Source organism: Tripterygium wilfordii, chromosome 5, assembly GCF_013401445.1.
Source record: "Tripterygium wilfordii isolate XIE 37 chromosome 5, ASM1340144v1, whole genome shotgun sequence".
Lineage (NCBI taxonomy): Eukaryota > Viridiplantae > Streptophyta > Magnoliopsida > Celastrales > Celastraceae > Tripterygium > Tripterygium wilfordii.
The window spans coordinates 1,806,621-1,918,072 of NC_052236.1; the positions used below are offsets into that span (position 1 = coordinate 1,806,621).

Consider the following 111,452-nt stretch of genomic DNA (forward strand, 5'->3'; position numbering starts at 1 on the left):
TGAATCTTGCATTTGGAGCTTTATCATGCTGAAAATTACTACTAGGCTCTCAGGATAGTCTCACTCTTGAACGTGTGAAACATCCCACATCGCTTGGGTTGACAAACTTAGACTTGTATATATGATGTAGGTTTCTCTCCCCTTGTAAGCCTGTTTGCAAAGAGAACATGGGATCCACATATTATGATATAGTATCGGAGAGAGCCCAGGGTCTAGATGGGGTGTACTATCCTCGACGTGTTGAGCTGCTGAATGTCCACCTCACACGTGCGGGGGAGTGTCAAATATCCCACATCGTTTGGGTTGAGAAATTTCCTTTCCCCTTGTAAACTGGCCGATTTACGAGGGAGAACACACGGGAGCCACATATTATGACAGAACGAGTTTCTCGTTACAAAAACAAAAAGCACCTCCACTTATGGTTGTGCAATCATGTGATTCACTTTGCCCATGCAAACCACATATTCTATATGCAGGACGCCTCTTATAGTCTCTGCTTGGAATTCCCATCCTACCCTTAATGCATTTAAACAAACGATTACTGACCGGTAGGTATTTAAATATATATGAGTTTCTAGATAAACTACCACTTTTATTGTCCTCTGAATGTATTAACTGCCTAACTGCCATGGAGAGGCATGGGTACAAGTGTACAACTACTCCTACTCGTGTCCTTTTCAAGGCATGCTTTTCCTTGTCTTGCCTCTCTGGTTTACGCGCTTTTAATTTTCAATACTAAAGACATCATCAACTAACATCTTCTTTTTTTAAAACATTTTGACATTTAGTCACCAAACTATATATTAAACTTCTATCACCTTCTATCACATTTCAACCATTTTTTTTTTATAAAAACGTTATATATTTGATTGTATTAAGTTACTTAATAAATTAGGTAATTGAGATTCGTGGACACTTATGCTATCATAAAGATAGAGTACAACTAAAAAAATAAAAAAAATAAAAAGAAAAGACGATCATCGCTGAACACTCTCAGACGATACTTTATTTCCAACCAATTTATATGGGTAGTCCCATTTTTTTTTTATTATAACAACGAATCGTCATATTTTTCCCAAATATGTGCCATGGTGTGCTACATGGCAATACAATTAAATATATATAATCCTCAAAAGCTATAACGTTTATACGTCGAGCCACGTGGTTATATCTAATAAGAAAAAAAATAAAAAAAATTAGTAATTTTATTTGGACTAAAAAATAATATGATAATAGTAATACTAACATTATAATTCTAATACTATAAAATATATATAATTAAATATATACAATTCTCAAAAGCTAAAACGTTTATACGTTGAGCCAGTGGTGACATCTAATAAGAAAAAAGTTTTACTAAAAAAATTTAAAAAATTAGTAATTTTATTTGGACTATCAACAAATATATGTGTTCGTTATCTTCTGCGCTAGACAGGATATATCTAAATTCTGGTTGCTGAGGGATAGGAGTGTTTGGGTTGTTGATGTGTGTTTAGGTGTGTCAAGACTTGATGTCAGTCCAAAGATCAAAATATGGAGATTTTTGCACTAAATCTGCACTCTCACCAAACGAGCTGTTTTTGTAGTCTTCATGGTGATCATGGTGGTCTTCAGCTTCTGTTCCTCTGGCACTTCCTTGACATGTTTAGTCATGGGAGATCATGGGAAATGGTCTTCTTACTGGCTGATTGAATTGTTGTGTCAAAATTCTTCATAACCACAACTCCTTCATGGTAATGCGTATCATGATGAGAATCTCAAGTCATGCTTCTTCTTTAAGGTAGATGTGGGAGTGATGGAAACCTGCATCTTGCTCCACTCTTTGTGCTTGTGATTGAGGGAAAATAACTAACAATCGCCATATTGTCAATGCTCCTCTATGCTTGAACTTGGGAAGACTTCTTCTTCAAAGTGCAAGACGATCGTGGCTTTGGTCCTCTGGTGGTCGTGCAGCTCTTGGAAATGTGTTTTAATCCATTGTAGGAACGTAAAGGCAACAAACTACGAATCCCTTGAACTTCCTCTGCACTTATCCAGCTAAAATCTCGGTTCCCATCTAACAAACTGTTTTAGAATTGAATAAAATAGTTATGACAATAAGACCCTTGACTGTGTAGCTTTTTGGACATCACTCTTCAAACAATTTTAATTTCCAACAACTGCCTCCTGAATTTTAGCTCACTTAACATCGTATTTACCTACAAAATGAACAAATATTAATCTAAAATCTCCTTCCCTTGTCACGTGTCTATTGGTGATTGGTTGATCATTGACAATTGTAAGTCCCACACTATCACATATCAATAGATGATTAGAGGTCATTTTTGGTATATACAATATGATAATACAAACTTGATTATAATTCTAATGCTATAAAATATATATTTAGAAAATTATTTTTCATAATCAAAAGTTTTAAAATCAGAATTCATTGCCATTTAAGAATTAAAAAATATTACTAAATAAACACAAGCAAAAAAAAAGAAACCCTGTCATGCAGCTAATAAGTTGCATGCGGATGCAGATAATTCTCCGTGCGTCCACACCTGGCACCTCTAAATTACTATCGATCTATGGCCAAAAAGATCATGACCATTATAATGACTCTGTACCCTAGGACTTATGATCCCTACCACGCCACAGAGAAGTAAACAAAAAATCTGAAAATGTTCGACTCCAAAACGCGTAATGGTAAAAACGCGTGAACAGTAGTCAAGATATATATATATATATATATACACGCCATATATATCATATATATCACACCAGGAAGAAAAATAAAACACTCAAAGATTCTCACTTCTTTTCTTCTCCTCTTTGATGGCTTCGATCGAGAAGATCTTCGACAAGTTCGACAAGAACGGCGACGGAAAGATCTCATCCGGCGAACTCGTAGACGTTCTGCGGGCATTGGGGTCGGAGACGTCGGTGGAGGAGGTTGAAGTGGTAATGCGGGAGATAGACAAGGACGGCGACGGTTTCATCGATATTCGGGAGTTCACGGAGTTTTACTACAGTGGCGGAGGAGGAGATGAGGAGTCTCGTGACAAGGAGTTGAAGGAAGCGTTCGACTTGTACGATCTTGACAAGAACGGGTTGATATCGACGAAGGAGTTGCACGCCGTGATGAATCGGCTGGGGATGACGTGTACGGTGAGTGATTGTGGTAGAATGATTAGCCAAGTTGATAAAGATGGTGATGGTAGTGTTAATTTTGAGGAATTCAAGAAGATGATGTCCAAGTAACTCTTTTTAGGCCTATCATGGTTATATATATATATATATATATTAGTTTCATGCAATGTGTAAATTAATATGTATTAGCCCTTTTAATTTTCTTCTTGGGAGTTTTTCTTGATTAGAGCGGAAGAGGATGGGGATTCTCGAACTCGATTTTTATGAGATACTATACATATGAGTATCATCTTAATTACTCGCGTGGACGTGTTCTCTTCTTAGGAAATCAAGTGTTAATAATATTGATTTTTCTCCTTTATGTAATTAATTGTGTTGTGAATTGGTCTTAAATTTGGGGGTGTGAGGGTTTAGATTTTTTCTTGCGTTTCATCGATATCTTATTAGATGGCTGGTGCAACTTCCACAAGTGTGTGTTTTGACCAAAACCAATCTTAAAAAAAGAAACGCGGTTATGCCATCATGCTGAGCTCAACACGGCATTTGGTTTTTTTTTTTTTTTTTTTTTTTTTTTCCCTTTCTTATATGTTAGGTTTTTTTTTTTCATGGATTTTTTAAGGGTGGAAAAAAATCGGTTACGGATCAGACAATATTATGTGTTTATGAAATATTTACATAATCAGGTTCTAACTCGAATTGGATTTCGGAGGTACTTAAATGAGCAAACCTAGATTGGTTTAAATCCTTTCTTATATGTAAGGTTTTTTTTGTGGATTTTTTAGTGGTGGCAAAAAAAATCAGTTTCGAATAGGAAAATATCATGTATTTATGAAATATTTATATATTTGGATCCTAACTTGAATTGGATTTCAGACGTATTTAAATGATCAATCTAGATTGTTTAAATCCTGACAAGTAAATTGAAAAAATAACTTAATCTGAGTAAGGGCACTGAAAAAATAACTTAATCTGAGTAAGGGCACTTGCAATGGTTTAGGGGGAAATGTCCCCAACAAAATTAATCTTGAGTCCCATCTTTATTACACAACAAGTCAAGTCAAACACGTATTCTAATACACAGTCACAAATTTCTATACATTTTATCTTTCCACCCAACCCAACAACATTCTATTCCTCCATATTATCCACAATAAAACTACACCAAAACATCAAATATCGATACATCCACATCAGCAAAACACTTCTCCCAATACAATCACATAAATAAAATACGTTTTATAATATAGCCACATCAATAAAAGACAATATTTTTATTGGCCTAATAATTATCTACCATTGCAAGTGCCTAAGTGTCTGAACATATAAATTATTTTAAAATTTGATTTAATGTTGGTTGAGCAAATTCAGTCATCCCGACGAGAGTTTTACCAACTTAATTTTTTTTTGACATGTAAACTAGCACACTCTGAATCGTACGTCGTTCTTCCCGAGATGTTTTCTTGAATGTAGGTTTGTAGGGGAATGGGATAGAGGAGGACAAACCCACAAACACGTAAAGTGTGGTACGTTATTCTAATCCGTTTAACACGGTATGTGTTTTCTTTTTCTTATAGGTAAGGGTCGGCCTTAGGAGGGGACAGAGGATGAAAAACTCGCACACTCTTCAACTGTAGTACTTATTTACCATTGGGAGTGGAAAATGTTAAAATGTTCCGACTTTTTTAACCCAAATTCTATTTAAGTCTAGGTGACATTGCCACATAGTCATATGACATGGAATAGATATTGACATGACTCAGTTTTTGAAAATCAAAGTTCTCTCTTCTTTTTCTCTATTATCTTTTGTTTAAAATTTGAAAATTAAATACTGCTTATTTCATTTCTCACTTCTCATCATCTCTCAGTAACCATAAATAGACAAATAAATCATTTATATTATAATGCGATTGCGTTGTTTTTTTACCAAACAAACCTGAGATTACATTGTTTTGAATGAATGATGTTACATTTTTTTTCCAAAAAAGAATGTAATTACATTTTTTTACATATAGACATGCAATTGCATTGGTTTTTTATATACAAACATGCGATTGCATTGTTTTTTTTGTCAAACAGACATGCGATTACATTATTTTGAAAATAATGTAATTTTCAAAATAGACAAACATAAGTTGCAAAAAAAATAGTCAAAAAACTAGTTAAGAATAATAAAGAAGATACATTGTTTCATAACCATATCCATTCAAATGGTTGTAAACAAAATGCTACACTGTTTTCAGTACAATGTAACTTCTAAATATGTAAAAAAGAGAAAAAAAATTACGTTGTTGCTGGATGACCGGATCAACAAATTACGTTGTTTTTAAAACAATATAATTTGTTCGGGTCGTCGAAATCCGATAGCTATAGTGCGCCTCGATGCCTGGAGTCCAAATATGAGGTTGGTTGCAAGAGACGTCGTTGGAGGTGATCGGATCGATGCATTTTGTGTCGTCCTATGTGGAATGCCACCTAGGATTTGGATGGGTTGGACAAAAAACCTTGGGCAATCTAACACTACCGATTGGGAGTCCCTTTGGCCCATATTAACTTGTTATCAGGGGGCGGAAACAGGGGGCCACACTAGGCTGTAGCCCCCATAATTTAAATATATATAATATATACACACACTCGTACATGTATAATATATTCATGCAAGGATGGGCTTGTGTATAATATGTTCATGCAATAATGGACTTGACTGCAAAAGATTTGTAAAAGATTTTTAGTATCCAAATAGGTGTTGCCATCACAACATCAAATATTGTTCCTAAGGTAACAATAATATCTCTATTATGTCGTTGTTAACATTTTGGGTTATTTTGTGAGACTAAATAAAAATATGAATGTGCATTAATAATTTCACTTTAAATATAGTTGTAATGTTGTAAGTAGTCCTAAAAAAAATTTCGACGACACTACCCTTGGGCCCCGCCAATTTTTAACAATCCCCTAACATCAATTCCTAAGTCGGCCCCTGCTGCTGCTTGCTATGTCTTTTTCTATGATTAATTTAATTTTTGTTTAGGGAAAAATATATAGTTGGACAGTTACAACACTATTATGATTTTTTTTTTTAGAAAAAATAATTATTGTGGCCCAAAATTATTATGCGGTAGAACCGAATCTGCTTTGAATAGATACCCCTTACCTGACGTTTAAGATCTGACTTTCTATTCGTTCACTCTGACTTTTAAGATTGGCTTTCTATTTGAGAGATAAAATAGGAAAAGCAACTTAATGTGAAATAAGATCTTCATTTTGTTCGTGATTACGATCCTATGCAGGTCTTTATTACATATGGACTTGATAAATTACTTGTTGCGGTATTTGAGCATTTTATTGTTATCTTCTTTTTTTTCCTTCATTTTATTCTTATGTTTCACGAGTAAATTTTCTTGTAGACTATAACCGATACCAAAAAGTGTAAGAGAAAATATTCGGCAAGTAATATGCTCAGTGAGACAGGGATTGAATTCATAGGGAAACGAATGCAATTTTGAGTGGATGAAATGCAAACACCGACTAAAACACTAAATGCAACGAAAAACAAATAGAGTGCATGTAAAATAAAAAGGCCGAATGATTCGGTAGCATGAAAGTGGATTTGTAACCAAACTAAACAAGATTTTACGAAAATAATTGATTAAAAACTCTAGCCTCTAATCCGTTCTAGTGGATGATCAATTCTCTTACTCAATGCATTATTGCAAACATACACAACCATACACATTGAAATTGTCATTAATCATGCATATGCAATGAAAATTGGCTATAAAGACTTCCATTCAAACATAGAGGCCATCGGGCCTCTTGGTCTATGATGAACACAAAGACGTAGTTACCTAATCTTATGAATTAACATTCTCTCTTGGGGCTTGGCTTTGCTAACACCTTAGTTTCACACTCAACGACAAATTAACCATAACTCTACCATGTTCATTCTATGAATTCTACAAAGTCCAATCATCAATACACATAATCAATGGCTATGTAATTGGCTCAAGTAATTGAGAAAATCATGGATTGGGCAGTAAGGACTTCTAGTCAAGTATGTTAAATTTAGTTCCTAGATTCACGATGAATGCATAGCACATAACATACCCAGTATTACGAATTAATGTTCCACCTTGGGACCTAGCCTAGTCATCAAACCCAGTTCACACTCCGAAACAAGAAAACATATCAATAACATACCCATTCATATGTACACAACACATAACGATCACAGAATTACAAGAGAGAAATCGAAGCTATGATTCTATACACATACTTTGAGCAATCGAAAATCACTTGCATCCTATGGGTTAGAAACTAGAGAAGACAACTAGTCACTCATGAAATTAGTGATAAACATCTAATTTATTGTCATCTAAATCAATGTTTACACAAAATCAAAGAGAGGAACAAAGAACAACAAATAAACCAAGAGAGCGAAACTAAATCTACACTACTTCTAGAATTATGGGAATAAGAAAGTGTGCAATAGAATGAGGTGACCCCTTTGATTAGGGTTCACGCCCCTTTCCTAAAGTCAAACACATCTATCTACTCTTACAAGAATGATTCATATTGGTTACAAATGTTTAATTAATGCCTAAAACCCCTTAAAAAAATATATTTTCGGAGCTGTAGATCGCGACATCTATCCAAATACCTCAGGAGGCTGTCCGGACAGATTTAACCCTGTCTGAATTTTTTCATTGAAGTATGGTGTCCGGACTACATGTGAGGAGTTACTGTGGCCGAAAATGGGGCACAAACGAATCTGCTTGGAATAGATACCCCTTCCCTGACGTTGTAAGATTGACTTTCTAGCCTGACTCTGACTTTAACATGGAAATAAAATATTCCTCTTGGTTGTGATTACGTGTTTATTTCATACTGACTTGACCATTTACTTTTGTTATAGCCTGTAGGGTATTTGAGCATTGTTTTCTTCTTCTTTTTTTATTTTAAATTATTCTTTTTAATGTTTCACGAGTAAACTTGATAGTATACAGTTTTATAAACTAGTCTATAAAATGGTGAAATGGGTCGTTTTATAAGCTCAATTAAGTTAATTTATTAATTACTCTATTTAATTAGCTTATAAGTTGGCAAATAAACTCCCCCACCGCCAAACGCACCCTTAATATTTAGCCATGATGACGAGTAAATTTGTTTTAATAGATGAAACCAAGCGAAACACGGTTGGCTGATTGAGTGGCTGAGAAGATGAACAAACGTAAGCTATCAAATCAAACCCAAGGTATTTTCCATGGGAAAGACCCTCCAATGCTTAAGTTAGAAAGCAAGAAAGCGAAAACTAAGAATTTAAGGCAGGAAAACTATTAGCATGAAAGTATGTAAAGTTGTGAATGAATCTTTACCCTACGAAAAGTACCCTGCTTGTTCTACTTCTGATTCTAGGAGTCTTATTGCAGAACACTTAAGGGAATAAGATATATCGGCAAAGAGGTAACACTCATCTCAGTGATGTGATGATGTCGTCTTCCTCGGTACTAAGGTATTCAAGACCATGTCATGAATCGTACGAAGGTGGTAACTAAGTCGTCATCTCGGCCCGAGAACATCTTCTCGGAGACGAGATAGCATTGAGCTCTGGACTGGACCTATTTGACATTCTTTAGTTAATCTTCAAGTATGGATGCGTTTTCAGATTTGCCAACTGTCACGTTCGAATTGGCTACGGTGTCATCAAACCCAAAGCAGATGGTTGAAGGGAATATTTTTGGCGGCTGAATGAAGTTTGTGATTTCTCTCCTATCTGATAATTGATTCAAGTAGAAACCAATTCAAAATCCAATTCGTTAGACATTAGTAGGTCTAGATAGTAATATATATAAATACCTGTTTGGATTTGTTCCGTATATTGTGGATATTAAAAAGGGGATTCATTCCTTAGTAGTTAATAATAAATTATATTTAATATTTTAACTCACAATTATTGGAGATGTTTATTAGCTTAGCGAAATTTCCGATCTTTTAATATGAGAAGGAATATTCAAAAATTCTAATTTATTATAATCGTATGCCTAATGTAGTGAACTATTCCTGATATTCTCTTTCTTATCGAAACCAAGTCAAATAGGTATGAGATGGAAAGAGTTAAGATACGTTTGGGTTTCTCTAATATGTTTACAGTAGATTGTGATGGTCGTAGTGTAGGTTTGGCGATGCTTTGGAGGGAAACGATTGATCTCTCGATTCAATCTTTTTCTAAATCTCATATCGATGCTAATGTGTCTACGGATAGCATTGATAATATGTGGAGAACTACAGGTTTCTATGGACATTTCGAAACTCAACCGCGGGTGGAATCTTGGCAATTGAGCTCACAGTGTTCGCTACCATGGGTATGTATTGGGGATTTTAACGAGATTTTGTGGCAATCGGAGAAGCGGGGAGGAGCACCACGGGCTCAATGGCAAATGGATAATTTTCGTCACTGCCTAGAATATAGTAATCTTCAGGAAGTTGTTTCTCAGGGGGATAGATTTTCTTGGAGGCGGCAAGTAAGGGGCGCTAGTGCTATTAGTGAGGTACTAGACAGGGCGTTTGCGAATGCAGGTTGGATGGAGTGTTTTCCTGACGCTATTGTCTGCCAAGAAATTTCTGTAGCCTCAGACCATTCGATGATCCTTCTTTTTCTAGAGGGAAAAGGCCTAACAAAACCCAAGAGGAGAATGTTCCGTTACGAAAAATGCTGGGAAACCCATGAAGTGGTACATCGTTCTTGGACTGAGATATATGGGATGAATGATTTGGTGGACTGGCTAAACGGATCAGACACTGTAGGAAGGCTTTATCCCTTTGGAATACAACTGTCTTCGGTAACATCAGTAAAGGGATTAAAGAAAAAAAGGATCAACTACTTGTACTACGTGGTCTGGGTAATATAGAGGCAGAAGAGGAGATACGTGGCATAGAAAATGAATTGCGTGATCTATATAAAAATGAAGAAATTCTTTGGCGTCAACGATCTCGCCAGCTATGGTTAATGGAGGGAGATCGAAACACAAAGTACTTTCATAAGATGGCTTCGCAGCGTAGAAAGAGGAATCACATAAACTCTCTTCTTGATGCAAATAATGTTAGTATTTCTAATAGTCGGGAGCTTGCTGATTTTATTCTACAGTTTTATAAAAATTTGTACATGTCCGAATCGAATCACGGGCTTTTGCCAGTGCTGGAGTTAATCCCACAAAAAATATCAAATGGTATGAACGAAATGTTAACTGCCCCATATGATAAGACTGAGATTGAGCGAGCTTTATTCGAGATGCATCCAGATAAAGCTCCGGGTCCTGATGGAATGACTGCTGGTTTCTTTCAACGATATTGGTCAGCTATAAGTACGGAGATATGTGATGCGATTCTTCGTTTTCTTAATTTTGGGGATGCTATAGATTTGATTAATCAAACAACTTCTGGTTTTGATTCCCAAAACTAGAGCCCCGAAGCGAATTACAGGCCTATTAGTCTTTGCAATGTCAGTTACAAAATTATCTCTAAGGTGTTAGCTAACTATTTGAAGAAAGTCTTACCAGATATTATCTCAGAGACTCAGAGCGCTTTTGTTCCTGGCCGACAGATTTTTGATAAGGAAGACATTATGTCCAGAACAAGAGACAAGGAAGACAGGATCCAATTCTATAGTCCGAATACGGAAGATGATACGAAGGAAGCAATCTCGCGGGAATTAGGGGTTAGGAATATCCTTCACACTGACAAGTATCTGGGAATTCCAATTCTAGTAGGGAGGTCAAAAAAATTGTTATTTGATTCGATCAGACAAATAATGTGGCAGAAGGTTCAGGGGTGGTGGCATAAGAATCTGTCTCGAGCTGGTAAAGAGATTCTAGTGAAATCTGTGATTCAAGCGATCCCAACACATGTGATGAGTTGTATGCGAGTCCCCAAGGTTGTCAGTGAGGAATTTAATAGAGTTATAAGGAAATTCTGGTGGGGAAATGCAGAAAAAAAAAATTCTATTCACTGGATTGATTGGGAGGGGATGTGCTCTGCAAAGAGGGAGGGGGGGCTTGGCTTCAAAGATCTTGATCTTTTTAATTTGGCTCTACTTGCCAAACAAGGATGGAGATTGGTGCAGAATACGACGTCTCTAGCTGCAAAAGTCCTTAAAGGGAAATATTTTCCAAATACTAATTTTCTGAATGCCCAAGTAGGGCCTACTAGCAGTTATGTTTGGAAAAGTATTATGATGCAGGGTAGAGAGATTTTGAAATTGGGCTTGAGGTGGAGAGTTGGTGATGGCTTATTGATAAGTGCCAAAAATATACACTTTTAATAATGAATTATTAAGGCATTTGTCACATAATTAGGGCTTAAAGTGATTATTACACCACTAAAATGTAAATATCATTTTCACTCACTTTGTATTTATTTTTATATTTTCAGACCCAATTCATACCAACCAATGTTCAACATTTGCTAGCTCATTTCATGAAGAGCCCATATGCTTTTGTCCACTACCATCTTGATCAAATTATTGATTATCATTTGAAAGTCCACCACATGATTTGTCAAAATCATTTGACATCATTCCATGTATCACCATCATTATACTACAAATTGGACATTCAATGATGGAGACTCCACTTAAATGCAATGATGGAGACTCCACTTAAATGCAATGATGGAGATTCCACTTCAATGCAATGATGTGACTCCACTTAAATGCAATGATGGTGACTCCACTTATTTTGTCATGGTTGGTCATTCAATGGATGGATAGCTCCTAATTTCCTATAAATAGAGAGCTAGGGGAAGAAAAGAGAACAACATTGAAGGAGGAGAGAAAGAGGCAAGAGAAGAAGAAGAATTAGAGAGTGAGTTCTTGAGTTTTATTTTCTCTTTTACAACAATTCTCTCACATATTCTTTCTAGAATTTTGTGAGATTAATTGTTGGTTGTGTAAACCTAGTATGAGGAACTAATCCTCTTACTAGGGTGATGATGGATCCACTCTATTGTATCTAAATAAATTTGGTTTGATTAATTATTAGTTTATTTATGCTATGTCAAGTGTTAATTAGCTATTCTTTATTGATAATTAAATCTTGATGCTTAGCTACCATCTAGGTTTGATTATCATGATGCAAATTGAGGCAAATGCCCATGTCCAATTTGAGACTAGCTTCTCGCAATTAACACCGGAGTTACCTAGACATAAATGCCACATGCTAGGATCTTTGTGATCGCTACATAAGTTACCATAAATCCTAATGCATTCCTGATTGTCCTAGCCAATCCAAATGCCCATGGGTGGTTGCAATTGAGAATAGACGTGGTAAGTCAAATGCCCATGACTATTACATAAATTAGGGGACTTGATCTTTGACATGCATGAATGAAATGATAATTGTCGGCTAAATAATTTAAATACAATAGAGTTGGTGAAATCGGATCCCTAGTTTTGTTTATTTGTGTTAATCCTTATTTATTTTGTTTCCATTGATAATTACAAAGAGTTGGAATTGCAGATATTTTATATTCAGTCCCTGTGGGTACGACACTCGTATTTGCCACTTCTATACTACAATTGATTCGTGCACTTGCGAGTATAATTTGGGTTTGGAATCGCTATACTTTTAGCAGGTCATAAACCCCACATCAAGTTTTTGGCGCCGTTGCCGGGGACTGATTTAATATATTGTTATCTAACTCTTGTATATATGTATATATTAATATTAGTATATTACACCTCCTTAATGGAAGGTTTTTCAGTTTTATATTTGTGGATGGCTTAACCGCCCCATCTAACTATATATTATTGGCTGGTTCTACTGCTACCGCCCATATCTGTTTATAATAACTGTCACTAACACTTACTAACTTATTAACATTTAAATTTCTGCCACTAACAGTAACATTTATTTATTTATTTATTTATACAGTATTATTTATATTTGTGGTTGGCTTTACACTGCCCCACCTGTATATATATATAGATATGCTTATATGGTCGGTTGAGCCGCCTAAGATAACCTTTTAGTTCTGTTAGTATTTATGGTTGGCCTCTATGCCCCATTTTATTTATTTATTTATTTTTATTTTTTATATATTAATTTTTTTATTTTGTGTATATCCACTCTTTTAATTTTGTTAAAAAAAAATAAAAAAATAAAAAAAATAAAATAAAAAAAGGGGTTATTATCACTGACATTTTCTTTTATGCAAGGACGTCGATCTCAAAATCCAAATCTTCTTAAATTCAATCCAGAGATTGAACGAACTCTTGCACAACTGAGAAGAGAAGTAAGAGGAAATATGGCAGAAGGGAATCCTGAGAATGCTCTTGCTAGAATTGCAAATCCACCAGTCGATGCACCTGCTCGGAGGCCAATGAAGAATTCATTCATACCTCAGAATATGGAGCAGCCATCCAGCATAGCATTTCAACCCAATGTCCAAGGCAATGCCACATTCTCTCCAGTTCTACTCAATGCAGTCCCACATTTCCGAGGCACAACATTTGATGACCCTTACCTACATATCAGAGAATTCTTTGAACTCTGTAAGACACAATCTGTTCAGGGCTTGACGTCAGAAGAAGTACGACTCATGTTGTTTCCATTTTCTCTCAAAGACAATGCGAAACTGTGGTTCAACTCTTTGACCCCAGGATCGATCACTACATGGGAACAAATGGCAACAAAATTCTTGAAGAAATTTTTTCCAGCCCAGAAGACGAAGCAATTAAGAAGGGAAATTCAAACATGGCAGCAAAAAGATGGGGACTTATTTTATGAAGCTTGGGATAACTTTAAACAGCTACTGCTAAAATGTCCACATCACAACTTGTCACAAGATTGACGGATCGAGTTTAACACAAGAGGGGGGGTGAATTGTGTCCCCAAATTCCAATTGGAATCCCTTTTTCAATTTAAACAAATTAATGATAAAACATGAATTCCTAGACTTAGGGCATGCTCCCCCTTCAATCATGCATACCAATGAATATTTGAGAACATATGCATACCACATATAATCAATGCATTCCAATCCAATTAAAAACAACAAGAGATACCAATTAAGCAAATATGCACCCATGATGCTTCATTCAAACTTAATGCACGTATCATCATCATTTAATCATGTCTAAAGCATATATCATCTAAAATCAAACATTCCAAATGCAATTGAGTTAAAGTTAAGCATCTAACAAAAATAATGCAAAGGAGTTTAAAGGTTTAAGAAATGACCGTCGAAACCCTCCTAGCTTTTTGTTTGAGCATGTTGATGATATTCCTTTAATATTTGTTCCTTCCTTAGAGTGTTTGTGCTTGTCCATGTTTTGAATATATTTTCCTTGATTGAAAGTTGCTCCCACAAGGGTTGCACACTTTCCTCACCAATTGGTGTTGCTTCATCATTTGAGATCTTTATCTTCTTTTGAGCTCTTCACCAATGGTGCATCCTCATCCAAGATAAGTACCCCACGGGTACCATTTGAGATTAACTCCTTGGGATGTCCAAGGTCTTTCAAATCTGAAAATTATTTCTCTACAAGCACATTGACCTCAAGTGTGGTTATATCATAAAAATTAACACAAACACTTTCCTTAACCATTCTAGGCTTAGCATCAAAAGCATTGTGTGCACTAGAAACATATAAGTAATCAAGAAGCATACCAATATCACTTTTATCATCAAACTTCTCCAGATTTTCTTTTGTATTCAAGAAAAAGCATCTTTAAATTAAAACTCCTAAAGTGAATAACTTTAGGTTTTCTCGTCATACAAAAATTACAAAAATAATTTGTTAAATGATTTTCTCATATTCAACCTTTGTCATACATATCATGCATTTCATGCTTAATTTGGGCAGCCCCTTCATTTAGGTTCTAGCATTCAATTTTTTTTTTTTTTAAAAGAAACAAATCAATAAAGCCTAGTATCCCAAACTAATGCATAGCACATCTAAATAAAGTGTCATCAAGACGCTTTAGGTATCCAAACCTTGGATCCTTTAGGGTTAGTGGCCACGTTAATATTAAAAGAATTCTTCACATATGCTTTCACATCAATATCACACAAACCCTTTGGCACCCACAACCTCCTTAGGTGAACTCTCCTTAGTCTAGGATGAGTTTCCCTAGAGGTACTAGTCTCACTCATGGGATAAGCTAGCTTGTCTTTGCCTTTTGAAAGCTTGGCAATGGTACCAACACTACTCAAGGTTTCTTTGAGTTTCGTAGGATCAAATCCAAGTCCACTCTTATCAAGGTAGTGTCTTTGAGAGACAAGCAACTCATCAAGCTTTGATGAACTCATAGAGAATTTAGAAAATTGAATTTCTAACATCCTATACTTTTCTTTCACATCATCAAGCTCAAGTTGCAAAGAAGTAGAGTTGTTCAAAATTATACATTCATGCTCATCCCATGTTCTCAACTCTTGTTCTAACTCATTCACTCTAGCATGCAAAGCATCCAAATCATGAATCTTTGAAGTATTACAATTTGTCATGTTACTAATAGAAGTGTGCATAGATAATTGCTTTCTAAGATTTTCATTTTCTTTCATCAAAGCATCAAGAGATAAATATATATTATCATGCTTTGCATTTAGATCAACATACTTATCATTCAAGTCATTAATCTCATCCACATGTGATTTCTCAATTTTCACAAGCCTAAATATTTCTTTTGTAGCATGCTTGTATTTAGAAATTAAGTCACCATGAGCATCACATAATTCATCATACACATCACTCAATTCATCATAAGTGGGTAGTGTAGAATCATTTACCATATCATCCGGAATGGATGATAACTCTTCTTCCTTTGCCACCAAGCAAAGGTTGGCCTTGATTTCATCCTCTTTATCACTAGAGGTCTCCTCCACTTTGGTCACTAGACACACATCGCCATTTGACCTTTCATACTTTCTTTCCATCATTTCCCAAATTTGCTTTGCATTTGTACATCCGGAAATGAGGTCAAGTCCACACCTACTAAGAGAGATATGAAAGAGATTAATAGCATAAACATTTAAGCACGTTAATTCAATGTCCTTATTTGTCCATTCATCTCCTCTACTCCTACTAGGACAATGAGGACCATCCTTTACTACCCTCCATACGTCTATGCCTCTAGATTTAATAAATATTCTCATTCTATTCTTCCAAAATGGATAGTCACCATCAAAGATAGGTGGAATATCCATAGAAAGGCTTTCGGCCTCAACATGTAAATTTGTGTAAGTCATAAAAATGCTAATAAGGGTGTTAATCCTATGTTTTAGCAAACCTGCTCCGATACCAATTGATGGATCGTACTTAACACAAGAGGGGGGGTGAATTGTGTCCCCAAATTCCGATAGGAATCTCTTTTTAAAATTTAAAAGGAAATCAATGTCAATTAACAATTAGCACACAAATTTGGACTCTAATGATTATCTTAATCAATATTCATTTCAATGCAAGATGTGATACAATATGGTGAATGATCAATTATCAAATAATCAAGGAATTGCAAAAACAGATTTTTTTTAAACAACACACTGCGCACAGATTTTACAACTCAAATTTCACCTAGCAAATCAAGTCAGAATTCAATGAAATTTGGTATGCAGTATCACAACACCCTAATGAATACTATATCAAAAATTCAGATTAAAATTCAAAGTTTAGCTATGTGAACAGTGCACGGACAGACTAGTGGTTCAGAAAATTCTGCAATCAAAACACTTAATCAATCAACAAGCAAGCAATGCAATCAAGAAAGTCCACACAGCAATTTATAGTAGTTCGGAGACTCTTCTCCTACATCTACTACCTAGATTCACCAACCTAGGATTTTCCCAACTCCACTAAGGTGTGGTTTTAAGAGACCCACAAAACTCCTTACACCAAGGGTTTCTAAGAACTCCCTCAAACTTCAATGTTTACAATTTCCCCTAACAAAGGGAATTTCTCAATGGGATTTTCAGCCAAGGTTCTCACAGGTTACCTCAAAGGTATTTGGTATGGAACTCTCAAGATTACAACAACACTCTCAAAGATAGGATTTTAAGAACAAGAGAGGTTTAGATTGTAAGTAAACAAAGCCTAAAGGATATAGGAACTTCCCTTTTGCAAAAGCAAGAGTAGTGAGAAATCCTTGATTGTAGAGGCTTGTATTGGAGAAGATTGTTGTAGCAAATAGCAAGAAGGCTTGATGATTGATGAACTTGATAGCAAGAGGTTTCTCTCAAGGATAATTTTTCAATTTGCTTCTCCAAGTTGGAATGAGGAAAAACCCCTCTTTATAATTTACCAAGCTCTTGTGATTTCCACCATTGGATCTTTTTCCATCTTCAAATCTCGACCTTCAATTACATGTGCAAATCTTGGCCATTTAATGAATAGATCATTAAATCTTGACCTTACAATATGTAGCCGTTGCACTTGCATTATTTTCCAAGTCTAGCTTTCCAAGATTTGAGTTGTCATGTGCACTTGCAGCCATCTTTGACAATTTGATCAAACTTGCACCAAATCTTGACCTTGGTATCTCCAACAATTTTGTCATCTTTGACCATTTGATCAAACTTACACCAAATCTTGGCCTTGGTATCTCCAATGATTTCCTACAAAATGTGTAGCAACTTGCAACCATCTTTGACTCCAAAAATCAAGTAAGATCTTCTTTTAAGTCAAAAATTGCAAGCAAGAATATGGTCTTATGCACAACCATTGGATTCACCTTTTAAATGGTCATCTTAACCCTTCAAGTCTTGTTGTAATCTGATCCATTCATAATTCAAAACAATTCAATCTCGGCCATAGATTAGTGTACCGTTGGAGCTTGTAGTCTTCAAGAATATCTTCATAATCTAAGTCTTGTCTAGTTGCAAAATATACTTTCTCATCTCTTACAAATTTCAACCATTGCATTTGTCCTTTAGCTTCATCAATTTTCTTCTCACAAAAATCTTATCATTGACCTCAATAAAGGAAGCATGTGCAAGATCTTGTTTGATGAAGATAAGAGATCCTTCACATGACCAAACATGTCCTTCCAATCTTGACTTCAAACTCTGAATTTGGCAGCACCAATATATCCATATTATACAGCCCTAAGGCTAGTTCCAATCATCAATCAAAATGCCTTAGTGGAAGGTTGATGAACATAGGTTTTTCTTGGTTTTCTAGAGATCCAAGCTCATACTCGAAAACCGGACTTCAATTCACTTGAGCATACTGAATTCTGAGTCATATGAGACCACAATGATGATTAACCTACAAGGAAATAGGAGGTAGAACTCCCCAATTGCATGTAAGCTCAAAGAGCTTCATATAGAGCGCATAGGTTAATTACATTAGAAAAACAACCCAGAAAATTCATATTACTGCATGATAAATCATCTTATATGTATTAGAATGTCCATGTAAAATTTCATAACAATTGGAAATCGTTTGGTCACTCAACCAAGCAATTAGATCACTAATAGTAAAACCGATAAATTCTAAGTGTAAATTCAAAGTCATTTTGCAAACTCAGTGTAAATGACCTTTTATCTTGAACTTTACTAAATCAAATATGTTCATAGTGATGAAACTAAGATGCACACGAAATTTCATTTAAATCGGAGTTCATTTGGTTCACCACGTTCACAAAGAACACATATGCACAAAATTAGGTAAAACCTAGTTTTGGCGGAATTTAAGCATATGACCAAATATATATGTGATGCACTTAATTTCTCATGATTATAGTCCTAGAACATATATTATACTTTCATGTGCATGTGGTTCAAGTTTCAAGTCATTTGGACCTAAGTTGGTTAAGATATGATAATTGGAAAATTGATGCTCTAACTTAGTCCATGTATGTTTGTTTTCAAAACTTAATTTCCAGCACTATCTCAAAAATATATAAATATCAAATTCACATAGAGATATGCATAAGCCTTCATTTAAGTGTATATGCACAATTTAGATATTAAACAATTAACCAAATAACCATTTAAGCATGTTTTCTAGCATTTTAGGATATGTTCAAGTCAAGCATGCTCACACACATTTTAGTATACAATCATACACAATCATCAAAAACACAATGTTGACTAGACACTAAGTCTTGGTCCAACAAAGATGATCAAGTTCAAGCTTTTTATGAAGGACTCGACGCAACAAACACAAGCATCGTAGACTCAGCTTGTGGAGGCATATTAATGGAGAAAAGCAGCGAAGAGGCTTTTGACTTATTTGAAACTTTAAGTGAAAATTCTCAACAATTTTCATCTAGAGTAAAGCAAGGGGTAAAACTTCCAAAAGGTGTATATGAAGTCCACACCAGAGTAGAAAACCAACCTCAGTTGCAAGCCATGGAGAAGAAGATTGACATGTTAATGAAAGCAATTTCATCTTCCCAACAAGCAACCCAAGTTGAGATGTGTGCCATTTGTTCTCAATCTAACCACACCACGGAAACATGTCCTATGTCTTCGAACTCTGAACAAGAACATACCAATTATGTGGGACAAGGTGGCTTCCATCCCAACAACAATCCATTTTCAAATACATACAATCCAGGATGGAGAAATCACCCAAATTTCAGTTGGGGAGGACAAGGCCAGCATAAGCAATACAATCAGAAGATGACACAACAAGTCCCTATTGAACCAAAGAAGCTTTCTTTGGAGGAGCAAATGGCTCTTCTAGCTCTCAACACCAACAATTTTATTCAGAAAACGACGGAGCAAAACAACAGGTACGACCAACAATTCAGCAACATACATGGATCTATTCAGAAACTTGAAGTTCAAGTTGGTCAAATTGCTGAGCGACTAAGTGAAAGGGAGCTGGGCAGATTGCCGAGTCAACCAAAAGTAAATCCAAAAGGCAAGGAACAAATCAATGCTATTACCACCAGACGCGGAACAACTGTGGGATTTTTAGAGAATGATGGTGAAAAGGCCAAAAAGTCTAATGATGAAATTCAGCCCAAGCCAACTGACTTATCAAAGCATCAAATGAATGAGTCTCATGTGCCTTTCCCTAGCCGGTTGGTGAATGAGAAGAAGACTGACCAGATGCGGCGAATGATGGATATATTCAGAAAAGTTGAGATCAACATTCCGCTTCTTGACGCTATTCAACAAATTCCTCCCTATACAAAATTTCTCAAAGATGTCTGCACCAGAAAGAAGAAACTGGCACCATATGAGAAGATTATGTTGTCTGAACAATGCAGTGCCGTTCTAAACAAGAAGCTACCACCAAAGCTAAAGGATCCAGGGAGTTTCACTATCCCTTGTACTGTTGGGCAAGTCTCTTTCGAGAAAGCTTTTCTAGACTTGGGTGCTAGCATCAATCTGATGCCATATTCAGTTTTTGTGCAACTCGGTCTCGAAAAGGAATTACAACCAACTTCAATTACTTTGCAATTGGCAGATCGATCAATAAAATTTCCACGCGGTATCATAGAAGATGTTCTTGTCAAAGTTGATACATTTCTGCTTCCAGCAGATTTTATTATCCTTGATATGGAGGAAGACAGAAACATACCAATTATTCTGGGGAGGCCTTTCTTGGCCACTGCAGGAACTATTGTGGATGTACAAAAGGGTTGTTTGTCCATGACTGTACAAGGACAAACGGTGGAATTTAATCTATTTGAAGCTACTAGACACCCTTCTGATATAGGGGAGTGTTTTAGCATTGAAGCTTTTGATGGCTCAATTTATGATTCATTTTTGGAGCATCAATCTATTGACCATTTGGCAACTTGTCTTGCGTTTCCTGAATTGCAATTTGAAGACGATGGTGAAGTTGCAGAATTTTGTGCATATTTGCAGGCACAACAACCAGTGAATCATAGGTGGATTCGTACATTTGAAGCTCTCGGTCCTTTACTTCCGAAAGTGGTTCGTTCTATTGAATCTCCACCAAAGCTAGAGTTGAAGCAACTTCCAGATCATTTGAAATATGCTTATCTTGGTGCTAAAGAGGCATTACCTGTCATTGTCGCTGCTAACCTTACTGATTCAGAGGAAGAAAGTCTCTTGAGGGTGCTACGACAATACAAAAGTGTCATTGGATGGTCCATTACTGACATCAAAGGCATAAGTCCCACTATGTGTATGCACCGAATTTTACTGGAAGAAGATTCAAAATCCTCGCATGAAGCACAAAGACGCCTCAATCCATCAATGAAGGAGGTAGTTCGATCTGAAATATTGAAGTTGTTGGATGTAGGAGACATCTATCCTATTTCTGATAGCCAATGGGTCAGTCCTGTTCAAGTGGTTCCCAAGAAATCTGGAATCACGGTAATTACTAATGAGAACAATGAGCTCATCCCAACAAGAAAGCAGACAGGGTGGCGTGTTTGTATTGATTATCGAAAGCTGAATTCTGCCACAAGAAAGGATCACTTTCCTTTACCATTTCTTGATCAGGTGCTAGAAAGACTGGCGGGCCATTCCCATTATTGTTTTCTTGATGGCTACTCTGGCTATAATCAAATTGTGATCGCACCAGAGGATCAAGAGAAAACAACTTTCACATGTCCTTTTGGGACATTTGCATATAGAAGAATGCCATTTGGGCTTTGCAATGCACCAGCTACTTTTCAACGGTGCATGACAAGTATATTCTCTGACATGGTGGGCCACATCATTGAAGTCTTTATGGATGATTTCTCTGTGTTCGGATCATCTTTTGATACCTGCCTGTGCAATCTTGCCTTGGTTCTGGAGAGATGCCAGAAGACTAATCTGGTGCTTAATTGGGAGAAATGTCATTTTATGGTTCAAGAAGGCATTGTTCTTGGTCATCTTATTTCCGAGAAGGGGATTGCCGTTGACAAAGCAAAAATTGAAGTTATTTCTAGATTGCCACCTCCCATTTCTGTAAAAGGTGTGCGATCTTTTCTCGGACATGCGGGGTTCTATCGCCGGTTCATCAAAGATTTTTCGAAGATTTCCAGGCCATTGTGCAATTTGCTTTCCAAGGATGCCACTTTCCATTTTAATGATGAGTGTTTGCAAGCATTCAGCAAATTGAAGCAATTACTTACATCTGCACCTATCATGATGGCACCAGATTGGAGTTTACCATTTGAGCTCATGTGTGATGCCAGTGACTATGCAATTGGAGCCGTGTTAGGGCAAAGAGTTGACAAGCTACCACATGTCATTTACTATGCAAGTCGTACTCTCAATGACGCCCAACTTAATTACTCAACAACGGAAAAAGAACTGTTGGCTGCAGTTTTTGCATTGGAGAAATTTCGATCATACCTGATTGGATCAAAGGTGATTGTCTATAGTGATCATGCGGCTCTCAAATATTTGTTGTCTAAGAAAGATTCAAAACCGAGATTGATTCGCTGGGTGTTATTACTCCAAGAATTTGATTTAGAGATAAGAGATAAAAAAGGAGCAGAAAATGTTGTAGCAGATCATCTTTCTCGTATTGTTCAAGCAAACGATGGTGAGAAGACGGAGCTTCCATTGAATGAAACGTTTCCTGATGAACAGCTTTTCTCTGTACAAATTGAGATGCCTTGGTATGCTGATATTGCCAATTACCTTGCAAAAGGTGTTATTCCCAAAAATTGGACTCACCAACAACGGAAGAAATTTTTCTCCACAGCCAAACATTATTTCTGGGATGAGCCTTACTTATACAAACATTGTGCTGATCAAATCATTCGGAGATGTGTGCCACAGGAAGAACAACAGAGTATTTTACAATTCTGCCATACATTCGCTTGTGGTGGTCATTTTGGTACTCAGAGAACTTCTGCAAAGATTTTACAATCAGGGTTCTATTGGCCAACTCTTCACAAGGATGCCCACATTTTCTGCTCTACCTGTGAAAATTGTCAGAAACTTGGCAACATTTCTCGCAGGAATGAAATGCCACTCAACAATATTTTGGTGGTTGAAATCTTTGATGTTTGGGGAATAGATTTCATGGGACCATTTCCCAAGTCTCATGGGAATGAATATATACTGGTGGCAGTAGACTACGTGTCCAAATGGGTTGAAGCTATTGCAAGCCCAACCAATAGAAGTGAGGTGGTAATTCGGTTACTTCAGGGTGTAATATTTCCAAGATATGGCACTCCACGTGCTATAATCAGTGATGAAGGGAAGCATTTTCTGAACAAGAGTGTGTCTACACTTCTTGCCAGGTACAATATCACACATAAGATTACCACTGCTTATCATCCTCAAACTAGTGGACAAGCTGAGATTTCTAACCGAGAAATTAAACGCATTTTGGAGAAGACTGTGAATATCAAAAGAACTGACTGGAGTATAAAATTGAATGATGCTCTTTGGGCATATCGCACTGCATATAAAACTCCAATTGGCATGTCTCCATATCGTTTGATTTTTGGCAAGGCTTGCCATCTTCCTGTGGAGCTCGAGCATAAAGCATTCTGGGCAATAAAAAGGTTGAATTTTGATTATGATGCAGCTGGTGAGAAGAGGAAACTGCAGCTCAATGAACTTGATGAGCTACGTGACGAGGCATACGAAAATGCGAGGATTTACAAGGAAAAGACAAAAAGATACCATGATCAACACATTGCAATGAAAGAATTTTCTCCTGGTCAAAAGGTACTTTTGTTTAACTCTCGTTTCAAACTTTTTCCAGGGAAGTTACGTTCAAGATGGTATGGTCCATTTCAAGTTGTTCGAGTATATTCCCATGGAGCTGTTGACATTAAAAATTTGGAGACGGGAAACGAGTTCAAGGTTAATGGCCAGCGCCTCAAACCTTATTTGGAAGCTAATCTTGACAGAACTGTCTCCAGCATTACTCTCCAAGATACAGGTAATTGAGTGTTGGGAACACTCTGTCTTGCCCAGACAATAAATACAGCGCTTATGGGAGGCAACCCATACTTCTTTTTCATCTATTTATTTTTATGTAATATTATCTAAAAAAAAAAACTCTTCCTCTAGCGTGGAAATGAGCAGCAATAGCCCGGCTAGAGATGGGGCTATAAACATTAGAGGATGGACAACACAGGCTGGAGCACATGTTGGCTGCACTCATGGATATGATACGAAAGTAAAAACATGGCAATGCAACGGCCAGAAATTTTTTTTGTCAGGTTGTATTTCTCTGAACCATAGCTTTCCATATATATATTTCATATTTCATATATATATATATATATTTTTCTTCTTTTCCCATTGAGGACAATGCAAGATTTTAAGTGGGGGAGGAACTGGTTTGATAAAAAAAATGAAAAAAAAAAAATTGTAGCTAGAGGAGGCAAGTGCTGTGCTACCTTAGGTGCAAACTTGAAACACTTGTAGTTGATCTCTTGGAGGGATGCCAACTCAACCAGCTAAGTAATTAGTAGTTTGTCCAAGAAACAACCACCGATAAGGTATTTGGGAGTCCTAAGCATGGACTGGACGAAATGTCCATAATTGTAAAGCCCCAAAGTGGAGATACAAAGGACTGTTGACCTTTGCTTGGGTTCCATTGAGCCGACCAGAAACTCTTAGAGAATGACAACCTATTGTAAGGCCTTGTTAGCCTTTTGCCCTTGCTACGGGGTACATCTCTTTAGTTAGGTTGATAGTAACCTAGCATCCAGTCTCAAGGATCCTGGTGTTGAGACAAATTCCGTTTGTTTGCGGTGCTTTGGGAATATTGAGTCTTAGAACCGTTTGTTTGTTAAATATCTATTCTATTTAATGATTGCTAAAAAAAATAATAAAATAAAAATTTTTGATTTGGAAGTCATATTTGTATCATATTTCTGAATTGGTCTGATTATTTCTGAAGTGTGGATAACAATTTGAGTTGAAAACCCATAATCACTTGTGGATTTTTCTGACTTTAGTTTTGTCTCACCTATTTTATTTAATAATTGGATCAATTGCACAGAATTACATATTTGTGGGGTATGATATTTAAGATTAATTATGAACATTGTGATTTTCTTGAGTTGATTTGGAATTCTTTGAATATTAATATCTTGGGATACATGTATATATTCATATTTAAAAAAAAAAGAAAAAAAAAGAAAAAAAAGAAAAAAACAATTATAAATAAATGGGAGTGTTTATAAGTTTTTCTGCTGAGTAACCGGGCCTCTTGCCTCAGTAAGCAGTGAGTGTTCGCGTAAAAAGGTAGAAAAATCAAGACATCAACCCATGTGACAAGCGAAGTTTTGAAGCCTTTTTGACTCGAGTTATTAAACCCGTTGGGGTGTCTTTACACCTAATGCCCTGAGCCAACTGGATTGGGAGTCATTGGTTGAACGCTTGTTACAAGGGTCATTTAGAAAGCTTAATGAGACTGAGCATTGCACAAGTCACATAAAAATATTATATATAAAAATAAAAAAAATCAATAAATAAAATCCCTTGATATTAATTATTCATTGAGTCTGATGATTCTTGTGATATTGCAGTTTTTGTGTTAATATTAAATTAAAGCCACATATTTATGTTTAATTCGCTACGCACTACACATCACGCTAAGATTGAATGGGTGATATGAGATTTAGTCAGAATTATTTGTTTAAGTGATAGTGGTTGGTGGATTCTTAAATATATTCATACTAAAGAAATAATTAGATTCTTCATATATGTGATATGAATTTTCCGAACGCTTGAATTGCTAGGGGCTAGCAATAAGCTGGTTGGGGGTTGTGATAAGTGCCAAAAATATACACTTTTAATAATGAATTATTAAGGCATTTGTCACATAATTAGGGCTTAAAGTGATTATTACACCACTAAAATGCAAATATCATTTTCACTCACTTTGTATTTATTTTTATATTTTCAGGCCCAATTCATACCAACCAATGTTCAACATTTGCTAGCTCATTTCATGAAGAGCCCATATGCTTTTGTCCACTACCATCTTGATCAAATTATTGATTATCATTTGAAAGCCCACCACATGATTTGTCAAAATCATTTGACATCATTCCATGTATCACCATCATTATACTACAAATTGGACATTCAATGATGGAGACTCCACTTAAATGCAATGATGGAGACTCCACTTAAATGCAATGATGGAGATTCCACTTCAATGCAATGATGTGACTCCACTTAAATGCAATGATGGTGACTCCACTTATTTTGTCATGGTTGGTCATTCAATGGATGGATAGCTCCTAATTTCCTATAAATAGAGAGCTAGGGGAAGAAAAGAGAACAACATTGAAGGAGGAGAGAAAGAGGCAAGAGAAGAAGAAGAATTAGAGAGTGAGTTCTTGAGTTTTATTTTCTCTTTTACAACAATTCTCTCACATATTCTTTCTAGAATTTTGTGAGATTAATTGTTGGTTGTGTAAACCTAGTATGAGGAACTAATCCTCTTACTAGGGTGATGATGGATCCACTCTATTGTATCTAAATAAATTTGGTTTGATTAATTATTAGTTTATTTATGCTATGTCAAGTGTTAATTAGCTATTCTTTATTGATAATTAAATCTTGATGCTTAGCTACCATCTAGGTTTGATTATCATGATGCAAATTGAGGCAAATGCCCATGTCCAATTTGAGACTAGCTTCTCGCAATTAACACCGGAGTTACCTAGACATAAATGCCATATGCTAGGATCTTTGTGATCGCTACATAAGTTACCATAAATCCTAATGCATTCCTGATTGTCCTAGCCAATCCAAATGCCCATGGGTGGTTGCAATTGAGAATAGACGTGGTAAGTCAAATGCCCATGACTATTACATAAATTAGGGGACTTGATCTTTGACATGCATGAATGAAATGATAATTGTCGGCTAAATAATTTAAATACAATAGAGTTGGTGAAATCGGATCCCTAGTTTTGTTTATTTGTGTTAATCCTTATTTATTTTGTTTCCATTGATAATTACAAAGAGTTGGAATTGCAGATATTTTATATTCAGTCCCTGTGGGTACGACACTCGTATTTGCCACTTCTATACCACAATTGATTCGTGCACTTGCGAGTATAATTTGGGTTTGGAATCGCTATACTTTTAGCAGGTCATAAACCCCACATCACTTATCAATTGGTATTTGGGATGATAAATGGCTGCTTAATTTCAATGGGGGACATGTTCTATCCTCTCCGTTTTTTCTTCATCCTCGGGCTAAGGTGTGGGGGTTAGTTAATTGATCAAGCAAATGGCACGTGGAATGTGAATCTTCTAACCTTTCTGTTTCAGCCTCCTGAAGTAGTGGATATACTGAAAATTCCTCTTCCCTATCGCCGGCCTAGTGATGTGGTGTTGTGGGCTCCAAATGCTAGTGGAAGATTTTCAGTTCGCTCGGCCTATCATATGGCTAAGCAACTGAGATCTGGCGCTAATAATTGCCCAATTGCTCCTTTGAAAAGATATTGGGTTAGGATATGGAGATTGCATGTTAATCATAAAGTGAGAATGTTCATGTGGAGGGCTTGTAAAAATAGTCTTCCTACTCGTCCTGGTCTTCAACGTCGCGGTCTGAATGTGCCTAGTCTATGCGTTGTTTGTGGTGTTGATGAGGAATCTATTCATCATGTCTTGGTGAGTTGCTGTATGGCTCGAAGGTGTTGGGAAATTATTGGATGGGATGCTCTGTTGCATAGAGATGGTGGCCTTTCTTTTTTTGATCTTTTTCAGATGCTCTGTTATGATCTTGACTCAAAGGAACTGGAGATGTTCTCATATATCTGCTGGAGTTTATGGTGTAATAGAAATAAGGTTTTGTGGGATGAAAGTTGCCTTCTGACTTCTAACCTTTTGAACCGAGTGGGAAATATTAGGGAGGAGTTTGACCATCTAACTTCCAATCCTGGACAGCAAGTGAGACTACTTCAAAGTGTTTGGAGACCACCTATTTCGGGGATGATTAAGCTTAATTGTGATGCAGTAGTATGGTGGATTAAAGGTGGGATTTGGGGTGGTGTTGCGTGATGACTTTGGAGATGTTCTTGGGTCCGGCTTCTTCGGAAGACATGCTGGTTTAGGTGTATTTCATGCTGGAGCCATCTTATTCGGCCTTGAATTTGCTCTCTCTATTGGATTACTCTCAGTCATTGTGGAAAGTGATTCTTTACAAGTGATCTTCGAACTGAATGCACATGAACCTTCACTTCACATTTGTGGAAATGTTATTACAGATATTTTAGTTTATTCTCGTCAGTTTCATTCCTGTTCTTTTAGACATGTACGGAGGTCGGCCAATATGGTGGCCCATGAGTTAGCTAAACTCGGAAAATCTGCTTCTGAGGATGGTTTTGTTTTTAGAGGAATGTCCTCTTTCTATTATTCCATTTGTAACTGCAGACAAGGATAATTGTTAATCGAATATCGTTTTTTCTTCTCAAAAAAAAAATAAAAAATGTAGTGAACTATGGCCTCTAAGAACATTGTTGCTGATTTGACCAAAGGAGAAAAATTTAACGGAAAAATTATGAAATATGGCAAAGGAAAATTCAATATCTGCTTAATGAACTAGAGGGAGGTAATACTGCCCAGCATCGCCGCGATAAGAAGGCTTATGACAACTAGTTCAAAACGATCATTTTGCGCGCTTTACTATGTTGAGCAACATGCATAATGATCTCATTGGCGAGTTTGAGAATTGCCTCACAGCGCAGGAGATGTGGAACCAGCTTAAGATGACATTTGGGAAAATTTCTAGCTGCAAGGCTTCGTTCTTTGAACTTGAGGTTTCAGCAAGATACCAAAGACCCAAACTACTCCATGGCTGAGAATCTTCGTGTTATGAGCGCCAGGATTCGTGATCTTAGAGGTGCTGGGAATGAGCTCAATGTCGAGCAACAAGTGGTGTTGGCTATTATTTGGTCCATACCAGATCATGCATGACTGGGCCCAGATGAAACTCTTGATGACTCACAGTGAAAACATTAAAAGTTTTAGTGATTGTTGGACCAAAGGCTTTACATTTTAATTTTGATGATCCAATGTTATTGTGCTATTTGATTACATGCACTATGTGATGAATTTAATTACAAAGTGATTGAATTTGAATTTGATTTTTATTGAGAAGGTTTAAACCTATTTGTGAACTTACTGATCATTTTTATATCAAATGAATTCGGATTAAGTTAAAATTTGGTAGAGACATTATTTACATCATAATGAACATTTTTCATGAAGACATGATTAAGAAATTTTGACTTTTTCCTGATCAAAATCGTTGCCCCAATATCTGTCCGAAATTACTGCACAATGTTATTATCCGATTGATTTATGTGACTTATTATATGACTATATGATATTTAATTGAGCTGGAAACTTACATGTACATTAGTCTATATATGTTATGATATTATATGCTTAGATTTTAATTATTTGACCTCAACTAACCTATGGTTCAAGCATGAAGCTCAAATGAGCTTACAAGCAAATTTTCAGGAAAGTTGAGAGGGAATTTATCAAGAGTTCACTCAATGTTCAAAATAAACTGTTTCGTCACATATGCAAGACGTGTGATCTATATTAAAGAGAAGGATTCAGTTTCCATGAGATTTTTTTATTTTTTTTTTTACTTGGTGATATTTTGGAGATTAAAAGCAAAAGGCTTACTTTCCTTACTTGTTGTCCGAAATCATGGAGAGCTTGAGGTCAATCTTTTATAAATGAAACTTCCTGCTTGTGCTGCCAAATTACAGCAGCTAAATGGATTACAGCAGCCAAATTACGGCAGCCAAACTTCCTAGAGCTTGTTGGGATGTTGCACGCTCTGGAGAAGCATATAAGGCTAGCAATCGCTAGTAGTACATCTAATAAGACCGAATAGAATGGAAGGTTTGATGCCATGCCAACTAGATTAAATAAAAAACAGGCTTGCTTTTGCCGTTTTGGGTGGCACAAAACCAAGTAGATAGAGTTGTACACGTATGATCATACGGCAAACTTGATTCAATAACCTAAGCGTCCAAGAGTGAACTTCAAATTTTTATGGAGGACTCCGACGGTTTAGGGAAAAAACATTGCCGCCTTCATCTTTTTAGCTTGCATATTCAGGTTTTGTTCTTTGTCAATATCTCTAGTTGATATGCCAATTATATTCATATAATTGTGCATCATTTTACATGAAATCTTGCATTGTTCTAGAGTTATTTTGGACTATTTCTGCCTAAAGAGTGTTTAATTGTGTAATTCAGGTGTAAGGACGAATATGGAAGAAAAGGAGTAAGTCGGAGAGAAAAGAGCCAAGAAGTGAAGACAGAGAGAAAATCCGATCGATCGGGACTACAGTCCGATCGATCGGACGTCAAGAAAGCAGAATCAGACAGAAGAAAAGTCCGATCGATCGGACCTCTGTCCGATCGATCGGCCAGAATCGCGCAAGGATTCTGAAGATTTGCAAAACGACAATCTCACTCTAAATCCAAATGGTCCCACTCAAAACGGCACAGACTTATTAGATAGAACGACTGAAGAGTTATGAGGGTATATAAGCTTGGATTTCTAGGGTTTGAGGGGACTTTTACCTTTGGAGCAAAAACCTAGGGTTTGGGGGAGACCTCTCTACAGCAGCCATTGTTGCAAGCACAAGGGGGTTAAGGGGTTTTTCCTTCTTTTCTCTTTATTCTTGTATTTTAATGACTGTCATTTCTGATTTTGTATTGTATTCCTTAGTTATGAGGAACTAATCCTCTAACTAAGGGTCCTAATGGAACCCTTCTTTGAAGATTAAATGAAATTGGTTCTTGTTCTTGAATCTCTTTTTATGTTGTTGATTTTCTGTGGATATGCTTATTGCTTTCAAATGTTTGATCACCGTTTGAATGATGTCTAGTCTAGGTTGAAACCGGAAGGATAAACCTAGGGTTGCAAGAGTCCATAGAAGACATAGGTTGTATGAACCATAGGAATATAGGTTCAAGACTTATGCAATCATTAATTGATTTCCATTATGCTTAAGGGATTTTTGATATGAAACCGAATGTTAGGAATAACAGGGATTCTATTGAAATTACTTTCAGTGTATCTAGGAATAGAACATTGGATAATTTGGGAAATCTATTGTCAACAACTAAATTGAGAAGTGAGAATTAATGAACCAATGGAGTTTAGTTGGATAAGAAGTGGTGAAATTAGGAACCTTAGTGTTTACTTTGCTTGAAACAAAATTTCTGGTTGGTTGCTTTGTGAATCATTTAAGTGTCATTTACTTAGTTCTCTTTCAATTCACTTGTTAGCATTAGGTAAAAACCAAATCAAAAATTTCGCTAGCCATTTTAGTGTGCTAATTGCTTATTTTGTCATTGATTTGAAATTGCCAAAACATCCTTGTGGGACGATACTCTATTCACTCTTTATTACTTGTGCGATTTTGTCCGCTTGCGAATATTTCACAACAAGTTTTTGGCGCCTTTGCCGGGGATTGAGGCAATTTTATTTTTGGTGTCAATCTAGGTAATTTTTGTGCTAATTTGGTTTTAATTTTCTGCAGAAATTCTTTCTCTTGCATGAGCTTGGGAAGACGTGCTCTTAGCTCGGATGTGATTGATTTTGATCTGGAGATTGAGAGAACGTTTCGTATGCTTAGACGGGAACAACATAATAACCAAATCGAAGGCATGGGAGACAACTTGGAGGGAAGAAATGGTGTGGGTGTCATTGGTGGAAATGGTTTGAATGAAAGAAATGATAATGGCGGAGGTGCTTATAATGGAAATGGTGGAAATGGAGTCAATGAGGTGGATGGTCCCCCAAGGCAAATTGATCCTCGTTCTTTGGAGGAATGTGCTAGACCAACTTGGGATACCACTCCCTCTAGTATCCGGTATCCACCTGTCAACTCCACTCACTTTGAAATCAAGCCTGCTATTATCACTATGATCTCCAACTCCGTTGTGTTCCATGGCTTTCCTCATGAAGAACCAAATGTGCATATTGCTTCATTCTTGCACATTTGTGCTACATTTGATATTCATGGTACTTCACGTGATGCAATTCTCTTGAGATTATTTCCATTCTCATTGTGGGATAAAGCTAAGGCGTGGTTGATGTCACTTCCTCCGAACTCCATCACTACATGGGATGAGCTTTCGGAGCAATTTCTATCTAAATTTTTCCCTCCGGCGAAAGCGGTTCAAATCCGGAATGATATCATGACTTTTTCTTAATTCGATCTTGAGTCTTTCCATGAAGCTTGGGAGCGGTTCAAAGCCATCTTGAGGAGTTGTCCCAATCATGGACTTGCGGAGTGGATTGTTTATCAAGCTTTTTATTCCGGATTGAGTATGCCAACGAGGTAAATGTTAGATGCCGCCGCGGGTGGCTCGAAATTTGCTTGAGAAGGTTGCTAAGACGAATACTTCTTGGACTACGGAGAGGCTACCACAAAGGCAAGGTAATCCAAGAGATGTCGATGTGATGTCCGCCTTGGCTGCTATGGCGAAAAAAATTGATGCTTTGACGGTGAATTCTTCTCAAGGAGTGCATGCGGTTCAAGGAATGCCTTTCGTATCTTGTGATTATTGTGGTGCTAGCCATCAAACCGGAGAATGCTTGATTACTAATGCATCTTCTTCTCAAAGTGATTGGAGGTGGGCATTATAATCGGCCAAGAAATGATCCATACTCAAATTTCTACAATCCGGGATTTAGAAATCATCCAAATTTTTCTTGGAGCAACAATCAAAACGTGCAAAACCCTCCTCCTCAACAAATGTAGCCCCGAGAGAAGAAGAGGGACATTGATGAAATGTTTGCTAAGATAGCCGGGAGTATGGAGGCATTAGCCAACAACACAAACAACTTCATCAGCAAGACTGATTCTGCATTACAAACCCAAGCATCACCGATTCACAATCAAGGGGCTTCCATTAGAAATCTTGAGATACAAGTGGGGCAACTAGCTAATGCTTTATCTTCTAGAGAAAAAGGGGGACTTCCAAGCCAAACGGAAGTGAATCCGAAAGGGAAGGATCATTGTTATGCTATTACTCTACGGAATGGTAATCTTGTGAAAACTGCTGCTGATCTAGATGCTGAAAAAGCGAAAAAACTGAAAGATGAAGAATTGCAGAAAAATGCAGTTGAGGAGGGACAGAGCCCAACTCCGATCGATCGGACCACTGTAGCCCAGAAGGAAAAAGTTGAAAAAATACAGAAAAGCAAAAATTTGCAGTCTCGATATGCAATTGAAATGGATTGGCCCGATAGTTCATTGCCAGCACCTCCAGTTACAGCGTATGTGCCTCCAATTCCTTTCCCACAAAGGTTGAAAAACACCAAGAGTGATTCTCAATTCTCAAAATTCCTTGAGGTGTTCAAGAAATTGCAGATCAATATACCTTTTGCAGAAGCTTTGGAGCAAATGCCTAGTTATGCCAAGTTTATGAAGGAAATTCTTTCTAAGAAGCGGAGGTTGAAGGATTATGAGAGTGTCCAATTAACGGAGGAGTGTAGTGCCATCGTGCAGCAGAAGCTTCCAATTAAGAAGAAAGATCCAGGAAGTTTCACCATTCCTTGACCATTGGTAGTACGGTAATTGAAAGGGCGCTATGTGATTTGGGAGCTAGTATCAATTTGATGCCACTATCAATAGCCAAGCTCATTGGTTTGCATGAAATCAGCCCCACTACAATGTCTCTTGTCATGGTGGATCGGTCAGTTAACTATCCCCGTGGTATCATTGAGGATGTTCTTGTCAAGGTGGACAAATTGGTATTTCCAGTGGACTTTGTTATTCTTGATATGGAGGAAGATGCCAATACTCCAATTATTTTGGGGAGACCTTTCTTGCGTACGGGGAGAACTCTTATTGATGTTGAGAAAGGAACTTTGGTGTTGAGAATTACGGATGAGCAAGTCACATTCAAAATCCTTGAAACTACCAAGTACCCGGAGGATGGGGAATCTTGTTTTCGTATAGACACGGTGGATCATATAGTAGCACATACTTTTGCCATAACTTCTTGCAAAGATCCTCTTGAGTCTTGCTTGGTGAATAAGGATGCTATAGAATGTGATGATGACGATGTGGTGGAATTCATGAATTGTTTAGAATCTATGAAAGACTCTAAACCAAGAAGGTTCCAGAAAATTGAGCCTCTTGGTGTCTTACCTTCTAGACCACAACAAAGTATTGTGGAAGCTCCGACACTTACTTTGAAACCTCTTCCATCTCATCTTCGCTACGCTTATTTGGGAAACTCTAATACCTTGCCGGTTATTATCTCTTCGAATTTGAATATGGAGGAAGAGGACAAGCTTTTAAGAGTGTTGAGGGAGTATAAAATGGCTTTGGGGTGGACAATAGCGGACGTTCGGGGCATTAGCCCCACTATGTGCATGCATCATATTTTGATGGAGGAGGATTACAAGTCTTCGGTGGAACATCAACGCCGACTCAATCCTAATATGAAAGAGGTGGTGAAAGTTGAAATTTTGAAACTTCTTGATGCAGGAATTATTTACCCTATTTCGGATAGTTCTTGGGTAAGTCCGGTGCAAGTAGTTCCCAAAAAGGGTGGAATCACGGTGGTGAAGAATGAGAAGAATGAATTGATTCCCACCCGAACTACTACCGGTTGGCGAGTTTGCATTGATTATAGGAAGCTCAACAATGCCACTAGGAAGGATCACTTTCCTTTGCCCTTTATTGATCAAATGCTAGAGAGGCTTGCGGGGCATTCTTACTATTGTTTCTTGCATGGTTATTCGGGGTACAATCAAATCCCCATTGCTCCGGAAGATCAAGAAAAGACTACTTTCACTTGTCCTTTTGACACTTTTGCTTACAAAAGGATGCCTTTCGGTTTATGCAATGCACCGACCACCTTTCAACGGTGTATGATGAGTATTTTCAGTGATATGGTGGAGCACACAATTGAGGTATTCATGGATGACTTTTCTGTTTTTGGCTCATCATTTGATGCTTGTTTGAAAAATCTATCCATGGTACTTCAAAGATGTGAAGAGACCAATCTAGTGCTTAATTGGGAGAAATGCCATTTTATGGTGCAAGAAGGAATAGTCTTGGGGCATCGGATTTCTCAAAAGGGCATTGAAGTGGATAGAGCTAAGATTGAACTTATTGAGAAACTCCCTCCACCAACTTCGGTTAAAGAGGTGCGAAGTTTCTTGGGGCATGCGGGTTTCTATCGGCGTTTCATAAAGGATTTCTCTAAAATCATCAAACCTTTGTGTGAGCTATTGTTGAAGGATGTCAAGTTTCATTTCACCAAGGAATGCTTGGAAGCCTATACCACTCTCAAGGAACGGCTTACTACAGCCCCTATTATTACTTCTCCGGACTGGAACATTCCATTTGAGCTCATGTGTGATGCTAGTGATTATGCTATGGGAGTGGTTCTTGGTCAAAGGAAGAATAAAATTTTGTATGTTATCTACTATGCTAGCCGCACTCTCAATGATGCTCAACTTAATTACACAACAACGGAGAAAGAACTTTTGGCAGTTGTCTTTGCTCTTGACAAGTTCCGCTCATACTTGATTGGCTTTTAAGTCATTGTGTATACCGATCATGCAGCCTTGCGTTACTTACTGACGAAAAAGGACGCCAAGCCAAGGTTGATTCGATGGATTCTTCTTCTACAAGAATTTGATTTCGAAATTCGAGACAAAAGAGGATCCGAGAATGTGGTGGCGGATCATTTGTCTAGATTGTTGGAGGGCCGGGAGGAAGCCACCATTCCTATCAAAGAAACATTTCCGGATGAACAATTACTTGCTATTCACTCCTCTACAACTCCTTGGTATGCTGATTTTGCCAATTATTTGGCCAAGGAGATTCTTCCTCCAGACTTATCTCACTCACAAAGAAAAAGATTTCTTTATCTTGTTCGGTTCTATTATTGGGAGGAGCCTTTCTTGTGGAAGCAATGTGCGGATCAAATTATTCGGTGTGTTCCGGAGGAAGAGATGGTTAGTATCTTGCGACATTGCCACTCATTTCAATGTGGTGGTCATTTTGGGGGAAACAAGACAGCGGCTAAGGTCTTGCAATCCGGTTTCTATTGGCCTACTTTATTCAAGGATGCCCACTCATTTGTTCTTGCTTGTGATGAATGTCAACGTACGGGGAACATTTCCAATCGAAATCAAATGCTCTTGACCAATATTCTTGAGGTGGAACTTTTTGATGTGTGGGGGATAGATTTTATGGGGCCATTCCCTAACTCTTTGGGCAATTACTATATCCTTGTGGCGGTTGACTATGTTTCTAAATGGGTGGAGGCCATGGCATTGCCCACCAATGATTCTAAAGAGGTGTTGAAGTTTTTGAAGAAGAACATTTTTACAAGATTTGGTACCCCGAGGGCGATTATTAGTGATGGGGGTACCCACTTTTGCAACCGGCAATTCAATTCCTTGCTTGCCAAATATGGCATTACTCACAAGGTGGCCACTCCCTACCATCCTCAAACAAGTGGCCAAATGGAGATTTCTAATAGAGAGTTGAAGACAATTCTCGAAAAAACGGTCAATGCCTCAAGGAAGGATTGGTCTTTGAAGCTAGATGATGCTTTGTGGGCTTACCGTACAGCTTTCAAAACTCCTATTGGCATGTCTCCCTTCCACTTGGTATTTGGGAAAGCTTGCCATCTCCCGGTTGAATTGGAGCACAAAGCCTTTTGGGCTATTAAATTTCTGAATTTTGACATGGCTAGTGCGGGAGAGCAGCGGTTATTGGAATTGAATGAGCTTGATGAAATTCGCCTTGATACTTATGAGAATGCAAAAATCTACAAGGAGCGGACCAAGAAATGGCATGACAGTCACATTGTTTAGAAGGAGTTCAAAGTCGGGCAACAAGTGCTGTTATTCAATTCAAGACTCCGTCTATTTCCGGGCAAGCTCAAATCATGATGGTCGGGTCCTTTTCTTGTTACTGCAATGTTTCCTTATGGCGCCGTTGAGATAAAGCATGAAACAATGGGAACTACCTTCAAGGTGAATGGGCAGAGATTGAAGCCGTATTATGAAGCTGAATTTTCTGGAGGGAAGGTCACTCTTCCTCTCCAAAATCCACAACAATGAGCAAACAAGAGTCGGGCCATCGACTATAAACTAGGCGCTTGTTGGGAGGCAACCCAACCGGGGTACTTTCGTTCCCTATTTTCTTTTGCATTGTTTTATTTTTGTATATATATTTGTTTTGCTTGTTTTGAAAACTGCCTGGGTTGGTTTGGAAGTGTTGTAGTGCAGGATATGCAGGTTTATGAAATTTTAGAAGTGTATGAATGTTTTTGTTTGATCTCATTCAGTCTTTCTTTATACCATATAAGGGAAGCCATGGAGATTTTGCATTCTTTACTTGAATTGTATTCAATGTGCACACAACGCGTTCGATGAAATGTCTCAACCATGTGTGAGTGCTTGGAACTATCACGTTTAAATTCTACGATGCTCTAGTGACTTGTATGATTGTTTTCTGGCCAATTTGAACAGTTCTTTCACTATTGAAACCTGCCCGCACTCACGTTTTCATTCTCATGCCTAACGTGTTTGGAAAATGCCTCACCCAACGTTCTTTGTTTAAAATTGCAAACTCACACATGTTTCTTTGTACGCTCGCATCCATAGTCTCATTATATACATATCTATCATGTTGGGTCGTGCATTGAGTGATTTTGGTGTTTATTTGCCCCTTCTTAAATTTTGCGCAAAAATGCTATTGCGTGGGGTATTTGGTGAGGTCATGTCCTAAAAATTTACGTGTGGGGGTTTAATTGAGTTATATTACTACTTTGGAAATGGGTGCCTGTGGGGACTTAAGCATGCTCAATGTGTCGGACCTTGTTGTCTTTGTGTTTTCTCTATTTTTGCATTCTGCTCTCAATTGTTTTCATTTCTTTTGCAGAATGGGACGACGCAAGGCAGCTGAGGCATCCGGTTCCACAACACCACCACCATCACCCAAGAGAGCGCGGGGCACTAAGAAGAAAACTTTGGCACCTCCGCGTCCTAAGCTCTCTCAAGATAATTTTGCTTCGGCTCGCATTGAGAGTGATTGGAGGCTAGACAGCCGTATCATGGACGAGCCACTGAATTCTTGGGCTGCGGGGTACTTAAGTCGAGCTCGGCTAGATTTTCTGTGGAACTACCGATATTTCCGGCTTGATGTCTACTCCACCCTAGTTCGTGCTTTCTACCGTACTCTGCGGGCGATAGATCTCGTTGAGGGCGAGGACGGGCCTGCTCGCTATACTATTCGGATACCCAAGGTTGACAAAGGCGTCGTTTCTTATACTTTCACCACTGTAGACATTTGTGCTGCCCTAGACTATCCAGATGCTTACTCTGAGGATCTTCCAGTAGGCCCTCCAGTAGAGGTCGACCATACCACTATGTTCCACACCTTGGTACCAGATCCGATGGTCCGTCAGTGAAATCGGCATGCTGCCACTCAAGGATATATTCCCTCTCGTCTTTGGATTATTGATAGCATGGTGAAGAAAAACTTGTGGCCACATGGCCATAAGACTGAGCGGCGCGGGCCCGCCTTGGAGCTACTTTACTACTTCCACCAGAAGTGTTGGTTTGATATGGGAGCTTATTTTATACGAGCTATGCTACAGTGTGCCACAGAGGTACGCAAGGGGAAGAAGCTGCGGTTATTTTTTCCCCGCGTGATCACTCGTATACTCCACATTTAAGGCACCAGCTACCAGAGACCGGTGATGCTGATCCTCTTGTTTTTGAGCTCTCCCTGGCCGACTGGAATCTGCGTACAGATCATCTCCCTCCAGCTGTTGATCCGGATGCTGAGCCCGCTACTCCCAGTGCATCGTCCAGTCCTGTTTCTCCACCACAGGTTCGCTCTACTGAGGAACGCTTGGAGGCCATTGAGTTATTTCATATTGAGACCCGTGACCAGCTGGCTGCTATTCGTGCTGAGCAGTCAGAGATGATAGATCTTTTGCGTCAGCTGTCCATGCAGTCTACTTCCACCCAACCTGCTCCTGCTCCTGCACCTGATTCTACTGCGCCTTCCAGAGATCCTCTTCCATCCAGGCGCCGTTCTTTCTGAGCTCTCCCAGGTTGTGTTGTTCCTCTCTTCCCTACTGTGTAGTCATCGTTTGCAACACTGAGGACAGTGTTCACATCCAGTGTGGGGGTGGGAAGGAAACTTTTTATCAGATTATGTTTTCCTTTTATTTTCTTTTCTTTTGGAACTTTTGAATTTTATGGTAGTGTAACTTTTTCTTTAAAATTTTTAGTGTTGCTTTCCCCTTCTATGATGCTTACTATTGATGTGTTCATTGCATTGGAGATGAATTGATGAATTGTGGCTTAGTAAATTGATATTGTTGCTTTTCAAAAGCTTGTGGCCAAAGGATCAAATTGAAAACTTTTTGATAGTGCACATCCCTTACTTAGCAAAATGTGGAGACTTGAACCAATGTGAGTTTTGAGCCATTCGTTTCTCAATGAGTGATATAAATCAATTCTATTGTTTTTATTCTGCTCACTATAATGTTTGCTTGATCTCATTATTCTTCATCTTGGTTGCTTGCTAAGTACTTATTACATGACATTACATCCAAATCACTTTCATGTGGGAAATTCAATAGTGTTCTTGAAAGATGAGAGTAAGGCCATCTTTGGATCTATAAATACCTTTGTCATCATATCTTATACATGCTATCCATTGCACCCTTTTTGAAACCAAACACTAGCCTTTTATTCATAGCCCATTTCCCTGCTTCTTATTGTGGAGAAAGTATTATTTATGTTAAATGAGAAATTGGGATGATATATGTTGAATTTCTTTTGGTCATTGAGGGAGTGTGGATGTATGTTATAGTTTTCTTTTGGAAGAAATGTGGAGGGTATTGACTGATAGAAAAGTGGAAAAAGGAGCATGCAATTGACTTGTTCTTGAAAAAAAAAAAAAAAAAGACCAATTGCATTTGCATGTGACTATATTTTGAATTGATTATGAATGAGAAGGAATGATGAAAGAATGGAAAGATAGTGAAGAATGGAGAAAAGTTGAATGACATTTCTTTATATAATGGTTCTCCACTTATTCAAAATTCCATACCCTTTGCCCTTCTATTCTAGCCTTTACCCTACATTACAAGCTTAAAAAGTCCCACTTGATTTTGAGAGTACTTTGGATTTGTACACAAGTTTGTGAATAAGGATGTTGGTCAATTGCTTGGTTAAGCGACATCCATTCATGAGATCATTTCATTTGTTTCTTAAGCTTTCATCGCATTATTGCATGTGGGAATTCTGAATTCTTGTTTACAAAATTCCACCCACATGCACATGAGAGAGACACTTAGCCATTTCAGTGTGACTATGCTTGTGAGTAAATATCTGTGAGGCTTGAAGTTGAAGCTAAGAACTTTGTAATGTGATGTGTTTTCTGCAGGAGTTTGATTTATGATCCTAAGGCTGCTTGACATTTTATAAAGATTACTGAGCTACAATTTTGTTGATGATTCTCCTTTGTCTTTGAATTACCTTCATTCCTGAGATTGTGGGAAGTTTTTTTTTCAAAATTCCTGTTCTTCTTGACTCTAGAGTTACTCGAGGACGAGCAAAGATTAAGTGTGGGGGTGTTTGATATGCCAATTATATTCATATAATTGTGCATCATTTTACATGAAATCTTGCATTGTTCTAGAGTTATTTTGGACTATTTCTGCCTAAAGAGTGTTTAATTGTGTAATTCAGGTGTAAGGGCGAATATGGAAGAAAAGGAGCAAGTTGGAGAGAAAAGAGCCAAGAAGTGAAGACAGAGAGAAAATCCGATCGATCGGGACTACAGTCCGATCGATCGGACGTCAAGAAAGCAGAATCAGACAGAAGAAAAGTCCGATCGATCGGCCAGAATCGCGCAAGGATTCTGAAGATTTGCAAAACGACAATCTCACTCTAAATCCAAATGGTCCCACTCAAAACGGCACAGACTTATTAGATAGAACGACTGAAGAGTTATGAGGGTATATAAGCTTGGATTTCTAGGGTTTGAGGGGACTTTTACCTTTGGAGCAAAAACCTAGGGTTTGGGGGAGACCTCTCTACAGCAGCCATTGTTGCAAGCATAAGGGGGTTAAGGGGTTTTTCCTTCTTTTCTCTTTATTCTTGTATTTTAATGACTGCCATTTCTGATTTTGTATTGTATTCCTTAGTTATGAGGAACTAATCCTCTAACTAAGGGTCCTAATGGAACCCTTCTTTGATTAAATGAAATTGGTTCTTGTTCTTGAATCTCTTTTTATGTTGTTGATTTTCTGTGGATATGCTTATTGCTTTCAAATGTTTGATCACCATTTGAATAATGTCTAGTCTAGGTTGAAACCGGAAGGATAAACCTAGGGTTGCAAGAGTCCATAGAAGACATAGGTTGTATGAACCATAGGAATATAGGTTCAAGACTTATGCGATCATGAATTGATTTCCATTATGCTTAAGGGATTTTTGATATGAAACCGAATGTTAGGAATAACAGGGATTCTATTGAAATTACTTTCAGTGTATCTAGGAATAGAACATTGGATAATTTGGGAAATCTATTGTCAACAACTAAATTGAGAAGTGAGAATTAATGAACCAATGGAGTTTAGTTGGATAAGAAGTGGTGAAATTAGGAACCTTAGTGTTTACTTTGCTTGAAACAAAATTTCTGGTTGGTTGCTTTGTGAATCATTTAAGTGTCATTTACTTGGTTCTCTTTCAATTCACTTGTTAGCATTAGGTAAAAACCAAATCAACAATTTCACTAGCCATTTTAGTGTGCTAATTGCTTATTTTGTCATTGATTTGAAATTGCCAAAACATCCTTGTGGGACGATACTCTATTCACTCTTTATTACTTGTGCGATTTTGTCCGCTTGCGAATATTTCACAACACTAGTCTTGCACAATATATGACTTCATTCTTCCATTGTCTTTAATTCCAACTCCTTAAATGATGTATCGCTTGATCTATATTGTTATTCTCATCTTGTTTAGTTTTTCGATTCGGTTTCAAATCGAGGGGAAAGTAAATGATGATTTCAGTATTGATCTCATACATAGCGATTCATTGCTTTCTCAACGTTCTCGTAACCAAGCCAAATTCTTCAACTCATCTATGGATGACGATGATAAAAGTTTCGTGACATCGCTTGGTCCACGTGGAGGTACGTACCTAATGAAATTTTATATTGGCACTCCATCAGTTAAAGTTCTTGCCATTCCAGACACAGGAAGTAATTTGATATGGACACAATGTTTTCCTTGTCCTAATTGTCACCGCCAAGACGCACCACTGTTTGAACCAAATGGGTCCGACACCTACAAAGAAGTTCCTTATGGCACAGAATTTTGAAACTCTCTAGATGAAAAGGAGATCGGAGATTCAAACCGTTGCATCTATAATCAGACTTATGGAGACAAATCATATTCAATTGGTGTCCTAAGCAATGAGACGTTCTACTTAAAATCCAATGCCAACATAAAAGTTCCTTTCTCCGAATTGGTGTTTGGATGTGGTCACGACAATCACTTGCAGTCAACTAATCCTCTTATTCAAGGTATAGTTGGTCTTGGAGTAGGACCATTGTCGTTAGTTTCTCAAATAGGATCCGATCAGTTCTCTTATTGCCTACTTCCTGTAACGTCAAAAGCTTCTAATAAACTTAAATTTGGCGTGGGTGCAAAAATACCTCCTACGAATAAATTACTTTCAACCCAATTTACACTTGAAAATCATCATTCGCACTATTGTCTTACTCTTGAAAGTATTAGCATTGGAAATGAGAAAGTCAGAACGGAGCAAAGCCAAGGTAACATCATTATAGATTCTGGGACAACGCTTACTAGGTTGGATTCAAGCATGTACGAAAAACTAACAGCTAAGCTTATTGAAGTGACCGGTAAGATGCCAATCGAAGATCCACCAGAACCACTAACATTTTGCTATGAAGCAAACTCTATTAGTATTAATGACCTCCCAGAAATGACTTTCGGCTTTAGTGGTGGAGACCTTGCGCTAAAGCTTATAAACACATATTACGAATATCTTCGTAAAATGATTTGCTTGACGATAGTCCCAACAACTCATGAGCAGATTTTTGGTAGCATGGCGCAGATAAATTTTCAGGTGGAGTATGACGTTCAACATAAGCGAATCTCTTTTGGTTCAGCAGATTGTACCTAATTTTGAATGTTGTCTCTTGGAGGCTCCTTCAATGCTTTTATCATTGTTGTTATGTCATATTCTTTCAACATAAGTGAATCACTTTTGGTAACGCCAGCTATATCGTATGCATTGTAAACGTCTCAAACACTTCATTCTTGGATTTCAAAAAATATACCCAAGATTACCTTGAGTAATCATCGATGAATGAGACAATATATCGCAAGCCACCCTTGGAAGTGACCTTTGTAGGCTCCCACACATCCGAATGTACATAATCTAACATGCCTCTACTTTTGTGCTTGCTTATGACAAATTTGACTCTGCACTGCTTCTCATAAACACAATGCTCGCAAGACTTCATGTTCAATTTTTTCATTTCCTTCAATAATCCTTGTTTTTCAAGAAGAGAAACCCGTTTTATAACATGTGCTCAAGACGCATATGTCAAAGTCTAGTACAATCAGATGAACTTCCATAGCCACTGCTACTACACTGTCTGTCACTGTAGTATCCAAAAGAGTATACAAGTTACCCTAAATGTTGCCCTTCATAACAACCAAAGAGCCACAGACTGTATTGCTAACTCCATCCAGTCCAATAAACTTGCAACCATCCGAATCAAGAGCCCCAAGAGAAATAAGGTTCTTTCACATATCTTGAACATGCCTCACCTCCGTCAATGTCCTCACCACTCTATCATACATATTGATTTTCACGCTGTCAATCCCAACCATTTTACAGGCATGGTTGTTTTTTATCAACACGGTTCCACCATTAATGCTTATATAAGTAGTAAATCACTTCCTGCGTGGACACATATGGTAATTACAACCCGAACAAGGAATCTATTTTCAGAGATTTCATCACCATTATCAGAAACCGAGAAGCCCCCTCCTCCATATTCCTCTGTCCTAAAAGCACAACTTGCCTCATCTTTCCCTTTATTATTATTGTCATTGTTCTTCTTACACAACACCTTCTTGTATGGACAATATCTTTTACCCTAATTCCTAACATTTGTATCATTTAACCTCATCAAGTGGTCTAGACTTCGATCTAGATTTTCCTTTTGAAGAACCACCTCTCTTTTTCGACCAGCCTCTTGCAACCAATCTTTGAGCTTGTTCTTACACATCTCCACCACTAGCCAATTGACAAAACTCATCATTCAGCAACACTTCACATCAACATCCTACAAGTTTTAAATAACCCTTCCAAAGCTTCCTATATGATCCTGGATAGAAGTACCATCATCCATCCTAGTTGTGTACAACTTCAATTTCAAATAGAGTCAACTTGTGAGATTCTTGGTCATATACAAGGAATTCAACTTTAGCCAAACACACACCGCCGTTGTCTCCTACCCAAACGAATATGCAACATCTCTATCTAATCACAAGCATATTGCGCAACTCAAGCTTCCAAATCCAACTCATCTCAGTCCTCATCTTTCATCATCAAGCAACACCCTATGTAATTTTTGAGAAATCAACACATTATTCATTTGCGCCAGCCAACTGGTAAAATTATTCTTCCCATTGAACTTCTCTAATTCATACTTCCCCAGATGCACCTTACTACTTGTAGAAGTTATTTCAACCTTTGAATCAACCCAATTCACCGATAACTATCTTTGAGGAATTTTATCGAACACCTTGTGTGCAATAACTAAACATTTCAATTCATCGCACGAATCTTGAGCAAAACAACTTTGTCTTTTTTAAAAAAAAATTTGAAACAAAGTTTCATAGCTTCTCTACATCCATGTCGTGAAACTCTGGTATTGATTCATAGAGAAAGTCGGTGCCCGAAGTTTGGCCCAAGCCCAACCCGATCCCGAAGTTAGGCCCAGACCCAAAACTGATCCTGAAACCCGTCCCGGTATCAACTCGGGCCCGAAGCCCAGCCTGGGTACGAAACCAACACTTCCAGGGACAGACCCAGGCTCGAAAGCCTACCCCAGGATAGACCCAGCCTTGGACCAACCTAGGCCCGAAGCTGAGCCCGGGATAAACCTGGACCCATAGCCCAACACAGGACTGATCAGGCTCTTAGCCCTGCCCGAAATCGACCTCGAAAATTGTCCCAAGATTGACAAGACTACGAAGCCCGCCACAGGCCAGACCCAGGCCCTAAGCCAGTCCTGGGATTGACCTAACCCTAAAGATCGTCCAGGGACAGACCCAGGCCCAAAGACCATCCCTGGAGCCCAGGTCGAGGCCCGAGGCCGAGCTTGGGTTGGACCCATAGTCCTGCATGGGATCGACCCAGTACCGTAGCCCTTTCCGGGACCAACCCGGCCTTGAAGCCTGGACCAGGAATGACCCAACCCCGACGACCATCCTGAGACAGACCAAATCCCGAAGCCCGCTCCGGGACAGACTTTGGCCCGAAACCCGTCCTGGGACAGACCCGACCCCTAAAACCCGGGACCAACCTGACCCCTAAAATGAAAATGAGAGAAGGGTTGGTACGCATATCGTGTGAGAAATGAAGGAGGTCGTTGTGTGTATGATGTTTTAAAAACTTTTGAAAACCTTCTTTTGGTGTTTTAAAAAACTTTTGAAAACCTATTGTAGGTTTTTCATAAAAACAAAAAACAATAGTAATACCAAACAGTGCCTTAGTTTGTTTATGGTTTTTGCCGCCGATAATTAGAGCTGTGTAGGAAGTTGGATAGAACTCTTTTGATAACTTGCTTAGGCTTAGCCTACAATTTTTCGTCTCTTGTATAGAAATAAGAATTTGCCGTTTTGGCTGGCCTAAAAATATGGTTTTGTCGTTTTGGACGTCACAGAATCTAGTAGATAGTATTAAAAATGGTATTTTGCCGTTTTGGCTGGCCTAAGTAGTACTAAAAACGGTTTTGCCGTTTTGGATGGCATAAAACCGAACAAATAATTTTTTCTAAAATGTTTTTTGTGTTATTAGGATTTAGGAGTTATTAATTAGTGTTTAGTGTTTAAGATTTAGCGTTTAGAATTTAGAATTTAGGGTTTTGTGTATTATTTAGCGTTTAGGGTTTAGAATTTAGGGTTTTGTGTATGATTTAGGGTTTAGGGTTTATGATTATTATTATTTTTTCAAAATCATCTACATTCTAATATTATGAAGATCCAAAATATTAAATAACACCAAAAAAACTAAAAAGATATTATTACCTGGGGGGATTTGGGGGTTGTATTAAAAATATGATTTGCAATTTTTCATCTTTTTAGCATGCATATTACAATTTTGTTAGAGACAAATAAATTGTTCTTTGTAAACATCTATAGTTTTGCTATATATATGACTTCATTCCTCCATTGACTTTAATTCCAATTCCTTAAAAAAAAAAATGTATCACTTGCTCTATATTCTTATTCTCATCTTGTTTAATTTTTCAATTCAGTTTCAAATTGAGGCGAAAGTAAATGATTTCAGTGTTGATCTCATACATAGCGATTCATTGATGTCGCCACGTTCTCGCAATGAAGCGAAATTCTTCAACTCATCTATCGATGACGATGATAAAAAACTTGTCTCACGACTTGGTCCAGTTCAAGGTACGTACCTAATGAAGATTTATATTGGCACTCCGGCCGTTAAAATGCTTGCCATCGCGGACACAGGAAGTGATTTGATATGGATACAATGTGAACCTTGTCCTTATTGTCATCGCCAAGACGCACCATACTTTAAACCAGATAGGTCTGATACCTACAACGAACTTCTTTATGACACAGAATTCTGCAAGTCTCTAGCTAAACCAAAGAGAGGGGGCTTAAATCGTTGCTTGTATAATCAGACTTATAAGGACGAAACATATTCATTAGGTGTCCTAAGCAGTGAGACGTTCTACTTAAAATCCAGTGCCAGCATAAAAGTTCCTTTTCCTGGATCGGTGTTTGGATGTGGTCACAAAAATGACTTGCATTCAAGTAATACTCGTATTCAAGGTATCGTTGGTCTTGGAGCAGGACCATTGTCATTAGTTTCTCAAATAGGAACCGATAAATTCTCTTATTGCTTACTCCCCCGAACGTCAACAGCTTCCAATAAACTTAAATTTGGTGTGGGCGCAACAATATCTTCTTTGAACAAAATACTTTCAACTCCATTTACGCTTGGAAATCGTCATTCGCACTACCTTGTTACTCTTGAAAGCATAAGCATTGAAAATGAGAGAGTTACAACGGAGGAAAGCCAAGGTAATATTATGATGGATTCTGGGACAACGCTGACTATGTTGGATTCAAGCATGTACAAAAAACTAACAGATAAACTTATTGAAGTGATTGGTAAGAGCCCAGTCGCAGATCCACCAGAACCATTAACATTTTGCTACGAAGCAGACTCTATTAGTCTTGATGATCTCCCAGAAATGACTTTCGGCTTTAGTGGTGGAGACCTTGCGCTAAAACTTATAAACACATATTACGGATATCGTCGTAATATGATCTGCTTGACGATAGTCCCAACAACTCATCAGCAGATTTTTGGTAGCATGGCGTAGATAAATTTTCAGGTTGAGTATGACCTTCAACATAAACAAATCTCTTTTGGTTCAGCAAATTGTATCCAATTTTGAATGTTGTGTCTTGGGGACTCCTCCTTGTATTGGCTACCATATTGTCTCTAATAAAAAGGTGAATTGAATGCTATTAGATCAAAACTTAGAAGAAGGTGATCATTGTTGTTATGTAATCTTCCTTTGAATTTGGAAAATAAATTTTTTTTTCTTGTTAATAAATGGGTGAGCTTTTATTAGTATATCAGAATAAACCTATTTGTTGCTTTTAAAAAAGACTTTTTGCCAGCTATAAAGAGCAATTAATGGCCGAATTATCATTGACCAAAATTGATTCGATAGCATAAGCATCAATAGGGCGGAGAATTATCAATGAGGGGTGATTTGGTTGATAATCGATTGGGTTAGATATATGTGTGTCCAAGGTTGGATTTCAATGAAAAATATATTTCTAAATGATATTTTAAAAAAGACTTTTTGCTAGCTATAACGAGCAATTCATGGCCGAATTATCATTGAGCAAAATTGATTTGATAGCATAAGCATCAATAGGGCGGAGAATTATCAATGAGAGGTGGTTCGGTTGATAATCGGTTGTGTTAGATATATGTGTGCCCAAGGTTGGATTCCAATGAGAAGCATATTTCTAAATGATATTTCCAAAAAAAAAAAATAGGGAGGAGAATTCCAACAAGAAGAGCAAATGGGGTTAAGAAGTACAGGAATAGCTGGCAGCACAAGAAGACACAAAAGGAACAAAATAATAAATTTAAGAACAAAAACTTAAAGTTGTATTCCAACAAAGAAAATATTAAAAAAACTTCATAAAAAATGATAAAGCATAGTAACTTACCAAAGAATAATGCTTGAGACCCCCAAAAGACCCCCATTTAATATGGAGTGTTGGATGTGAAGTGGGCCCTATGTGTGTTTTTAATCAATGGTTATTTTAATGCCACATAGATTTGGGGAACTTTTGGGGGTCTCTATCATTGTCCCTTACCAAATACCCTTCCTCCTTCATTCTCCTCCTTCCTCCTTCATCCTTCCTCCTCTTCCTTGCACCACTATATCGGAAGTTGTTTGTTCGGCCATCGTTTTCGACAAATGAACTATTGAAATTAAGCTCTAGGTCAGCCCGATCAAAGCCCAGTCATCATCGACAGTTGATTATCACTTGAGTCGTCGAAAAAGGAGCTAAATCCGGCCAATATGGCCAACACCGACTATCATCAATACCCGCAATCAACTCCATGGGTTTTATTGCTTTTTAGAACTCTTTTTTTTCCTTCTGAAATCATATTTGAATCTGTAGATATTATATCTGTTTCGGATCTGTTCTGATATATTATCTGTTTTGGAACTTCTCAAGTTCTATTCTTGCTAAAAATATTTTAAAAAAATTCATAGGCAGATATTTTCATGCGGGACAGGGATTTGCAGGGATTAGTGGTTTGTAACGGGGTGGGGATGGGGGTTAAATATTGCCCCGATATGCGGGCCTGGGTGGGTGCGGGCCATACCTGTGGAGGTGCAAGGTGGGAGGGATCATGCCTAGTACAGAATCAAGTAGATAGTATTGAAAAAAATGGTTTTGCCGTTTTGGCTGGCATAGAAGTATTAAAAAAATGGTTTTGTCATTTTGGCTGGCACAAAACTAAGTAGATGGTATGAAGGACAATTTTTTGCCATTTTGGATGGCAAGAAACAAGTAGATGGTATTAAAAAAGGTTTTGGGTCCGTTTGGCACATCAACTATGTTGATTATTAACTCTAGCGGTTATGTTTGGAAAAAAATTTGAGTTTAAAGGGATGAAATGAGCTGTAAGGTGTTTGGTGAAACTTTGACGGTTGTTAGTGGCTAAACTATGTAAAATATATTTTTCTTTGTATTTATTATTTGCATAATTAATTATTATAAATGAATAAATATAATATATTGTAATTATAAATAGATAAATATAAATTGTTATTAATTTAATATAAAATTTATTAATTTATAAGTATAATAATTAATTTATAATTGTTATTAATTTACTTTAATATTATTAAGAATTAAATACAATAATAGTACAATTGGAGCGTTAACTTTAAATCAGATGGGCATGGGGTCCACGTGAAAAAAAAAAAGAAAAAAAAAATAGACAAACACCCTGTTTTTCAATTGGGGCGTTATTGTCCTATTTTACAGGCGGTAACACCCAACAGTATCCTTGCATTTGGCACAATGATTCCCAAAGTGGGACGGCTACAACAGGCATAAAGCCAAGCAGATATTATTAACACACATGCTTTTAACGTTTTGGCTGGCATAAAACTATGTGGATGGTATTAAAAACAAGATTTGCCGTTTTGGCTGGCATCTTAAAATTTTGTTCGAGACAAATAAACTGCTCTTTGTAAACATCTATGGTTTTGCTATATATATGGCTTCCTTCCTCCATTGTCTTTAATTCCAACTCCTCAAATGATGTATCGCTTGATCTACACTGTTATTCTCATCTTTTATCATTTTTCGATTCAGTTTCAAATTGAGGGGAGAGTAAATGATTTTAGTATTGATCTCATACATAGCTATTCATTGCTATCTCCACGTTCTCGCAACCAAGCCAAATTCTTCAACTCATCTATGGATGACGATGATAAAAATTTTGTGGCATCACTTGGTCCACGAGGAGGTACATACCTAATGAAGATTTATATTGGCACTCCATCAGTTGAAGTTCTTGTCATTGCAGACACAGGAAGTAACCTAATATGGATACAATGTTTTCCTTGTCCTAATTGTCGCCGCCAATACGCACCACCTTTTCAACCAAATGGGTCCGACACCTACAAAAAAGTTCTGTATGGCACAGAATTCTGCAACTCTCTAGATGAATCGGAGCAAGGGGATTTAAACCATTGCTTGTATAATCAAACTTACGGAGACAAATCATATTCATTAGGTGTCCTAAGCAATGAGACGTTCTACTTAAAATCAAATGCCAACATAGAAGCTCCTTTCCCCAAATTGGTGTTTGGATGTGGTCACAACAATCACTTGCATTCAACTAACCCTCTTATTCAAGGTATAGTTGGTCTTGGAGCAGGACCATTGTCGTTAGTTTCTCAAATGGGAACTGATATTGAGAACTTCTCTTATTGCTTACTTCCCCGAACGTCAAAAGCTTCTAATAAACTTAAATTTGGTGTGGGTGCAAGGATATCTGCTTCGAACAAAATACTCTCAACTCCATTTACACTTGAAAAGCGTCCTTCATACTACCTTGTCACTCTTGAAAGTATTAGCATTGGAAACAACGATATAGTTAGATCGGAGCAAACCCAAGGTAGCATCGTAATAGATTCTGGGACAACGCTGACTATGTTGGATTCAAGCATATACAAAAAACTAACAGCTAAGGTTGTTAAAGTGATTGGTAAGAGCTCAGTCGAACATCCACCAAAACCATTCACATTTTGCTATGAAGCAGACTCTATTAGTATTGATGACCTCCCAGAGATGACTTTCGGCTTTAGTGGTGGAGACCTTTTGTTAAAACGCATCAACACATATATCGAATTTGATAAATTTATGTGCTTGATGATAGTCCCAACAACTCGTCATCAGATTTTTGGGAAGTTGGCGCAGGTAAATTTTCAGGTGGAGTATGACCTTCGACATAAGCAAATCTCTTTTGGTTCAACAGATTGTACCCAATTTTGAATGTTGTGTCCTTGAATACTACTATATATATCAAACCCTAGAAAAAAGTGGTCATTGTTTTTATGTAATCTTCATGTTTTTTTTAATTTTCTCATTCAGAGAAGATAAGGGAATTGTTTTGATGTTGAAAATATTTTCTTAGCATCTAGTGGTTATATAAGGAGTAAATGTCACTTTTGGCCACTATAGATTGGTCATGTTACAAAGAAACGTTGGAAACTTGAGGGTCTAAGTTGTAACATGACTCATCTATCAAAAATAAAAAGTGACGTTAACTCGGCTATATAGGCAATACGACCTAAACAAAGCTCAAACCTATTTGTTGCTTAGAAAAGGCTTTTTCCATGTTTGGGGTGCATAGAGCTGGCCAGCTATATAGAACGATTAATGGCCAAATTTTCAAGGTCGTTAATAAAATGCCAAAACTAGAAAGTCAAGGAAAGTAATTAATTAACATACGCAACTCTTATTTCAAGGTTCTTTTCTAATATAAACTTGGTAGTATCGTACAAATTGTAATTTGGCCAAAATTAATTCGATAACATAAGCATCCAAGAGTCGACTCCAAATTCTTAAGGATGATTCCACCGGAAGAAAAAGAAAATTTAAACAATGTAGTCACCCTTCATATGTTTAGCTACCATGAGTAAAGCATTGTCCCATCAAAGTAAAGGGCCCAGAATCCCAATCTAAGATGTCTGGAAGCCCATTCCAGCAAAGCCCATGAAGAGTAAAGACCATTTCAAGCCTCCTCCAAAGTAAACGGCCAAAAAGTTAATAGCCCAAGAGATCCCTAGATGATCCCATGTCTTGAGCCCATCTCATGATGCCACTCTAAACAGTGCAAACCTCCAAAGCCCAATAGCGTAAATACAGCACACCCTTTCCTGCAGAACGAACAAATATTGGTAAACTTTGCGCTCCACCTTTTAGTGCTCTCTTCCTCAATCTCTATCAAGTTCACAGAACCTTCAAGAAACCACCCACCACACCTTCTTTAAAAAAAAAAAAAAAACCTAAATGTGGGGGATTTTTCCGGGCCTAGGGATTCATCCAACCCACACCCAGATACTATGTGCTTTGGACTCGACAAAGTCGTGATTCGGGCCTTAACAGTTGGTCCACATCTTTATGGCCCATTAACTCCCTTATGTATTTATTTTAGGATAATTTAATATCATCACATTCTTTACTATTAGAACCCATGACTTTTTGAAGTTGGGTAAATAGTATCCAAGTTACCAACACCGACTCCAAATTACATTAGATTCCTCGTCTGGTGGCAATTATAACACACGAAATAACCCAGCACTAACCTAAAATCATCAAATGCTCTGCCAATCCCAAGCCTCAAAATTCCCACACATTACATGTTAACCAACGACATAAAATCAATCTTGAACAATGAATGCATTATGGTCTGCACCCACTGCCAAACCCCACAAACCTATACTCCACCGAACATGAATAAATGAACTACCTAAAGATCCTCTCACTCCTTCAAACAGCCAATCACAGAAACCCCTACCCCATGAATTATTAGTCCTTCCATACAATAACCCCCCAGCCTTTGCAAATGGGCATTCAAAATAAAAATTGGGAATGAGATTCAGCTCTCACAGTACAGAGCACACAATCATTCGTCCAGACCAAGCCATGACGAAGTAATCTATCGATCATAACTAACAATCCATAAAATAAACGAGTGCCTCGGTATGTGATATTTGAACCAAAGCAGATGATGGATGCTACTAGTATCTCCTCTCCCTAGAGTATCCCACTACAAGAAAACTAGAAATTTGAGACAAAATTTTATTTTCATCGACAAAATTTTTTTCCTCCACTAAATAAATAAGTGATGAAATTACGTTTTCATTAGTAAATTAGTGATGGAATTAAGTATTTATCACTACATTAGTGAGAAAAATAAAATTTCGTCACTAATTTAGTGACGGAATTATTTTTCATCTCTATTCCGTCACTAATTTCCATCACTAAACCGTTGCTGATTTTGACTTTATGCAGAAGATGATTGTCGATGATGGAGTTATAGGTAGACTTTATGTCTGCCACCAGGAAATCAATCATGAACATCTTTGTTCTCGGACTGGTCCCCAACGTCACTGAGAGAGATATATGGAAGAATTGATTCCCCGTTCAACCCATAGAAGGATCTGTGTTATGTACCTCCATCAACATTTTACGAGAGAGGAGTTGAAGGGTGTGTAATTGATTTATCAAGGTCGTGAGAACTACTCGATTTTCATCTCTATCTTTCTCTTGTCATCTCTTCCCCGTCTCCTTTCACCTCCTTATCGATCTTGGTTTGATCGACCACGCTTTTCTGAATTCATTTTCCTTGCTGGGACGAGGTGGCATTTTTCCTTCACTAATGGTCTCTATCGAGTTGATGTATTTCTCGGCCTAAGAACGGAGCTCACCTATTCTTAGGGGGTTTCTTTGAGAGTGAGTTCTGAAAACTCTCATGTCGCATAGTTCAGATCAATGTTATTGTCGCAACTAGGACTTGTAGATTGGGGACATCTAGTCATTCGTGAGTGGTCTGGATCAATGTTATTATTTCCATTAGGACTTCAGGATCGGGGACATCTAGGCATTCTCGAATGAATCTTGTAATGAAGTCCTTTAGAGACTTGTCCCTACCATGTTGAAGGTTCATCAGGCTGGGGTTGGTCTTCCTTGGCTTTTGAACATCGCGAAGTGAGCCACAAACTTCTAAGATAGATCTCTAAAGCAGTTGATATTGTGACAAGGTAGGTTTAAAAATCAAGTAGTCACGACCCCCACAAGAGAGGCTGGGAAGGCCTTGCAGAGAGTGCCACACATCAATAGCCCCTAAAAAACTTCATCATAGATTTAAAAATCATGATGTGATCGAAGGGATCACTCTTTCCGTCATATTTCTCCAAAGGTTGGGCCTTGAAGTTGTGAGACATCTCTACACTCGGCAACTCGGTAGACAAAGGTATCAATGAGCTGTCCCTACACTCTTAAGAGCTTGTCCCTTTAGAGTTGTGATATTGCGGTCATCATTTCCTCAATCTCCTTACCAATGCCTTCTTCATGAGTCCTCAAAGATTGATCCTTGAGGGAGCCGATGACTAAGGTCTCATCTCAGGTATCTCTTCAACCATTGAGCCTCCAACTTCTTGATTGGGAATGGGAATGGGAATGTCCTTTTACTGAAGCTGAATAATCTCGTTGTGGCTGTTGCTATGAAAGTGCAATCAAAATCTCCATCATGATATTTGTATTATGTGTGAGCAGAGCAAACTACTTCGTTGATCAAATTAGGGATGAAGAGATTTTTGTTCTATGTCTACATAAATAGAAAGAAAAAAAGCGCTTTGGGTCTTGAAGGTGTACCTCAGTGAGGACATTTTGACGCTCAAGTTAGATCGGTAGAGAATGAGGCTAGTGAGACAACTCGGTATTTGGAGCTCTCTGTTTAGCTAGTAATGAATAATGAAAAGTAAGGGAAATTTACCCGAGTAGAAGCCTTTTTTCTATGTATTTTGAATTATGCCTGACTACAGGCGAGATTTTCAAGGATGAATTCCCTAAAGATTTTCTTGTAGATCTTCTCATATATTCTCATTCATCAGTGATGAGTGTTCCTCGATGTCCCGAGATGTTTTGATCACTTAGAATTCCCAAGGTCATGCTTATAAGCTAGTATCGAGGAGTACCAACGAGGTGACGTTTGGGTATATCGGGATGCTCCCCACCTGATTTTCACTTGTATAATGACACGTGTCAGCGTCTCATTGGAGAGGGGGACTTTGCTATTATCAATGATTAATAAGTCTCTTATTTTGGATCACAATATATGGTCACACTATTAAAGATCAATGGGTGACGGGTCTCTATGTGTCTGTTCTTTTTAATTAATACTGGTAGTTTGGGACCAATTTAGTTAAATACGAGAAAAGCCCGGAAAGTCCAGAAGGTTTGTGGCGGGGCCCACAAACTAAACGGAAAAAGATACTCGTCCATACCGGACCATACTTCGTTCCCATTCTACCCTTCATGGATTCACTGACTTCACAAAACAAAGGACTCGAAATACCATTTTTGCCCTTCAACTTTTGGTCAAGTGAAGTTGCCACTTTGACTTTCCTTTCCATTTTCTTAAATACTAATTTTTTGGCAAATGAGAGGAAAAGGAAATGGCTTAATAGAGATAAGAACAGTTATTTGGTTCATTTTTATGAGGGATTTAAAATACCGACTATGTTTTTATAATTGATTTCAAATATATGAGATTCAAAAACGTGGACCTCACTTATCATTTTACTTATCTAGACTTTCAAAAAAAATTGTACTTTTTAATTCCTTACTTTAAGTCCTAATGGAAAAATAAGTTTGCGTGGGATAATTCTATATACATTGGATTGGATTAGATTTTATTATCAAAAATGTCATTTCATTATTTCATATTATCGTATATGGAAATAAAATTATGAGGTTATATAAAAATATGTGAATGTGAAAAATACCAAATTAGGATTCTCTATTTGGGGAAGAATTTTTTTTTTCTTTTTGTAGTAAACACATTTTGAAAGATTTGGCACACATTTTATAAAATATATTTTAAAAATTCCAAAAACAAAATGTGTAACATTTTGACCGTTCTATAATGTATTAAACTATTGTAGTGTTTTTAAAAAACATGTTACACATGGTTTAGATCCACTCAGATTTTTATACATTTTTAATTAATTTAATTTTTATCCAGCAAAAAAATACAATATCATATTCAAAATCATTTTTGAAAATTATTGATATCAACAAATAAAATTTTTTATTATTTTTTTACAAGAGCAGTGTACCTCAATCCATTAAATGGATAATGGTTGAATTTTTTATTGCATTACCATTGGATTCTCCAATTTTTTGTTGAAATTGGTGTCTATATCAAAGGGAAAATTAAGATTATTTCCAAAATTAGGATTGATTTTGGTTACAAGTTTAAATTGGGTATTTTATAATCTCTTCTGTCAGTTATGGTTAGGTATATCCAGCTGTAATATCATTCACTACCAAAAGAAAATTAAAAAGGTCATTTATTATATTACTAGCATTTTAGTTATTTACAACTTTTAAAACTGATAATGGCAGTTTCGTAGCTATGATTAACAAAGAGGGTAAATGCGACTAAATAGGAAATATTTAAGTCCACGTGCTCTTTTTACACAGAGTCCTCTTCTTGTCATCTCCTACAAAAGCCCGATCCCTCCCCCACATTTTTCTCACGAACGCATTGGCGCGCTCTCTGTCGTCGACGTGAACGAGGACCCTCTTTCCCTGTCGTTTTTAACGTGAAGAGGAACTGTCGACTGTCGTTTACGCTATGGATGAGAATTCTGCTTTGATAGAACAAATTCTCAGAGAAGATGAGCTTGAGAGGAACGGTGGTGCCACCACCAAGCACCAAAACGGCGACGGCGGCTGGCAAACTGTGTCATATAACAAACGTAATAAGAAGCCTTCGAGAATGGAGAATTCCGATGCCGATCACCGACCTAACGGCTCCACCGCCACATCGGATGTCTTCCGCTCGATCGAGCTCCACTCTGAGGATCGTCGCCGGCGATCAATCGAGGCTAAACTCGCCGCCGGAGAAGATTCCGGCGCGGTTAGATCGAACCGGAATTCGGAAGAAGACGGGGATTACACCGACGAGGATGCCTCTGCCGGTGAAGATGGCGATGCAGAGGCCAGCTCGAAAAGGGCTAAGCCAAAAAAGCCGAAGAAACCTAAAGTGACGGTGGCAGAGGCGGCCGCGAAGATCGATGCGGGTTACCTGGGAGCATTTCTTGTTGATATAACGGTGAGTGTTCTGATTTCCATCAAGATCTTTGGTTTCGCTTTCCAATTTGCTTTTGCAGACTGATATGTGTTTCAATTTCCAATTTGGCCGTGAAATGCTCAACTCCTTTGTTTTTCTATGTTGCCTTTCTTTCGTTTTTTTTCGGTTGTAGGCATCTTATGAGTCGCAACAGGACATACAACTGATGCGTTTTGCTGATTTCTTTGGGCGTGCATTTGCATCTGTGACCTCGGCTCAGTTTCCTTGGTTGAAGTTGTTCAAGGAGTCCTCAGTTGCAAAAATGGTTGATGTAAGTTGCATTTTTGAAAGTTTTAGATATATCAATGTTAATGTTAGTGTCAATTTGGAGAGTTGAAAGGAAACAGCAATTAAAGGTGAAAAGTGTATCGTCTTTGTGGTTGGATGTGAGAGGGCATGTGATTTTCTAAATCCCTTTTTCTTTTGAGATTGAAATGGAAGTCTGCCGTAGCTGTGTGTTAATTGCCTTTTTCTTGTAAAGTGATGGAATTGATTTCCTGGATACACTCACTTTTCTTTTTGCCCGTGTGCAGATTCCCCTTTCTCACATCTCTGAAGATGTTTATAAGACATCGACTGACTGGCTCAACAAGGGCTCACTAGATGCAATTGGTTCCTTCATGTTGTGGTCGTTGGATGGCATTTTAGCTGACTTCACAAGTCATCAAGGAACAGCCAAAGGAACCAAAAAGGTGGCTCAGCAAGTTACTTCAAAGTCTCAGGTAATTTTTGGGGGAACCCCATTGAGTATGCTAGCAGCTAGTTACATATCTGTATGCTAACTGATGCTTACATTTTGAACTGGCAATAAGTTTGAGCGCTTGTGTACTCTGTTCTTTGGTTGTTCTGTAAAATGTAAGACCATGAATATGGTGGCAGTTAACTGCTCATATCTTTAGTTAATGGATAACATGATCTATTAGCCTTACACGTTGGCATAGACATTAGACAGCAGATGTGACATATGACAGCATCTCGGAGTATGTTTCCTTCAATCAATCATTAAAGTTCCCTCACTTAGCTGGCAGTATACCAGTACCCGGTAGAGTACTAACCATTACATACTTACATTTAATTAATGATATTGTGGATGCTATGAATAAATGCGTGATTAACTGCTTTGTTTAAATGTGATAAAGGATAATGTCAAGTAGCATTTGCAATCGGATGTTCAATTCCGCAAAGCAGTTGACATGTTATACAAAAATAATTTATGTTTTGGCTGGAACTATAGAAGGACGGTGGTTAAGATTCATTTTGCTAGCAATTACTCTTCTTTTCCCAACATGTTACAACCCTTATGAGTTTTGACATATGATTCTGTATATATGCTCCTGGTGTCTTTATCTTGTGGTCGGTTGAATTCTTGCTAAAGTCCATGACGTTTGGCCTTTTGGAGCCAACTCTCCTTTGGGGGCACATTCAGGTTCAAATTCATATATTTACATATTTGGTTAAATGTTTTTCTTTTCTTTGTTTTTCTTTGTTTCGGGGTTAAACCATGTTAAGAGAATAATTGATGGTTTGGTATAAACTCCTGAGGTAAGGCATGAGGATTCTTTTGCGAGTTATTACAATACCTTTTTACCACATGACATCCATTATGAGTTTCAACATATATTTTTGTCACTAATGGAAAGACTTGTTTATGGTTTTTATATATAGCTTCCCATTATTGAGCCCGGGTGAAATCAATTGAAGAAGTAGACTATAACTCCACTAAATGACAATTTTACAATCATTTTTTGTCGACTACAATTTGTATGGAAAGTATCTTTAATATTTTGCTGTCAGAGCTATAGTTGCAATATCCTATTGCTATGCATTGTTCTGACGGATCTCCACTCTTCATTTTATTCTGATATCAACTGGGGGAAGAGGATTCAATCCCCTGACCTCGAGGCAAAATGATGATGGTCTGACCCAGGAAATGTAATGTGTTTTAATTACCCAAGGAATTGGAGAATGCTACTTCCATTAACTACTCCTAGAGAAAATGAACAGGAAAATGCTTCTTCGGCTTGTGAAGCAAAATATTCTGATTTTTTTTGTAGTTACTTAGCGTTTAAAATGAAAAGTTAAAATATCGATGCTCGTTTTACCTTTAAACAACAACATCCTGTTGTTTGAGAAAACTTTGGAAATATCTATCTAAAACATTGTGCCAAATCAAAATCCTCTTTGAAGCTAGATATTTCACCTTCTGTAACTCTGTTTCATCTTTATATTCTCATTAGTGGAGAAAAAAGAGTAAAAGAAGCAACAGTTTACTGCTACTTTTTTGTTATGTCATGCATTAGTGATGATTGAGATTGATACAATTTAACTGTTCCTGTATTTCTGGTGATCCGATAGGGTTCTCTAATTAGTGGCCTCTTCCTCTATTATATGTACTTTGTATGGTACAATGAATAGGAAAGAGACACAGGCTCTACCTATTAGAAATTCATAATCTATGGGTCACATAACTGTGGTTGTTCAACTTATTGTAAATCAGATGAAGATTGTTTGTTGCTGTTTCCCATTCTTGTTGTGTTATTCTTTGCTTTTCTTTCTTGTAGTTCTTAAGTTGGTGGTTTACTTCCTGCCTTGTTTGGCTTTCCCCATTATTCTTGTTATTTCTTTTCTGGTTCAAGGCAAAAAAAGAAGAGAGTTTTATTTGAATCTGAACCCTTCTTTATCTACTTTAAAACTGTGACATTTTTTTTGAATATGGAAATAATAAAGCTTTTTGGGGATGGTAATAGTGTATTATTTCTCATGTTCAACCCTTATCTATAGATGCAGAGAAAACATTTGAGGTCTTTTTCTTACGGGTTGTTTGTTTCACCCTACTGCAGTCATAAATTTTCAGGGCAGCCAAAGTTAGCAATATCCCTTAGTCAGCATGGTAATTAGGGTTTTGATATTTTAAAGAGCCCTCGTTTTGGATTTTCTTCTCACTCTCTTTGCAGAGCAGGACCCATGTTTGGCTGGAATAGAGTATCGTTTCTTATGTTCAATTTTGTTTTATAGACTTGGAGCGAACATTTGAGGCCTTTTCATTTATGATTGCCGATCTCATCCAACAGCAGTCGTAAAATTTTCAGGGCATTATACGTTTATACCTTCAGCTTGGTAATTAGTTTGCTGGTATTACATTTAAAAATGCAGGTTGCAATTTTTGTGGTTTTGGCAATGGCACTTCGGCGTAAACCAGATGTGTTGATTAGTCTACTGCCTATAATAAGTGAAAATCCAAAATATCAAGGACAAGATAAACTTCCAATTACTGTCTGGATGATTGCACAGGTAAGTTTGAACAACATTGGGAGTCTAACGACTAATGGTTTCAGATGTATTGATCAATGTTTTTGGAATATTTGTTAAAATGGTTTGGACTTTTGTTTCCCTAGGCCTCTCAAGGAGACCTGGCTGTTGGTTTGTACTTGTGGGTTCATGTTCTCTTGCCTATGCTGAGCGGCAAGACAAATAATAATCCTCAGGCCAGAGACTTGATTTTGCAGTTAGTCGAGAGGTTTGACATTATTGCAAATAGAAATAAGCTTTTCATATTATCATTATTCTTCTTTATTCTGATGTAAAATATAATTCATCTGCAACATGGATCTCAATGTTTTTCTCTCTTTCTTCCTCTCATTTTGATTTCTCTCTTTTTGGGAAACATCAGGATTTTGTCCTCCCCCAAAGCTCGTCCTATTCTGTTAAATGGTGCTGCTAGAAAGGGTGAACGCCTAGTGCCTCCTTCAGCCCTTGAACTTCTACTAAGGGTCACCTTCCCAGCACCCTCGGCTCGAGTAAAGGTGTGTATTTTGGAGAGCTTTGCACCATATAAGAATGAAGCAGAACTTTTCTAAAAAATCTGAAATATGATGAATTTGTACTACACATTCTGCCAGGCGACTGAGAGGTTTGAAGCTGTTTATCCTACTTTAAAAGAGGTTGCCCTTGCGGGTTCACCTGGGAGCAAAGCAATGAAGCAAGTTTCACAACAGATGTTGGAAATTGCAGTCAAAGCTGCTGCAGAAGGTAATGGTACACTAATGGAATGCTTCTTGTTCCTTGTTCTTCTCATCAATTGTTTTCACTCTGGGACTTGAATGCCAATGCCTATGCACAGGTGTCCCTGACCTATCAAGAGAGGCAAGTGACATATTCATCTGGTGTTTGACTCAAAACACCGAATGTTACAAGCAATGGGTGTGTATGTTTCTTTAAAAAATAAATTAATCTTATATATTTTCTACAAATCCCCCCCCCCCCTCCCTTTTTTTGGCCTTTCGACTCCTCTAAATGATACTGACTCAATTGGCTTTCAAACATAGGACATGTTTTATATGGACAACCTCAAAGCAAGTGTCGTGGTTCTGCAAAAGATGTCTAACGAATGGAACGCCCACTCTGTTAGACACCTTACTCTTGATCCTGTGAAGGAAGCTCTGAAGAGTTTTAGGCAGAAGGTAATATCTCTCATGTCTTAGTTGACACGATTTATTTTACGGACTTCAAAAGAAAATCCATCAATATTTGTCATGAAGTGGGAAGATTTGTTAAATGTTTTCTTCCTGGTTTTCAACAGTCCTCAAAAATGTGACAAGATTTATCATCGATATCTGGGCATTTCCAATGCTTTTTGAAACAAGCACTGGCCTTTCCTTTTCGTCACAAGTTGACTCCTTCCACTTCAGGCCCAAAAGGCAAAAAGGATATACAAAATTGGTGCTGGAAACATGTTCCAAATTTCAACTTTTTCTTTAACTGGTACTGAATGGGATAATCAGTTGTTCTATGATTTCTCTTTTAATGAGCATCCTTGGAACCCGAGAACCCATTTTATCGTGGGTTTATCCATTTTGAGCTGACAGGAAAAACATTGTGAATTCACGGTGACTAGTAACTTGTGCATTTTGCATTCTTACAGAATGAAAAAGAATTGATGACCGCAGAAGGTACTGCCCGCCGTGCATTGTTAAAAGACGCTGACAAGTACTGCAAGGTGATTTTGGGACGATTATCGGGAGGCCATGGATGCATGAAGAGTTTGGTGCTTGTATCTGTTGCGCTGGCTGTGGGTGCCGCCTTCATGTCCCACAATGTCGGATCTGGTGACTTGCAGAAATTGTCTGCAATGTTTAGTTCACCTTGAACCCCTTTCACTGTGGCCCTTTCACCGTGGCAAGTTTGCAGGTCATTTCATTGAGATGGCTTGTCTGCAAAATGGGCCGAGGTACTTTTAATTTAATAATTGACTTGATCCAACGAGATTAATTAAGAGTACAAACAGTAGTCGTCGTTGCAGGACCGAGGCACAAAATTGCGTGAGATGAAGGTTCTGCTGCTTCTGGTTTATGGTTTGGAGTCAGTATAGTTTCTTTTCTATCTGAAGACAATTTTACAGTGTTTTTCTTTCTAAAAACGAACATGGTTGAAACTTTTTGAATATGAAAATGAAACATGGATATGCTTAGTGGGGTTTCGACTTTATCTAGGAGTTGGGCATAGCAATTCTACCTTAACCTGATTTGACCAGTTCAGAGCAGGTTAACCGATAGAGGGTCTGAGTATGGATATTGAATATCCAATTGGGTGAAGATGAGATCCTCACAACCACAATCATTATATGTATGTGTGTGTTATACTAGCACACAACATAGACGATAAAGAATACACTGTGCCAACAATTCTTGACGGGATGATTAAGGCATATATTTAAATTGAGTGGTACTTTTAAATTCAAACCCCCATGCATTTATGGTTTACCTATCAAAAAAAACGTATACAAAAAATTAAATTCATTGGGAAATATTTTGGATTCATTTGGTATAGTGGTGGTTGTGATTTTTAACGCTAACTTAAAATCTCATTTTAGCAACTCCAAAGAATGTGCTAAAACCTTATTTTTGCACCTATCCTATTGCTAAAATTCGTTGATTCTAATGGGGTGCTAAAAGTTTTTTTGGGCCAAGACATTTAAATTAGAAACCCAATTGTCCAATTCATGTTTTAAACTTAATTAACTCATAAATTTTACGCCAACTAAACTAATCCAGTCTATATTTTGTACATTTTAATTAAAATTAATTTTTTTTAAAATTATAATCGCCAAATTTTGAACCATTCAAATTCAAAATTAAAATTTTTAACAGCCAACTCTTTGACTTGCCCATATTCAAAAATTAAAAATTTTGACCATCAATCTTTGGACTCGCCCAAATGCGATCAACCTTCCTATATTCTTAACGATATTCTCAATCCAGAGGAAAACTCCATTGAAGACTTTGATATGCTCGTAGATGCTATGCAAGAAGAGAAATTAATTCGTCAAACACAATGACCACGCCAGTGGGTTTTGTTATAGGCCATAGAGTAATAAAACGTGGGAGATGATGATGCTGAAAGACATTATCATGACAATTTCTCAGAGGATCCAATGTATCATCCTCATTTATTTTGGAGGATATTTCGTATGTGTTGTCCTCTTTCCTCTTTTTTGTCGAATCGTTGATGGGGTAGTGACTCACAATGACTACTTTCGTCAAAGACCTGATACTCTTGGAGTTTTTCACTTATCATTAATTCAGAAAGTAACAATCGTAGTAAAGATGCTTGCATATCCTCATCTCGCTGATTCTGTGGAGGAGTATGTTCGAATTGGAGAAGGCATTATCCTAGAGTGTCTAAGAGTATTTTATCTCAACAATTGTAGAAGTGTTTGGGCCTTACTACTTGAGGGCACCTAATAATAATGATATTGTTTGATCGTTAGCCCTTCGAGAGCAACTCGGGTTCCTTGGGATGTTGGGGAGTATTGACTGTATACATTGAAAGTGAAAAAATTATCCTACTGCATGGCGATGGATGTATACTGAGCATTGTCGTACCCCAACAATAATACTAGGAGTCATGGTCTCCCCATATCTTTGGATATGACATGCTTTCTTTGGGATGTCCAGATTGCTTAATGACATCAAAGTATTAGATTGATCCCCTCTTTTTAATGCCATAGCTTATGGACATGCTCCTGCAATCAATTATTTGATTAATGGACATGAGTATACAATGATATATCATCTTAACAATGATATATATCCGGATGGTTAATTTTTTGTGAAAACAATCTCAAATCAGCTACTAGCTTAGGGTCCATGTTGTTAGTGGTTCTTACAACCACTTCTATTTTGAAATGTTGTAATTGAAGATCTATCATTTCTTGATGTTGTTTCAATGCTTCCTCATGACGCTCAGCCTTTTCTCTCTCGTTCCTCTCGATTCTTCCAAAAGTCGACTGTAAAAATGAACTTGAGCTTTGGGCAACTTCTTTTTTTTTCTTCTTCAACATCTCTTTTGATGTCTTTCTACTTAAAGTCTTTCTTAGTTGATGGATAGTTCAATATCATCCCCTAATTCAACAACGACGGGTATAACAACACTTACTTCATTATTGCTTTGATGCTTCTTTGTTGACAAAGTGGCTTGCCATTTAGGATCATCCTTCAAAATTTTGTAACAATGGTGATAACTAATAAGTAAATGGCTTGCCCATATCGGTAGCATATGGTTCTAAGTATCGGCAAACTGAAAAAATGCAATATTAGTGATGAAATTTTGATCACTATATTAAATATTAAATTACAATTATCTTTCTCTGCCCAGATTTCCCACTTTGGTTAATCCTCTCAATTCGATCTACCAAGGGATCTAACCAATTTCACACAATACTTACTAATTTTGATCCACAATTTTTTCACAGAAGGTACAGTATGAACTATTGAGATTCCGCCATTATCCTCAATGTTTTGCAAATCCGCTCCTAAAAAGTACTCGTTTGTTGATTATTTTCTCTAGTTGCATTCTTTGATATGTTTAGATAAACGTAACACAAAATAATATCTTGTTTGGGAGTAAAATTCTTCTTCCTTGCACCTCGTCTCTCGATTGCGGGACTATCAATTTCAAATTAAATTCGTTAGTTTCATCACTCATCACTAGATCTTGAATGGTTATCCACAAAAAAAAAATTAGCAAAAATGTTAACTTTAATAAATTATAAAAGTTTAAAACAAGGAAGCCCATTACTTTATAATAACACAATAGCAAAGTAAGTTCATTAAGATTTAACCCACTTACCTACTTAAATCAATTTGGGAGAGGAAACCCTAAACAAACCATTGCTTCTCATCGACACGATCTACTTCTCACAGAAAACTCTATAATATAATTGATAAAAATAGACAACAAAATATTTAAAAATTGAGAAAAGAATATTTTAAGTTACTTCAACTACTTTACCGAGTGGTGATTCTCAATATTATATCAATAGTGTTAGGTAGTTCATATAGTGGTAGCCCATGAGAGCCCAATTATCTTAAACGAAATTTTAAAACATTTTAACTCTCAAAATGCATGTTAGATTTTTAAAAAATTACATATTCAGAATCAACACGTAAAACTCTTTCTAAACAATATCCATTATCAATGAGTTTTATTAGATGGATCTTAATTCCATTGTTTTTTCTAATGGAATTTCAAAAACAATGGATTCAGAACTAAAACAATAAATTCTAGACTGTATTTAAAAAAATAATGGAATCTATATTAAAACAATAAATTTTGGACAATAAATTCTGGGATAAAAATATAAGAGTGGAATAAAACTATTCAATTGATTAAATCAATAGAATAAATCCGTTGGGCTCCCATGGACTGTCAAACTGATATGCTACATGTCATTTAGTTGTCTTTGACTTTCCTCTTATACCAATACAGTAAACAATTTGATGATAAAACTATGATTGTCAAATTGCGATATACATTGTACGATCTTATGATTTTAGATCAACCAAACAATCCGGATCGATTAAAAAACGTAAATTTGGTAAGATAGTTTTTATCAATCTTGAAGCCGAACAATAGAGAAGGGGAAGGAGGAGAAAGGAGAATCTAAAGGCTAAAACATAAAAGGAAAAAATAAAGAAGAAGAAAAAGATTGTTACTTGATTATGCTTAATACTTCATCAAAAAAACAATTATGCTTTGCTTATGCTATGTTTGGTTGGCCAGTTTCGACCGGAACGGAATGCTCTATTCCCGTTCCAGTCAAATTCTTGCGTTTGGTTACACAGTAGATATCGGAATGGAATGTCATATTCCGTTCCTAGAAGGAATTTGAGGTTCCCACCTCTACCTAAGGAAGCCACAATTCCGACCTGAATAGGAATTCAGTTTTTAAGTAAAATGATAATTTTGGCCCTTTGAACAATTTGTAACCCTTGGATCAAAGAAATCACAACCGTCCATTCATTTAACTTAGGAATGTATCTATCGTGATTTTCCTTTGAGAACAGAGACGGTCGCTCTTCATCCTCACTCTTCATTTGTTAAGAGTTGCATTGAGATGTTGTGATAAAATGCTTTTGTGTGGTGATGTTATGAGATCATTATGGTGATAAACTGTTTTTTGATGTGATTTTATGATATTTGTTTAAATAGTATAGCTCATCTGGTCTTTGTAAACTTGATTGCTATATTATAAATGACATAAAATCATAGACAAAAATAACTTGTTCGTTATTTTGTTAAGGCTATTGGGTGTTGTAAAACAGACTAAGTAGAGGTACAAACATAAGGGATAATATGGTCTTTTGCCCATTATTCTCATTCCTATTTCTCAATGAATTCCTACATACCAAACAATGGAATATAGTGTTCCTGCCACAATCAATGTTTTAAAAACCAGATTTCAAATCATGATAGACCACCGATAATCGGTTTGACCGGCCGACCGGTTTGATTTGATTAATTAAAATTTTTGATAATTAATAATAAATTATAGAAAATCTTTTAATTTTTAGAAAAATACTATAAATTAAAATCTATCCAAATAAAGTAATAATCATAATAATAATACTCTCAATCTCTTATTAAACATAATATTACCAAATTTAATTTTCAATTAACAAACATTCTTATAAGAAAGTACAACATAACCATATAAATTATAAAAGTCCAAGTCTAACATAACCATTTAAATCTCAATTTGGTTTAACTTTTACTCTTTTAAATTTTATTCATTTATTTATTTTATTTTTTATCAAAAAGTTTCAATTTTTAAATTTTTTCAAACTGAACAAACAACCGGTATTTATCGAAAATCGACTGATTGAACCAGTATTTGATCAAACCAATATTTTATGGATATTTTATTAAATCCTAGCAATGATCTCTCCGATTTCCGATTCAACCAATATTTTAAAAGACTGACCACAATTCATTCACCTACCAGAATTCTTGTAATTCTCATTCCCATTCCCATTCCCGTTCCCGTTCCCGTTCCCGTTCCCGTTCCCGTTCTCACGACTAACCAGACATAACTGTTAGTATCCTGCTACTCTCTGTCCCGGAAGTTCTTCCTGCTTCAGAAAGGTCAGGCACTCAATTTCGTCGCATTTGTTGCTTTTCAAACGGACTTCGTACTTGCCTTTCTTGCTTACCTTGCGTTTAATTGAACGGAAGTACATTTTTTCTGTGTTAATTTGTGTTTCAGTGCTCGTATGACCTAGCACTGAGAGTGTCTCCTTAGTGTTATTTTCAGTTTTGGAAGTTTACTACGATAACGAGAAATGGAAAGTTCTACTCCCGCTTAATCAAGTATTCTTACTATGATTTGAATTGAAGACTTGAAAACCAGCGCCTTCAAGTGCCAAAACTCACTTTCTGCGTTAGATGCATTTTTCTGCTCCTTTTTTTTTTCAATGGAGAAAAAGGCAACCTGATATGTAAATACAATGTGCACAAAATCGTTAAATTAGGTTGGATGAACAACTCTTCATTTCATTTGGAATACAATTGTTGAATTTCAATTTATTATTCATGAAATTAACATGTATGTGTGGATATTTGTATGCAAGTACATGATGCGTGTGTGTGCTCGCACTCCTGTGGTTTTGTGACTTCTTAGTTTGCAATCACCACACCAGAATGAATTACATTTTACAATTTAAGCAGTTGAGCAAAGGCATCTCAGCTATGGACATCTCTTGGCAGAGAGGTTGAGCTACTTCAATAAAAGGTTGTGGCACAAACGTAGAAAATCTCTTAGTTTCATTACCTTGTAGCAGTTCTCTGTTTCATGCCAGTCAACGGGGACACATAATAATACCAAATCAAAAGAAAGTACTAGACCCTATGGCGAGTCTTCAGATGTATCTAGGTAACAATACCTTGCTCTTCTACTAGCTCATCAATTCTAATGTGCCATACATGCAGCAGTTTTGAATATATTTTTTACCATTTTTCTATACAACAGTTTATGCTTCTGTTTCTGCTTTGACATTGCAAAGAAAAGTTGCTTGATCTTGTATACCATGTTGCATTAGGGAAGATGAACAGTGAAAAAGTGTTAAAAATATGCTATTTTCTTTCTTTATTTGCCAGACTGAAAACAAAATGAACAGGTGTTGCAGGTTTTGAAGTTATTGAACACGTCTATGCTATGTAAGCTGATATTGGAAATGTTTCATGGTAATCATGTGAAGTCCTTCTCCATTTAGATCAAGATATTCCAAACTACAAAATTCATTAGATGTTTTCAGAAGCATCATATTTTGATCCTAACATGTTATCTAAGATGTTAACTTATGAGATGAAGTTGTGCTATTCTAGTTCCCATATGGAGAATTAGGAGATCAAATAAATAAATAAATAAATAGATAAGAAAAAAGATTTTTTTTCTTTAGCGACAAATAATGCTAATTTTTAGAATGACATTAACTTTCATTCAAATTTAATCCTTGACATATATTCCATCCCTACGTTATCTACATGCCCAAATCATCTAAAATGTTTAGTGCATCCACAATATAGAGATATTGACATGGTGGTGGGAAGACTCGGGAAAATTCAAGCAGAAGATCCTCTAAAGGGAGCACTAAGACCAAAAATAATATATATGGAGAAAAATGGAATGCTTTAGGATTAGCACAGTGTAGCTTCAACCTCTGGATAGGAAGAAATTGCAATAGATAACCTACTAATTTCTCTTTTTGATTCATGTAGCTGACTCCAAATTGTTTGGGATTAAGGACATGATGATGATGATGATGATGATAATGATACTATATTCCACCTCTATATAGCAATCTAACTTTAGAAACACGATTCTTTTCTTTCTTTTACTTGGAAATTATGTACATTTATACATACAGCTGTGAGCCAACAATTTCCTTTATTCATCTTTTTTCCTATGGCTGTTCATTGCTTACCTATCAAAATAGTGCTCGCATGTTCTTACCTTTACCTAGATTTTTTTTTTTCATGTGATTACTTGTAATTTTTTGAGTAATTAATTTTTTTGCCCGAGTTATTTGGAACAAGTGCTTCTTCTCTTTTGAATGGTTTGGAACACCTTTTATGTTTATTCAGGATATGATGGACAGCAGGATGTACAAATTGTAAGTGCCCTTTGTGATGGCACATGAATGATTCTGTTGTCATAAACTTACATGGTGATGGCATGACATGTAAACTTCTGTCATCTTTGCTTTCAGAACATGCAGTGAAAAAGTCAAAAGGTTTTCTATTAGCTAATGACGTAATGGGACATATTAGAGCACCCACAGTAGTTACTGCGAACTCACACTGGACTCTAAATTTAGAGTCACTGTTTTATCTTTTTGTGGAAAATTGTCCCACAACAGAGACTGCATCTCAAACTCTAAATGTCTAGGTTGTTACAGTGAGATTGCTCTTTGGTTGCAGCACTGTAGCAAACTCAAGTATTTTTTTTATTAAAAAATTGCAGCTCAGCTGATCATACGTCTTCCTTCATTATCCCTACCATTTTCCCTTTCATTGATTGTGCTGCTTCTACTTCTACCACTTGAGCTTTGATAAGCATTACCTCGTCCTTGTGTGAACCCAATTCCAGGAATCCCATTTAAAAAAGCTTCAAATTCACCATTTCCGGACAGCCTAAAAGGAATTTGACCTCCAAAAACCAACAAAGGACCAAATCCCTCATAAAAGCTGAGACAGCTTCCATAAGCCCAAACCTCTGGTATTTTTTTCACTAATTTTCGATGGAGAATGAAGCCTCTATGATCACTAGTAGTCAAGTATAATTATAATTATGATTGTAGAAATTAATAGTTAAATAATTTAAAGTGTCTGATGTGTGGATTACTTTTTGAGAAATTGAAAATTTGTGAAAAGTGTGTAAAAACCGACCATTTGGAGTTTTTGTTAAGAGTGCCTGTTGTGGATGGTCTTACACTTTAAAAAAATGGTAAAACTCTATGTCCCTTTCCAGTATAAGTGTCCGCCAGCCAAATCACTGCTATTCAGGTACTTATTTAAGAAACATTAATGTCATTTCCTCCGTCAATGGCATATTAAATCTAAACATACATGGTTACATACAGGAAGTTTACTGGAGGATGGCGTCTTTCTGAGGCCGATGGAATTGATTATACTGATCCTAAAGAGGTTTGAATCTCATGTACTGAAGCTCGTGATTTGATTATATTTATCATTTCGTTTTTTGTTTATTTAATTTTCTTATCCTGTTTGATTAGCTCGCTTTATTAATTTCAACTCTTATAGATCTCGATGGAATGGATGGTAAAAGTAGTGTATCATTGTTGGCAGAGTGTCCAGCTCTCCTGATGTGAATACAGGGTGAGCCCCTTCAGTCTTGGGCTATTTTTACCACAATGTTTTAACATGCTCAAGCATCTGGGGAAACAGGTTAAGCCTTTTGTTACTTCTTGAGAGAATGGATGTGAAAAAAAAACCATTTCTGTTACATCTCCTGCTACTTCAGTACTTCACTATGTGCCACTTGTGTTCTTAGAACACATCCTTATGTTTCATTGTTTTAATATAAATAACCAAAGCAACATATCTTGGTTGAGTCATAAACCTTCAAAAGTAAGATCATGTTACGCACTTGTCCCACATCGTCTACAAGCAAGATATAAACAAGTAGCAACAGGTTTTCCTGAGGTTCTGGGTATGTGGGCTGAGGCCCATCGTTGGTCGGACCTGGGCCTGCAGGGGGTCAGTACTGGATTGGGCTTTCTGGGCCCATTATGGGGTGGGCCTGGGAGACAAATTCGCTAGGGCGAGGGCCCTAGAAAGTGTTGGTTTATAAGCAAGCATAAATTTGAACCATGAGATGATTGAAGTTATAAATTTTCAGTTTTGCAAGTAATAGCTATACTATTACTAGCGAGTAATGCTATTGTCTGATCCTGTCACATTCACTTTTCCTGGTATTGTTTTTTGTGCAGACAAGCATTAGCCAATGCATTGGCAGCAGCCCCATCCATGTCAACTCTTGGAAATGCATGCATGGGAGCATTACAGGTAGGCTGTTTCCCTTCCCTCAAGTCTAAGTATGTAACATATTTGTCTTTATTCATCTCTTGTGTGCTCATACTTGCTCTTAATCAGTAGATTGTTATTTTTGTGTCCACTGTAGAGATTAGCAGAAGATAGCACCCAGCAATTGCTACCGCGGCATCAAAAGCTATCTACGAGCTGAGAAAACAGTGGGAAATAGGCGGAGACAGCGTGGGGTTTTCGAATGGTACAGAGAATGACGACTCAGATACAATGTGACCCATGTTAAATCTACTCCTAGATATCTATATGATGGTCTAATTAGTTATAAACTGATCACAAGTAGTGATTACGCAGATGTAAATAATATGCGTTGTATGTTTATTGACAGTTACTCTAATTTCTTCATGTTTTCAAATCTAATTGACCAATTTAGATGGACCTTTTGGTTCTAAAATGCAGTGAGAGTCTAAGAGACTTGTTGCTAGATGATAGAGAACCAATGTCGATTTCGGAAGGAAAAAAAAATGGTGATTCAGTTATGACTCAGCAGCATTTCATCAGGAGCAGTTCTCCTATGTACGTTTCTGTTAAATCCTGGGTCCTAGGACTCAAAGGTGAACAGGATGTGAGTATGGGCCAATCTTATTTGTTTCCTTGATTGATGTATTCAAAATCTTTTTGAAAGCAGGATTATGTTCGATTTTCTGAGGATATAGACCCTGGTGCCAGGTTGTGGACCAACAGCTCATATAACTATGAACAGGAGATGCATGACAGTGGCATTGAGGCAGATGACGTGAAGGTCGGGAATTCGAACAAGATAGGAGTATTTTCCTGGTTCTGTGGGTCTTCCTACTTCTAGGGAAGAGTTAGAAGTCTCATTTCTCCCACATGAACTTTGGCCCAATCTTACATCTCGTCAACTTAGTGCGGGCTCTTCAAGTGGCCTGAGATTTACATCTACGGTCCGAAGGGCGTGCTGGGTAATTCCTCGGTAAAAAAAAAGGTTTGGCTTGCCAACTCTTGCTTACAATCCCCCACCCTAACCCCTCCTTTCGTTTTAGTTATCCCAGTCTGTTATGGTAATTTCATGAGCCTTAGAGAATATGCAAGTAGTCCCACATAAATTCCAAAAGGAACTGCTGTTGGGTCTACTAGTGGGCTCACTTGATGATGGGTACAGCAAAAAAGAAGTAATCCATTGGGGCCACAAAATGGTGGGTGCCATATTGGCGTGGGAGATGTAAGGTTCCTGTCCTCCAAAATGCTTTTGAAGGCTTAAAAAACAGAGTCTGCGTCCTGTGATGTTGTTACTTGTAATTGCAGACACTTCCCATGACCATGAGTGCTTCTGGGTCTAATATGTTCATGTTTATCTAGTTTTCTTCGAGATGGGAAGAGCTTCAATTCTTCGCTCCAATTCCCTTCTAAAAATTATGTTAAATCATGTTTTTGAAAATGTAATATTAGAGTTTAGAAGTTAGGAATTAGTGTTTGGGATTTAGAGTTTTGGGTTTAAGTTTTAGTGACTTACCAAAAAAAATTGGAAAATGACAAATAGCCCAAACTTTTGGTGGCCCAAAGATCCCAAATCTATGTGGCTCCTAGTGGCATTGCCATGTCACATGACATGTCATGATCCAAAGTGTAAAGTTTTTAAATTTTGAAATTTGAAAACCTCTCACAAATACCCATTTTGTTTTCTCTCACCCTCATACTCACGTTCTCTCTCCTCCTCTCTATTTTTTCTCTCTTTCTCCCCCATTGTCGGAAACGAAGGTCCACCATCCGGCAACCGATGATGGCGACCGACCAGCCGATCTGAAGCGTAGGAGCACCATGACTCATCCCTAGTCGTCATTTGCTGCCAACAGTCGCCTATTTCGCCGGAATCTTGTCTTAAAGTCGTGGCCAATGAATCTTTTGGAGCCCGATCCGGCCACCATAGGCAACCCCTCCGCTAACTACCACCACCGTTGAACTTGTCTTGTCGAACTCTACATATTTCAGCCTTTGGACGGCTTGAATAGTCGCCGGAAAGTGAAACCCATTTGTGACCCGGTTGTAACCTATTTTTGGAGCATTGGACTGTATATTTTTTTGTGGAGTGGATTTTATTTTGGATTTTATTAATTTTAATGTCATTCAGCTGCTTTTAATCTCATACAAATTATTATTCCATTTTTTTTTATTATTCCACTATTTTTAATTATCAAGCAGATTGTTATTCCACTGTTTTAATATCAAATAAATCATTATTCCATTGATTTTGATGTCATTACACTGATTTTGATCCTTGAATACAAATCCCATCTCAACAACTATTATATGCTCTTACATTTTGTTAAATGTTCCATGACTTTTTAACTTGGGAATCGCTAATTCCATTGATAAAAATTAATGGAATAGTTCAAATCCATTAATAAAATCAATGGAATAACCCAAATCCACTGATACAAATTAATGAAAGTTTCTTCAAGATATGTATTCTATCGATTTTTAACAATGGATTTAGCTGTTTCACTAGTTCAAAACAACTAATTTAATTGTTCCACTGGTTCAAAATAATGAATTTATATATTCCATTGATTCAAAACAATTAATTTAGTTATTCCACTGGTTCAAAACAATGAATTTAGTTGTTCCACTGGTTCAGAACTGTATTTAATCTCAGGTAGATTGATTGATAAAAATTAATGGAATAGTCGAAATCCACTAATAAAATCAATGGAAGAGCCCAAATCCATTGATATAAAGTTTTTGTTCAATAACTATATTTCTTACAATAAAATCATTGGGATGATTCAATAGAACAACATACGAAATCAATGGAATAACCAGATGTCTCAAAAAAAACAATAGAATAACTATTCTGGTGATTATTCCGGCCGTCCAATGGCTGAAACCTGTAGAGCTCAACAAGACGAGTCCAACGGTGGTGATGATTCTCGAAGAGGTGGCTTATGGTGGTCAGATCGAGCTTCGAAAGTTTCGTTTTGCCACGACTTCATACTCAGATTCCGGTGAAATAGGCGGCTGTTGGTGACAAACGAAGGCTGAGGGTGAGTCATAACGCTTCGGCGCTTCAGTTTGATGGGTCGGCGTCTCAGATCGGTGGTCGGACAGTAGACTTTGGGTTCAGGCAAAGAGGGAGAAAAGAGAGGGAGAAAAGGGAGAGAGAAAAAGAGGGGAAGAGAGAGAACGTGAGAATGTAGAGGAGATGTAAGAGTGGGTATTTGTTTGAAAATTTTAAAATTTTCTCTCTCATTAACCTAGTCATCAGTCCAGTCACCATACCACCTAGATTTGGGCTCTTTTGGGCTCCTATATTTTGGGCTACCTAGCATTGTTGAAAAAAATTTAGGTTCTAGGATTTAGAATTTAGGGTTTTGAATTTTTTTTTGAGTACAAGTACAAATACAATATACGACACACCACCATATCAAGTCTAGGAAAGTATAAGTGTCAACAGGATATAAGACAGACTACCAGATCAAGCTTAGAAAAGTACACGCAGGGGCAGACTCAACTCACACACCTCCTTATAAAGGAGCCCAGATCAAGTCTAGGAAAGTACAAGTGTCAACAGGATATACGATACACTACCAGATCAAGCTTAGAAAAGTACACGCAGGGGCAGACTAAGCCCACACACCTCCTTATAAAGCAAATGCAGACTAAGCTCACACACTTCCTTATAAAGGAGCCCATGCAGGGGCAGACTATGCCCACACACTTCCTTATAAATATCCAAAAGGAGGTGAGACTAGAACCCCAGATCAAGTCTAGGAAAGTATAAGTGTCAACAGGATATACGACACACTACTAGATCAAGCTTAGAAAAATAAGCGCAAGGGCAGACTCAGCCCACACACCTCCTTATAAAGGAGTCCAGGTCAAGTCTAGGAAAGTACAAGTGTCAACAGGATATACGACATACTACCAAATCAAGTGGTAGACTAAGCCCACACACCTCCTTATAAATATCCAAAAGGAGGTGAGACTAGAACCCATGACCTAAAGTCAGGGACATACAAAGTCATTGTCACTCAACCAATGACTCAATTGCAACTATATTCTAACATTATGAATAACAAAATATTCAATAACACATTTTTATTTATGATTTAACATATTTTTGGAGGAGAATTGGAGTCTCCTTTCCCTTTTTATTCCCTCTTTTCACGTTTGGAATTACAACCATATGTGTATAAAACAACAAGTGTCATTGATATCTAATTGGTTTAGAGTTTAGGTAAAAAAAATTTTTAAACATCGGGTCGTTGGCTGAAATGATGAATTTGACCGCGATAGTGCAAGTGGAAGATCGTGACTTCAAGTCGCATGGATATTTCTATTATCATAATTTATGAGATGAGTCTTTACTCATACCAGTTATGCGAATGCCACTCTACTTTATCTTTACACGTTACAAAAAAATTAAAGTTAAGGTAAGCTTTTATGTATGCGGTTTCTCAAAACCTGGAAGGAAAATTTTCGAAAGTAGAAAGCTGAGGGCAAAGCAAAAGCAAAGAAGGGGAGAGAGAGGGACCATGTCTATGATCCCATATTCCCATTCCTACAAACACTAATTAGAAAAGCTTTATTAACACAAAAAAAGGCTCCTCAAGTCACAATCACATTCCCCCTAATTTGGTCCACTTTTATTTTTTTTTCTCTGCCAACTTTTCCCATAATGTCTGCCACTGTTTGGCACCCCCATGTTTCATCATTCCTCCCTCTCCCTCCCTTGGCTTTTCTTTTTTAAAAATGTAAGAATCCCAAGTCTTTTCTTCTCAATCTGGTTTCAGATCAGACTACATAAATTCAATCCTTACAATTCTAAAGCTGAGAGCGTCTGTCTAACTGTTTGTTTACAGCTCGGCCAATAACCCCTATTAATTATACACGTATTGCCTCCCAACTCACAAAATTGATGGTGGTGGTGGTGGTCCATCTCTCTTTTCTTTTCTTTTTTCTTCCTAAAAAACTTTAATTTGATTATTTGTTCTACCAGCATTTCAGATTATCAGAAACAATCATGATGAAAAGCATGTGGAAACTAATACACTACACTCATCACTTTGAATTCATTATATAATTTATGTCAAGTTTAATATATGAGTTTTTAACAGCATGTATACAATTGCGTAAGAATAGTTCAGCCTAACATGTCCTTTGAACAGTTGAGTGAGCGTAAACCTTGGCTCATCATAACAGTCCACACCATATTGACAACATATAAGATTGGGCCTTAACCCATGCGGGTAGAGGTCGGAAGTAGGAAAAAACCCACGGAATCAGGATTCCGTAGGAAAATATTTCAGTTGATTGGTTCGAACTTCCAATCTTGGACACCATAGACACTAAGTCAGAAAAGATAACCAATTAGACTAGAACCGAGTTAGTTTAAATAAAAGAAGCATCTTTACTTGTCTTGCTACAGTAACACTATTTTAGAATTTTGTTGCTCATTTCGTTTCTCTGGGAACATTTCTTTTTCTTTCTTCTACTTCTTTCCATTTTCATTCCTCTCTCTCTCTTTCTCTCTGTATGTGTGTCTGTCCTAGGACAAGAAGAAAAAAACAGCAGCATCCATGGCTGCCAACAAGTTTGCTACCATGTTGCATAGAAACACCCACAAACTGGTTGTAGTTCTAACCTATGCAATCCTTGAATGGGTTCTGATCCTCCTCCTCCTTGTCAACTCTACTTTCACCTACCTGATCGTCAAATTTGCGAATTACTTCGGCCTCAAACCGCCCTGCCTGTGGTGTTCAAGGGTCGATCATGTCTTGGAGCCTGGCAAAAGTGCAAACTCCTATAGGGAACTTGTATGTGACGTCCATGCCAATGAGATTTCCAAATTGGGATACTGTTGGAGTCATCGAAGATTGGCGGAATCAGAGCATATGTGCATTGACTGCTTGGCTTCTCTACCGAATCAAAACAATGAAGCCGGTGGGATTACGGGAAGCATCTCTTTCATTTCACTGATGGCTAAGGACAAACTTGAAGATGTTGAAAAGGTTGTTTGCCGTTGTTCCTGCTGCAATGGAAGCTTGGGCAGCAAATTCTGCCCTCCTTACCTCCTGTTCAAGTCTTCTTGGGGTGCTTTGAACTATAACCGGAAAGGAAATTCGATTTCAGAAGCTGTGGATGGTGAGAGTAATGAAGAAGGTGAGCACAAAGAATATTGTAGCAGACTTCATAGCCCGGAAATTTGCAGCGAAGATGATTACGAGATCAAAGGAAATGATGGAGAAGAAAATCTTAATGACAAGAGTCCTGCAGATGAATATCATCAACTGTCTGCTGATGTTGAATGTTTTGGCATCAGAGAAGAAGTGGAGGAAGCAGCAGCTCAAACTCTCAACAATGCTCAGAAAGAATTCAGTGGAATGAATTATCAATCCACCAGTGATATACTTTCTCGGATTTGTTCTCCCCAAGATGATTCTCTTAAAATCATGGATCTTGGATTTGAGAGAGCTAACAGTTGTGATCTTGACCGCGTAATTACCATTGAATTGATTGATGCAGCAACAACTGCGAACCAAGGATCTTGCAATTCAAAGAGGGAATATCTAAGAGGATCCGATCACCAAAATGAAAACTCTGATCCGGTATTACAGGTCGAAACAGAAGGAAATGTCTTAGGAGAGGCATTACTACTAGGGGCAGATGTGCGAGAGGAGGAACCGGAAAGCTTTCAGATTGATCATGCTGTACCCGGTGGAAGCAGTGACAAAGAAGAAGCAGCAGCCATCGAAGAAACGGATGGCTATACAGGTATACGGATGATAGTAAGTTTTAAAATACACTGCTATTATTGTTCTTTCTGCTGAAGTTCTCCAATTTGTTAATCATAAGCAGTTTGTGCAGAAGAAATAAGTAGGCAGCTTACACTGTTGGTTAATGAAAGGAACCCTCAAAATCAAGAACCAGCTCATACATTCCTAAACACTCAGCAAGAAGAATCTTTGAAGATTGACAATACTGATGCTGAAATTTCTGCTTCTCCTGAAGCACCCTTGGCAGGCAATGAGTTCGGTAAGCCTCCCTCCGCGCATCTCTCTTCTGAAAATGTTCCTGATTTGAGAAAATGTTTTGCAAATAGGACTAGATTGTAAACAGTTTTAGTTTTACCAGATGCAAACCACACAGGAAAAGATTATCAAGCAGGGATAAATGATCATCTATCGATCCAATTGGAGCCTACGAACGATGCAGAGGAGGAAAAGCTTCCTGACACACCAACCTCTCTTGATGGTCTCCATTACTTACACAAGAAACTGCTCCTACTTGAGAAACGGGACTCAGGGGCAGAGGATTCATTAGATGGAAGTGTGCTCAGTGAGATGGAGGGTGGTGATCCAGTTTTAACGATTGAACGGCTGAGAGCTTCAGTGAATGCCGAACGACGAGCTCTGAGGACATTATATGCTGAACTGGAGGAAGAAAGGAGCGCCGCTGCAATAGCTGCCAACCAGACAATGGCTATGATAACAAGGCTTCAAGAAGAGAAGGCAGCAATGCAGATGGAAGCTCTGCAATACCAAAGGATGATGGAAGAACAATCCGAATATGACCAGGAAGCCTTGCAGCTTTTGAATGAGCTCATGATCAAAAGAGAGAAGGAGAAGCAAGAGCTCGAGAAAGAGTTGGAAATATATCGTATAAAGGTTTCCGAATACGAGACTAAAGAAGAATTGAGACTGATGAGAAGCTCTAAAGATGGAAGCATAACAGGTAGAAACTCTTATGTCTCCTGCAGCTATACAGATGATGGTGATGACTTATCGATCGATCTAAATCGCGACACAAGGGATGAAGATAGTAGCATTTGTTGCAATCATGATTGTAGCATCAATAGCACTCCTGCTGATACAGTTCTAAGTTTAGAGGAAGTGGCGTTGGATTGTGTTAAACACATGACTGCACTGGACGACTCGCTGGCGGAATTCGAAGAAGAGAAGTTGTTCATTTTAGATCAGCTCAAGGCACTGGAGGAAAAGCTTATTAGAATTGACAATGGTGAGGAGGCGAACTCAATTGAGCATTCATTGGAGTATAAAGTCGATGAACATGACGAATATCGTGACTGCAGCAGTCCAGAAGAAAATGGAGTTTCAATGGATAAAAGCTACCATGAGAGAAAAACAATGGTGTCCATGGCAAAATCCTTACTGCCTCTTCTGGAAGCAACTCCTGATAGTGAATCTGAAGAAAAGTTTATCCATTCAGAGAATGCTATCTCTGAATCTGCTGAAGTTGAATTGGATAGCAATAAACTAGCCATAATCGAGGAAGTAGATCATGTTTATGAGAGGTTACAGGCTCTTGAAACAGACAGGGAGTTTCTAAAGCATTGCATGAGCTCCATAGAGAAAGGAGACAAAGGTATGAATCTTCTCCAAGAAATTCTCCAACATCTTCGTGATCTAAGGGCGGTGGAACTCCGCGTGCAGAGCTTGGATAATGTGAACTGAACTTACTCAACAACAAGAAAGAAAACGATCGGTAACATCTTTTTTTGTTCATATCATTCATACAAGTGATTTAAATTTCTGATAAAAATTGTTCATCAACATTTTGATATAAATTGGAATTGAATGCATATTGATGTCTGTTCATGAAATTTACTACTTTCTGCAGAAGGCCAAGCCATCTCTTCATTGGGGAAGAGGGTCGCCAGGTTTATTTTATTTTCTAAGAAAACAAAGATGGAAAGTGTAAAGTCCAAAATTTTGCAGTATCTTCAGTAGTTGCCCTTACTGTGTATTCTTGTTCTTGTAGTGGAGGGCTGCGAATGATTGAAGCTAGTCTTTGCAGTATGTGTTCTAGGGTGGGTTGGTGTGTCTATATTTCTTCAAACTGTGGGCTATTATTAAATGTCTCTCTCTTTTTCTTTTTGTTTTTCCTTTTGGTTTTTTGTTCTTTCATTGACAATTCCCTCTTGAACTAGCTACAAGTTGCAATCATAGCTTGGATTTTCCATTAAGGCAACCTCCATAGCTTGTTTAAAGATTGTTTACATGAATCTATAGAAAAAAAAATAATAAAAAAAGAAAAAGGAATAAATACATCATACCAATTTATGCCTATTGACGTTGAAATTTTATTGAATTGGGTCAAAAAAATACAATCCACAATTAAATGGATTAGGCCTAGTTAGATTGAGAATGTGGGTTTTAAGTTGAATTAGTGGAAATTTGTAATGGGTTTAGTCTCATTAATTGAGATCAAATAAAGAGATAAATATTAAATAAATAAGATAATCTCTTAAATATAAATACGAAAAGATAAAATTTATCTCTATTTTTTCCTATTATATTCTCAAGTCTCTCCATATAAATACAAAGTCTTATTTCATTTTCTATACTAATAATAAGGAGAAAAAGAGAGAGCTCTCTAAAAGTTTGGTTTAAATTCTTGAATGGAGAAATGTTAGAATAAAAATAAAATCAAAATAAATAAAAAATCAAAACAGATTAAATCAAAACATCCCAAATCAACATCTCAAATCAATTTGGTGGCCTTCTAAATCAAATGAGAAGTCTCCAAATTGATATGCTCCACCATAGTACTGTTGGAGATCAAGATTCCATGTCGATGGGAAACGTTTGCTCTGTGTGCCAACGATGCCTAAGTTTTCATGACATCAAATCAAGTCAACGCCTCCAAGACACCAAATCAAGTCAATGTCTCCAAAACACCAAAACAAGTCAACACCTTCAAGACACCAAAGGAAACAAATCAAGTTGACGCCCCAATGACATCAAGTTCAAGTCAACGCCTTCAAAGAGGGATTGAAGTGACATCAAATTCGTCTTAAGGTAAAGTGATGTCAAATTCAAATCAAGTCAAGTCTTTCCCAACCATTAGTCAAATGATAATGCACAAGAAATGTGCAAGTCAAAAGAGCACAAACCCAATTTCATATCAAATTAAAATTGTTGTGCAATTTTAAATTTTGCAGGAATTATCTACAAATTAGCATGTTCGGTGGGAAAATACTTTCCTCTCATTTTTCGATTAGGATTCTCAAACTTCAAATCTGCTACAAACAGATACGGGGCTCTCAAATTCTAACATAATTTGAGACTCTCTAAAAGATTGTGTGGCCTACTTTTAATCAAACCGTGGTCCATTTTAAATAGCTGAATTTCACAAAGTGACTTGAATTTCTAGCCCTAGTTAGTATGCCAAACAATATCATTCATGATAAGTCTTAGAGCATCTCCAAAGGATACATCAAATGGGGTATCAAAACCCCAAATCGCCAATTTGATGCCCCAAATCGCAAAAATAAGCCTCCAATGGGAACATCAAATTGGTAATCAAAAATGGTTCTCCACTTTCCTGGATGCAGAAATGGTTCAAGAGGAGAGAGAAACAAATGACGCAAATGGTGGAGGGAAAGGACAAGGAGTTGTTGGTGAGAGCCGTTGGACTATCTCTCTTTATCACTTTATATACAATCGACCTTTCAACTCTATCATCACAATCCTTCGTTTTTGATTTGGGTTTTCTGATATGGGTTCGTTTCGCTTGATTAAGATTTTCTGGTTTCTGATATGGTTTCGTTGCATGATCCGATCTTGTTTAAAGATTGTTGACATGAATCTACACAAAAAAAAAAAATAGAAAGAATAAATACATCATACCAATTTATGTCTATTGACATTGAAATTTTATTGAATTGGGTAAAAAAAATACAATCCACAATTAAATGGATTAGGCCTAGTTAGATTGAGAATGTGGGTTTTCAGTTGAATTAGTGGAAATTTGTAATGGGTTTAGTCTCATTAATTGAGATCAAATAAAGAGATAAATATTAAATAAATAAGATAATCTCTTAAATATGAATACAAAAAGATAAAATTTATCTCTATTTTTTCCTATTATAATCTCAAGTCTCTCCATATAAATACAAAGTCTTATTTCATTTTCTATACTAATAATAAGGAGAAAAAGAGAGAGCTCTCTAAAAGTTTGGTTTGAATTCTTGAATGGAGAAATACAAATAATCATCATCAATTTCTATATTTAAAATGGAGGCTTAAGGATGTTTTCCCATGAATTGAGGAGAAAAGCAAATAGAGAGGTAAAAAGCTTTCCCTTAATTACGAGAAAATCAATGATATTTAAATGATAGCCAATTTAAATGTGCATAAATACTATTAGGAACAACAAAAAGTGATAAAAGAGGTAAAATAATGAAAAGTAACGGCTAAGCAATTGAACAATCATAATCATATAATTAAGATAAGTGTATTACAAAATACTGAAGTGTTTTAGAAGCTGCCACATCTGCTTCTGTATGGCTCAAACTCTTGCCACATATAATAAAATAAAATTGAAACGCGTTATTGAATGTGATCAACCATAGTACTGTTGGAGATCAGGATTCCATGTCGATGGGAAACGTTTGCTCTATGTGCCAACGATGCCTATGTTTCCATGACATCAAATCAAGTCAACGTCTCCAAGACACCAAATCAAGTCAATGTCTCCAAAGCACCAAAACAAGTCAACACCTCCAAGGCACCAAAGGAAACAAATCAAGTTGACGCCCCAATGACATCAAGTTCAAGTCAACGCCTTCAAAGAGGGATCAAAGTCACATCAAATTCGTCTTAAGGTAAAGTGATGTCAAATTCAAATCAAATCAAGTCAAGTCTTTCCCAACCATTAGTCAAAGGATAATACACAAGAAATGTGCAAGTCAAAAGAGTACAAACCCAATTTTATATCAAATTAAAATTGTTGTGCAATTTTAAATTTTGCAGGAATTATCTACAAATTAGCATGTCCGGTGGGAAAATAGTTTCCCCTCATTTTTCGATTAGGATTCTCAAAGTTCAAATATGCTACAAACAGATCCGAGGGCTCTCAAATTTGAACATAATTTGAGACTCTCTAAAAGATTGTGTGACCAACTTTTAATCAAACCGTGGTCCATTTTAAATAGCTGAATTTCACAAAGTGACTTGAATTTCTAGCCCTAGTTAATATGCCAATCAATATCATTCGTGATAGGTCTTAGAGCATCTTCAAATGATACATCAAATGGGGTATCAAAACCTCTAACTGCCTATTTGATGCTCCAAATCACAAAAACAAGCCTCCAATGGGAACATCAAACTGGTAATCAAAAATGGTTCTCCACTTCCCTTGATGTAGAAATGGTTCAGGAGGAGAGAGAAACAGATGACGCAAATGGTGGAGGGAAAGGACAAAGAGTTGTTGGTGAGAGCCGTTGGACTATCTCTCTTTATCACTTTATATACGATCGACCTTTCAACTCTATCATCACAATCCTTCAAATTTATTTGGGTTTTCTGATATGGATTCGTTTCACTTGATTAAGATTTTCTGGTTTCTGATATGGTTTCATTGCATGATCTGATCTCATTTCGTTTCGAAATTAGTTGCCTTTGTTATAGTGAGCTAATTTTAATGGGCTATGTAAAATGTATTTGAAAAATGAGTATTCATTTGATTATTTGGATTGAAGTTGCTGACTTTCTTCAAGAATCAAATGAGTTATCAAAGTATTGTAATCTATCTATATATAAAAGTGCGTGGTTTTCGAGCCACCTCGTGGCGAGTTTGTTTGTTCCGTGTAGTCGCGCGTGGGTGGGTTAATTGTTTTGTTGTTAGCACGTTCTCACTTGAACTTTGTCCTTCACCATGATTATTTTCCTCCCTTTTTACTGTGGCTCAGCTCTCTCTGGGTTTTCCTTTGCTTCTGATTTTGGTCCATCCTTAGCACGTTCTCGCTCGAACTTTGTCCTTCACCATGATTATTTTCCTCCCTTTTTACTGTGCCTCAGCTCTCTCTGGGTTTTCCTTTGCTTGCGATTTTGGTCGATCCTGGGTCATGGTTGCGTGTCTACCAGTTTGTCAGTGGCTCTATGTTTATCTGCTTTTTGGGTTGTCCGCTGACGTCTTTCGACCGTATTTCTTCTCTGCGCGATGGTGTATTTATGGGATCCTCTTTGTGGTCTTCGTTCATCTTTGTTTCTTATTTGTTTGGCGTTCGCTCTTCCTGTTATTGGTAAGTGCTCTGTTTATTGATTATACGTTTCGTTGTTTGGGTTGCATTCCAAGTGTTTTGATCTGTTCAATTTCTTTCCCGTGTTGTTGGTCTTATTCTCAGTTGTATTTTCTGTCTTGAATGTGTTAGATTTCTTTCCCCCACAACTATTTTTCATGGTATTATTTGGAATGTTGTTTTGGGCGATTTTCATTGCTGGGTGTGGGACACATCTGTATTTCTTCTCTGTTTGGTTGTTTCTAGGGATTGTGTTCCATGTGTTTTGATCTGTTCTGATAAAGTTCAGAGGCACACACATTCTTTTAGCAAGGCAAGTTAGAAGAAGCCTTTTAACATATAAAAGATGCAGACATCACACGCCAAAAAGATATGTGTTTGTGAATCAACATTTCTGAATGAGTCCAAGAACTATTCCACCTGATTCATAATTAAACACGTCATGCCATTGAATACGGATGATAAAAATATTCTGATATTCAATATCTTAAGGAGCGAGCAATAGTGACGCCCACTAATGATACAGTTGATGCATTAAATGAACACTTGCTCTCACGTGTTCCAACCAAGGAGATAGTTTATTATAGTTTTGATTCAGTATGCCGCTCTTCGAGAGCTATTCATGATGACGACCTTCTTTATCCAACTGAATTTCTAAACTCAATTAAATTCAATGGTCTTCCAGATCATGAATTGAAGTTGAGGGTGAACACACCAATTATGTTATTACGTAATTTAAACCAAACGTCAGGTCTGTGTAATGGAACAAGGCTCTTGGTTAATAGACTCGGTGGACAAGTTATTGAAGCAACCATAATTGGAGGGAGCAATGAAAATTCCAGAGTTTACATCCCTCGAATAGTTATGTCTGCCTTTGATGGAAAATGGCCTTTTACACTAAAGAGGAGGCAGTTTCCTGTGAAATTATGCTACGCAATGACTATCAATAAGAGCCAAGGTCAGACATTGAAGGAGATGGGTTTGTACTTGCCAGCACCTGTGTTTCACACGGTCAATTGTACGTTGCATTGTCAAGGGTGACATCATTTGAGGGATTAAAAATCCTCCGTGGAAAGGATAATCATGCATCACAAGGAGAGACAAGAAATGTTGTCTACTCTGAGATCCTTCATGATTTATGATATAGTTAGTTCCTCATTTAGTTACTCATGCTATTTCATTCAATCATGTCTTTATTATGCAATCACTGATGACACTTTTTAACTTTGCAGGACAAAAATGGACAATGAAAAGTACCATTTTTTGTCAGATTTAACAATGGATGATAAAGATTGGAGGATCAGGGTTCGTATCAGCAGGGTTTGGAACACCATAGTCCCCACAGCGAATGATCTGTTGTTGAGCCATGATTACCTCTTCACTGATGAGGAGGTAAACATTTACCTATTTCCTTAAATAAAATCCAGATTCTCATACATGTTCGTTATTATTGATTTCTCTAGAACATGACCAATAATATCGTTTCTAAAATCTTTCAGGGAATGACAATGCAAGCAACCATTAAAAAGAACATCGCATCAGATTTGCGTGCACAACTCATTGAGGGAGATATTTACTGCATTATGAACTTTGTCGTTGTGCAAAGTAATAAAAAATATCGCATCTGTGAATCGGAACAGATGATCCGCCTTGCCACACCACTTATACCTGCTGATGCCTTCAAATTCATAGAACATGGCCTTCTTATGGACAGGGTTAATGATGATACATCATTGACAGGTTTTCTGATATTCTTCAAATTTATTCCGTTGATTTATTCTGTGACAGAACTCAGCAAGATCCCAATCAATGGAAGAGTGTCAGAGAAAAAAAATCTCATCATCCAGGATAAAGAGTGGGTTTCTCTGGTTCATGTACTTTGTCCTGCTACGTCTTCTTCTATTCTAATAAACGCCCTGGTGATACATATATAAACACAACTATTCAACCTATATTCTTTATGCTTTTCCAATGCAGGATGAATGAGGTGAATGTAACAATCTGGGGTGATATAGCGTATGGACTCGACGAAGAAAGAGTTAAAGAAGAATCAAAGGAAGGACCAATTATTATGATTCTAACATCCATGACAGTTAGACGATATGAAGGTATTTTTCACCAACTACTATTTTCACCTCCCATACTTTTAAGCTTTTTCACCATGTTAACTACGTTGTTTGCTCACTAACCGTAAAACCTTCCCTTTCAAGCACATCTGCAACAAAGATATATGTCAATCTTAACATACCGGAGGTGTTGTTCAGAAACAGGTCAGAATTCCCAAAGAATGGTTGTTGTGATTAAATTATGAACTTCACCAACTGTGAGTGCTCCACATGAAATAACCCCTTTTTTCCAACGTTTATGCTTCATAGCTCTGCTCCACCATTCGAAGTGATCATCCATCCCTCTTCAGTGCGAGTTTCTTCATCGCTCGTGATTCATAAGGTTAGCATCAAGGAATTGTTGGCAGTGTACAATCATCGTCAGAAACAGGTATCCCAATTATTCATTTGCTGATCTAAATCCTTGGCTGCAAAAAATACATGTTCACTTTTTTCCTTGCTTTTCATATCAAGGGAGGCAAGTACTCATGTAAAGCCAAAATTAATGGAATACACACCGATGATGGTTGGTGGTACAATGGCTGTCCCAAATGCCATATTAGCGTGAATTACAATGGATCACAGATCTGGTGTGAGCAATGTGGAATCCTTAGAGAGTCTCCAATTCCATGGTATATACTCCCTTCAATTTTTTATCTACTACTTCGTTACTTTGACTTCTTCCCTCTGACATTTTTCAATCATGATTGCAATGCCTGCAGTTACAAACTCTTCTTTGTTGTTGAAGATGAAACTGGCAATACCATATTCAGTTTGCTTGGTGATCAGGCTAATGCCTTCATCCAGATCCCTGCAAAGAAAGTTATAAATATGTCCGATGAGAAGACTTCACCACCACTTGCCAGTATCATGAGAGTCTGTGGAACAGAGCATATTTTCCAGGTCATTTGTGTTAGGCCCTTATTTGGAAATTTGCCATGTTTTAAGATATTACATATCATGCGTGCTTCCAAAGATGACTCTGTCCCACATTTTTTTGGAGCTTATGAACATGGCGCCGGTAAATCAAAAGAATAGGATTTATCTCCTTCTGTGGGAAAAATTAAAGAACCTACGCTGAAAAAACATCTACCAGTCCAGGAGATCTGTCCATCAACCCCAAGTCCCTTGAAGAATAAGGAGAGACATCTTGGAGAACTGAAAAAGGAGAAATCCAGGTGAAGGTAATGCACTTTCAAAACCACATTACTTGAATTTTATTAAGACAAAGAAAGATAGGGGCCGATATCAAATTATCATTTGCAGATCAAATAACGCATGTCCAGATCCAATAGATGATGACCTTTCTCTTAGTGCATCACTATAGAAAATGAGATCCAGGTAATGTCTATTGAAGAAAATTATTGATAAGTCAGTGATATAGATGAGGATTGTCCCTCTATGAGCTAAATTTTTAAATATTCCCTGCATTACTTAATGAAGTCACTGATTTCTCATTTGTCTGTTTCTATTGTATACAACTATTGTCTCTAACACAGTTCATCATATGTAACTTATTTCAGTACTTCCAGAAATAAAAAGGCCTTTGGAATTACAGAACATGAAGTTGATACCTGATGGTATTCCATTTAAGCCGAGTCTGTTCATTTTCCTACCATCAATTAAAGAATGGTGCACGCTCAAAAAATCTTATATGGCTTCCTCCTTGAAGATTTTGTTTGGAAATGGATGGATGAGTGCAAGATGACCCATCGTTTTTGAGGAAACACACCAAAAAAATCATGACAAACTATATTTTGACTAAAACCTTAATTTTGGTAATATATTTTGCTGATAGATCATTTGTCAATTATATCTTGCACAATTCTGTATTTATCATAACCTTCTGGATATGTTTAACTCAGTTTTTTCTGTTCATGCATCTTAAATAACTGAGTTTAGCTTACCTCTTTTGCACAAATAAGAACATCACTCGCAGGCATCATCCCAGATGATGGGACCTTAGGCTGTTGGATCATGGCTGAAACAGAATTCAACAAAAAAGATTTCACTAGATGTGCAGGAAAAAGAAAAACAACACATAAAATATACTTAATTCATATATATAATCATAATTATAATGCAAAACATGAAAACCATAGGCATGCAACCAGCCACCATAACAAAATCGAACCTTTGGTATGTGGCATCATGAACCGTTTACCCTTGGTCTCAACCGCAAGTAGCAGACAAGCCTGGCCAATAGCAGCAGCAACACCAACCGTATGTACTTGGATGGACAATAACAATCAGAAAACAAAGAGAAGCTAATAATTGAATGAAGCATGCGTCTGATATCACATCTCATACTTCAACAGCTAAATACTCCTATATTTAACAAGATTTAATGGGTCATCATAAAGGCATCTACAAAACTCATATCCTGATGCCTTGTGCAATCATCAAAGCCCTCAAAAAAAATCCACAATTGTGCAGCCATATCCTCCATGACAAGTACCACGATACCATTATTACCAAGTCACTCATCATACCACCATTTCCAATACACTGCCAACACAGGAAGTATGACTTAGATAGATCAATCGATCTAATAGAAAACTCACCTCATTTTCTAACTGTCTCATTGCATCATAGATGGCAAAACCCTCTGCCTCCATTCCAACCTCAAAGGGCAAAGCATTCAATCCATCAAATAAAAGTGTAGCTGCCATTTACCAAGAAATATAATCACATTAATATTCGTAAGCAATGTGAAAATAAAATTTTTGCCAGTTCAGTTGTCTTTGAAAAATATAAATACAAAATAAAAAATTACCTTCATTAGTGATTAAAATTAATTAAAAAGATAAATAGAATACACGATTTCCAACATACCAAAAAAGCAAGTTGAAGAGTGTTCCATAAGCCAACCACAAACACGAAAGCTCACAACTCAGCTTCATCGTCTTCTTCCTTCATTCTGCAACGACGAAGACATACTCACAACGACCGTCGATGAAGCACAACGAATATTCAAACCAACAACTCTAAACGAAAATAAGGTAATGCTAAACCTATCTTCTATTCCACTGTTCCAAATGATTTATGGATGACTCATGCAACTGGATATACTCTTCCACCGTCATTGATTTGGTCTTCGAATCATTTCATGTGTTTTCATTTGTTCAATTTATTTCTCACACAACTAACTTTTTTCATCGTCTTCCTGTTATTGGTGAGTCCACTGTTTATTGATTCTGTGTTTCGTTGTTTGGGTTGCATTCCATGTGTTTTCATCTGTTCAATTTCTTTCTCGCACGACTAACTTTTCTCATCGTCTTTCTTTCCCGTGTTGGTGGTCTTATTCTCAGCTGTATTTTCTGTCTTGAATGTGTTCGATTTCTTTCCCCCACAACCATTTTTCATGGTATTATTTGGAATGTTGTTTTGCCCGATTTTCATTGTTGGGTGTGGGACGCATCTGTATTTCTTCTCTGTTTGGTTCTTTCTACGAATTGTGTTCCATGTCTTTTCATCTGTTCTGATCAAGTTCAGAGGCACACACATTCTTTTAGCAAGGCAAGTAACAAGAAGCCTTTTAACATATAAAAGATGCAGACATCACACGCCAAAAAGAAGATGTGTGTTTGTGAATCAACATTTCTGAACGACTTCAACAACTATTCTACTTGATTCATAATTAAACAATTCATGCCATTGAATACGGATGATAAAAACCATGATTTCACTTTCACAGTAATGCTATTGCTACTGCAACTTTACAAGTACTTCTACTTATTTGTCTGATTATAAACTCATATTCATAAATCTTACTTCTTCCATCAATCCTACACAATGATAATTCTAAACCAACTAACCTTCAAATTTCACGCATCACAACTATGTCCATGCAGTTCATTCTTTAATGATTATTTGTATGACGATGCCAATAATTCCTTAGCTTTCATTCGTCTGCCAATGAATGAAATTTTTATAATTTGCTGTCATCACCTCTTTTTTTTATTCAACCTGTAGAATGCCAGAGGTGAAATTGTTAAGGAAAGTAATCATGGAAGAATTACTCAGACAAATTGGATTGCCTGCACCTGTCTATACCATCGAGATACTGGATGATGGGAGGTACAGATCCAGAATCAATTTGCCACAATATGACAGCACCAAAAAAGATCCCATCAACACTTCTGGGGCCAAAACATATACCATCAAAGAGACTGAGGAAGTAACATCACAAGATATGTTGAATTACTTGACATACCTCCGACAAATCGACGTGGATGACTTCAATTATAATGCCGCTGGTTACTACAGAAGTATGGCAATCCAAATGAAGAAAAACTACAGGAAGCAAAAAAAGAAAGCAAAGAAATGGAAATTTTTGGCAAGAAGGGAGAGCGAAAAAAGTTCCAGGGACACCTCCAACATCAGTGGACAAGCAACCAATGTGTCCGATCACGCAAGCTGTATCTAACAAAAATATAAGTAGTTCGTTAAAATACTTGATCAATGTCAAGTATCTCTTTTTGTTGCTGGGTCTTATGATAACTTGATGTTTGCTGAATCATTGAGACACTGTAATGTATATATATCTTTTTGTTATCTTTAAAATGCAAGAGATGAAAATATTCCAATGACATGTTTCATTTCAGTCCTCAAAAAATAATCACATGACACTATCGTCTCTTTTGTCTTCTATCTTTGCAAGGAACATGGCTTAAACACTAACTTCTTTTAAGTTACTGACAATTTAACTCACACCTGAATTTCATAGCCCTAGGCTAGCCTGCTAATGATCTTGTGAATGTAAGCTTCTTCTGCAGCCTCTTCAATCTCAACCCATGATGCATTTCGACTACCAATTTCAATGTTCGTTTGATCAGGAAGGATATTTTTGAGAGACTAAATGCTGTGTAGAGCACTCTTGCGTGCAAGCATCATTTGGCGTGTTGATCTCTGCACTAGCCAGATCACTGTTGATTTCCCTGACCCACTTCCACCCACCAGCGCCACCATGCTACGAAACACATTGATAGCAAATAGAGGACACAAAATCACAATCCACACATTCTAACACGTTTTCTTACGTGTACCCTCATTGCTGTCTATGGATGTCCTAAAACAGTGACAACACAGGAAAAATTATGACTCATCTTACACCCAACAGTGCACTGCACAGAAACATTGTGCAACAATCAGAGAAAGGTCAATGTAATTCAAATAACAATTGAGGCAAAAAACAATTTCGTACACAACTAAACAAGATCAAAATATAATCATTCCTGCAACTTTTACCAACTATGACACAAGAGAACAAACACACAAAGAGGGAGACTCCTGTAAAAACTTTGGGAAGAAGCTATCCACAAAACCACAAACACACGCCAACCAAACCCCATCCCATAAATGATACCATGAATGATATATTATTTAATATTAAAAAACTCTCTATATAACGCAAATTGCTCCTCTTCTTGGCCTCCAACACAATCTCCACTCTCAACAAAAAAATGGTAATCTTCCACCCATCAAGAAAGCAGATGCTTCAGCAAATGACTGAGACATTCCATTTCCCTAATCCCACGTATATGGTTATTCAAGGAGCGAATGAGGGTGGCAGAGTTGTCCTGACCCTTGATGTTTATGACTTTGCCACAGGAAACCAGTACAAAACAGAGGCCATCATGACAGATGGCATAGACAAGGCAGAAGAATTGGCCTCATAATCAATGTTTGGGCTCATGAAAAACAGATTTGGTCTTCAAATAGACGATCTCAACTTCAATCAGATTATGTATTATCAAGACACTCTCAACACATGTGAATTGAGATCGAACAACCAAGAGGAGAAAATTACTGAATCATCAACGTCATGAATATCATGAGAGAAGAAAAGAAGCAAGACACTGACAAAATACAAGAACTCAACTACAACATCGAGGTCATTAACTTAGAGAAGGAGGATGCAATAAATGAGGCAGAGGAAGTGAGAGCTGAAAATAAGAGCATCAAATCAGATATAGTGCAATTAATGAACACATTACACAGCCTAAGGAGAAAAATGAGAAGACTTCTGCAGATCACCTCTGCTTTCATGTGGTAAACAAAAGTTAAAGTCATGAATGATGATGCATTTTTGGGAAGTCAAACATGAAGAAGAATTAAAGATAAAGATTCAAGCCATGCCACCAAGCCATGAAGAACACAAGACAACAAAATAAAAACTCTCACTTTTTTAATGTTCCTTGGTTTATTTTGCATTTTGTATACCAGAGTGGTTGTTTGATCTTCCTGTTCGTACACCAACGTCTCTATGCACAGCATTTTGTATTTTTTATATTTTGAATTTTGTGACTGTCAGTGTTCACTAGGTGTTATATATCTTTCTTTATGTTTTTCTCAGAATTTGCAACCCACGTTTCTGTCTTCAATAAGTATGATATTGATAACCACGATCGACGCTTAGAAGTGTGATTCATTTTTTCTAAACAACACCAAAACCCTAAACTAAAAACCAAATTATGAAATTTCTCCCTACATTCTATGACTACCTGTATACAATTATCCCTTCATCCATCGTTATTATGTGCGAGTAACAAAATTTCTTTCAAAATCTTGATAAACAATATAATTATTCAGCCTCAATCCACATCCAACAAACCATAATTTACCCGCAGCAAAGCGCGGGCTGTCAGCTAGTAATAATCAAATGAGTGTTTTGATGCCTCATTTTTTATTTTTGTCATTGGAGATGCTCTTAGACTAGAACTTTTGTTTTCACTATTATTTTAATTGTTACGCAAATTACGTTAACCTCTTGACCTTTAACCACTCGCGGGTTGTAAATATTAGGCATCTTGCACGAGGTGTTTTTTGTACTTCCCCCCTCCATGCCAGAAGAGGATGTAGACGTTGGTGCTGGAGTTTGCAAGGTTTCTACAATGATGGCATCCCTTTGCCGGAACACATCCATTGAATTTTTTTTTTCCCTAGGCTCTGAAACTTCAAAAGTGGGTGAAGTGAACTCCAACCTAGTAGACCAACTCTTACTTTTGCATTCAGATTTTTCTCTGTGATGATACACAAACAAGCTTTTGGAAAAATGGGAGGCTGAGATGATGACTAGGTTAGCACTAGACACTGGCTTTGAGTCTTTGACAATGGCTAGAACCTCGGACAGATAACATCTCTTTCATAGTATCGGTATCTCCATATAAACCCAGTTAACTCCACGGCTAAGAATTAAAAACGCCCATCAGAGGAAAAGCAACATTGCAGAAGGCACTCAAAAAGATTCTAATGTCATGATATTATATTAGCTATAGAAATAAAGTAAAAAACTTCTAGCTTGGCCCAGTTAATGTCACCACTTAGCAGCAGGTATCTGGAACCATAAACCTGAGACCCAGTTCAGTTCAATATGGTCTCAGGTATGCCAAGTAACCATGTGCAGTCCATGCATTTGAAGCTCGCTTCTCCCCTTGCCTGGAGCAAAGAGTGAGATGATTAGCATCAGGAGGAAGCAAGAGTGTGTATAGAGGACAAGATTATGGTGACCCTGTCATCCCGGGGAAGAGTTCTGATATCTTGTTGAAAACATCCATAACCTGAAATGGGAGACAAAATTCAGATTAAATTTCTGAAGTTTCACATCGCATTGATGATTTTTCCGAAATCATACGTTTAAGCCTGATGAGACAGAGAGTTGAACTCAAAACATTTCAATTACTGAACAACAACCAGAAGACACAGTCAACCAGAGCACCAGCGAATAAAACATTTTTAGTGAAAACCTATTTTCAGTATCAATATCAACTAAAAGAATACATGTAAATAACCCAGACACAAACAATCAAAACCTTGACATCGAAGATTTTAAGAAGATCCTTACTAGAAAACATAAATTTTTAACGACATAACCTGAAGCAAGGAGAATATAAGTAACTACGTTAACACTAGCATGAAGGACAAAAGTTGATTTAAGATGCGATGTCTGGCTATACCTCCTTATCATTTTGATATTTGGTTATACTCATCGGATTCTGCGAACACTGCAAAAGCAACAAAATTATAAAGAACTGACAACAAAGGCTGATTAAATACTTCAGCTACACATATACTGTAATCCCATACCATTCATTAACTGGCAACAGTGAACATGTCATGGGTATAGCCAGATATCAATAATAAGGAAAAAAATAATAAGAAGATAAAACAACAACATAATAGATTGCGCTTGAATTTAATGGTAAGCAAAATAATATTCTCATACAGACCCTCACCACTTAGCTTTTGTATGTTAATTCATGTTATTTTTCCCCTAACAATGTACTAAGACTGATTTTTCTGAGAATCTATACCGTTTTGAGGGCAGAAGCTAGAGTATTTACACTGGCAAAGAAAAATTTTCATCATCTTTTAAGTTGAGTCAAAAGCCGACACAGTTCAACTTCCACAAGGCAAGCATGCCAGCAATATTTGGATTCAACCAACAATACTAATAATGGCTTTGAGATAACTTTCATAAGTAATTAGAATAATGAGTCATGACCAGAACCAAAACACTTAGCAGTTTCACCAATGAAACTAGGCCAGGTGCTAATTTAGAACTTTAAGAAAAGACATACTTCCATGATTGCTTGTTGAACTCTTGGATTTTGAAATGCCATAGCAACTTCAGGATTAGCCAAAATTTTTGAGATCACTTCTTCAGGAGTAAGCCCAATTTGATCTGCAAGGTAAATAACGATATAACTGATGCTTATGCATAAACAATTTGGGATCACCTAAAATGATAAACAAAGTTATATTATAATATTCAGAGTGCAGCACCAGCAAACACATTGACATATACAAAAAACATGAAGTCCTTGGTTACAATAAAATGAGTTCTAAATTTCTAATCATAAGCATAGATTTATGTCCAAGATCCTCCAATAAATAGAGCAATTCAAAGTAGCCAACACAAAATCTTTTCAAACATACAACATTTTGAAGTTGTATCTATAAGAAGAACAATAGGCCTCAATGAATATTAACACTCACATCACAAATCGATATACAAATTATTTTCAGCACTAGGTCCATCCTAAACCAACAAAAGTAAAGCCTAGCTAACTTGAAAATAATGCAATTAGAGGAGAACTGTAGCCTTATATAATTCATTTAAGATAGTGTTAAAAAAATGTATTGGCAACCACAATTGCAAAAATGACATGTGACCCAGTGGCAGTGTTGCATGGGTGCAACTTAGAGGCCACAAGTTCAATTCATGAAAACAGCCTTATCTTCACGTATTATGTGGGATAAGGTCTGGGTACATCTTGCATGTCTCGACCCTGCTCACTGCGGGAGCCTTGTGCACGTGTGTTGTTTACCTTTTTTCTCTTAAATTTAGAAAGGAAATAAAATTATAACATACAATTTATGATGCCGAAAACAATTTAAATAGAAATTATTAAAGAGTACCAAAATTGCCTAAATGGATCATGATAGACACGTATTTGTAACCAAATGGACCAAATCAACCAGGTACTCAGCAAGTCAACTTTCCATAGCTGAACCGAACAATACAAGACTATATTTTCACTCATCACCTAGTTAAATAGTAAAAATAGCAACGAGTAAACACAAGGAACAATCAAAATCCGTATATCCATGTACAACACATGGAATACCCAATAGAGAGCAAACTCACCAAACTGCTGCTTAACCTCAGGACTGTTCAGGTCAAAATCCTTTAATGTATCCATCACACGGTTGTCCCATTCACCGCTTCCACCCATATTATTTCTAAAATACATCAAGAAATTCAGGATGAGAATTTATATTCATCATAATCTACTGAGGTCTTATGCAATGTCCACAACAATGAACATGTCATTAGAGAGACAGCACTGGACCTAAGGAGGCAGAGGAAGAAAATGGATTCAGTAACGGACATCAAACTAGTCATAGAATCAAGTTCATGAGCCAGAACAACATTCTAAACTTCAAGTATCAGTCGCAAAAGTTCCTACAATATGGTGCCAAGAGAATAATGCCCAAATCTGAAATCAAGATAGGAAAAAACCTCCTGCATTGAACTTTAAATACAGCTGGAATACAATAACACCTGATACCATAGTCAATCACCTAAAAATTATAGCCACATCAAAGAAGGAAAGAAAAATTATGAACACGAAAGAAGGCTTGGAGTATATTGACAAACAGGGGAACACAAATATTTAGTAATTTAAGACACAGCTGCACATTGATGCTGTCCAAAAACATGACAATAAGACTCTCACTCATTTTTAGGATTTAAATTGCAAGTAGCTAACTGTTTCTTAAAAACATCTTAAGCAGTTAACTATTTGAATCATGTTTCATGGTTTCAATAAAATAACAAATTTGTGAATCATGAAAGGAGCTCAACATAATTGTGTTTGAAAGCTCAACATAAGATAAGAAAATTAAATCCAAAACTAAAAGAGAAGAGTTTGAAAGGAGCTCACAGCATGTCTTCAAGTTGTTTACGGTATTCTGGATGTTGCAGCATCCCTATCAATCCATGACAAAGAAAGAGGAATTTTTTAAGCATTTATAATTTACACATTGTTGCTTAAGATTGATTAATTCATACCATGTAACTAGACTTGCATTTAAAAAAAAATAAATACATAAAAAATGATCTATCAGATAAAAGAACAAGAACAATACAACAGAAAACAAAATGAGTAGTGAAGCATGTTAGGAAGAATTGCAATAGATAATGGGGTAAGTTCCCCTTCTTGTCCTCCTCCTACAACCAAAATACCGTCCCCACCCACCTTGGATGAAGTTTTTGCCACACCCGCATATATCCAATCCACCAAGTCATAAGTACCCATCATAAGACTAATGGAGAGTACATCTCCCATTGAATAGCGCTAAAGATGAAGAATTTCAAAACTTGACCCCATCCTATAGTAGCACACACTAACATCAACCATACAAATTCTTTGCTGACTCTACAATTTTGTGACACATTTCATCCAGTATCAGTAGATGGTCCATTATTCATTAATATATAACTTGATGTAAACTTTTTCTAAAGCACATTTTGCTGGTACAGTCTCCGATACATTGCACTCCATACAGTTCTCGCATTGAAATAATTATATATAGTTTGAGTGAGTGAAGAATTAGTGAATCTTCAAAGATGTTGATCTTGCCCACATTAGAGCTGCCTAATTTCTTTTCAAGGGTGAGACATACTCTACTATCAGTAAGTTTGCAATTAAATAAAAAAAATTCAGGGCAAGCATAAAAAAGAATCAGAATCAGGTCAGGTTGGGCACCATTTATGTTTACCCCAACCCTAGCCTAGATAGGGATTCCAGATTCTCCACTTCTCAAAAATGGCAGTAGGACAGGAAGGTTCCTGGGTTACCTTCTAAGTAGCAGTCACATGTTTTGTCAAGGGAATAGGAGGAAATGAAATACATAAACAGATTAATAAAAGATATTTGAAAATCTTGGGAAAATGTTAAATGAAAAGAATGGTCAAGTTGGGGGTAACAAGAAGCAGATGCCACTTGGCCCTGATGCAGGAAGCCATTAATTTTTTTTTTAAGAGTCAAAAAATTCTTAGAGGAAAAGGTTTTCCTTTTAGCAAGCCTGAATGCTTCCAGGTCCTTTTTTTTAGAAGTCATTACGCATGTCTACGTCAATCAGGTTTAGGTATCCTAATGTTTCCTTCAACCAATGGTATAAACCTCTATAAATCATAAATAAAGGAAGAGATTTAAAAAAAAAAGAAAAAAAAATTAATGGCTTCCTGCATCAGGCCCAATGCTGACGATATACAACTACCACTTGAGTTCTCAAATTAACTTCAAAAGCTGCTGAACTGGTACCGTAACTTTAAAAATTGACCAACAATCATAACCAAGAAAAGGGGAGGCATGCATTTCTCTTACATTTGAAGGTGGTAGGGTTCCTCATCTCCTCGGGTAAGTATCTGTAAGGTATAAATGTAAAATAAATATTCCAACACAAGAAATACTAGTAACCAACTCATACTCAAACAAGTACCAATATAATCTTTATGGGACAAAATAGTTGAACAAAATGACAAAAACAAAAAAACAGAGTAGAAAAGGTCCAGCACATATTTCTAGGAAAGTGGAAACAGTCAGAGGAAGAACCCTCGTAGAAACGATAAGATTCAGTTCTGAAGAGACAAATGTAAGGAGGATGGGGAGCATCAGCACGAAAAACTACAAATACTCTACAAAAAGGAAAACCGATCAACAGACATATATATAGCACAAGATGGACTCATCACAAGAATCAATTTCTATGAAGACTGTTTGTGCCTCAAAGCTCAGAAAATATGACCTTTTTCTGATCTTCAATCCATGACCCTAAATTCAGTTAGCACTCATTCTTCAGTAATCACTACAAAGGATTGATATCAAATTTACAAAATAAAAAAGAATCAACATGACAGTTTTGATATGTAAACAATTAATTCTACTAATACTAAAAGCTAAGTTTTTTATTCTCATATTCTCCCCGCACTTCCTCTATCTATCAGTATCAACTCCAAACACTAATATCTGTTCCAACAGCCCAACCTAAGCTCAACTTGGTGTTGGAATAGGAAAAAGCAGGGACGATACTATTTTCCATTGTTGTGGCTCGTACGAATGACATCATTCTTAGCACAGATAGCATCAGATGGGCAACTAACAGGGTTTGGTTTATATAAAAGTTTTGTCAAACTTTTTATTAGTCAATTCGATGCTCGTTAAGTTTTTTAGACCCTCACAATGGATTCCTTAGATTTTTAATTCTCCTTTTTGTAACCTCTGTTGTCTGCGCCATTCCCTCTTGGTTCCAAAAAAAACTCATCTTCAAAATTCCATGTACATACATTTTTTTTGGTAAGTGATTTATTGAAATATAAACTGTACAAATACGAGGGGCATACCCTAAGGGTCCATGTGCAGACACGGTGAAAAGCCCTTGAATACATTGCACGCTTTATTTGGATTAACAAGAAGTAACACAGGCTTATCCTTCAAGGTCGAGATTGCTGTAATAACATCCATCATCAATATCTAGTGATAAATTTACCAGGAATAACGAAAATAGATGAATATCTAGGGCAGAACAAATTGATTCAATTTGGAACTAGAATAAGGAAGGTAGGCTCTTGCATCCTTTTCATTTTAGTAATGAATGTATGGCCATCATTTTCTTTTCAATTTTACAGGCCCCTGCAGGAGTGATACAGGAGTCTTATTTAAGTGTCTTTGAGATGATATGAACCCGACCAGAAGTTGATTCTTCCATTAACCTACTACTACTACATTTGCTACCTGTGCATCTTTGTTCTGTTGATGCAATTCATCTCTGTCAAGAAGTTTTGGAAGTTTCCCAATATAAACTGCTTGTTGTTCTAGCAGTTCAGTGTGCTCTTTTTCTTTTCCATACTTGTGGTTTCATGTCCTTCATCTGCCCATTAATTATATCAGGTTCCAGGATTCTCTTTTCTGCCTACTTTTGCAGTGACTTTACTATGGAATAGGCTTCATAACCTCTTCTTGTGGTTCTTTTCCTGTTTTTTTGAAAAGAAAAATTTTATTAGCGGCACCAAGGGGGTGCAACCCAGAATGGTTCTTTTCCTGTTTTCAGCTCTAATTTTCCATCAGGATAGATACCGTCTCCATTCAAGACTATAGAACCTCAACTCGGAACTCATATCTTTCATCACATCAAACTCAATATAGAGGCTCCTTTTAGATACCAAAGTTGAAGCTATCCATGATAGTTACTTGCTTTGATACCAATATACACAAGACAACAGCTGCTCAATCCTATGAACATTGAATATAGTAATTTGTCGATTTCAGATGATTGGACCTAACTTAACTCTAACAATGATATGGGATTCTAAAGATAAGATATTCATATTTGGAATTAATGCAACCCAGACTCTTATGCTGTGGAAGGAATAAAATATAAGGAAGGCTGCAAATATAGTTTCCTTGGAATCATACCTTGTGATTAATTGCATCCTACAATCTTGAACATAGTTCTCTAGCTTAGACACATGTTTAGAAATTTCCGAATAATCCTAGCCCTATTAATAAGAACTGCAGTATTGCAAATCCTATAAGTACTTCAAAGTTCAAAATCTTAATAGAAAATTTAAATTTTTTTTATTAAAAGCCATCCTTTTCCCCAGAATTCTTAAAATTAAAAGGTCACAATTTGTAGGAATCAAATTATACCTAAATAGAATAAGACCAACTCTACTTTAGGTGGCAAAGTCCTTTTTTCATTCTAAGATTAATCCATCATTCAAAATCAGACAAAAAATCAGGCAAGGCCAGTTTGGGAAGCAAAGGCAGGTTACCCCCTCTAGACATATTCCTATCTAATGACAAATACTATTCCACAATTAAACATATCATAATCATATCATAATCAGAAAAGTAAAACGAATGCGTAAAATGAAAGAAGTAGCATTACGGATAAACCATCTTCTGCACTGTCGGATCCTCCATCATTTTCTCCAGAGCTTCGACTGACAAGCCAGAACCTGCTTTTCCAAGGAAGCATAATTATGGATTATTTTTAACATTAAAACACCATAATTAAGGTAAATATGGAAACTAATTAACAGCGCTATCAAGGGCAGAGTAGAAGTCTACAAAGACTCAGCTGATAAACTCCTAGTCCAGGTTAAACTGATGCCAGAAGTACCAACAATCATGAATACTGTAACTACAAGAGCAAAAAGTTCAACTTTATATGATAAGAAAAAGATGGACTATATTCAACAAATGATTAGATGGTAAAAAGGCCTTTCAAACATATATATATACATATATATATATATGCAGATGGAGACGAGCATATTCTAATTACAGGAAGGCATACAAAAATCTAGGCAAGCATTGAACATTATTCATAAACTCAGCCTACGAAGCACCTCCACATGTTTTAACAACAAATCAGAAAACTAAGAGCATAAATAAATGTCGACTGGGATTCTAAACTTGCATTGACAAGCAAATGAAACAACCAGAACAAAACCAAATGAGTAATTTAATGTGGTGGTGCATAGAGTTCTAAAAATTCAAGTAGGAGATACAAAAAAGAAGCGGCCCAAAAGGACATTGATGAAAAGATTTAAAAAAAGGACATGAACACTAATAGGATTAGCTGAGAGTGTAGCATTTTACTAGTCTGAAAAAAAAAAAAAAAAACAAAGGTTCATGTGATAGATTCTCCATAATTTCTCATATGGATTCGTGTAGCTGACTGCAACCATTGTCTGGGATAAAGGTTTTAGTGACGATAATGATGATAATGCAATCTAAAGGACTTTTTAGTCAATAAAATGACATCTAGGTGCAGTTGGCTTCTTACTTACCAGTAGACTGGGAGGCCTCGAAGGCGCCTCCACTCTGCTTAGACACAGCTCCATTCTAAGAAGTCATCAGATTATGTTCAAACAAATTAATCACTACAACTGAAAATCGTAAGTGCCACAAATTCTGCAGACTTGTGTACTGATTAGGACTTACTTCCCTGCCAGATTGAGTATCCTTCGACGAAGTAGTCTCATCCACATTTTCAACGATTTTAAAAGGACTACTTTGAACAGTTTCTTCAGGAGAAACATCTACAAAACCTGCAGACCGAAGGTGCATGAGAGAATTAAGTATAAAACATTTCTCAAAATTTTTACATGCAAGGGTGGTCTTACAAATCCAACACATGCATGAATAACCAAAAAGCAGATGACTAGCAGAAGTCATGTGTATTTACTTTCTAACAAGTAGCAAACTTGTGAGGCACTAACAATCATCTCCATGTCTGACAGTTCAGGATACAATGCTTGCTTTGAGTGAGGGCGAATACACACACACACATATTGTCATGTGGCCCTTATGAGCACATAGAGGCAAAGGAGAGAATGATTATGCTCTCACCATAAATGTCATGTATAAACCAGAACAGAAGAAGAAATCAACCCTTTCATGAACTGAAATTTTAGGCACTAATTTAGGTATTTTCAGAAAAGCTCCACAGTCACACAACTTTGGTATTGTGAGCATTAGCTGGCTTGAATAGTCAATATTCTATGAGTGACATACTGCTCCTAATGTGAGAACAATACACAGAATTTTTGATGTGTGACCATGGACGACATAAGAATTGGCAACAAAACCCATTTGTATAACTCTAGTAATTGAGTTTCACATCTTGGCATCTGAATGAAATTTCTTCATTAATAAGCAATGCAGTGAGCCCATTATCTCAACCACTAATTCTACTTTCAAAATTAACAGCCATGAAAGTATTAGCCTTCCATCTTGAACACGTCATAGACTCGTAGTTCAGAGTCAGAAAGAAAGCTCTATTAAGATGTACAGAAGTGTACCACAAGAGGGGCACGTGGTTATGTATATATACTTGATTTACAGACTCATACCAAGCAATTATCAAATTTAAAAAATAAGGTCGCACACATGCTCACATAAGTCACAACTCTCGAATAGTCATATTATGTGAAAAAAAAAAAGTTAAACAGTTCAGAGAGATGATCCTAATTTATCACTTATGAGTATCCAGGAAAATTTAGAAGAAGGTTTCCAAATTTGAATCAAGAGATCAAATAATTCTGCAATTTGGTTCATTCTCCAAAGGACGTCAAATTTTTCCCCTTTCTATCAAACTTACAAAATTAAATTTAGATCGATGACGAGTTAACAATAAAAACATTTAATCCAAAAACGATTAAAATTATTCTGAATAAATTTCAAATAAAGGAATTGAGAGATGGACCATACTACCCAAATATTAAACAAGAAGATCCAAGATGCCAAGTGGCACCAAATTCGATTATCACTACTAGAAATAAAGCCACGATTTACACTTAAAACTATACCAAGCACAGTACATGTAACATGAAACATACACAGAACGTGTTTCAGAAAAGGAAGAGTTCCCTTATTACCATAATTCTTTTGTTCCTTCTTTGCCGCTGTTTGGTCTTTCCTAGTTTCATCTTTCCCCTGCTCATCTTTCCTTTCTTCTTTGACTTCAGTCGTTGGAACTGGTTCCACTTTTGTTGCAGAAATGTCCATCGTAATAGCAGGTTGGGAAGCAGGAGGAGAAGGTGAGGTGGTAGGCACTGATCCTGGAGGCATAGGAAATGGAAAAGGCGAACTCGAAGGAAATCCCGCGTTGTTAAAAGGACTATTTTGTGTGTTCATTTGGCCCATCATAGTTTTCATAGCTTGCTGCATAGCATATTTCTAAAAGAAGAAATAAGACAATTGGATGAAAACAGTGTAAGTTAGTTCCTATATATGAGCATTCTTCCACATCCATAGACATGCCAAATCATTATGTTAGCAGACAGGATGAAGAAATTTATGGTAAAAATTCTTCTCTTTTTTTATGGACATAAAAATGTACCAATGTTTCCCCACATTCTTTTTTTATGGCCTAGTGATAGAATTGTTGGGGTGCAACCTAGAGGTCACATGTTCAATTACTAGAAACAATCTCTCCACATAATATGTGAGGAAAAGATCCGCATACATCCTGCATGCCCCTGATCCTGCACACTGCGGGAGCCTTGTGCAACGGAGTTGTTTATCTTTTACATTATTCCTCAAATAAAATCTACTTAAACTCCTCAAATCAAGAATTCACTATCACCAATCAATCATATCCAAGTCTACACAACGTCCACTGATCCTTTATATCCATATCGTTCAACAATTATATCTTTTCTTCGCATGACATGGCAACTGATGGTAAAATAATATCTCCTTCTGTCTTTCAGCAAAGGCACTTACCACCAAACAACCTTATATAGTTTAATCAGGATTTGATTCCAATACCATAGTTTGTACCATCGTTTTGATTTTCTCTCCCTCTAAGAAGTCTCCATCTGATTTTTTTCTCTCCATTGCTTATACTCACAGAAGCTTCTTCGGATTTTACAATGGTTTAGGCATGATATGCAGCTTGCCATCTTACCCCCGCCCCCCTTTTTTTTTCCGAACCCCCTCTCTGTGTGTTGGTTTATTTTTGGGTTTATTGCTATTGTTTACCAAATGCGCAACTCCACGACTGAGAGGCTAGCAGCTGTTATGGGCAAACATATGAATGGCACATTGTGAAACGTGTCTAGCCAAGAACGTTGATAAATTGAATACTTTTTTTGGAGGGGTCTTTGATGGATATGATGTTCAATGGGTCAAAATTTCTATTTTTTGCTTTCAGGTACATCGATGTGAATTTCAGGGTTATGATGACTTGGAGGATGGTTACAGTAGGTTCAATTTCAACTTCACTTTTCAATTTTCTCGTCTGTCTTTCCTTGAAAAGTTTTCTTCACAACCAAGTTGGGGAATAAGATCATTATCATCACATCAAGGCCCACATCCAAAACTATGTTGAGATCAGCTCCATGAATGCATATAAGAAATTAATGAGAATTCATTACATTAATTATCTTTTGCAATTCTTTCCTATCAAAAGCTACATGCTTCCTCACTCTGGATCTGTGAATCCCCTTCGTGTGGAAAAATTATAGAACGCATTATTCATTCCAAAATCAGTTGGAATCTCATCACTATCTTCGAATTTCTGGGCCTTCTTGAAAAGGATTGGGTCTTCGCTATTGTTTTGCAACTGTTGGGTTACACTATTGATGCCATGTCTGGAGTTTGGCACTTTGGTAGTTTGGTTAGCAGGCCTGGCTTGTACGCTGGCTGAATTTGGGTCCTTTAACTGGCTAGTGTTTGGCTTCGTTTTGGGCTTCCAGGCTTTGGCAGGTATGGATGTGGATTTGTTACGGAAAAGTGGAAAACAGTTGAAAGCAAGATTCTAGCATTGGATAATCTGCAAAGAGAGGAGTTGCGATCACAAATAGATGTATCTTATGTAAGAATGATTCAGAACTGTTTATTACATTCTATTACAGTGCATCTGGACCAAAAAACAATCTGGAAAACCATATGGAATATGATGGTACCAGCAGGGTTACAAGTGACAAATTTATCCTCGGAGTTAATGGGGTGGAGTACACTCTTTGAGGAGAGGGGCAAAAGGAAAATTCTGCTTGGTATTCTTATGATCACTCGCTGGTCAGTGGAGTCTGAAAAAAAACAATAGACCCTCTTTGATGGAAAGGAATCTGAATTGGATAAGATCATGGATAAGATAACTGGCTCTCTATGACCTTGTATCAACTTTATAGAAACTCTGAGATTTGATATAACGTAGTACTCTTTCTGTTCCTTGTTCTTTCCCTATTTCAGTTGTATTTTGTAGCTTCCTTACTGGGTTCACTCTCTTAGTTCCCCTTAATAAAATTTCTTTTGCATTCAAAAAAATAAAGCTACACGGTTCAAATGACTAAGTTATTAACTTTTTTCATTCAAAAAAAATTTATTAAGTAAATAAAGAAAAAAAATAAAACTAAGCATTCTTCTATCTCACTACATCTTACTCCTCTCTCAACTTGTTTTATTGCATCCTTCCTAGGTGAAAATAAAATTCAGATTGTTCATCTAATATGCCTTACACAGTTACACTTGCTAAGTTGGCTAAAAAATGTTGTTAATGAAACAGTAAGAAAATATAAATAAAAGATAGTCCAAGATATTCATAAGTGATAACTGGATATAACAACATTTAGAATACATGCAGCTATTTTTCTACTACAAATGCACAAAAATTAAATTGAAGCATCTTCTAACATTTAGAAATGTGGTTTACCAGATGCAATTAGATTAATAACTTACCTAGTGATCAAATGAATTTGCTGCTATTGAATTAAGGGATGCACGAACCAAATGATGAATGAAAAATAATGAAATGAATTTTCAATATGACGTATCAAGAAACATGTCAAATTAAAGCTTCTCTCAAAACCAAGTTGATAAGTCCTAACTCCTAAAACATAAATGTAAAAGATCCCCATTTTTTGATGTTACGATGCTAATTAGCAGTGGAAATAAAACGGTAATTGAATTCACATAGGCTATACACTTACCTAGTAGGTGAAAAGCACTCACCTTTAAGTTTGTAGCAACCTGACATTTTAACCAAAAATCAATTCAATTTAGCCGAGAGAGAAAAAAAATGCAGAAGACCTCTGCTTGATAAAAGTACACGACAAAACAACTTCAATTGCATTAGTAATCCTTGTCCTCACCAATGAAAACAGTGCTGATAACCCAACACCAACTCCAATCCAGAATAGAGGTGAACCCCTGCAAGCATAATCCAAATATTATAAAAACAAGAACAATCATACAGGAAAATGGGAAGGCAAAAGAACCAAAGAAGTATAAACTGCTACAAAATTGTGGATCCATGATCAACTATACTCTATACCAAACCTTTTCAAGAAACTATAGAAAAGACAAAAGGACTACAATTAAAGAGAATAATTCAATTACATGTTCGAAGTTGGAGGAGGCACTCGCTGCGGGTTAACACCAATTGAAGACGTCTCTTGACTACTCGAAGAAGAAATACTAGCGAAACTTTCAGGGTTTAATTCCCTCAGAACTGTATCACAAAAATAGCACCAAATACTGTCACAATTATAAAAGCAAAAGAAGAAGAAAATGACTAGAAGTGCGGAAAATTAGAGCAATCACACAAGGAAAAATTAAAAATAACACATAAGAAAGCTTTGATAAGAAGAAAACCAAACTCAAAGTTGAGTCTCGGAAAACTGTGTTCTTTTCACTTATATTTCTAGTCCTTGTAATTTCATAGAATTCTTCTAGGGTTTAAAAAAAAAGCTAAGTATTTCAGAAAATCATCATTCTTACAGGCCCACAACTCTTCTTTCTTTCATTCAGGTGGTTCAGCTCATAAAGCGGGATCAAGAGATCAATCAGGGAACTATTGGAGCTTAGGATTCATGTGAGCATCTCTAAAATAACATACTCTTTTTGACGTGTTTCTTCTGTATACTTCCTATGCATTTTTCAAGTTTGCACCTTTACCTTTTCTTATGATAAAAATATCAGGGAATTCAATCAGTTGCGAGAGATTCTCTAACACCAGTTGTTTTTCCAACCTAAAAAGAGTGGGCATTCTTTTACTGATAATATAATCCCCACTTCACAAGTTACTCTGTCATATATTGGCATTCTTAATTCAGCAGAATTAGCAAAAAATCACTATCCAAGTTGAATTATACGTTTCTGGTAGCATCCTTCAGTTTATACTTGCAGTTAATTCTTCATTTTAACAAATTCTGCCAAGCAAAACAGAGAGGAAATAACGTGAAATGAATTTACCATCCTGTGAAATCCTTGAGGTGCCTGCAGTGCTTCGGCGGAATCTATGAGAGTGAGCAAGAGCAGCGATGGAAATCCTGTAACCGCGAGGAACAGCCCCGGTACCTCGAACCGAGGAGAGGCGAGAACCAACTGGGGAGATCCTGGTATTAGTGGCTTCTCCAGTAGGGTTTTTCATGAAAGTGAATCCCAACACCAGCTTCGGAGAAGAAATGGAAACCAGAGCCATATTGAATGTCTCCATTATTCAACAGACCGTATAGGAACCCAAAATTATGTTATCGACTACGGAGTCTCGGAATCTATCAGCACAGACAGATACTGCAGAGTTTCACTTTCACACTGGTCTTCGGGTATTCAAAGAAGAGAGAAATTCACGTTTGGAGTGAGATGGAGGAATTACTGGCCCCGAATTTTCAATCGGAGTCGAATAGAAAAGAAAGGAGGATTAGGTGGAGCGGAGTTCTCCGTGCTCGCTGATAGAGCATGGAATAGAGTGCCTTGCTCGTAATTATTTCATGTACGGGTGTATAACGAAAGTTATTGGGAAATGTTACACTCTATCACGACATTTCTACATGCACCCTTTGAATTCATAATTCATAAAAACTAGTAGAAATCTTTTTTTTTTCAATTTAATTAATATTTTGTAGATATTGTCTTTCATATTTAATGTTTTGTTTCAATTTCTTTACTCAAGTTTATACACTTTGATAGAGAATAATGATTTTGATTGTTAATTTAATTTTGAATAATTAAGCTTTACACACTGTGATCTCACCGAGGGAGTAATTATTTTGATTATCAATTTAATTTTGAATAATTATTTATGAGGAATTGTGTCAAACTAATTCAAATATACTCACAATCTATTAATTATAATAATTAGAAAGATTTTGCATTGCTCATTTAAATTGATATGGTATTTTTATTGTAATACATATGTTTTTGAATAATAAGCTAATTTTTTAGATGACATGATATTTAGAATTTTAAATGCATTTATTTTAGTGATCAAGACAACTTTTTTTAGTTTATACAACTCTACTTATTGCACCTTATACATTTTAATTTTAACTCCATATTTTCTCGAATGTATTTTTTTTAACCATTCCAATGTCGATTTTCTTGCGATCTGTTCCTGTCAGCATTTTTGTTAATGCTCTTCTACCTTTTTTTATTGTCTTCTTTCATTTTTGTCCTCTCTAAACATAGATGATAAAATGCTCTTCTACCAAAACATATAGCAATCTTGGTTGATAGATAGAAGCAGATTCCACAATATAAGTCATCCAAGACGTCTTGCATTTGTACGAAAGAATAATTTTATTCCCATTAGAAGTTTTACGTCTAGGTTTCCTTGTAGTCCAAGATCCATCAGAAAATGTAGCCATTCATTTGTTAACTACAATACTTTTTTCCTCATTTTCCATACATCAATGTGCTGCGTAACTTCTTTGTCTTTAGACAGTCGCAAAATTCTACACAACTGATGACACAACAAACTCTCAAATTTTAGTTAAAGATATTTTTGAAAATGTTATAGATAGTTTATTGAAATGTATAAAAGCAATAAACAATGTATAATACTTGCATCTTTGCCTTATTGATATGTAAATATCTGGTTGTTGTCTGACCACTAATTCCATTATTTGCAGATCGTCAGGGATTTTGGTGAAGTTGTTGATTTTTTCTCTTACGTTCTTGTAGAATCTCTTTGAAATTTTTTTTTTATAAAATCCTCATTGAGTTTTTGATATTTTTAATCACTTTTCATTGTTTTATGAGGATGCTAGAGTTGATTCTATTTTACATAAAAGTAAATTACTAAGAGTTTATTTAAAAACTATTAATCAATTTTTTAAAATGGGATTAAAAATTTTATAATTTGCATATTTATATTTCGATATCACAATAATTATATAAATTATCATTAGTTAAATATGTAATTAGATTGAATGAAATAGATACTAATCATCACTTATTACTTGTATAGTTAATATGATTAGCTTAATGAATTCAACATAAATATTTTCAAGTTATAGAATAGGCACAAAACTTGAATGATATTAATTGGTTGTGAAAGCTTTTTAAAAGCGGAGAAATAGATTCTTATGAATCTATGTGGCAACTAATTGTACAAATTGATTGTCCAAGTGTCAAATAATGAGAGCAATTGCTTAGAGCATCTCCTTTATATATAGTTATAGATAGATGAGAGCGCATGTGCTTTCATGTTTGTGTCATGAATGGTCCATCCGTCGAGTTGATCGTCATTGACTTGACGTTTCACAAAACTGTGTCATTTGATTTTTTTTTAAAAAGGCAAAGTCAAAACGACGTCATTTTAGTTATTACGAAATAAATCAAATACAGAAAGAGAAAGAGGGGAAAATGGATAGTAGTACAGTTCAGGGCCCCTACAGTAGCACTTCTAATGCAGACCCTGCATTATTGATTTGGACTGTCCGATCAAGGGAAACAAAATCAGGTGGTCCTAAATTTAAGAAGCCAGAAGTTAAGAGAAATATATAGGTGCTCAACAATATTCGTTTCCCGCTTTTTTGTAACCAACAAGCCCAATAGGCCACTATCAATAGATCACAACTATCATATCTAAGCAATGTGGGATATTCGTATCATTTTTCCACATTCTTTATTCCCTCTCTCCCGAACATTCATCTTCATGTCAAATATCAAAGATATAGTTTGTATTTTCATGCCTAGTAAATTATCTCACCGTGACCCATCTTGTTTGAACCGCTCAAACAATTTCTTCTTGTTCTATATGATCTATCATTTTTTTGTTGGGATAGGTTTGATTTCAGCAAATGGGTATTTACATGTTTGACATGGGTGATCAATTTTATTTTGCAGAAGTGTACACATGGATTTTGTTGAGAATCTTTTATACATGGTTAAAACAAAGATTGGAATGATATTTGCTTCAGTAGATGTTGGCTGAAATTTTTGAGAAAAATATGGAAAAGCAATAGGTTTTGGTGTCCAAAAATATTATATTAATGAGAATAAAGATGAGTTAATTTTGAATTCTATTTTTGTCTGTTCAAGAGAAGGCCACAGAGAAGAAGATAAACGAGTCTTAGGCAATCATTGGTGGGAGGTTAAAACAGGTTGCAAAGCTAAGATCAATGTAGGCTTAGATAAAGAGACTGAAAATTACTTTGTAAAGGCTTTGGAGATATCACATAATCATGATCTTGACCCTCTTGAAACTACTCATATGTTGAGGACTCAACACTATCCTAGACTTACATTTTAGGAACTCATTATCCAAAGAAAAATGAGTTTGATGATCATTCTCTGCATTATCCACACTGTCCTTGACTTCCTTC

At 36.8% G+C, this 111,452-nt stretch overlaps 8 protein-coding genes, 1 long non-coding RNA gene and 2 pseudogenes across 11 annotated transcripts; 9 read left to right on the forward strand and 2 right to left on the reverse strand.

Annotated features, from left to right (window-relative positions):
* The first annotated feature begins 2,752 nt into the window (after nucleotides 1-2,752).
* On the forward strand, nucleotides 2,753-3,501 carry LOC119998802 (calcium-binding protein CML24-like). The gene has a single exon (XM_038846242.1). The coding sequence runs from the start codon at nucleotides 2,821-2,823 to the stop codon at nucleotides 3,244-3,246; it is 426 nt and encodes a 141-aa protein (XP_038702170.1). The 5' UTR covers nucleotides 2,753-2,820; the 3' UTR covers nucleotides 3,247-3,501.
* Nucleotides 3,502-31,679: 28,178 nt separating this feature from the next.
* Nucleotides 31,680-36,864, forward strand: LOC119999136 (annotated as a pseudogene).
* A 5,140-nt stretch (nucleotides 36,865-42,004) lies between these two features.
* On the forward strand, nucleotides 42,005-43,234 carry LOC119999138 (probable aspartic protease At2g35615). Its single transcript, XM_038846655.1, has 2 exons — nucleotides 42,005-42,284; nucleotides 42,414-43,234. The coding sequence occupies exons 1-2, from the start codon at nucleotides 42,005-42,007 to the stop codon at nucleotides 43,232-43,234; spliced, it is 1,101 nt and encodes a 366-aa protein (XP_038702583.1).
* A 2,472-nt stretch (nucleotides 43,235-45,706) lies between these two features.
* Nucleotides 45,707-47,711, forward strand: LOC119999139 (probable aspartic protease At2g35615). The gene is made up of 2 exons (XM_038846656.1): nucleotides 45,707-45,715; nucleotides 46,608-47,711. Exons 1-2 carry the CDS (start codon nucleotides 45,707-45,709, stop codon nucleotides 47,709-47,711), a joined length of 1,113 nt encoding a protein of 370 aa, XP_038702584.1.
* A 1,437-nt stretch (nucleotides 47,712-49,148) lies between these two features.
* LOC119999140 (probable aspartic protease At2g35615) lies at nucleotides 49,149-51,723 on the forward strand. The gene is made up of 4 exons (XM_038846657.1): nucleotides 49,149-49,343; nucleotides 49,918-49,983; nucleotides 50,251-51,360; nucleotides 51,625-51,723. The coding sequence occupies exons 1-4, from the start codon at nucleotides 49,149-49,151 to the stop codon at nucleotides 51,721-51,723; spliced, it is 1,470 nt and encodes a 489-aa protein (XP_038702585.1).
* Nucleotides 51,724-56,673: 4,950 nt separating this feature from the next.
* LOC119998835 lies at nucleotides 56,674-62,783 on the forward strand. Its single transcript, XM_038846284.1, has 10 exons — nucleotides 56,674-57,289; nucleotides 57,441-57,578; nucleotides 57,841-58,029; nucleotides 60,461-60,598; nucleotides 60,703-60,824; nucleotides 60,978-61,110; nucleotides 61,207-61,336; nucleotides 61,428-61,507; nucleotides 61,633-61,767; nucleotides 62,229-62,783. The coding sequence occupies exons 1-10, from the start codon at nucleotides 56,810-56,812 to the stop codon at nucleotides 62,451-62,453; spliced, it is 1,770 nt and encodes a 589-aa protein (XP_038702212.1). The 5' UTR covers nucleotides 56,674-56,809; the 3' UTR covers nucleotides 62,454-62,783.
* Nucleotides 62,784-67,606: 4,823 nt separating this feature from the next.
* LOC119998408 lies at nucleotides 67,607-72,207 on the forward strand (annotated as a pseudogene).
* A 4,980-nt stretch (nucleotides 72,208-77,187) lies between these two features.
* LOC119999048 (myosin-binding protein 3-like) lies at nucleotides 77,188-80,605 on the forward strand. Of its 3 annotated transcripts, none has more exons than XM_038846550.1 (4): nucleotides 77,188-78,442; nucleotides 78,539-78,703; nucleotides 78,803-80,173; nucleotides 80,309-80,605. In XM_038846550.1, the coding sequence occupies exons 1-3, from the start codon at nucleotides 77,248-77,250 to the stop codon at nucleotides 80,140-80,142; spliced, it is 2,700 nt and encodes an 899-aa protein (XP_038702478.1). In that variant the 5' UTR covers nucleotides 77,188-77,247; the 3' UTR covers nucleotides 80,143-80,173; nucleotides 80,309-80,605. The 3 variants fall into 3 exon arrangements, with proteins under 3 accessions (XP_038702478.1, XP_038702476.1, XP_038702477.1); XM_038846548.1 differs by having other exon boundaries at nucleotides 78,527-78,703; nucleotides 80,309-80,603; XM_038846549.1 differs by having other exon boundaries at nucleotides 78,536-78,703; nucleotides 80,309-80,601.
* Nucleotides 80,606-87,948: 7,343 nt separating this feature from the next.
* On the forward strand, nucleotides 87,949-88,353 carry LOC119998150. The gene is made up of 3 exons (XR_005468202.1): nucleotides 87,949-88,002; nucleotides 88,085-88,159; nucleotides 88,342-88,353. It is a non-coding gene; the product is annotated as an uncharacterized LOC119998150 (long non-coding RNA).
* Nucleotides 88,354-88,370: 17 nt separating this feature from the next.
* On the reverse strand, nucleotides 88,371-90,767 carry LOC119999141 (ATP-dependent Clp protease proteolytic subunit-related protein 3, chloroplastic-like). Its single transcript, XM_038846658.1, has 6 exons — nucleotides 90,637-90,767; nucleotides 89,654-89,738; nucleotides 89,383-89,483; nucleotides 88,953-89,013; nucleotides 88,726-88,799; nucleotides 88,371-88,430 (listed from the first exon to the last, which is right to left on the reverse strand). The coding sequence occupies exons 2-6, from the start codon at nucleotides 89,679-89,681 to the stop codon at nucleotides 88,371-88,373; spliced, it is 324 nt and encodes a 107-aa protein (XP_038702586.1). The 5' UTR covers nucleotides 89,682-89,738; nucleotides 90,637-90,767.
* A 3,263-nt stretch (nucleotides 90,768-94,030) lies between these two features.
* On the reverse strand, nucleotides 94,031-108,623 carry LOC119998913 (protein TIC 40, chloroplastic-like). Its single transcript, XM_038846387.1, has 14 exons — nucleotides 108,097-108,623; nucleotides 107,242-107,353; nucleotides 106,995-107,052; nucleotides 106,855-106,872; nucleotides 103,776-104,076; nucleotides 102,340-102,446; nucleotides 102,186-102,240; nucleotides 101,279-101,348; nucleotides 98,716-98,756; nucleotides 97,270-97,315; nucleotides 96,471-96,565; nucleotides 95,401-95,504; nucleotides 94,777-94,824; nucleotides 94,031-94,380 (listed from the first exon to the last, which is right to left on the reverse strand). The coding sequence occupies exons 1-14, from the start codon at nucleotides 108,338-108,340 to the stop codon at nucleotides 94,321-94,323; spliced, it is 1,359 nt and encodes a 452-aa protein (XP_038702315.1). The 5' UTR covers nucleotides 108,341-108,623; the 3' UTR covers nucleotides 94,031-94,320.
* Nucleotides 108,624-111,452: the final 2,829 nt, after the last annotated feature.

Bases quoted from the DNA above. Each gene is read 5' to 3' on its own strand.
- LOC119999140 (XM_038846657.1), top strand. From the start codon at position 49,149: ATGCGGGACAGGGATTTGCAGGGATTAGTGGTTTGTAACGGGGTGGGG. The intron at 49,344-49,917 runs GTATTAAAAAAA...CCTATTTTACAG, and splicing joins CCGTTTTGGCTGGCATAGAA to GCGGTAACACCCAACAGTAT. The intron at 49,984-50,250 runs GCATAAAGCCAA...TTTTCGATTCAG, and splicing joins AAGTGGGACGGCTACAACAG to TTTCAAATTGAGGGGAGAGT.
- LOC119998913 (XM_038846387.1), bottom strand. From the start codon at position 108,340: ATGGAGACATTCAATATGGCTCTGGTTTCCATTTCTTCTCCGAAGCTG. The intron at 102,241-102,339 runs GTAAGTCCTAAT...ATGACTTCTTAG, and splicing joins ATACTCAATCTGGCAGGGAA to AATGGAGCTGTGTCTAAGCA. The intron at 94,825-95,400 runs GTATGTCTTTTC...TTGCTTTTGCAG, and splicing joins TTCAACAAGCAATCATGGAA to TGTTCGCAGAATCCGATGAG.
- LOC119999048 (XM_038846548.1), top strand. From the start codon at position 77,248: ATGGCTGCCAACAAGTTTGCTACCATGTTGCATAGAAACACCCACAAA. The intron at 78,443-78,526 runs GTATACGGATGA...AATCATAAGCAG, and splicing joins AGAAACGGATGGCTATACAG to TTTGTGCAGAAGAAATAAGT. The intron at 78,704-78,802 runs GTAAGCCTCCCT...TAGTTTTACCAG, and splicing joins CTTGGCAGGCAATGAGTTCG to ATGCAAACCACACAGGAAAA.
- LOC119999138 (XM_038846655.1), top strand. From the start codon at position 42,005: ATGTATCGCTTGATCTATATTGTTATTCTCATCTTGTTTAGTTTTTCG. The intron at 42,285-42,413 runs GTAATTTGATAT...GAAACTCTCTAG, and splicing joins TGCCATTCCAGACACAGGAA to ATGAAAAGGAGATCGGAGAT.
- LOC119998835 (XM_038846284.1), top strand. From the start codon at position 56,810: ATGGATGAGAATTCTGCTTTGATAGAACAAATTCTCAGAGAAGATGAG. The intron at 60,825-60,977 runs GTTTGACATTAT...GGGAAACATCAG, and splicing joins ATTTTGCAGTTAGTCGAGAG to GATTTTGTCCTCCCCCAAAG. The intron at 61,508-61,632 runs GTGTGTATGTTT...TTTCAAACATAG, and splicing joins CCGAATGTTACAAGCAATGG to GACATGTTTTATATGGACAA.
- LOC119999141 (XM_038846658.1), bottom strand. From the start codon at position 89,681: ATGGAACACTCTTCAACTTGCTTTTTTG. The intron at 89,484-89,653 runs GTATGTTGGAAA...GGTAAATGGCAG, and splicing joins CTCTTCAACTTGCTTTTTTG to CTACACTTTTATTTGATGGA. The intron at 88,431-88,725 runs GTAAGCTAAACT...AATTGATGGTAG, and splicing joins TTCTTATTTGTGCAAAAGAG to GAAAATGAACAGACTCGGCT.
- LOC119998802 (XM_038846242.1), top strand. From the start codon at position 2,821: ATGGCTTCGATCGAGAAGATCTTCGACAAGTTCGACAAGAACGGCGAC.